The sequence below is a fragment of the Crotalus tigris genome, unplaced genomic scaffold (genome assembly GCF_016545835.1).
Source record: "Crotalus tigris isolate CLP2741 ecotype Arizona unplaced genomic scaffold, ASM1654583v1 scf7180000024437.13266115, whole genome shotgun sequence".
Classification (NCBI taxonomy): Eukaryota; Metazoa; Chordata; class Lepidosauria; order Squamata; family Viperidae; genus Crotalus; species Crotalus tigris.
Window position 1 is genome coordinate 10586865 of NW_024100606.1, and position 104263 is coordinate 10691127.

The 104263-nt window shown below is 36.1% G+C and overlaps 1 protein-coding gene across 2 annotated transcripts; it reads right to left on the bottom strand.

Annotated features, from left to right (window-relative positions):
• Positions 1-18570: 18570 nt before the first annotated feature.
• On the bottom strand, positions 18571-90715 carry LOC120302670 (macrophage mannose receptor 1-like). 2 transcript variants are annotated; one of them, XM_039331462.1, is made up of 30 exons: positions 90491-90714; positions 87031-87432; positions 81847-82020; positions 77457-77618; positions 76542-76655; positions 75887-76033; positions 68506-68688; positions 64666-64823; positions 63228-63338; positions 61931-62046; positions 60625-60773; positions 59826-60025; positions 57930-58051; positions 56275-56356; positions 53044-53185; positions 51668-51709; positions 47784-47947; positions 46199-46266; positions 45468-45568; positions 43280-43422; positions 41763-41883; positions 40461-40615; positions 38848-38950; positions 37643-37872; positions 36151-36316; positions 33718-33867; positions 25863-25979; positions 24141-24308; positions 22990-23031; positions 18571-22166 (listed from the first exon to the last, which is right to left on the bottom strand). In XM_039331462.1, the coding sequence occupies exons 1-30, from the start codon at positions 90549-90551 to the stop codon at positions 21916-21918; spliced, it is 4344 nt and encodes a 1447-aa protein (XP_039187396.1). In that variant the 5' UTR covers positions 90552-90714; the 3' UTR covers positions 18571-21915. The 2 variants fall into 2 exon arrangements, with proteins under 2 accessions (XP_039187396.1, XP_039187397.1); XM_039331463.1 differs by lacking the exon at positions 18571-22166 and adding an exon at positions 22174-22378 and having other exon boundaries at positions 90491-90715.
• Between the last annotated feature and the right edge of the window lie 13548 nt (positions 90716-104263).

The window sequence follows — 104263 nt, forward strand, 5'->3', positions numbered from 1 at the left end:
TTCTCTTTGAAAATAAGAAACATTATATATGAAATGAAATACAAAATACTATTTATTCAGTCAACGACTGGCATAAATTGAAAATATATGACAAAAGTAAAATCAAATAGATGATATAAAATATGGGATAACAAGGATTTTAATATAAAAATGTAAAAATATAAAACACTACCATGATGATATTAATTACGTAAATCTAAAAATACTACAATCTATCAAGTAAAAGTACATATTACCCAAAACAAAATAACTTACATGTAATAAATCAGAAGTATTGATTTTATTCGTACTATTATCCATAAATATATGACACAATCAGAAAGGCATCATAAATCCTTATTTTACTTTTTTGTGATAATTCTTTTCTTTATTATGCCACACTTGCACTGTATGTTACTTTTACCTCATTCAGCCACTAAATTTCTATAATTCAAATGCAACTTAATTTCTCACTTTCATATATTTCTTTATGATGTACCAAAGAGTAAAATTTTGATCTTCCTACCCCCGCATGACATAAAGTTAATGTACAATTTTCAAATCTCATTCATTCAATTTATATTCTGTTATTTTTCCAAGCAACTTATCAATCAATATCATAAATACATAAGTATTAACAAAATATTAAAAATGGAATGATTAATAAGAATTGTAATACAATCTATCTAATAAGCCATACCTTGCGAACTCTTTATTTCTTGAAGAGCAGTACATATCCTGATTGGTAGGATATTAACAACAGTGTTTTGGCTTGAAATGTGTTTTTTAGGTTAAAGGACTTACATAAAAAAATTGGATATATTTCCCAAAATGTGCCGAAACCCACCACTGCTGTTGTTACTATTAACATTAAATGAGTCACAATTTATAGTAATATAAATAGTGATAGTGACAATTAAGGCTGAAAGTCTAATCTGTTTTTCCTTTTTTTTAACTAAAAAGCATTAAATGATAATCATCCATAGACAATAATATCTACTCTCTTGGATTTCTATTCCTTCTACTGACTCAACAGAAGGAGAAGGTACCAGTGTCTCCATTCGGCTGTTGAGCTCCTTTGAACTATGATCCTCCTCATACAAACTGCTCTGATCATCCCTCCATCCTGGGACATCTCTGGGACATCTCTTGGGGAAGAAGGTTTGAAGGGGCTTCGAAAACGTTGCCTTCAACTGTTTATTGTTCACAAATGAAGGCAAATATACAAGGCTGTTGTTTCCTTGTGCTGCCAAGCTTGCAGCTCCTAAGTACCTGATAAGCTGGTGGTAAATCAGCACTCCTGTTGACTGACAAGGGGCCCGTTTCCCAGGCTTCAATCATTTCCCTGTCTAACTTTGCTCCTGCACAGCCAGCAATCTTAGTAGCTGTGAAATTAAATGTACGTCCTTGTTCATTGCAATGTGAGGATATCAGTGAGTGGGTTTCCTCATCAGATTGCTCTTTTGTGTTCTTGAATCTGGTGGTTAGCTTTCTCCCTGTCTGTTAAACATAGTCACAGGGGCAATCCATGCAGGGAATCTGGCAGATTATATGTCTCTGTAGAGTTTGCCCCTGCTTCATACATTGAAGCATACGTACTCAAGTAGCAATTCACCACAAGATCCCTGCATAACAGAAAGATGTCTGCTGCAACACCTCTGTATGTCCCCCAGCTCGCTAGTTCTCTGGGTTGACTTTCAGATATCAGGTAGATACAGCTGGATATCACCCAGATATCAAGTAGATAGAGCTGGATTCCTGTGAGTGCCAACCATCAAAGCTGCGTTTTCAGGCTGTTATGGATGGATAGGAGGATGGAAGCCAACTTCACCCCAGGGGTCATTTCCAAAGAATTTGCACCATGAGAGAAAGATCTTCTCCTGGACTCTGCCAACCAGAATTTCTTGATCGACAGGATACATAACAGATCTTCTATGCTGGCATGAGTCCTAGGCCTTTCCTAGTCAGATGGTTCACTAAGTAATCTGAACACATGCCATGGAAGGCTTCAAGGGTCATAACCAACACCTTGAACTGCACCCAGAAGAAAACCAATAGCCAGACTAATTTGCAGAACAGTGGTGTAAAAATAGCCATTAAAGACTACTCACACTGCCATACTTTATACAAGCTAAAGCTTCCAAATGCATTTCAGGGGTAGCCCATGTACTGTGCATTGCAGTTGTCCAGAAAATGATTAGCATTTGGATTACTGAACACAGAGAGACCTGATCCAGAAAAAGTTGCAGCTGGTGCACAAACCAAAACTGTGCAAAGGATCTCCTAGTCATCCCCACCAACTGCTCTTCCAGTCACATTCCAGGAATTTGCCATTAAAAGTTCTGTCTGAAACAGATCTACTTAAGTTTAGGGCAGCAAGGTATTGTTTCAAAATTACTTAAATTAACAAGAAAGCACAAAAAGTATTTTGTAACAGGATGTAGTCATTTTCAGCATCATGGGTGGAATAGATTGCAGACGGAAGCATAACATGCCTCCTTTCCTGTTTAAACTTCAATGATGCTGAAGTGAAATGCAGATGTGAAAGTCCCGAAAAGCATAGAAAGGCCTTTATTATGTATACACTTTATTATTAAATAGAATGATGTGTCTCATAAGCTATCTTGATTCCAATTTTTAAATGGCATGAGTTTAGAAAGCCTTGGAAAACATCCAAAGTGGTCTTGGTCTTGCCTACAAGACATTCCAATAATATGGGACAGCTGTGCAGTAAGCTGAAGGTTACCAATTCTAGTGCTTGGGGTTCCCAATACTGACAAAAATGAGTTTGTTTGTTTGTGATAATCCTTTAAGCTTTCTGGGTCTGTAGTAAAATGGAAATAATAAGAGTGCCAGAAGGATCTAATCCAGGGGTTCTCAACCTTGGCAACTTTAAGACTTGTGGACTTCAACTCCCAGAATTCTTAAAGTCTTAAAGTTGCCAAGGTTGAGAACCCCTGATCTAATCAATCAGTTTGTTTCAGGTGGGGGGTTGAGGATGAACAGAGCTATCTTTCTTTCTTTTTCTTTCTTTCTTTCTTTCTTTCTTTCTTTCTTTCTTTCTTTCTTCCTTCCTTCCTTCCTTCCTTCTTTCCTTCCTTCTCTCTTTTCTTTTTCTTTTCTTATCTTTTCTTTTGCCTAACTATAAAGATAATCTGTCAGCCTGAGAAATTGCTACAATAGACAATTGGTGCTTAGGAAGAGATCCTATTTCTATATGACCCAGCAGATCTTTTTTATCTGGACAGAAAATAAACCATTGTCTTTAGTGTTATGTTTTCTGTTTGATGTGGCATTGAAGAGGCAGCAGGTGAAAAACTACTTTCTTTATTGAAGGTCAAAACAGAAACTAACAAGCACATGCTCCACCCATACTTATACACTCAGCCTAAAGGTGGCGGCCAATAGGAACACAGTATTCTCCTGTTTAAATGCATACTAAGTAGTCTGCAGACAGAAAGTCTGGCTTGTTGGCCACATGGCCTGCTAATCGTTATTACACAGTTTTAAGCAACTCAATTCTCAGATTTTAACTCAATACATTACATCCCTTTCCCCTGGATCATTTACACTTATAGAACTTTTTCTGTTTGTGCCAAAACATTACAGTTGTTCTTTTTTTTTAATTAGATTTTTAATTAATTTTTTAACACAAGCATAAGTCATTCAATAATTGGTAAGCAATGTGATGTCTGGGTTACATTTGTTAAAAACAGTCCTTAACAATTAATTTTTATAGTCTGTATTCCATATATTAATTTTGTTTACTTTCCTCTTTCCCTGAAACATCCTTTTTTGCAAATATTGCGTTAATACAATTCTTGTTGTTTTAATAAATGACAATTTAGTATATATTTTTTCAGATATTCCTAAAAAATAATCATCATATTAATACATTTCTTTTCTTTCCATTCATTTGGATTACCTTATCATCAATCCCTTATTTTAGTTTATTTCTCCCACCAAATTCTAAGTATTTTTACTGGTAAAAGTTTTCTCAGCGATTAGTTACATTTACATTGACAGACTTGATTCTATTTTTTCCATATAAGCCATCTCACATTTTACGTTTCTTAAGTATTAAATATAAGAGTAAAAAGAAAAGGGGAAAAAACAATGAAAGAAAAAATAAATAATAAAAAAGAATAAAAGAAAGCTGTAATAACGGAACATAGAAAATAACATAGTATTTAAAATATATATCCCTCCTAGATTAATAGTATTTATTTTCTTGAATTTCTTATTCTTTTTAATCATAGCTAAGAATATATTTAATCCCTAAACATTCCATTCCACAAATTCAGTCATCCAATCCCTTAACTCCAAAAATTCAAAACATTTCATCCTTCTTAAAGTGATCCAATATTTCTAAACATAGGAACATAGGAAACACGAAGCCAAACAACAGCAACACAGCTCACCATCTCAAATCCCCCTGCAACTCAGACTAACCCGAGCACAACAAAGCCCCCACCCAAACAGAACACTCCCCCAACCAATCAGAGCACAGCCAACCCCCCAGCCAATCAGAGCACAGCCAACTCCCCAGCCAATCAGAGCACAGCCAAGCCCCTAACCAATCAGAACACACCTCCACCCAATCAGAACACAGCCAAGCTCCCACCCAATCAGTTCATACCCCCACTGGCAGTTAAAAGGAAGAAACAGCTAAGACCACACATTGCTCCTCGAAGCACAAAGCTGAAAACACCAGCCTGAAGATGATGAATGGGACTTCGTTGAAACGTTGCCAAGACACTTCCAATTCTATGTGGGAGAAAACCCGAATAACCAAAGACCTACATACAAACACCCGCGAAAACCTCAGAAAACAAATATCGAACCTGTACGGGGAGGAAATCCACCATCTGACCAGGACCTATGAAACACTTGAAGTCCAAAGAGCTTCCATTTTATGCGAGCTCACATTCCTACGCAACTGCCGAGATCAAAATTTAATCCCCACATTTTTCCAACTGAAATTCCACTCCAACTCTGCAGCCACCAAACACATCCTAAAAAGAACAGAATTGGCCCTAATCAGAAATGAACTTCACACAAAAAGATTCCTCCTAGACCGAATTAACAAAGATCTCCTCACACTTCACCTCAAACTCAGCAAGATCCACCCCGCACTTTGGGACAAATCCAAACAACTCACTGTCTGGAGAACCGAAACACAGACCACCCTTAAGACAGACACACACACCAATAAACTCCGAAGACTACAAGAATGCCAGAAACAAACCCCTCCTTCCTCACAGCCACACATGAAACAAACAGTGCATAATATCTCAGATAGGATCCTCACCAGAGCCGAAACCAACGTCCTTTCCAAAGGATTCAACTTTGCAGTCGCTCCCAAACACATCCCCACTGAAACCATTATATGTGGAGTTGAAACCAGCCTGACAAAAATCAACCCCGACGACGCTAACAGAATCAGACTCGAAATCACCAACATCCTCTGCACCAGCAAGCCACCCAAAAGCAACTTACCCAAAGAGGAACAGACAGCACTACGGAACCTGAAAGAAGACACCAGCATAATAATCCTACCAGCAGACAAGGGAAACGCCACAGTGGTTATGAACACATCTGACTACCAAACCAAATTAACCAACCTACTCCAAGACTCCACATACAAACCCCTAAATACAGATCCCACCACCTACCTGGAAAAAACCACCAGATCCAAAATAAAAGCCTCCCCCATTAGCGAAGAGAGCCAGCAAAGAATCATTCCCAGAGAGAAATCATCCAGATGCCCCAAACTCTATGGTCTCCCCAAGATACACAAAGAAGGAACCCCACTCAGACCCATAGTCAGCTCCATAGGCTCACCTCTACAAAACTTAGCCAAATTTCTCGCCAAACAACTACAGCCCTATGCAGAATCCATCATCTCACATGTAAAAAACTCATTCCAGTTTATAGAGATCATAAAGAAACAAAACTTACAGCCCAGCGACCTACTCGTGAGTTTCGATGTCATATCCCTCTTCACCCAAGTGCCTATCAAAGAAGCCTTGACAGCTATTCAAAACAAATATAACCCCCCCAAACACATCTTAGATCTGACCAACCACTGCCTATCCCACACATACTTCATCTATAACGGACCAAAATACAAACAAACAGAAGGAGCACCCATGGGATCACCCCTCTCACCTGTCATTGCCAACCTCTACATGGAACACTTTGAAACCCAAGCTCTAGAAACATCGGATCACAAACCCAAACTCTGGCTCAGATACGTAGACGACACCTTCATAATCTGGCCACATGGGAAAGAAAAACTGGACAACTTCCTCACACACCTCAACAGCCTACACCCCAAAATACAGTTCACCATGGAAACAGAAGCTAATAACCAACTTCCTTTCCTGGATGTCTTAGTCTACAAGAAATCCAATGGCTCCATAGGACACACCATCCACCAGAAGAAAACACACACAAACCGCTATCTGCACGCTCTCTCACACCACCACCCAGCACAGTTCAACTCCGTAGCCAAGACACTCATCTCCAGAACAAAACGCTTAGCTGACGAACAACACCTAAAAACCGAACTACACACTCTCACCAATGTACTAATATTCAATGGATTCCAAAGAAATAAGATTACAAACCTAATCCAAAAAGAACCCCCACTAAAACCCAAGACAAAGAACAAGAAAATGGCAAAGCCCTCCTCCCATACATAAAAGGCACCACAGACAGAATCAGTAAGATCCTCCATAAACACAACATCAAAGCAGCATTCTGCACAAACAGAAAAATATCCATCATCCTAAGAAACCCCAAAGATCAAATTGAGTTAGAAAATCAAGGAATATATGAAATCCCATGCACTGCTTGTTCCAACACATACAATGGACAAACCAACAGAAGAATAAGTGCATGCACTGAAGAACATAAGAACTCAGTCAAAAAAGAGGAACCAACATCTTCCCTGGTCCAACACCTTAAAGCCACAGGACATGAAATTGACTTTAAAAATACCAGAATTATCACCAAAACTGAACATTTTAATAACAGAATAATCAGAGAAGCCATTGAGATAGAAAAACGCCCACACAGCATGAACAAGCGAGATGATACCTCCCGCCTACCAGCATTTGGAAACCCACCCTTATTGACAAACGACTCCCTAACACAAAAAACGACACCAGACACAAAAACCACACAGGATGTCACCACCACACATCCACGCAGGAAGCAGACCCAAAGCCACACCAATGATGAGGCACGACCACAAACCAGAAGCCAGACCACAGCTGCATCATTAGCCACTTTAAACCCTCTAATCCATACATGAAGCAAACTGACACCCATCATGAAGATGAGGCATGACCACGAACGCGAAGCCAAACAACAGCAACACAGCTCACCATCTTAAATCCCCCTGCAATTCAGACTAACCTGAGCACAACAAAGCCCCCTCCCAAACAGAACACTCCCCCAGCCAATCAGAGCACAGCCAAGCCCCTAACCAATCAGAACACACCTCCACCCAATCAGGACACAGCCAAGCTCCCACCCAATCAGTTCATACCCCCACTGGCAGTTAAAAGGTAGAAACAGCTAAGACCACACATTGCTCCTCGAAGCATGAAGCTGAAAACACCAGCCTGAAGATGACGAATGGGACTTCATCGAAACGTTGCCAAGGCACTTCCAATTCTATGTGGGAGAAAACCTGAATAACTAAAGACCTACATACAAAGACCTGCAAAAACCTCAGAAAACACACACACACACACACACACACGTGTGTGTGTGTGTGTGTGTATGTATATGTATATGTATATATGTATGTATATATATGTATGTATATGTATGTATATGTGTGTGTGTGTGTGTGCGTGTATATTTTTTAACATATTTCGTCTCCTACAACATTAGGAGACAGTGTCTATATGTTTCCTAAATACATTTTGGGAAGACTAAGCCTCTTTAATGGAATATGAAATTTAATAAAAAATTATTTTTATTAAATTTTATTCAATAAAATTTGTTTGCACTACGAAAATTCATAATAGTGTTTCATATCAGTTATCTCTGTGGATTTATTAATTTTATCATCCCCATTATATGACAGAGCCCAATAATTCCTGGTTAGTTATGTTTTGTTATCTACATTTCAGATGTAGATAACAGCCTGCATGATCCTTGTATATTTCCGAATTGGCTAGTTTTCGAATATGTATGTTACGAATTCCATAAGAAATGGAATAGAATTAACAGCTTGTATTATATTATATTATATTATATTATGACCTCATATCATATATCATATCATATATCACATCATATTAGCATTACCGCTTATAGCAGTGGTGGCGAACCTATGGCACGGGTGCCAGAGGCAGCACTTGGAGCCCTCTTTGTGGGCACATGTGCCATTGCCCCAGCCTTGCCTCCCCCGTGACCTCCTCCTCTCCAGCAGCCCCCCTGAAGGAGAGTCGCCCCTGAGCGTGGCCCACATGGAACAGCGCAGCCAAGGATATGGCAGCCAGGTAGCGTAGACAAGACTCTGCCCTCACACCCCATCATGCACAATTGATGCTGCAGGGCGTGGGCAGAGGGCGTGACTGCCATAGCGCTGCTGGGCTGCCTGGGTGATCTGCAGCAGGCCCTGGAGGTGGTGAGTGGCAGGGATGGGGATGGGGGGACAGAGCGGGGGCGGAGCAGGGGGTGGAGCGGGGGCAGGGCCAGTTTTTGGGCACCCAGTCTCTAAAAGGTTCGCCATCACCGGCTTATAGGGTCCTCCATGGAGCCATCTCTGGATAGTTTCATCTTCATAAATTCAGATGAAAAGCAAAAATTAAGCACAGCAAAATAAATAATAGCACAGAAAGAAATCAATAGAAAGAAAAGAAAATGTTTTTTTAAATAAACTGGGAATATTGCAGTAGGCCAAATTAAAACACCTTTGCTTATTAGCAGAGCAGTCATAACCTTCCAGCCCTTATGGCCATATGGAATATCATTTTAATGGATTTTCCAGATATAATTGTCTATGAGAATGACCTTGGGAGACAGGAGGAAGAGCCTCAAGACCACCAAAATTATAGAGAGGAAAATGAGTAGTTTTAAATGTTCCAAAATGTTTGGCTGGCTGGCTAACATGACAGCTGTAAAATTGCTTTCCTTTAAGGAGGAGGAATTGCTAGCCAGCCATTGTGGCACCATTCTACCTATTCCTAGGAAAAGGTGAAGGGAGCAACAAAGGAGCTTTTTGAAGATTAAGATCTTCACATAAAGGTCCTTCCTCCTTTATGGATAACTGCCTTGTTGTGGCGAAGGGGCTTGCGTAACTCAATGAAGCTATAAGCTATGCCGTGCAGGGCCACCCAAGACGGACAGGTTATAGAGAGAGTTCTGACAAAATGTGATCCACTGGAGAAGGAAATGGCAAACCACTCCAGTATCTTTGCCATGAAAACCCCATGGACAGTACTAAAAGGCAAAAAGATACGACGCTGGAAGATGAGCCCCTCAGGTCGGAAGGTGTCCAATATGCTACTGGGGAAGAGCAGAGGGCTAGTACTAGTAGCGCCAGAAAGAATGAAGCGACTGGGCCAAAGCCGAAAGGACGCTCAGCTGTGGATATATCTGGTGGTGAAAGGAAAGTCTGATGCTGTAAAGATTTTTTCTCCATAGGAACCTGGAATGTAAGATCCATGAATCAAGGCAAGCTAGACGTAGTCAAAAAAGAGATGACAAGACTGAACATCGACATCTTAGGAATCAGCGAACTAAAATGGACAGGAATGGGTGAATTTAACTCAGATGACCATCAGGTATACTACTGTGGGCAAGAATCCCTCAGAAGAAATGGAGTAGCCTTCATAGTCAATAAAAGAATAGGAAAAGCAATACTGGGATACAATCCCCAAAATGACAGAATGATCTCAATTCGAATCCAAGGCAAACCATTCAATATCACAATAGTCCAAATCTAAGCCCCAACCACTGGTGCTGAAGAGGATGAAATTGACCAGTTCTATGAAGCCCTACAGCACCTTATAGAATTAACACCAAAAAATGATGTCCTTATCATCATGGGGGATTGGAATGCTAAGGTAGGAAGCCAAAAGATAACCGGAATAACAGGCAAGTTTGGCCTTGGAGTACAAAATGAAGCAGGGCACAGGCTGATAGAATTTTGTCAAGAGAATACGATGGTCATAACAAACACTCTTTTCCAACAACCCAAGAGACAGCTCTACACATGGACATCACCAGACGGTCAACATAGAAATCAGATTGACTATGTGCTCTGCAGCCAAAGATGGAGAAGCTGTATACAGTCAGTAAAAACAAGACCAGGAGCTGACTGTGGCTCAGATCATGAGCTTCTCGTTGCAAAATTTAGGCTTAAATTGAAAAAAGTAGGGAAAAGCACTAGGCCACTCAGGTATGAACTAAATCATATTCCTGACGAATATACAGTAAAGGTAACAAATAGATTTAAGGAATTAGATCTGATAGACAGAGTGCCTGAAGAACTATGGATGGAAGTTCGCAACATTGTACACGAGGTAGCAACTAAAATCATCCCAAAGAAAAAGAAATGCAAGAAAGCAAAATGGCTGTCTGAGGAAGCTTTGCAAATAGCTGAGGAAAGAAGGGAAGCGAAAGGCAAGGGAGAAAGAAAAAGATACACCCAATTGAATGCAGAATTCCAGAGAGTAGCTAGAAGAGATAAGAATGCCTTCTTAAATGTACAGTGCAAAGAAGTAGAAGAAAACACCAGAATAGGGAGGACCAGAGATCTCTTCAAGAAAATTGGAGATATGAAGGGAACATTTCATGCAAAGATGGGCATGATAAAGGACCAAAATGGCAGAGACCTAACAGAGGCAGAAGAGATTAAGAAGAGGTGGCAAAACTACACAGAAGAACTATACAAGAATGAGCTTAACATCCCAGATAACCACAATGAGATGGTCACTGACCTCGAACCAGACATCCTAGAACAGTGGTTCTCAACCTGTGGGTCGGGACCCCATTTGGGATCGAATGACCATTTCACGGGGGTCGCCAAACCATGCTGTCCGCCATTTTTTTCCCTTTTCCCTAGCTGTCCTACTCCCTTTTATTGGTGGCCACATCCACTTGGGGGTCACCACAACATGGTGAACTGTATTATGGGGTCACGGCATTAGAAAGGTTGAGAATCACTGTCCTAGAATGTGAAGTGAAATGGGCCTTAGAAAATCTGAGCAACAACAAAGCTAGTGGAGGTGACAGTATTCCAGCTGAGCTATTCAAAATCTTAAAAGACGATGCAGTAAAAGTGCTACACTCAATTTGCCAGCAAATTTGGAAAACTCAACAGTGGCCACAGGATTGGAAAAGGTCATTTACATTCCAATTCCAAAAAAAAGCAACGCCAAGAATGTTCAAACTATCGCACCATTGCACTCATTTCGCATGCTAGTAAAGTTATGCTTAAAATCCTACAAGCTAGACTCCAGCAGTATGTAGATCGAGAACTACCAGAGTACAGGCAGGATTTCGAAGAGGCAGAGGAACTAGAGATCAAATTGCCAACATATGCTGGATCATGGAGAAAGCTAGGGAGTTCCAGAAAAACATCTACTTCTGCTTCATTGACTATGCTAAAGCCTTTGATTGTGTGGATCACAACAAATTGTGGCAAGTTTTTAAAGAGATGGGAGTACCAGACCATCTCATTTGTCTCTTGAGAAACTTATATGCAGGTCAAGAAGCAACAGTGAGAACTGGACACGGAACCACTGATTGGTTCAAAATTGGAAAAGGAGTCCGGCAAGGCTGTATACTGTCGCCCTGCCTATTTAACTTATATGCAGAGCACATCATGAGAAAGGCAGGGCTAGATGAATCAAAAGTTGGAATTAAGATTGCCGGGAGAAATATCAACAACCTAAGATATGCAGATGATACCAATCTAATGGCAGAAAGTGAAGAGGAACTAAAGAGCCTCTTGATGCAGGTGAAGAAGGAGAGTGCAAAAGTTGGCTTGAAACTCAACATTAAGAAAACCAAAATCATGGCATCCGGCCCTCTCAATTCCTGGCAAATAGATGGGGAAGAAATGGAGGTAGTGACAGATTTTATTTTTCTGGGCTCCAAGATCACCTCAGATGGGGACTGCAGCCAAGAAATTAAAAGACGCTTGCTCCTGGAGAGGAAAGCTATGGCAAATCTAGACAGCATACTAAAAAGCAGAGACATCACCCTGCCAACAAAAGTGCGTATAGTCCAGGCCATGGTTTTCCCAGTTGCAATGTATGGCTGTGAAAGTTGGACCATAAGAAAGGCTGAGCGCCAAAGAATTGAGGCCTTTGAACTATGGTGCTGGAGAAGACTCCTGCGAGTCCCTTGGACTGCAAGGCGTTCAAACCGGTCAGTCCTAGAAGAGATCAACCCTGACTGCTCTTTAGAAGGCCAGATCCTGAAGTTGAAACTCAAATACTTTGGCCACCTAATGAGAAGGAAGGACTCACTGGAGAAGAGGCCTAATGCTGGGAAAGATTGAGGGCAATAGAAGAAGGGGACGACAGAGAATGAAATGGCTGGATGGAGTCACTGAAGCAGTAGGTGTGAACTTAAATGGACTCCAGAAGATGGTAGAGGACAGGAAGACCTGGAAGAACGTTGTCCATGGGGTCGCGATGGGTCGGACACGACTTCGCAATTAACAACAACAAAAAGGTCTTTCCTTTACTGAGCTCAGATTCATTCAAGTAAGAATGAATCACAAGAACTGGAAAGAATATATTCAGAACATGATTGGGATTTAAATTAAAATGAGGCGGGAGGGTCAGCAATTTTCATGATCTTTAGGACCTAAGTCCCAGCACAAACCACTAGATAACCAATCAAGTAAGGAGATAGGAGTAAAGAGAAAAAAGAAAAACTCCAGTGCAAAGTAAGAGATGTAGGAAATATACCAGGGCCAGCTACAAAGAATTTAAATGCCTATACACTAATGCTCAAAAATTAGGAAACAAACAGGGTGAACCTGAAATACTAGTACATGAGGGCAAATATAATATAGTGGCCATCACAGAAATTTGGCAAGATGAAACTCATGACTGGAATGTAATGATAGAAGAATATTAACTATTCAAAAGAAACAAATCTAACAAAAGAGGAGGTGGAGTTGCATTATATGTTAGAGATCACTCCCTCTCTACAAAGATGCACACATCAAAGGATGAAAGCCTTCTAGAATGCATATGGGTCAATATAAAAAGAAAAAAGAATGACATTGCCTTAAAGTGTATACTACAACCACCCAACCAAGCAGAAGAAATAAATGAACTTTTTGCTAATCAGTTAACCAACACAGGTAAGAAACACAACACAGTAATAATGAGGGACTTTAACTAACATCAGATGGGAGACAAACTCTGCAACAAATGAGAGATCGAACAAATTCCACCTAGCTGACACCACCCAAAAGGTAAAGGAAGCAATTAGAGGGACAGCTATATTGGATCTTATTGTTACTAACTGAGAAGAAGTGATAGAGGGAATTGATGTTGCAGGAACTTTATGGGAGAGTGTTCATGCCATATTAAAATTCAAGATGAAACAGACAGAAGCAACAGAACATAATCAAACCAACATGTTGGGCTTTAAAAGAGCTGATTTTAACAAACTCAGTGCTCATAACTATTCTTCATATGTTTTGATTATCTTATCACAAAATGCAAAATATTTCTAGTTTACAACTCTCTCTGTAGTCTTCATTCTGTCAAGAAACTGTTGAGCCCTTTCTTTAGTTCCTTGCTTTCTTGTTTTTCTTTTTTAGTGTTATTGAACTGAACTGGGCTTTTATAACTATACCATTCTGAGTTTTCCAGACTTTTTGATTTCTTCTTTAAGATGGTATCTTTCTTTAATGATCAAAACCTCCTTATTAAAAATATAATAGTTTTACTGATTTTGTAGCAGCCACCAAAAAGGAATATGTAGGACAGGAGGTTACCTGAAAACTATGGAAAGGGGTTGAAAAAACAAAGCACCTAAGGCAAAATAAGTTCCACAAAGGGATAGGTAGGATCAGGATGATGCAAGATGTGTTGAAAAATGAATGAGTCTCACTTAAATTTAAGTGAGATAAATCAGTGGCCCAAGCAATGTTGCCAAATTAGGAATCAACTTAAAAGAAAGATTGACATAGCCTAAGAAAAACCATTTATCTTTCAGAATGCTGTGAAGTACTCTCAAGGCAAAATGGACTGTACTTTAGTTGAATCCATCTGAATTTTTTCAGAAGATACTTGACCACCAAGTGCTCTAAACCAAATACACATTTCTCAACCTCAGGAACTTTAAGATGTGTGGATTTTAAGCCCCAGAATTCCCCAGATGGCATTGAAGAATTCCTCAAGTTTGACTTATATGAAAAACCAGTTCCTCAAAATTAATTGCTTTTAAATAATCAAGAACTACTGTACTCCAGAAATTATGAAAACTATAAATCATAAATATTTTAGATATAAATATTTTCCAAGCACAACAGTATTGCTCTGTGATGAAATTTCCTATGGCAAGAATCAGAAATAGTTAAATATAAATGCTCCTCTTTCAAGAGAATCAGATTGTAGGCCATTTCCCATTAGGAGTAGCTTGATAAAGACAGAACTCTTTAGCAATAATTCTCAGAATTCAGAAATGAGTAGAAAGGGAAGTGATTGTAAAAGCTATTTACTGTGGAAAGTGAGCATCATGGATTGTACTTTAGATAGGGAACTATTTTCTTTTGACAGAAATAAATTACTAGTGAATGAGGAGAAGGAACAGAATATGCTTCCGTAAGTTTTCATTCATACATTTAACATTGCATAATGACACTTCACAAGCATTGGAATTCAAATCATAAGACTGATCATGTAAGTGGAAGATTGTCAGGGAGCAGAATCTGTACTTCCCCTTTCCAAATTCATCTGTGTAATCTAAGGTGACCATGTCATCTACAACATAGATACAAGTAATACTCAACTTATAAACATTCATTTAGTGACTTTGAAGTTATAACAACACTGAAAAAAATGATTTACACTTACAACCGTTGCAGCATCCCATGTGATTAAAATTCTAACACTTGGCAACTGGCATGTATTTATGATGGTTGCACTGCCTGGGGTCATATGATCACCATTTTTAACCTTCCCAGCCAGCTTCTGATTAGCAAAGTCAATGAGGAAGTCAGATTTGCTTAATGGTCAAATTATTCACTTAACAATTACATGATACACTTAACTACTGTGAAAAGCAAGGTTATCAAATGGGGCAAAACTCATATAACAATTGTCTTGCTTAGCAAGTGTAATTTGCTAATAGCAATTCAATTGTGGTTGTAAATTGAGGACTACCTGTGTATCCTTCTGTGCAATAATGCAACTTTTATTGACCAGTCCAACTGCATAAGTTTAACTTCTAAATTCTCATATGTTCAGAGAGAAGAAGAGGAAGGAGGTTCAAAGCAAGTACTGGAGTCTTCCCTTCCCACTTATATTTTCCTGCAATACTTAGAATAACTCATTAATGCTCATATTTGGATTTGAGTGCCTTGATATATTAATTCATCTGGTATTTCTTCAAAAAGGCCATCTCTGAATGTTGAGTTAACCCTCTCTCATTCCAACCCACATCCTGAGCTAGTAGCTAAAATTATGTGAAACATTTCCACATCAAATGCTTAACCTGCAATATATGTCACAGTTGAGACTCGTTTGCAAATCCTCAAAATGGTGTGTCATAACATTCATGTAGACTGACTTCACAAAGAAGGTATGCCCACTACCTTCTTTCATTAGGCTATTCACTGATTCCTAATGGGAATGTTGTCTGGTCTCAAAGAGATGTAACATTGTAAAACAAAGACAATATATTTATTTGGTTTTTCATCATATTTCTCTGCCAAGACAATGAGAAAACTGTTCTGGATGACTCTGGCAACAGCTATAGGATCAATGTGAGCTATGTTTGGAGAGGAATGATGTTTGTTTCTCTGCCATTTGTTGTCTAGTCCTTTAATAATCAGTAAACGACATTTGATTCTAATTCTAGAGCAAACCACTGGTTCCTCAATTAATAGTTAGTAGAATCACTAGAGGGCCCATAGCCATCCTGCTCATTCTTAAATATCTGCAGAAGATGGGTGTCTTCTCATATGGCAGCAGGTAAGGGCAAACAAGCTGTCAGGCTACTCTGTATGAGACTTGATTGTAAATCACAGTATTTGCTTTTATATAGTTTAATGGGCAAATGACAAAGTCTTTCAGACATTCAATAATAAAAATCTTTACAGCAAATTAAAATGAAATATGAAACAGTTGATCGTCCTCTGTGTAAAAAAGCAATGTTCTCTTCATAGTTTTAAATGAGTCATTGTTCAATGCTTCATAGTTTTGAACAAGCAGTTGTTGGTTATTGACTTTCCTGACATCTCTGCCCAGAACACTGCTGGATCTTTGCTGAAGTCCTAGAGTGAACGTAATGCTGGTTCACAAATTCTACAAGTTTAAGTTCCCACATTCAGAGCATGTTGGAATATGCTGGAAAAGCTATGTTATATGAGCCTAAGCTTTAAGAGAATACTGGGAGCAACAGATTACATGAAAGGATGTCATGGAGAAGACTTGGGATGGTCAGAGAGAGGATACCAAAGACCTTAAATTATCTTTATATCTCTAACAACAAGTAAACTTCTTTCTAACTGCTTGGAGTAGGGCAATAATTTTCAGCTAGTTTTCTTTTTCTTATTACAGTCAATTTTCTTATTTCTTAGATCTGCATATGTATTCCGTATTTCCCCTTTCTCTGGTTTCACTCTTGAGACTTTGATAATAAAGCACTGATTCAGCACAAGAAAAAGCTAGAACACATTGTTCTACTGTTTGTTCTACTGTTGGATGTCTATGAAGCAAGACCTTTCATGTTATTATAATATATTTCTATTAGTTTGAAATCTAATGTATGGAATATAACACTTATTTATAAGAGACTAGAACACCAAACCTGGAAAAACCGTATAGTTGCTATGGTCTATAAAAAGCAGATTCACTCAAGATTAGCTTTATTCCCAGTGATAGCAGGAACACTTTCATTAAAGTCTCCTTGTCAACAATACTGTATAGCAGTGATTTGCCATTATCATTTTTCAGATTGCTTTTTTCAATTATCAGACCAACTTGCAACCAGGGGTCTCCTGGTCATCTCTTATCCAGGCATTAATTAGGTGTAATTACTTAGCATTTTCCAAGAACAGCCAAGATGAATTGGGTGACCTGTTGCAACTTTGAAGGAATTGCAAAACAGAAACAAAGAATGATTTTGCACTTTTACTGTATTTTCATGTTTTGATGGATTGTATTTTGGTTTTCTATGTGTACCACTAGAAAATAGGTTTAGATTGAGTTTGACTGCATATTATATGTATGAAATGTAACATGAATATAGTATGAATTAGAATGCCAATCTATTATTGTGTTTAAAAAATTATGAAGAATTCCATTGGATCAGAGCTATCTAGTACAACTTTCTGTTTCCACAATGTACTTGGGAAGACCATAAATTTGACACAGGAGAAATAATGCCACTTCCTGCATGTCTGCTAGGGCTGTATAAGTTCTGATTCTGCATGGTTAGGTTCTTCTTTCCAGTAGCCTTACACCGTTTTATTCTGCATAAATTTATCTAATCAATGGTACTGAATCATGCCATACGTATTCTTTAATTTGTCCTGTGACTCCCTCATTCAGTATCATTCAGATACCTTTATCCTAGTTACATGAAGAAGAGGTGAAAACCTTATCCTTACTTATTTTCATATAAAATTTCTTATATTTTTATCAATTGTCTCTTACTTGAACCTTCCCCTCCAATATTGTAACAATTTTTAATTTTCTGTCATGGCTTCCATTGCATCTGAGATAGCATGCTTGTTCATTCAATAAGTTTTCCAGAACCACCTTTTTCCAATCACCTGATTATTTATTAAAAGCTCACAATTCAGAATATGTTTTTGAAGAATCCTATTTCAAATGCACAATATGAAGCCCTATCCATCATTTCTCCATCATCTACAGTTGGCTAGAGAAACTGAGGAACAAATTGCATCTTAGAACATCACTTCTATTGCTTTTGTTAAGCACCAGCTCAACCATTGGCCAGATCTTTTACACATAAATAATTTCGTGCCTCTATCAATTTGTTGCTATTTCAGGGAATCTATGGCTGATCTTCCCAGGTTTTACTGGATACAGAAATGTCCTGATTCATCCAGAACCTTCAGGCAGGATCAAGTACATCACTCCACATCAAGTCCTCATGCAAGCATTCTGCTAACCATCATCACTAGAAAGCCTCCCCTGTACCTTAGAATCATGGTTGAAACTCACTTTTGACTATCTATCCCATTTTACCTCCTCAGGGCTAGGTTTGCTCTTTGTACATATGCTTAAAATAAATGCTCATTCTATTCTTGTTTCCAGGTCAAATTTTGGGTGGTAAGCAGCTCCTTGAAAAGTGTAAATGCATAATGAAACTATAGTAAAAATGACCAATTGAAATATTAAATACATACCAGGTTTGGTTTATTATAGCAACGCAAAAGAATATTGCTCACAAAATTACTCCTTGTCAGGTTCCCTAGCATATTTCCCATTATTAATCTCTTTATTGTTCTTTTGACAGAAATTGAGAATATTAGCTTGCAGTCATATTTATTTTCTCAGAATGCTGATATAAGCCCAGAGACAGCTTTGTAAAGATAATGATACTCTAGGCTAATGCTTTGAAAATGTCCTGTGTTCCATTTTTTTAAAAAAATACAACTTAATATGGTAAGATAATGCATTAATTTTGGATGGGACAGAAAGATTGAGAATAGAATAGAATAGAATAGAATAGAATAGAATAGAATAGAATAGAATAGAATAGAATAGAATAGAATAGAATAGAATAGTTGGAAGGGATCTTGTGGGTCATCTAGTCCAACTCCCATCCAGAAGATCCTACACCATTTTTGACAGACAGCACTCCAGTCTCTTCTTGAAAGTTTCCAGTGATGAAACTCCCACAACTTGTGAAGACAATCTGCTCCGTTGGTTGATTGTTCTCACTCTCAGAAAATTTCTTCTTATTTCTAGGTTGAATCTCTCCTTAATAAGTTTCCATCTGCTATTCCTTGTCTGGCCTTCAGATCTTTGGAAAATAGGTTGGCCCCCTCATCTCTGTGAGACTCCCCTCAAATATTGGAACACTGTTATCATGTCCTTCTCTTCACTAGACTAGCTATGCCCAATTCCTGTAATTGTTCTTCATATGTTTTAGTTTCCAGTCCCCTAATCATCTTTGTTGCCCTTCTCTGCACTTTTTCTAAAGTCTCAACATCTTTTTTAATCATCCCATGGATTCCTTGCATCAAACGATTCTTCAGATAAATGGAAGTTTGGAAATAGATTATTAAAAAAGTAAAATAGGTCATATTTAGTAACAACAATCACATCATAATATGCATGCTGAGATTGAGAATTGTTTGGATGTTTTTAATTTTGGAGATGAATTTTATAATAAAGTATTTTTCAATTCACAAAATCAGCATTCAACTTGGAGTATACATATCTGTTGCTGTTTATTGTAAGGAAATGCAGAGATGATCTAAGGCAGGGGTAGGCAACCTTGGCTCTTTTATGACTCGTGGACTTCAACTCCCAGAATTCCTGAGCCATGCTGGCTCAGGAATTCTGGGAGCTGAAGTCCACGAGTCATAAAAGAGCCAATGTTGCCTATCCCTGATCTAAGGAAACCCATGCATATTTTTGTTCATTTATATTTGAGAAGATGAATCCATTAAACTCTGCTATATTTTACATTAAACATCATTTACAGTTTGAAAACAATGCAATTTCATATGGTCCCTCATTAAACATACAGCTCTAAAAATATTTTCTGAGTTATTCTAAGCATCAATGAATAGTTTCAAATACACTTTTGATCCAAATGGGGAAGGAGAACTTCAGAATTATTTGAAATAGTCAGTTATTTCATCATATGAATTTTAAAATTATATAAAATTATATAAAGTGGATGTATAATTCATGGTAATAATTACAGGAATTAAAACAAAATGTCCATAATGAGGGGTAAGAGAAGTTCAGTTCTCCTTCCCTTTTCTTTTTCATATTTTCTCTTTCTCCCCATAATCCTCATGTAGCAGATATCGGAAGCAGCAGACCATGTTTGACAGAGTTCTGAACAAAGGATTGGAAAATAGGATGAGAGCTTAATGCATAACATTAACATAAATGCTATGGACATTTGTTGGTTATCTGTCTACTGGCCTTGTTTCCAAAATTTTGTTTAAGCCGAGGGACATATCTTAACTTGTATGTTTCCCCATTTTTCCTCTGGCAATGTTTAGGTGGAAATATCATGGACTAAATCTAAAGAAAAAGCAGCAACACAACATATCTGAGATGGCATCTGCATAAACCCCCAAATGAAAAGCACTTTCTAATGACCTAAATCACTCAGCTTTTTGGCACAAGGATATTTGAAATATTTGAGGCCATTTTAAAATTACAATACATGAAATATGCCAAGTGAAGTAGTGACACCTAAAATGATTGCTTCCCCAAAGTATCACCTATATTCACAGGCTCAAACAAGGGAGATTAGTGATACAAAGATAGGTGGAAGAATTGAAATATCTGGTCTGCAAAAAAGAAGGTGCAAGGAAAACAGTGTTCAAATACTGTACATGAAAGCATATCAAAGAGAAAATGTTACATATTGCAGTCATTGACCAACATACAGAGAAAATAGTCACTAACTATTTTGTACTGTTCCAAAACTAGAACCAGAAATAATGTGTATTGGAAATAAAAACTTTGTAATGGTAAGATGGAAAGTTAAGCATTCCACTTACCAAGGTTGTGGGTTCTCCATCTCTGAAGGTTTTTAAGAAGATATTTTAACCTCTTCAGAGTGGTTTAATTGGTTTTCCTGCACAAGGCAAAGGGTTAGATTAGATGATCCTTGGGAACCTTTCTAGATGATCCTTGGGATCCTTTCCAACTCTACCATTTGACTATATGAATCTGATCTGAAATTCTTCCTGTAATACTAATATAATGGCAATAGTTTGGTATGCAATTTGCAGGCTTCTTTTTGATGAACAATTTGAGCATATGATGATATAACAGAAAAATATGTTAGATACATTTGCATTTGCAAATTTGCTACTGATTTAAAAAGTACAGCACATTCAATAAAGCAATTAAATATTTCAGTAGATTGTTAGATCTGCCCTTCCAATGGGAATATATCAAAATTTATTGTTTATTTGTTTATTAAATTTATATCCTGCCCATCTTGCTGTCCAAATATTAAATGATGTTATCCTGTGAATAATTTACACAGGGGCAAATTTAGTGATGCAAATAAAGGGAAGCAATGACAATACTTCTCCAGACAGAACACTTTTTCATATCTCTTATTTATTATGCCCTTCAAGTTAATGTAAATTATTCCATTATTTTTGTTTCAGGAATTCAGCATTAGAATACAGATTACTAATGTAGTTCTCTAGTTCTTTCCTCTCCTTTCTACTTTTTTTTTAGTGCAGAAATACCACCAAATTTAGCAGTTGCCATTTCCCTCGGACTGCTGTATGAATTTGAGAATGGATCTTCATTTAAATGTTATAAGCTGCCTCTTGTTATACAACAATTTAGCTATTGGTAGTATTGTTTACTTTGCATTATTTAGTGTCTGCAATGAAATGATTGTTGCTTTTGATATGTAGTAAGGATGCTGAAACAGATAGACTCATTATAATTATTTTGTTAAGTTGACATTAGAATGTGCTTTCAGAAGTCAGTGTTGATTTAACAAGAGACAGTTTAGATTGTTGTCAAATTAATTGGTTGCCTGTTCATTCTGCTCCATGTTCATGACCAGATCAATTCCATCGCTAGTTCTTGGAGCAGCTCCACCAGTAAAATAAAAAGAATTTTCAAAATTCTCATTTGTCAAGCCATGTTGATTCCTTTTCTTGTAGAAATAGAAACCTGTGAGAGCAGCTCCAGAAAGGATGAGGATCACCAGCACCACCACAATGATGGCTTTGTTATGGGTTTGTGAAGGAATGACATCTGTCTTTCTTGATTCTGTAAATTAATGCAGGGTAATCACAGCACAACATTCAGGAAAATTTTCTTAGTATAATTGGACCTTGTCCTTCAAAGAGCACTGGTACCGTTCCTCTCCATTTAATTTTTCAATAACATTGTGAGATTGTTAAATGATGATCCAGTGATCTTTGTGGTCATGTGGCATTGGAATCCATTTCTTTGTTTGTTTGTCTAATACTGTAACAACACTAAAACATCACCATAAAGCAGGGGTGTCAAACTGTCGGCCTGCGGGACAGATGCATTATGCCCAAACCACTCCCACCCCATTGCCAGCAATGGAAAAAAAGTCACGATACGTCACGACACGTCACGTGATGTTGTGAGTTTGACACCCATGCCATAAAGCATCACAATAAATAGTAGTATGAATAGTATTCTAACTGGTGCATTCCAGTTATATTAGATCAAAACTCATGTGAATTAGGAATGCTACATATTTTATTTTAATACTTCTAAATACATCAGGTTAAAGGAAACTGAAAGATTAATTTCTTTGGCGCTGCAGTCTTGGAAAAGCAACAAAAACAATCCCACATCTTAATATTTAAATTTTATCAGCTAGTTGAGAAACTGATTTGAAAATATAATAATGTACAATTAATTATTTTAAAAGATATGAGACAGAGAGAGAAGAGAGAGAGAGACAGAGACAGAGAGACAGAGAGACAGAGAGAGATAGAGAGAGACAGAGAGAGAGAGATATTGGTAGGTAGGTAGGTAGATAGCTAGGTAGATGACAGAAAGATATCTTTCTCATCTGAGTTTTAAATTTTATTTACTGTGCATAAATTCTTACCTTTGTTTTCTTTCATCTTCTCAGTAGGTACTGTTTCAACAACTTTAAAAGAGAAATATTATGAATTGTGTTATGCTCAGAGTTCATTACATTTCAGTGCGATAGGCAGAACAAATTCAATTCCTTCATAAAGAGACTTTGGAATTATCATTGATCATAAAATGAGTATTGTATAAATAGCAAGGTAATATAATAGCCAAAAAGATAAATGCAGCTTCAGGTTGTACCAATAGAAATATAGTTCATAGGAAGTAAAAACCCTACTACTGCACTGGTCAGGCTTTTCTTTCAATACTGGGAGATACTGCTAATGCTCAGCTTTGAGAAAAAGAAATAAGAGCTGAGGAGAGATAGGAAAAGAGTTTTCAAGTATCTGAAACAGTTTTACAAAAAAGTCCAAGATCTGACCTTAATCACACCCAGGTGCTAGGCAAAAAACAGTGGCATTAAATTACAGGAAAATAGATTCTGCTTGAATATTAGAAAAAACAATCTATTAGCAAGATGGTTCAGTATATGATCCAATTACCAAGGGAGTTCCCCTTCATTTATTATACCCAAGCAAACTATAATTTGGATTCCTACAGCAATCAAAATATTGTGTAGGAATGGAAAGAATGTGCCTTTTTTCCTCTAAGGTGAAAAATCATGGACTCCCCATAAATCTCTTTGCTTGAATCCTCTTCATCCCTTTATGAAATTTCAGAAGTGTTGATTTTTCTTTCTCTCTTCCTCTTCCTATGGGTATCTATTATTGCCAGTGCAGGTCAGATTAAATGCAGAAAGACAATTTTGTGGTCAGGCTAGAATCAGGGGTAGGCAACCTTGGCTCTTTTATGACTTGTGGACTTCTTCTAGAATTCCTGAGCCAGCCATGCTGGGAGTTGAAGTCCACGAGTCATAAAAAAGCCAAGGTTGCCTACCCCTGGGCTAGGTGAATTAACTGGAAATTCTTTTCTAGACTGATTTCATTCATGTTCAAGATAAACATGAAGATCATCTTAAAGTTGCTGATGCATACTTATATCCCATTTGCTCTCTTTCTCCCTCTCATTTTCAGCTATGTTGTGACGAAAAGGCCAAACTGAAGAAAACTAGAAAAATAAAATCATAAAAAATAAAATAATAAAAATATAAAATGTATTACTTACTTTTGGGTTTTTTGCAAATATATCCCAGATATGAATTACAATAAATATTATTCCAAATCCCATTTGAAGCAAACATTTCTACACAATGTTCATCATACTGACTTGAAGGTTCTCCAGTGTTCCAGTTGACAAAGGTCACAACAGAATTGTCAATCCATAACCAATCACCTAATGGTAAGTTAGAAAATACATCAAGATAATCAGCTCAAGCAATGTCTTACTTACTTACTTACCTACTTACTTACTTACTTACTTACTTAGCCTATTTTATGATTAAATGCATGGTTCCATTTAAAGACCTCTAGATTTAAACAAAAATAAAGAACTTTAGTCATGTATGTTATCTGCAGTTATTAGAAATTTAAATTTGTTTTAATTTAAAACAAATATGGTTTTAAGTATAAAGCAGGAAAATTCTTTACTGACCAGATATACACATATAGCAGTAGAATTTGGAAATATCTTTTTCCTTTACCAATTTAATAAAATGAGAATGGTATGATTTTTTTGTTCATTCAGTTTTAGATAATTAGATAGAACAAAATCATGTGCCAATTTTTAACCATATGATTTAAATTTGTCGTGTTGTTGAATTCATAAATGTACAAAGCCATAAATCACAAAGTTGGATTTATACATTAAGCCAAAAATAAACATTTTTAATCAAAGTCCTCATTTTATATATTGTATAACATGCCAAAGGTACATGCAAAAACATTAGTAGGCCAGAACCAAAAAAACCCAGGATGAACTATGGGTGTCCACAGGGGCATCAACCGGCAGCAGATAATGAAATATCCATGGCAACATTACTATGCAAACTGCCTCTTTCATACTTGTGGTGGACCTTCAGTTATGATGATATAATATGTGTTTTCTCATTTGTATGAAATTTCAGCTCATTATAAAACAAATGGCTATAAATCTGATGTGATGTCATGTTTTATTTTTTTTTATTTAGAAAGTTTATATGGGCAGCTGACTCTGGGCAGCTTAAAAAAAATTAAAACCCAATATACAAACAATAAAAATAATAACCCCCTACCATCACCCCTCTATAAATGTTGATTTATATAGGATTAAAGTTATGTTAATTACTTTGGGGAAAAACTCTCGTGGTACTTTAAAAGCTTTCAGGGAGCAGATAGAATTTGTTCCTCCAAGCCAAAACTAAATGTCCTTATATTTTAACATAATGGGTAAATCTATTCATTTTGCATTTAGTAATTGATGCATTTTTTCCAGTGCAGGGCATGTAACAAAATGCCCTGTGATGTATTGAAACTGAGCTATAGTCTCAGATTCCCAACATAATCAATGAAACACTTAACCATACATGCATGCACGCACGCACACATACACACAGACATATCTCTATTGATTAATGCTTTTTAAAAAATTCAGGATTGAATAATCTAGCACTGATTCATCTGCCAGTTAGCTAAATAAATCAATAATATATTTTACCTTGAGAAGCATTAGAATATGACTCTGAAATATCTCAAATGTGCTTTTTATTTTTTCCTAAATTTAAAGTTTGAGTTATAATTAAAAATCATGACAATGTCTACATTTTTCTCTGTTTTTTCCTTTTTTATATACAAGAAAAATTGTAAGGAGCAATCAAACCTTTTTTGGTACTTCCAGAAGATTCAATTGTGATTATAATAAAATATTCACAATACAAACAACACTGAGCTTAGAACTTAAATTAAAATATACCATTTAGATTTTTGAACATTCCTATCCAAAATGCTTGGGATTTGCTTTCAAGATTTTCTGTAAATTCTATTAGAAAGTTTGCTTCAACTGTATCCATTACTGAAACCAGAGAGGCATCTGTAAAAAAAAAAAAAAAAAAAATCAGCAAACACCCTCAGAGAAAATATTATTTGGGTAATTTTTTGATCCATAGCAAGTTGAGTAGCTAATTAAAAGAAAGGTTTTGATTAACATCAAAACATGGTTTTTCTTTGATTCCCCCCTTTTTATATATGGATACCCGGATCAAACTAATCACTTAAATTTTCAAATAAAGAACACACATCTATACCCAACATATTATTCCCTTTCAGACATTGTGTAAAATGCAGAAAAAGAGTAAGCAGTGGTAAACAAAAGAAATTAAAGCAGGAAATAAAGGGAAAAATAAAGTCTATTTTATAGCAACACTTACTGCTATACTATATATCCTCATATCTTTCTAATCTACAAACTATCCCTGCTTCCTCTGGTTCTGGACACCAATTTATAAATTTCCTCTTCTTTAAAATTCTTGACTTTCTAAGGAAGTCATCAACTTTATCCACTGACAAATTTCTTGGGTTTCCCCTTCGTCTTCACTCATTTATTTTTACCTCATGTAAAAAATATTAGTTTTGTGATTGGAACCTTACTCATTCTCTGTCAACCCTGCTTAGTGTTCTTCTTTCATATTTCTATTGTATTGGTCATTTACTTTTGTATTCAACCCCCATTCCTTCAGTACCCCATTCCAACTCCATGCAATTTACTCTTATGTTTCTCCTCACATACCCAAATCTCACTTCCATATAACAAACTGGTCAAAGGCATATGCTTAGAGAAAGCTATTTCACTTCTTTTGACAAACCTCCATTTCTTTAATTTCAATTATTTGTTCCACATTATTCATGTATGAATGAATAATATGACAAAGATCTTGAAAATAATATCAAGAGACTATCAGCAGCTTGGCATGAAAACCAAAGAGTTAGGAGCAGAGGTGGTATTTTCATCTGTAGTTGCAATGGAAAGTCAACATCCAATGAGGGAATAGAGGATCCTAGAAGTAAACCACTGGCTTAAAGGATGATGCTATTGAGAGACCTTTGGATTCCTAGACTAGGATAAACATTACATACATGAGAGCTTCTGGCAGAGGACAGGTTGCATGTCACAAGAACTGGGAAGAATGGGTGTGGAAAATAATCAACTCAAATCTGAAGGGCTTTAAACTGAAACTGGAAGGGCGGGAGATCCAATCTTTAGGACCTAATCACAAGCATAAATCCCAAGACAACTAATCAAACAGTGAACTAGGGTATGGTGCAAAGAAAGGGGAACTCAGAAACAAAATAGAAGAACTAGGAAATGAATGCAGGGTTGGTCAGAAAGGACCCAGATAACTATACACAAATTCTCAAAATATGGGGAACAAATAGATCATACTTGAAATCCTAGTATATGAGGATTTGGTGGGATTAGTGGGATGAAACTCATGACTGGAATGTACTGCTGGAAGGATATAACTTGTTCAAAAGAAACAAATCTAACATAAGAGAAGATGAAGTTGTGTTATAAGCAAGAAATCACTACACCACTATAGAAATGCATAAAACCAAGGGTGAAAGCCTTCTTGAATACATATGGGTTAGTACAAAATGAAAAGGGAATGATATTGCATAGGTGTATATCACAGATCATACAAACAAGTAGAAAAAATATAGGAATTCTTTGCTAGTCACTTAGCTAAGGTATGCAGGAAACACACCATAGTAGTAATCAGGGACCTTAACTAAACTGATATCAGTTGAGAAACTCTGCAGAAATGGGGAATCAAACAAGTTTCTAATAAGATTAGCTGACAACTTTGATATTCAAAAGATAGAGAACAGAAGTAGAGGGTCAATTGTATTGGACTTGATTCTTATTAATAGAGATTAAATGATAGAGGGGGTGAAGTTGCAGGAACTTTGGATGAGACTGACCATGTCATACTGCAATTCAAAATAATGAACGCACAAGTAATAGAAGTCAAATCAGGGTCTTAAACTTTAAGAGAGCTTACTTCAATAAACTAAGAGAGAATTTAGGAAGTATTCCATGGATGGAAACCCTAAAGGAGAAAACAAGGAAAATTCTAAAAAAAAATGAGATGATAAAAGCTCAGTATAAAACAATATCACAAAGAAAGAAAAACAAGAGACCCAGGATGAAACCAGCATAGTTGCACAAATAACTCTCTGACAAACTGAGAAAAAAAGGACAAGTATAAAAAATGGAAAGAGAAACATATAACTAAAACAGTATACCAAGCAAATAGGTCAAATCTGCAAAGATGAGGTCAGGAAAGCTAAGGTTAAGATTTACAACAAATGTCAAGAATAATTATTTTAAAAATTCAAATGTAAGAAACAAGGGAAAAGTCAAGGAAATGATCAGTCCACTAATGGGAAAAGATGATAAGTTGGTCATGGTTAGCAGGAAGAAAGCAGAACTGTTTCATTTATTCTTTGTATTTGTCTTCATGCAGAAAGAAAAAAATAATCCAACCTATCAAAAGGGGTACCGTAAAAGATAGATTAGGAATACAAATTGAAATGGGCAAGAAAATGATAAGACAACACATATCCATTCTAGACAAATTCAAATCACCAGGATCAGATAGAATACATCTCAGAGTTCTGGAGCAGCTGTTAGATATGATCTCAGAACCATCAAACTTTTTTTAAAAAAGCTCTTTGAGTATGGGAGAACTACCAGAGGATTAGAAAAGAACTGATGTGGTTTCAGCATACAAAAAGGGGCAGGAGTAGATGTAGGAAACTACAGACCAATCAGCCTGATATCAATACCTGGGGAAATCCTTGAAAAGTTAATCAAGCAGTACATTTGTAAGTACCTAAAAATAATAACAGACTTGAACACTGGGCTCTATCCAACAAAATGCAATTCAGTGAGAAAAGGTCCTACACATAGGCAAGAAAAACCAAATGCACGTGGTTCAACTGTAGTAACTGTGAAAGGAATCTTGTGTCTTTGTAGACTACCACTTAGGTATGAGCCAGCAGTGTGCTGCAGTTAACAAAGAAGCCAAAGTAGTCCTAGCTGCATCAATAGAGGGGCAGTTTCAAGATCACATGAAAAGATAGTACTATTTTATACTGATCCAATTCTGCTCACCACAATACAAAAAAAAATGTTGAGGACTCCAGTTTGATGTCGTGGTGTGATGAATGCAGGAAGATGGTGCTCTGTCTTCCGCATTCAATTTTGCCCCGCTGGGGACCCTAAAAAGGGTCAAAAGTTGCCCCAAAGAGGCGACGGAGAAGGAAGGGACCTTCATTGATCGTGGGAGAGCAGCAGCCTTTCCATTTGATCTGAGGAAGCCCTCCAAACCAGTGAGGGACAAATTGGCTACATTCATGTGGCCAATCAAAAGCTGCTGACAACTGAAGAAAATAAACATTAACCAGCAACTTTTGAGCAACATGGATGGAACTGAGTGAGACCCTATCCTCTCTTTATGATTTTAAAACTTTTTCCTGGGAAAAAACACCCAAAGCAAAGAATCTTCCCCAATGAGAGAGGGAAGGGGAATTTCCACCCCATTTCCTCAGGAAAAGAAAGTGGTGAATTAATTGCTTGGGGGAAAATAGAGAAAATTACAAGATTAATTTGGAAGCAACACACATATATAACTTTCAAATTTGGGGACTAAAAGTGCTTTTGAGATTTTTTTTTAAAGAGACTTAAAAAGCTTGTAATATAAGTTTGGATGTAAAAAGCTGGAAGGTGGCATCAATGACATCTAGTGGTGAACTACAGCACTACAATTTATTATGCCAAAGAAAATGTGGCTGGAAGCCAAACTCAGGTAAGACTCTTGTTGCTTTCAGAAACTTTCATTTGTGAAGACTGCAGCTGGGAAAAGGGGGGGAAACCCCCTCTTGGGCTGCTTATCTGTGTGACAAAGAAAATAAACTATTTTGAAACTGGCCTGCCTGGATTATGAATATAAATAATAACTGATTTTTAGAGCTGTGTCATGGAGCTATTTCCCTATAGAAGAAACATACATTATTGATTGAGATGATAGAATACTTTGGACTATAAACCTTTGATTGATGAACAATTTTTAGTTGCTCTTCTTTCTCTCTGGACAAAAACGATATGTTTTTCATTGGACAGAAAAATTTGAAAAATTCGAACTTTACTTATATTTCCTGAGGGAAGACTTAAAGACAGACTGATAGGCTGGCTGGATAATTAGGACTTCAAATGACAATTGACTAAAACTCTTAAAATTCCTAAATAGATTGGACTATAAAGACCACATACAAAAACAAAATGGATGTTCAATGCTTAGCTTCAAATGGTAAAAAACTATCCCTAACACCTGTCCCCAAAGTCCCCAGCTTGACATACCAACAAGAAAATGTTGATGAATTTCAGAAAAAAACTCTTTCTATGTTAAAATCAATACAAGAGACAATTGCCTTAGCTCATGATGAGACTAAAAATAACACAAAGGAGGTAAAAGAGCAATTCTTTAAATCTACAAACTCAGAAAATGACTACAAAGAAGGAACTGTAACCCAAAAAATAGAAGGAAAATCAGAGGAAGCAGATCAAAAGATGGAGCACCTAAAGAAGGGAATTAACAGACAGACTCAGACAAACAAAGAATTAGAAGATGTAACAATAATATCGGAAATGGAAAAGATATCTTTTGTCAAGATCTCAGAACACACTTGAGGATAAGAAAGAAGAGCTGATTGAATGGAAGATAGAGCTGTTAGGAGAATTGTGGGAAATTGGAGAAGGAGGGAGGCTGTTTAATGAATATCAATGGGCTGAGTATCCTTCCAAAAATACTTTAATCAAATTGCCTTTCTTATTTCAAACAATATACACAAATATAGAGCAAGAATTACTTGATGATTCAAATGCATTGACTTGGAAAGTTAGATGGCAAAGCAAAAAAGCTAGAGTAAGACTGAAGAAAATAGAGGTTTTGACCCATTAGATGGGATATTATACTATTAATCAGATGTTTGAACTTGGCTGAGAATAGATAATTATTAGAAATTGAAGTATTATTATAACTAGAAAGATAGGATTTATAACTAGAATATTATATTTTAGTATGCGAAGGGAAATATGAAAATGCTAAGAGGGTTTAAATAAGGGAAACTTTTGGTTACCAAAATGTAACTTATTATGAGAAATTATAAGCAATAGAGACATTTTGAACATTAATGGAAAATTAAAAATTTTTAAAAAGCGGGAAAAACAGGATATTAATTGAACAAAAGGATATTAAGTGCAAATGCAATTAAGATATATTTTGGTTAGAAAAGATATTTTAAACCAACATTATTGATATTATTAGGAAAATGTAACAAAGATATTGATATTCAATTGTATATGTATTAACAGCAATAAGAATTGTATTTGCCTAATGTGGGAAATGTGTACTACTGGAAGAAGAAAGGAAGCATTGGATGGTGTAATACTTGGCCTAGATTGAAGAAGTTAATATGTACCACTGAATTACTAATGGACCCAGGACAACACATTGTTTATTTAGTACTTATGATTGTAAAACTAGAAAATATATAAAATATTTATATATAAAAAAGTTGAGACCCTAGAAAGAATATAGAAAAAAACAACAAAGATGATAAGGGGTCTGGAGGCTAAACCATACAATGAACAATTCAAGGAACTAGGTACCATGTTTCCCCGAAAGTAAACCCACCCCAGAAAATAAATCCCAGATGATTTGGGGGGGGTAGGCCTAATATAAGCCCTCTCCCCGAAAGTAAGTCCTACTTTTTATATATAAATATTTTATTAATTTTCTATTTTTACAATCAAGTGATTAATTAAACAACAAGATGACTGAGTCTATTAGTAATTCCATGGTACATGTAAGCTTCTTCAAACTTAATCCAACATTACACCCTCCAATACATCCTCTTTTCTTCTGGTAATAGACATTTTTCCACACTAAGCAAATACAATTCTTATTGTTGTAAATAAATGTACATTTACCTATCAACATTTGTTATATTTTTCTAAAGGTGTCAATAATATCAATTTACAATATCTTTTATCCAAAGCGTATCTCAATTGTGTTTGCATTCAATATCCATTTATTTAGTCTATATCCTATTTTCGCTTTTTTCAGTTCTAATTCCCTTCTAGTAATAGACACTTTTCCACACTAAGCAAATACAGTTCTTATTATTGTAAGTAAATATATAATTGCCTGTCAACATTTATTATATTTTTCTAAAAGTATCAATAATATCAGTTTAAAATATTTTTTTCTAATCAAAACATATCTTAATTGCATTTGCATTCAATATCCATTTATTCAGCCTATATCCTATTTTTGCTTTTTACCATTTTAATTCCCCATCCATGTTCAAAATATTCCAATCATTTATAATTTCAAAACCAGTTATATTTGGATAACCAAAAGTTTCCCCTATTCAAAATTCTTAACATATTCTTATTTCCTTTTTCATACCAAGATATAATATTCTGATTACAAATCCTATCTATCTAATTATAATAATATTTCTATTTCTAGCAATCTATTCTTAACAATATTTAAACATCTAATTGATAATGTAACATCCATTTAACAAATGAAAGCTTCTGTTTCTTTCAGTCTTACTCTAGCTTTCTTCCTTTGCCAGCTAACTTTCCAAGTCAGTACATTTGGATCATCAAATAATTTTTTCTCTATTTTTGTATATATTATCTGATTCAAGAAAAGTAATTTAGTTAAAGTGTTTTTGGAAGAACTGGCCCATTGATATTCATTATACAGCCTCCCTCCTTCTCCAATTCCCCACAGTTCTATTGACAGTTTTCTGTTCCATTCCATTAGCTCTCCTTCCTTATTCTCCAGTATCTTCTGAAACCTTGGTTTGTACAATGTCTTTTCCATTTCCAATGTTATCATTGTGTCTTCTAAGTCTTCATTTATCTGAGTCTGGTCACAATTTTCTTCCTTCAGATCCTCAATACTTGTGTCAGCATTTTCTATTTTTCTTTCTGTTTTCTGAGTTGCTGGTTCCTTCTCTGTATTTATTTTCTGGGTTTGTAGATTTAAATTAGAAAATTGTTCTTTTATCTCCTTTGTGCTTCTTTTAACCTCATCACGAGTTAAAGCAATTGTTTCTTGTATTAATTTCAGCATACAGATAATTTCTTTCTGTGATTCATCAATATTTTCTTGGTAATTTGGCAAACTGAAGCTTCTGGAGACAGATGTTAAAGATGGTTTTTCACCATTTAGAGTTAAGCAGAAAACATCCATTTTATTTTTTGTAAGTAAAAAACATGGTATATTTATCTAACAAAAAGAAGGATTAGGGATGGTATGATAGCAGTACTTTAGTCTGCCCTTTAAGTAAACTTAACAGGATCGACCTATTCTTCAAAGCACCTGAGGGCAGGACAAGAAGTAATTGGTGGAAGAGCATTAAATAGAGATCCAATCTAGAACTAAGGAGAAATTTTCTGACAGTGAAAACAATTAATCAGTTACTCCAGGACGTTGTGGATGCTCCAACACTGGAGGGTTTCAAGTAGAGAGTGGACAGCACTTTGTTCAGAATTCTATAAAGTCTCCTTCTCAAGTAGAGGGTTGGACTAGAAGGCTTCTAAGGTCCCTTCCAATCCTATTCTATGTTCTAAGGAATCCACATCCTTTCTATTAAAATATTTGCAAATCTTAGTATTTCTTCAATAATTGTTTCTTCTACTTGTTTTAAAATAAAATCAGATATTATAATTAGTGAATGGAAACACTTACCTAGTTGCAAACAAGCTAGTGATGCCTTTGGCCAACTCATCTTTGATGAGGCTTCAAAGTGATAGCAATGACCGCGGAATGGAATCCAAGATTTTTCCACTGTAAGTGGGCAGTTTCCTGGTTCTTGGGGTGGAACAGTAGGTGGAAACACTGTTTTTAAAAAACAATATAATTTTTAATTCTAATTAATTTGTTTTACTTAAAAGATTATTATGAGGAACCTTATCAAAACTACAGTGTTTTCTAGTAAGCATCCTTGTCCTAGATAGATAGATAGATAGATAGATAGATAGATAGATAGATAGATAGATAGATAGATAGATAGATAGATAGATAGAGCTTTAATTAGGTGGTTGTGGTCACTACCTTCACACTTCTATAAATATACACTCCCTGATATATGCACTGGTAGGTGTACAGCAGACACAAGACCCATGGGTTGGATGCGGCCCGAGAAGAGGTTTCATGTGGCCTGCGAAGCCATCCTGGAAACAGTGAGGGAATGGCCCCCACTGCCTTGGCCCTGGCCCAGGCCAGTTGGGAGCCAATGTACAATTTTGTGCTGGCCATGTATAGTGAAATATATTCAGTCTTACTCCACAAGGCCATCTGGAACAGCAAGGAACCAACCCCTGTCGTGTCAGCTCCCCACCTGGGTGCATGCTGGGGAGATGTCACCCTTTGTGAGGAATGAAGAAATGAACTCTCTCTTGGAAGTAGCCAGCAAATGGCCCTCACCTATTTCACATATCCGGCTTGATGGGCTCCAGGGAGGGGTTTCTGCAGGCAGTGGGGCGCTCTCCTCACAGCACCAAGAGGCTAAGCCTGGTGGTGCAATTCCCAAAAGAAGTGCGACACAACCCAGCCCCCAGCCTGCCCAGTTTCGGCAGGCAGCAAGGTGCTCTCCTCATAGCACCGAGAGGCTGAGCCGGACAGCAGAAATTCAAAAAGAAGCACGAGGCCACCCAGCTCCCAGCCTGCCCAGTTTTGGCAGGCAGCGGGGTGCTCTCCTCACAGCACCAAGACCTGAGCTGGGTGGCACGAATCTGATGAGAAGTGCAATGCTGCCTAGCACCCAGCCTGCCCAGTTTCAGCAGGGAACAAGGTGCAAAGCTGGCAAGTTTCACACGTCCCGGCTCAATCTCTCAGTGCTGTGAGGAAAGCGCCCTGCTGCCTGCCGAAACCAGGCAGCCCACGCTACCATCCAGCCACTTCCCCCCCCCCCCCGCATGGCCTGAGAGGAACAGTGAGGCTCCTCCAGTGGACCATGCCTTGGCACTTGCCCTGGTCCCAATCCCTTCTGACAGAGACCCTCAGATCTGTCCCACTCCTGCCCAGGCCCCCACAGGCACCCTTGACGCGAATGATATAGAGCTAGCCACGCCCACCCAGTAGGCCACACCCATTCTATCCACTCCCACCCAGTAGGCCACACCCACCCTGGTCACACTCACCTGGCCCCCCCGAGGGCAACCGCAATGCTGATGCGGCCCTCAATGAAATTGAGTTTGACACCCCTGGTGTACAGTTATCCCTAATATGCTCTTTTTTGACAAACGGTCATTGAGTCCAAATATAGACCACAAAACTGAAAGAATGCAGCATGTGAAAAATAATTGTGTTCCAATCTGTAAATAGTCTTTTCATGTCTAACTATTTAAAGGGCAGACTAAATTTGCCAGTCTCTTTCCTCCTTAAACACTGTTATAGTTCACAAATTGACTTAACTAGTATATAAAGGCAGAGGTCTTCCCATCCAGATGAGGTTTAAGGGGCAGGTCTTCTCCTAAACATCATCTGAGCTGTATAGTTGCGTTTATTTATTTTACATAGTAGAATTTTATCTTCCTTTTATTACTTTACAGATAGCTCAAAATGACAAACATATCTAATACTACTTATTCCCCTTATTTTCCCCACAACAACAACTCTGTAAAGTGAATTGGACTAAGAGAGAGAGTGCAAAGACACATAGCTGGCTTTTGTGCCTAAAGCAGGATTAGAACTCTTAGTCATCTGGTTTCCAGACCACTACATCTCCAGTCTGTGATTTCTTTAAATTTTTGCAAGCTAAATCATGAATACCCCTACATCATAAGAGTAAAATTTGGAATTCCCCACATTACTGAATTACAATTCTTAGCAAGCATTAATGTTATTCATGATGGTTAAGTCTGCTTGGCATGTGGTTCAGTAACATGTTCCTATGTCCACTCTACAATATACCCAAAGACTTTTTAAATGAGACCTGTGCAAAATTTCACAGCTTAAATGGAGGTATATTCCCTGCAAAAAGTAACCTGGATGTCTACTGCACTGTTTCTAAGTTATTTGTGGCACTTCAACATACCTACAAGATGCCAAGGCTGGAGAAAACTGCTTTAGTCTGAATATGAAACCATTAAGAAAAAGCTTTACCTATCTCTAACTTACCCTTGGGATATTTGCAAAGAGGAAAATATTTTCTATTGCATGAGTCTGTCTTCCAGGTCCCATCCAAATCCATATAAACACAGCCTAATTTTTGTTTTGGTTCATTTGCTGCCCATTTAGTATATTTCATCCGGAACTTATCAATCCATATGTATTGTCCACCAGTCTAAAAAACAAACAAACAAAAAACACACATTGAATGAGAGACATGTTTCTTATAAGACATCACTAATCTGAGTATATTGCACTTTTGATGTGTGTCGTTGTGCCCACAGTAAAAAATGACAATAAAGTTTATCTGATCTTATCTGATCTAGGAATGTTACATTATTGCTTCACCCGAAATAGATCTCGTCAGAATTTAGTTTTTATTTGCAGTAACAACAGCAATCCAATTTGAAATATAAGTATTAAAGTAAATGCAATGTAGGTTGTTTTTATGGATGATTTCACAACAACACTAAGCCTTCATGTTTGCTGTCATAAATCAAGAGAAGTCTTTGGTTCCAAATTCCAATTTCCAATAATTTGCCAAATGCTCATGGACTCACATAATAAATTTAGCTTTCAGCAAACTCCGACTTGGTTAAAAGTTTTGAGAGGTAGAAAGAACAAGAACTGCTTCAGAATAATGTTTGCTTACTTTATTATTTTGTCTATTCTGAGAATCCACGTGCTATATATTCATATTGTTTGAACCTGGCCATTAAGAGCATGTTTAACAAGTAACTAATTCAAAATACTGGCATAATACCAATATGTTTCTGGGTGCAATTCAAGGTGCTGGTAATTACCTATAAAACCCTACATAGCTTGGGAATCTGAGGGATCGCCTTTTTCCTGTCCAAGAGTTTCTACCTATCCTGTTAGATCAAATAGGATGGACATGCTGCAGATCCAACCAGCCAAAGAATTTCAGCTGACGGGAACTTGAAGAAGATGAGCAGAGCAAATCCCATCCGGAGAGTAGAATGGCCCTAGCTCTATTAGCCTTCTACAAAGCTTTAAAGACCTCGCTATGCTCCTGAGCCTACATTCGCCAAGGCCCCCGCCTCCTGAATATATTGTAAACAGGCCATATGTTTTGGTTTGAATGAACCTGAATTAAATATTTTAATGGCTTTTGCTGTTTTAAAATATTTTTTACAATTTTAATTGTAATATGTTTCGGAATTGTGAGCCACCCAGAGTCACTTTCTGAGACGGGTGGCTATAGAAATCAAATCAAATGAATCAATCAATAAATAAATAAATAAATATCAGTATGTGTAAATTCAGGCTCTAGTCTGCGAGGGCAAAGTCATATTAGACTGACTGGAAGGTATAGCAAATACTCATTTCATTCATCTACCGTAGTTTTCTAATTTTCATTTCTACTAAATGGAACAACTGCCCCCCAAATTAATAGCATATTCTCGTATGCTCCAAAATAAATAAACAAATAGAAATTTGAATAGATGGAACTTTGTGGACTGATACAAGCTGCATTTACCAGATTACTGTTGAGGCCAAGCCACACAATCCTTTTTTGTTTTAGTATTTTTAGCCAGAGATATGAGAGGCCAAAGGGATCTAAAATGCTAGCAAGACTCGAGTCTCTCCTGTCACAACTTTTCTTTGCATCTTCCCATGTCATTTTGGCTTCAATGATGAAGTAGCTGCTATTTCTATAATGGAAACGCTGCTCTGGGGTGGTGGATGGAAGAAAAGAGTATTTGGGGTCTACAAAAGAAAAAGAATATTGTAAGGCTCTTTTCAAAAATATGAAGACATAAAATGCAAAAATGAGAAAACCCCTTTTTAGACATATAGTGGAAATGACATCTGAGGCAAATTGACGTTTGTTTTGGGAAAGGTCAGCATAAAATGGGAAATGTGTTTTCAAGGTCAAAACAAATAGCCCCACTTGAAACACTTTCAGGTATTTTGATCATAGAAAATCCTTGGTTTGGTTTGGTTTTTAATTTCATGATCAGGTAATAAAGATGATACCCCCACACTTTTGGGCTGGACTAATGCATGGGATTGTAGATCACTCAGCAGTCAGTTAATTCCAACTGCAGCAGTTTAAGTGATGGGCTTAACTTAGTTACTGTTGATATTTTTACTTTAAGAGCAGCACTAGTTACTAAGTGCAATTCAAGATGGTAATTGTCACTCTTAAAGCCCTGCATGGACCAGGACTTAATTATCTTTGCGATCATTTGCTATGAATAAAGGTTTGCCTATCTGGTGAGATCTGGTAAACCAAATTTGCTTTAGGTCTCATCACCAAGGACAACATGGGAGAACATTCTCCCTGCTCACGTCGCTTCTCCGGTACAGCATACAGTACAGTCAGGTTGAAGGCTGCCCCATCCTTGCTAGTAATTCACAAAATAAATGAAGTACTCGTAGATAGTGACTGATGAAATTTTATATTAATGTATCATGCATTTTGACTTTATTATTGCATTAATCAAATGTTATGCTTCTCAGTCATATTTCATCTGGAAAGGCATGTAAGTCTTAGTAAATAAATAAAACATCTAATTATTATTCTGCACCATGGTTATGGTCTGAGATCAAAGACCATCATAGTCTGGTAGTTGTATTGAAACATTGGGGGGGGGAAATCAGAGAAATTTAAAACAAAATGTGCTTTTCTTTTCAGAAATTAAACAGCGGCAAGGAGGCAAAAATAGGCAAAATACTCACGAGTGTTAGTTTGGCATATGTATCCTTTCTTATAGTAGCAATAACTATTTCTCCATAAGCCTGCACTTTTGTAAGGCGACGATTTCATTGTAATACAATCTTCCTGTGTGAAATGAAAACCATTAATGTTGAAAATGGTATGGATAAACTGCTTAATTTCTCAATCATAAAAATTCAGCAGCCATGGGCAAGCAGGGAAAGTTGATGGAGAGGGTTACATGGAGTCCTCAATTTACAACCACTTGTTTATTGATCATTTTAAGTTACAACAGTCCTGAAAAAACTGACTTATGAACCGTCCTCACAACCACTGCAGCATTTCTCCATAGTCATGTGATCCAGATTGAGACACATGGTAATCAACATATATTTACACTGTTACAGTATCCTTGGGTCATGTGATCACCATGTGCAATCTTTCCAACAGGCTTCTGCCAAGGAAAGTCAATGGGAAAGGCGGATTCACTTAGTGATGACAGGATTCACTTAACAACTGCAGTGATTTGTTTAATAACCCTGATGAAAAAAAACTGGGCAAGATTCACTTTAACAATCACCTTACTTAGCAATGGAATTTCTGGTTCCAATTGTGGCTGTAAATTAAGAACCTCCTGTACAGAAGGAGTCACCATGGTTTCTGGCAGTGGGGAAAAGCAAGAATGTTGCATGCCCATGATGTCAGCAATGTGCTGCAAATGGTAAATCCCACCCACCCAATCCCCCAATCGTAACTCAGCATAGCTCCACAGGATGTTCCTGGAAACACATTTGGATGTATTTGTCAAGAGATGACAAATCTGGGATAGAATAAAGAAATATCATTTGTAATAGCTGCTCTTATACTGTATGCTACCTTATTACAAGATCTGCTATACACCAAGGCAATTCACAAAAGTAGCCTATTTGTTTTCCTCACAGAAAGCATTGGTCAAGATCAGTTTTTCCCTGGGTAACAATAAGAATAGTCACCTGCCCAGTTGCTATCCTTAATTGTTTTGTCCAGTCTGCAGGATACCCCTCACTTGTCCCTCCAAGCTGATTGTTTGGATCAGCAAGCTAGCTAGCAGATTCTGGGAATTGAAACTGTCTCTTCTTACAGTTGCCAAGATTGAGAAAAACTAGCTTACTGTAGATCCTACTCTCAAAGGAAGTAACTTGAGATTCAATTTTCAATATTGCCTCTGCTGATTTATTCTGCTGATAGAGATGTGCAAGCTGAAAGGTGCTTCAGACTGCATGGGATGCTAACATACCCCCTGTCTGTAACTCCTTAAAGCAGCCATATTTTTTCCTATGATTGCCTAACTGCCCTCTGCGATTGCAGCATAATTCTGAGAAAAAGCATACATCTAGTTTTAGAAACTGTAAAGGAGTATATTTTTCTGTACTCCTACGTCTATGTAAGAGAACATCTGCCTTCAAATTTAAATCAAAACAAAACAAACCAATAACCACTTGTAGTTCATTAAATTATTTTGCCTACTTATGTTGCTTTTTTTCTTCTAATCATGTGGCACCAATTTCAGACTCATATAACAGAGGTTGAGGGGAAGAAGATGAAGCAAGGAAATTGGGAGAAGTTTTCAGATTCCATCATGTAGTCAAATACCTACACTGCTTTGTCCAAAACTCAGTGGGAAACCTTTATCCCAGTTGGTGTAACGGACTCCTCTTCCATCTGTCCAGAGGTACATTTGATCCTCATTGATGTCATTTAGTCCTATCCATACATCACTTTGGAATTTATTTAAATGGAAGGTGAGAAAGGCTAAAAAGAAAAAGTAGTGGGAGAAGAATGATCAGAGAAAGTAGACATACCTAATATTTGGGACAGCATGAAACTAAAGCAAATACTTCACTAAATAAAGAATTCTGAAATGAATTAAAACATATTGAAAAGTAGACTTAAATAAATGCATGATGAGTATTTGAAACAAACTCACTGAAGTTTGAAATTTGATTTGGAAAATGTACCAGGCTTTGTGGGAAATGAATAAGCACACCATGAATGTTATAATTCCACTAAGATACTAACTGCTTTTAGATACAGAAGTTTGCCATTAGTAACACAAGTGAGCTCAAGCTTTTATAATGTATATGAACAACATATTTATTTAGGTACTGATTAAAATATTTTAATCTCGCTTTGATCCTAGAGGAATACAACTGAATAATAAAACATATGTGTATGTGTGTGTGTGTGTTGTATGTGTGTTATCAATTTGTAGGGCACCTTTGATCATAAAAGCAGCTCTAAATGATTTACACATTATATGACTGCAAAAATCTGTAAATATTATGGCTGTGTAAATATTTGGAAAGTGATGTGTTTGAGTGTTCAAGAGCACATAAAATATCTTCTTTTTTTTTTCAAATTGTTAAAGCAGCCATGTCTATTTCGGAACTGTTCCTAGCTGTCTTAGCCTCCTGAATGGCCAACGGGGAAAATGCAAAGCAAAGCAAATATTTTGCACAGCTCTAATAAATATATACAACAGGTACATTCCTTTCCTCCTTTGTTTTTAGTATGAAAGGGAACATCTGAAACTTTTTTCTGTAATTTCTATCAAATCACAATTTTCCATTTTATCTTAAAGATGCAAAATGACTTTTACAATTATATTTGCTTGGGGGCAAACACAGGTTTACCATTATCTGTATGTAATAGTAAGAAAATCAAGGAGGAGGAAGAAAATAGCTGTACTAGCAGTAGTAAGAAGCGAGAAAATATGAATTAAGGTATTATAACTTCTCATTTAAAATTCTGGGTTCAAACTAGTATTGTAAGACTCCATCAAAGTGGTCCGGTGGTTTCATTAATGGCATATTCATCCCATAAAACATAATCACCCCAAAGATGATGTAAACTTTCACAAATAAGTAAACTTTTATTAATTGATACGGTGCTTATATACCTTGTACCCTTTCATTGAGTATTGTAACCAGGTTTCCTCCAGTTTCATAATCCTGACAAGCTTTCCGTGCATTTTTCCAATTTTTTCCATCTTCTTGATTAAATCCAAAAAATTTATAGCACTTTTTATATAAAAAAAATCCAAATGCAAGGATAGAGATAAATAAAATTAAAAGTTTATTTCATTATTATTTTAGAAATTTATATAGTCACAGACAATAAAAGCAATACATAACATACAATTTAAAAACCAAATAGCCAGGAAAACAGCATTAGTTAGAAGTCAAACACACCACCCTCTTTGTCATTCTTTTTTGATCCCAGCCTGGGGGAAAAGCCAGATTATCTAAATGGAGACCACATAGATCTCCACTGGGAGAGTCTTCCAGAGAGCCATATTTGCAACAGAGAACAATCTCACAAGTGCTTTTCTAAGTACACTCACTAGATTATGAGTAGCAGCATCCAGTTCTTGATTGATTAGATTTTTATCCCACCTTAATTTATAAGTAACTCAAACTGGAGAACATTCATAGTATTCCTTTCTGTTCTTATTTTCCCCACAACAACAATCCTGTGAGGTGGATTGGGCCAGGAAAAAGGCCCAAAGTCATCTAACCAGCTTTAATGCCTAAGGGAGGGTTAGAACTTAGTGTCCTGGTTTCTAGACCAGATCTTAATCATTATACCAAATTGGCTTTATTAGAAAATTATGGTTGATTTTGAAAAATCGGATCTGATTGGTACTTGGAAACTGACATGTGTCTTCTATTGGGAAATCCAAAAAGATCCCAGAAAACCACTAGGACAGTGTGTTTCCTTATAGCTACCAAATAAACTGGAGGAACTGATATTGGTACCTATGGATGGAGGAGCAAAGAGGGCCAAACCAATAAAAGCTGTGTAATAATGCAAACCCTATCCATTTTTATACAGTATATGCATTGTAATGGTGCACATATGGATGAATACACTGAGCTTGCAGAATGATAATGTTTACACTGCTTTTGCCATTTCAAGAAAAGTAGCAAGTACCTTCCAACTAAGTTATTCTGTTATTTTGTGAATGCCATTGGGACTCAAGTTTAATGTGAAGGAGTCTTGTAATGGTATGTGGGAAAGACCTTGGGAAACTGTGTTTGTGAAGAGATGCTCAGAGACAACACAGCTATTGCTGGATAATGGGCAGACCAAGAGACTCAGAAGGGTCTCTACGTAAGTTCTTGATTAGTAAAGGTAATAATTGTACTTTCAGATTTGCAAGATTCTATTAATGTAGCTTTACCATAAAGTAGAATTAGTTTATCTAGTCATGTATACTGTCTAGTATATATGGTAAGGCTGATGAGCATTTACCTTTATTTTATGTATATATGCACAAAATTCCTCTGTGATGCCATCTTATTAAGGCATTTATTTTAATTGTGTAAAAAAATCTTCCATAGAAAGTCCCTCTCATCTTGTTATCTTTTCGTTTCTTGGAGCAATTCTTTTTTAAAAAGGAAATAATTACTATACCTTGTTTTCAAACAAAAGCCAAGATTCAGCACATCCTCCTTGAAAAGAAGGTGGTGTGGGGGCAACAGTTACATTGACTGAGTTGATATGTCGTTCACATATGAAAGAAGATGGATAGCCACAGTTTATATCATTCCAAAGTCCTAAGCAAGAGAAAAGAAATGGTTGAATGTGAGCAGGGGAAGAGGACCAAAAGGTGATCAAACAGTCAAGAAGGTAAGAACAACCTTGCAACCAAAGCCTCACACATTTCTAATGTGTCAGGACAATAGCTAAAATCAAAAGTCACCTACTGCTTCATGAGCTGCTATTGCATCCATTGATAAACAAGGAGATCATTAGAGGAGTATCTATCTACAAAAATCCACAAAGCTAGATACACCCATGCTAGAAGTGAATTGAGGTCACTATATTGGTGGGTGTCTCACAAGACAGCATTGTCTCCAGATGCCTATTAGCCTGCATGATACACAGACTCTCTAAGACTAAGTCTTGTCCCATTTGTAGTAAGGAACTGATTCCTTTCTTTTTTATTTGCTATTAAACAGTAACATTATTTTAGTTCTTAAGAAACTACTGGAAAGATACAAGTTAAATGCTGAGTGACTAATGGAATTCCAGATTCTATAACCATATATTCTGAGCTCAGGTTATTAAAAAGACATTTCAAACACAACGGACTGTTGGCTAAATAATTAGAAAGACTATGTGACCAGCACTTGAAACAAAATCAAACATTCATATGTTAAATAGTACTGCAGAGAATCAAACAGCTTCTTCCTTCAGCCAATCAGCCAGTCCAAATTCCTTTCAGATTTGGGAAAAGAGCCACAGCTTGCTGTCCAATCTATAGACGTGAATGTCCTAAAAACAGCATGTTAGCTTGAGTCACATTGAAATAACGTATGCATATTACAACTGCTTTTCTAAAGCCATATCCTGGTAGAAGACAACATTAGTGATATAGATGTATTGTGATTAACCAGACTGCATGACATCTCTATTGATCAATTTGGGAGTCACAGAATATTTTGAAAAGTAGACTTCACTGCAACTCCAGATGTACTAATCTCCAATTCAGGAATTGCAGCAGCTAAATAAATCAAAACAATGCTCCTCAGCAATGATTAGCAAATTAGGAAAGTGATTTTTTTTCCAGACCAGAGCAGCAGCTAAACCAAAAGGAAATATCACAATGACCTCCAAGTTTAGGGAAAGACTAGAACTAGTAAAAGTCATACTCTCAAGAAAATGTGAGACAGCCTTGGAAAAAGTAGAGAAGAATCTAGAGATGTTGAGAATGTTATAACCCCAGCACAGTTTATCAAGGCCTTGACAAAGTCTCAATCCTATAGTGCAAAAATACATTTTCCCATATTCAAAGTCTTTTGTTATATGTATCCTGACAATTATTGATTGCAAGATATTGAAACACGCAAAAGGCACATTTATTACATGCTACTGGGCCTGTATCAGTGGTGGGATTCAGCCAGTTCGCACCAATTTGGCAGAACTGGTAGCTAATTTTTTGTTGCTCAGGCCTAGAATGGACTTCCGAAAGGGGCATCCACACAGAGAACCAGTTGTTCATATATTTGAATCCCACCACTGACCCGTATGCTTCTTTACTGTATACAGGTAGTCATTGACTTACAACCATTCACTTAGTGACTGTTCAAAGTTATAATGGCACTGAAAAAGTGACTTATAACCTGTCCTCACATTTATGATCATTGCAGCATCCCTACATGATCATACTTTGGGCTCTTGTCAACCAGCATGTATTTACAATGGTCACACTGTCCTGGGATCATGTGGTCACAATTTGTGACCTTTCCAAACAGCTTCTGACAAACAAAGTTAATGAGGGAAACTAGATTCATTTAATGACTCTGTGATTCACTTAAATAGCCAAAGGCCAAAAAAATGGCCATACTCACTTAATTATTGCCTTGCTTAGCAAAAGAAATTCTGATCCCAAGTGTGTTCATAAGTCAAGGACTACCTGCATATATTTATTTTTATATATATATATATATATATATATATATATATATATATATATATATATATATATATATATATATATTCTGCATTGTGAAGTAAGTCATCATTACTAAAACCATGCATTTAGGATGCATACAGAAACACATCAGAAACTGGTATTGTCAACTAGCAAACCACATACCTGTATTCCTATAAATGACCACACAGTTTTCATCGTTGTTTGCAAAGTTAGGTTCATGTGGTGCCCAGGCAACATACTGGACAGGAGTTCTATCCATCCAGCTTTAAGAAAAGTTAACATGTTATTGTTAATCAATGTAAAAGCAAAGGCTCCCATTAGAACTGTGTTTCTCAAACTTGCCAACTCTAACATGTATGGACTTCAATTTCCAGAATTCCCCAACCAGCGTTCCCCAACCAGAATTCTGAGAGTTGAAATGCACACAATTTAAAGTTGCCAAATTGAAAAACACTGCATCATAATGACACCATGCAGAGGGAATCCTTTAACCTACTGGAAACCATGGATGGAAACTAAACAAGTAGAGAAGCAACCTACAACTAAGGAGAAATTTCTAGACAGCTTGAACAATTAATCAATGGAACAACCTGCCTCCAGAAGCTGTGAATGCTCCAATACTGGAAGTTTATAAGAAGAGACTGGACAATTATTTGTTTGAAATGGTATAGAGTTTCCTGCCTGAGCAGAAGGGTTAGACAAGGAGGTTCTTACCAAGTCTGTTATTCTGTTACTCCCCACATGGGGTAGTAAGGACAGTATGTCTTGTGAACTAGTCCAATGTATTGGGCTTTCCTGGATGAAAATCCTAATTGTCTGTCTGAGGATAACAAAATAAGCAAAAAAAAAAAACATCCTCATATAATAAAATGCAGTGTTTTCTGTTTGCTCACCTGACTACTTTATCAAGGCTCAGGTACAGTCCAATGAAATAACTATTCACCTGTTCGTTTTGTAAGATCTAAAGAATCAAAACAAAAGACCGTCACATATATTTGTAGCCTGGGAATTATGTCTCAAGCAAGAATATATTAAGCTTTAAGAAATTATTTTAGAAAACAGCATTGTTCCTTTAAGAACAAAGCTAATAATCCAATAATTGGCTCCTAATTTTTTTTAATGACCCTGTAATCCCTTGATTTGAGGTGGAGTCAGGGCAATTGAATGGAGCTGAGTATTTACTGGTTATTGGTTCCTAAATAAAAGTAGAAAAATATCAGGCAGGGAAATTGGTTAAACACCCCAACTCCAGCCTTTTCTTCTTACATTCCATAATATGGATTTTCTGTAACTTTTAGCAATGGTCATTGCTTTAGCACAGACATCTGATAAATTTTTAGTTCTGCACAAGGTACAACTCTGGTAGTTCTTCTTTATCAACCCAGATAAAATTAAGGATCATATTATTTTAGCGGTGTGATTTCCTCAATTAGGCAGAAAGATGCCTTAAGGCAGTGATTCTGAACCTTTCTAATGCCGTGACCCCATAATACAGTTCCCCATGTTGTGGTGACCCCCAAGTGGGTGTGGCCACCAATAAGAGGGATTAGGACAGCTAGGGAAAAGGGAAAAAAATGGTGGACAGCATGGTTTGGCGACCCCCGTGAAATGGTCATTCGACCCCAAATGGGGTCCCGACCCACAGGTTGAGAACCACTGCCTTAAGGAGATTTTCAAAAGATAATTATAAAGAATCAAGTCTGAAATGGAATAGGGTCTCCTACTTGAACAGAGGGTTGGACTAGAAGACCTTCAAGGTCCCTTCCAATTCTCTTCTTCTGTTAAGTCAATCTAACCTGACAACAGATAGATGATTTGCTGGGCACTAATGTAAATGTTAATAAATAAATATTTGCCAGCTTTTAATTGCAATCATAAAACAGATTTGTCAGTATCCAGCATTTGTTAACCTAGCTTTTTGTTCCTTGATTAAAAACTACAAACATAACTATTTGTCTGAAATGGTATAGGGTTTTCTGCTTGAGCAGGGGGTTGGACTAGAAGACCTCCAAGGTACCTTCCAACTCTGTTGTTCTGTTATTCTGTTCTGGTTAAGAGCAATGGCTTTCTTATGATGATATTCAATAGAATTGATGCTGGAGCCATAGGATAGAAGAAAGCTGATGTGCATGGAATACAGACTAGCATGTCTGAATTTTAGATCAAGTTTTGAAAATCAACAGCTGTCCTTTCATACTTATTCCAGCACTGTTAAAGTATTTTGATATGAACAATTGTAGAATAGATACAATTTGTATGTTATTTAAATTTTAATTCACTAATGGGAAAAGCTCGAATATATTCATTATACTCCACAATGTACATTTTGTGCTATAAATTTATAAAGAAGGCTATGGTTATTGTAAGCCATCAAGAATCATCATTTGGCGGCCATGGAAATTCCTTAAATAAACTAAAAATAAGCAAATAATACACATTCATTGTTTTCATATCAAAAATAATAAATGAGCGCCTTACATATTTCCAGATAAACTTCCTTTCAGTGTTGTCTTCAATGACAAGCAAATCTCCAAAGTTTCTTTTGCAAAATGCACGAGCTTCTTCCATTGGAAATTTGTTGGTGTTGAAATAATATTGCTTGTCTCCATTGACGACCCAGCCATCACTAGTAAATTGATAATCTATGAGAGATATTAATTAGCTATTTATCCCACATTTATTACTTAGTAATTTAAGGCAGCAAAGATACACAATACGGCATACTCCATTTAATCCTCCAGGGAAAGATTGAAGGCAAACGAGGTCCAGGCAGAAGAAGAACATCATGGCTTCAAAATCTAAGGGACGGGTTTGGACAAAACTCAGCAGCACTTTTTCGTGCGGCTGCTGATAAAAACAGGATCGGCAACATGATCGCCAATGTCCAATAACGGATATGGCACAAGAAGAAGAAGAAGAAAGATACACAATACATTTCCTCTTCTTATTTTCTCACAACAATTTTAGAAGTTGAGCTAAGAGAGAGTGACTGACCCAAAGTTACCCAGACAGCTTTCATGCCTAACATGGGATTAGAACTTATCATCTCCTGGTTTCTAGGCCAACAGTACACCAAACTGACTCTCATATTCTGTGGTCCCAGCTAGCCAGCCAATCAGCAAGTAGCCTTCAGTTTATGAAAAGATCTGACAATGCTACAAATTTGATCGATTTCAAGACTCTCATTGGGTGATTTTGGGATATTCTCCTTCAGTCCAACTTAATTTATAGGACTGTTGTGGTGATCACACTAGGATACAATCTCCCCATGTACACTGCAGCACAAATCATAATATAATATAAATAGCCAAGATAGAATTAAATATTTTCTTCCTGTATTGTAGCTAATAACAAATTGAGACTCTCCAGCTTGTTGAGGAAATGATAACAGAACAATAGAATAACAGAGTTGGAAGGGACCTTGGAGGTCTTCTAGTCCACCCTATGATCAAGCAGAAGAACCTACAACTTTTCAAACAAAGGACTGTCCAATCTCTTTTTAAAAACCTTTGGTGGTGGAGCACCATAAATTCTGAAGGCAAGCCTTTTCACTGATTCATTGTTATGTCAGGAAATTTCTCCTTAGTTCTAGGTTGGTTCTCTCCTTGATTAGCTTCCATCCATTGCTTCTTGTGCTGCCTTTAGGTGCTATGGAAAATAGGTTGACATGCTCTTCTTTATGACAGTCCCTCAAACATTGGAACACTGCTATCATGTCACCTCTAGTCCTTTTTTCATTAGACTAGATATACCCAATTCCTGTAACTGTTCTTTATATATTTTTGCCTATTCATTTTTGTTGCTCTTCTCTGCACTCTTTCTGGAGTGTCAACATCTTTTTTATATTGTGGCAACCAAAACTGGATGCAATATTCCAAGTGTGATCTTATCAAGGCATTATAAAGCAGTATTAACACTTCATGTCATCTGGATCCTTCTGTTAATGCAGCCTAGGATTGTATTAGCTTTTTTGCAGCTACAGAACACTGCTGGCTTGTATTTAAGTGGCTGTCAACAAGGACTTCTAGATCCCTCTCACAGGTACTACTATTGGGCTAAATACTACATATTAGATATCTGTACATTTGGTTTTTCTTTCATAAGTGTAAAAACCTTGTTTTTCTCACCATTGAATTTCATTTTATTAGATAGGGCCTATTGTTCAAGAGTGTCGAGATCCTTCTGGATGTTGAGCCTATCGTCTGGTGTGTTGGTTATTCCAGACAATAGTTTGGTGTTATCTGAAAATTTGGTAATTTCCCCTTCTATCCCCTTGTCTAAATAATTTATGGAGATATTGAAGAGTATTGCATCTAAGACACTGCATACTTCCCTCCACATAGATGCGGGTCCATTAGGGACTGCACATTGAATACAGTTGATCCATTTGGTGGTGATGCTGTCTACCCATATTTTTCTATATTATCAAGTAGTAGGTTGTAGTCCACTTTATTGAATGTCTTACTGAAGTCCAAGTAAATTATGACCACAGCCTTATACTAGTTCACTAATTTAGTCACTTTGTCAAATAATGCAATAAGATTTGTTTAGTGCAGGGGTGTCAAACTGCTGGTCCACCAGCTGGATGCATCACCAGGAAACTGCGCCCATCCCATTGCTGGCAATGGGGAAAAAGCTCTGATACTCCGCATGACATCACGTGATGTTGTGAGTTTGACATGTCTGGTCTAGTGTGATCTGTTTTTGACAAACTCATATTGGCTTCTGGTTGTAATTCTGCTTGCCTCTAGGTATTTGCAGATTCATTGCTTGTTTATCTTTTCCAGGATCTTTCCAGGTGTTGATGTCACGCTGATAGATTTATAGATTCCCGAATGCATTTTTTTCTCTCTTTTTTTGAAAATGGTAATTATGTCAGCTCTTTTCCAATCCTCTGGTAACTCCCCACTGATTCAGAATCTTTGAAAAAATATAGGTCAGGATCTGATTCCAAGATCATGTTTGCTAATTCCTTCAGACTCCTGGGATGTAATCCATCTGGACCTGGTGAATTGAAATCATCTAGAATATAAGTGGTCTTTTATCATTTTCTTGCCTCTTTTGACTTGCATTGCTAATCTTTTTTATGGTGCTGTTTTTGATAGACTAAGCTATTTTTTTCATTTTGTGTGAAGACAGATACAAAGAATGAATTAAACAGCTCCATTTTCTCCCTGCTGCCCGTCACTTCCTTGCTATCTTCTCCTTTTAGTGGACCGATTGTTTCCTTGACTTTTTTCTTGTTTTTTATATGTTAAAAGAACTTTTATAAAAAAAAATGACATTTGTTGCAAGTTGTTGATTCTGACTTCATCTTTGTAGATTCGTGCTATATGCATGTATTCTGCCTTAGTTATGTTTCCTTCTTTCCATTTTTTATACTTGTTCTTTTTGTCTTTCAGCTTATCAGATGTAACCATGCTGGTTTGTTCTTGGATCTATTTTTTAATGGTATTGTGATGGACTGGGCTTTCATAATCTCATTTTTCACAGTCTCCCAAGCTTCTTCAGTTGTTTTCATCCATGGAATTCTTCCCAAGGTTGTTGAAATCAGCTCTCTTAAAGTTTATGATATTGGTTTAAAGGTTTTGCCTATCCAATCCTTCATTGTAGGCAATGTAAACCATGGTCTAATAATCCAAACTTTTCTTGAGGACACCAACTCTTAAGCCAATGATTTATTTTCCAAGTCCTCTATCCTCTCATTGGATGTTGACCTTCCTTTGGAAGTACAGATAAAAACACCACATGAGCTGCTCATGTATATAACGATCTGTGCACTTCATTATTTTACTAAGGCTCTCAGTCACATTTTTTACTTTCACTCCTGACAGGCAAAATACCTCCCTAAATTGATTATCAATTCTACAATTTGCGGATTATGTTCCTCTGAGAAGTGAATCTCCTGTCATTAAAAAAAACCTTTTTTTTTCCTTGGGAAAGTTTGGGCTACTTTTTTTGCTATCACTGGAACATTGGATGATGTCCATTTTTCAGGTGTCTGCCTGCTTTCTTCTAGGGGGAGGACATGAATTTGATTTCTTAGCTCCAGCAAGGTTGTACTGGGCTGAGCTTTACTAGACAGCAAAAAAAATATTAAATTTTAAAAGTTCATTTAAAACTATTTTTCACTATTTCCAGCCATCAGTGCTCTCAGCAAACTGCAACAAATAAATGTGTCAATGTACAGACTATGACGTCATTATGCTGCCTTTACTTATTTGTGTTCTACATTTAACACAAGCATATAAGTAATAGCATTTGCTTGAAAATGCCACATGCCCACTTTGTCCTCAAGAAGACAATTTTAACTTTATCATTAGCATAGAAAGATTTCATCAGAACAAACCATAGAAACATACTTATAGGGGGTGGATTTGTTGGTTCTGGTTTTAGTTGCACACCTGAAAAAGAAAAGTTAGAGTAAAATCTCATTAACATATATGGTTCCTCAATTAAAAGGACAAAATTGAATAACATCATACTTTTACTCTAATAAATGATTGAGGAGTGGTGCCTTCAAGTCATGGTTGACTCCTGGCAACTGTTTGAACCTGTCCCTGCATTTTTCTTGGCAAGGTGTTTTTGGGAAGTGGGTTGCCATTGCTTCCCTCCTAAGGCTGAGAGATAGTGCTTGGTTCAAAGTTATTTAGCTGGCACTAATTAGTGTAATTATCATAATTCAAATAAATGTTTCAAAAATCTTCCCTAGATGATTTAAAATTGTAATTTTAAAGGGCATAAAGATATGATGAGTCAAGCAAAGAATTTAACTAAAACAGCATCCTGTCCTCTCCACTGGTCAACCAAATCAAAACTCCACAAATGGTTATTTTCTTCTGTTTCTGCTCTTCTGGGAATATTTAATAAAAATTATGCATAGCCCACATGACTAATAGCCACTGACTTTTTTTAAAAAAGAATACTAAATATTAACAGAGTTTCATCACTCCCATTCATATCTAGATTTCAACAAAATATCAACAGAATTTTCAAGGATGAATTCTTTACCATTTTTCTTTTCACTGAAAAAAAAAGAAATTCCAAATATCTTACTTGGAACTGTAACAGGTATTGTAACCATTATATTAAATCTAACATAATTTCAGTGAATATTTGACTTGTCACTATCAAATTTCATAGCATGCTGACAAAGGAAAAAATGAAAATGTAGATTGGCTCAATTTAATTATACTATGATAACAAATGCTAGTTGCTCCAAAATCACAGCATTCACACTGTGAATTGATTAATAGAATCCATTGTGACAGATTTGAAGCTGGCATAATCCTCTCATTGATATTAAGGAATAAAATGTTTATATGGTGTAAAAATAATAAAAAATCACCATTTTTCCATCATATAAACATTTTATTCCTTAATATCAATGAGAGGATTATGCCAGCTTCAAATCTGTCACAATTTTTAAATTCCCTGAAGGAAAGTGCAAGAGACTAAAGGCATTTTTTTAATATGATAAATCCACTACTATCTCTCATGCCTTCCCAGCTTGCCCTGTTAAGCTTACATTGCTTGGTCACCAAGAAATTAAATATTCTAGTTAATTTTATTGATAGAAATTTTAAACAAGGATAATTAATGTTTATTATGCCCAAAGTCCAGCCAAATTACAGATTAATTTTAAAAAAAAGTAAACACATTATTATTGGTTAGTGATGCTATTAACCTGATATCAGTGTGAAGATGTTATGATTTCATATGACAAAGAAAGTTGTACCTTTCGTAATCTGGCAGATCCAGAAAAACATTTCCTCACAGTGTACATCATTCCAATACATATTTTCTGGATTTATCTCTCCACAATGTTCCGCTCCATTATAATTATTGGGTTCTCCATATGCCCAGTTGACATAACCTAGCTAATATAGAAATATGTAATATTCATTTGTTGAAAAAATACATTTTATGATGCAAAATTCAAACTAATTGTACATAAAAAGTCCCCTACTATTGAGTCTGAAAACTGGTCCACCTAAGCAAACATTGCTTACACTGACTGGCAGTGACTCTCTAGAATTTAAACTGGAATTTTTAAATCTGTATTAGTGGTTTCAGGTTTAATATTGGGTTTTTTACAGGCTAAGCAGTGTCCTGCCATTGAGACAATCAACTGCAACAGTCAAGGAAATGTCCTAATTTCTCAGGGATACTTTTTGATAATTCATTTTGCTTGAGTTTTAAGATGTTAATCGTATCATTTTTCCATCCACAGATTATAGGGCCAGGCAAGCTTGTTACCTTGCTTCCTTGCCTGCTTGCTTATTTACTTATTTGTTTGTTTGTCTGTTTGTTAGATTTTATTGATTTTTATCCCATCTTTATTATCAGATTGGCAAACTTACATAATGTTCCTTCTTCTTCCTACTTTCCCCCAATAATAACACTGTAAGATGAGTTGGGCTGAGAGAAAGTGACTGGCCTAAGGTCACCCAGCTGGCTTTCCTACTTAAGGCAGAACTAGAACTTAAGTTCCTTGGATTCTAAGCCAAACTGTTATTTTAGTTGGAGGCCAGGTTTCATTATCCCCATTTATCAATATTATTTGTTTGCTTATCCAACACACCTTCCTCCTCTTGTTTTTCCAACAATAACAACAACCCTATGAGATGTGTTGGGCTCCAAGAAAGTGATTGACCCAAAATCACCCAACTGACTTTTATTATGATCTTCTACCTTTGGTCACTGAAAGGATGATGCAGTCACATTGCTAGAGAGGACATAGCAGATATTTTGGGGTTTGGTTTTTTTTATTGTGTAGGGTGCCTTGGGGGCTAAAGGTAAAAGAGATCCATCCCTTTATATGCCATAGAATATGTAAAATAAATACATAAGCAAGCTAGCCTTGGGGAGGTGTAATCGTTTATTTTCTCTTTATTTTATTTTAAAATAACTGAATTTGCTCTTTTGCCAACAAGATTTGGCACTGAGTTTTCTGGAGGAAGATAGTTATATTCTGGAGATCAGCAAACCATTCAATTCTGATCTAAGGCTTGAAGTTTGGTGATGAATCTTTTACCTCAGTTAGCAACCAAATCTTCTTCAAGTTGTCCCATTTTTTTTGCTCCCCCTGATGGTAGATGACCTCACCCTGGGCTTCGTGTAGATGTTAGATAGGAGGGAGAAAGTAGCAGGCTCTGCAGAGCCACAAAAAGCAGCCATGGACTGAATCTCTCACTTCCTATCAACACTGACTGGGACTGATCTTGGACAAAGGAGTCAAACCAGCACAAAACTCCATTGCCCAGCCCCAAATCCTGCAGCCAGCCCAAAAGGATATTACAGTCAAGGCCTCTGAGGGGTCAAGGAGAGCAAGGATGGATGCATTCCCCCATCCCACTTTTACCAGAGAATAATAATAATAATAATAATAATAATAATAATAATAACAACAACAACAACGTCTGAATAGTGGACGTGGCAGCACCTGGAGACAGCAGAATAGATGAGAAAGAACTGGAGAAGATAACAAAATACAAAGATCTACAAATAGAAATAAAAAGACTGTGGCAAAGGCAAGCAATGTAGTTCCAATAGTAATAGGCACCTTGGGTGCAATCCCGAAACAAATGGAGCACCACTTGAACACCATTGGCATTGACAAATTCGCCATTAGTCAATTGCAAAAGGTGGCCTTACTAGGGACGATATCTGTAATACCATCAAACATTCACATCTGCCTATCCCAGGTCCTTGGTAAGGACTCAATAGGTAGACAAAAATGCAAATCCAGTCTGAACATCTGGCTGACTGTGCGATGATCAATAATAATAATAATAATAATAATAATAATAATAATAATAATAATAATAAAGTTGGAAGGGACCTTGGAGGTCATCTAGTCCAACCCCCTGCTCAGGCAGGAAACCCTATGCCATATCAGACAAATAGCTGTCCAGACTCTTCTTAAAAACTTTCAGTGTTGCAGAGCTAACCACTTCTGGAGGCAGGTTGTTCCACTGGTTAATTGTTCTAACTGTCAGGAAGTTTCTCCTTAGTTCTAGGTTGCTTCTCTCCTTGATTAGTTTCCATCTCTTGTTTCTTGTCCTGCCTTCAGGCGCTTTGGAGAATAGCCTGACTCCCTCTTCTTTGTGGCAACCCCTGAGATATTGGAACACTGCTATCATGTTCCCCCCCCCTTGTCCTTCTCTTCATTAAACTAGACGTCCCAATTTCAGCAATCGTTCCTTATATGTTTTAGCCCCCAGTCCCCTAATCATCTTTGTTGCTCTTCTCTGCACTCTTTCTAGAGTCTCAACATCTTGAAATATTCAATATTGTAGAATGCAATATTTCAGTGCAATATTCCAGATCCCTTATTTTTTCAATTCAATTCCCCAGTCTACTTTGCCAAAGCTTTGAGGGAAGTTGGCCAGAGAAAGAAATATTAAAAAGGGCAGAAAAATATATTTTTCCTCAAAAGGACTTTTTAAAACCAAACCTGGCCCCAAATCTATCTCTCTGCCCCAAGCAAGACTTTAGTCCCATACAAATGCAGATGTAAAACCATCAGAAAGTTGGAGCCAGAGCAATCAAGAAGGCAAAAGAGAAGATCTGCATACCCCACCCAAACTCTAGGAATCAGCCCCATCACCTGGGAAGCAAGATATGATAATAGAATTAAATCACAGATATCAAGGCCTAGACAAACACTCAGAAACAGCCTCAAGGTTCATGCCACAGGAACAGGAAACTATTCCAAAAAAAAGGCTAGAGGGGGTATAAAAATCTACTACACCATGTGCTCAGCCCTTCTCTCCTCTGCTCTTTCCTGAAGAACCATCTCTCTGCAATAAACTGTAACCTTCTTCCCAAAGCAGTAGCCATGTTAGCTTATTTATTCCCGGCTTGGATAAACCAGGATGAAGACTTTACTTCTAACAGCTTATTCTTTTTTAAAAAAAAAAAAACAGAAAGAATATTGCCTGAGAAAAAAGTTGAAATCACTCACTGGTGAATCATCACTCCATTTAAACCCATCCTGTTGGTTTATATAATTTAAACCAATCCAGTATTGCATGATTCCAGAAATCCTACAATATAACACAAACACAAATAAAATCAATGTTTTTAAAAAGTGAGATAGACTATAGTTAATTTCCATTAAAATCTGAAAAAGTTTGAAAATTTCTATAAATGTTTTTGATAGGTAGACTCACTATGTAATGAAAATGCAAATTAATTTTCAAATGGTTTTTTTGGCCTTTTAAAATAAGGTTAATATGTATATTACCAGCATATTAAAAAGGAGTGAGATTTAAATCATGGCCTTTGCCCACACCATCTATCAGCAAAAGAGGAGAATAATGGGAGTGTCAGAATGAAGAATGATGAGAAGGTAAATGGACAGCCAGCAGAAAAGAAAAATAGATGGATATCAAACAAAAAGAAAAGTTAGGAATTCTTTCTACTTTGGGCTTACTCCATTCCCCCAACCAGCAAGCAGTTCAGTCCCAGATTAAGAAATTTCCTTGGGAATCTGATCTTCAGCAGGAAAAAAATTGGTCATCTCAAAGAGAATGTGTTACAAGTCAGATTCTGACCCTAACATTTAATTCAGTGTTTCTCATTTTGGCATCTTTAAATGTTTGGACTTCAACTCCCAGTATTCTTCAGCCAGCTAAACCACATATCTTAAAGTTGCCATGTTTGAAAAACCCTAGTTTAATTATTCTGTCACTTTATTTCAATGCTTAGAATCTCCAGCGCAGTATTAAGCAGTGATATGTGGGTTGATACGTGTGAATTCCATCTTCTTTATTGTCTACAACAGGGCTTTTCAACCAATGGTACGGGTACCACCTGTGGTAATTGGCACCTGGCAGGTGGTACGCAACTATCCTAGAAAAGTGGTAGCGGGGGAGGGGAATGAGCTGAACTGGTGGCAGCACCGCACAAGCCTGAGCAAGAGATGGCTGGAGCTGCAGGGCTGTCAGAGCTCAGCGGAAGCGCCAGGATCAGCGCCAGGTTCAGCGCTGATCCTGTTGCTGAGCCCTGAAGAAGCACCAATCAGCTGGAAAGCGGCACTGATCCTGGAGCTTCTGCTGAGCCCAGAAAAAGTGCCGATCAGTTGGATTGTTGCAGCATCTCCAGGGTCTTGTGATTTACATTCAGATGCTTGGCAACTGATTCATATTTATGAAGGTCCCAGGGTCATGTGAAGTGACCAAAACCTGCTGCAACCACCCAGCAGATGGGGGGCAATGAAAATCAAACACCCCCCCCACCCCACCCCCGCTGCCAATCCTCAAGAGAAATGCTCACATCAATGAAAATCTCAGACAGGAGGAAGAACACCACCGGGTGGGCAGGCAGGTATCTTGCTCGGCTGTGGTTTGGGTGGCACTTTTTTCAGTGCCATTGTAACTTCAAACAGTCACTAAGTGAACTGTTGTAAGTCGAGGACTACCTGTACCTTATCACTTTTGGGGGAGGGGTCATCAAGTTTTTCACACCTCGTTGGTGGTACTTGGATGTTGCCATATTCTAAAAGTGGTACAATGTGTGAAAAGGTTGAAAAGCCCTGGTCTACAAAACATAAAGGCATTTTGATTATGTTCCTGGAATGAAATAATTACGATTGCAGAGATGCATCCATGGACTTACCGCAAATAATTCTGCAGCTTGTTGGATTCTTTGGTACTAGAAATGGTAGCCAGATCTCCTCCAATTGCTAAACAGAAACTCCGAGCCTCTGCCCATGACCTCTTGCCATGGTTTAAGAAAACCTAATGACAATACATTACTTTGCAGTTAGGCAGGAGAAAAAAATGTACACATGATAAAGTTGAAAAGTGTGTCATTAGCAAAGCCTGGTAATGATATTGACATAATCACCAAAGTCACAACTGTAAAAGAGATACGGGATGTAACAGTCAACATTAAAATTAGTTTCCCTACTTCAGTTATGTGCAACTGTTGATTATAATTGTTAATCTATTTTATACACTGACTCACATAACTCTTTTTCCCCAAGTCTTATTCTCTCCAATTGGTTGGAATTCAAGTCCAGAGCAATTCCCAGAGCAAACCCAGTTAGCAGTAATTGGGAGAAGATGATTACATCATCCATTACTATCTATTTTGGCTATATGTTGTTTTCTGAAATTTTTGTTTACCTACCCCTCACATTCTTTGTAATAAATATTTGAGGAATTAAAGCTCAGGATCTTGGCGTTCACACCTGATACTCTTCTATCAGGTTATTGGGCCTTGCGTCTTTCTCAAAAGTAAAGAATGCACAAAAAATAAAGTTAAACAAATAAAACAGCTCTCAAGCTATAGAATGCACATAATTTCATCTCCATTTTTTCTATTTCAGGAAAAAGTGGAACACTTCCCCACCACCAGTTAGGTCTGAATTAAACTGCTTTTTAAATGTCTTCTAAACTGCTTACAGCTAATTATGGGGGACTCCATTGAGTTTTCCATGGATGGAAATGCAAGGTAACATTTATTTTATTAAATTTAGATTCCACCCATTTTACTCACAAGTGGCAATAGCAATGCAATATAATAATAATAGTAAAATAATGAATTTGCATTGAGCATAAACACTTGGAGATATTATGGACATGTAGTCTTTTTGCCAACAATACAAAAGTAATTCACCAATGCCTTCTTCCAATATATCCTACTCTGATAATTTCCTATCCATGTACAAAATAATTCCAAGCCTCTTAGTTTTATCTAAACCAACCAAGGTTTTCATATCTAATGAGAGAGTTTCAAACGAAAGACCCGGTATTGTATTGAATTGGTAGGATTTCTCTCCAGAGATGTGGGAATGAGCAAAACGCTGCTACAGATACCAATATGCATTTAGGTATGTCATTTGTCCTAGAGGAGTACCTTATAGTTACAAAAATGAGAGGAAAGATGCATTTATTAAGATTTGCATACATTTGGTGTCTCAGCAAATGGCAGTACTTAACTGTGGTCCTCAGGAGCATCAGTGGAGGGGATCAAAAAATTGTCCAGATGACAGCCACAACTATGCAATCAAAACCCTGCCCTTTTTTTATGGCTTCAACATATGTGGAAAGGGGTGGGGCTTTCACACACACACACACACACACACACACACACACACACACCATTGCTGGTTCAAAAGTTATGTTATTGAAACTCTGTGTTTAGACTTCAGTAGGTGTCTTTGGTAAGAGACCAGCAGGAAGAAAGACAAATAAGGTATATCATGGTTGTTATTGTGGCAGGAAAGTTTTTTAAAAAATCCTTCTAGAATAGGGGTGTCAAACTGCCAGACTGCAGGCCGGATGTGTCATGCCGAAACTGCACCCACCCCATTGCCAGCAATGGGGAAAAAAGTCACAATACGTCGCAACACATCACGTGATGTTGCGAGTTTGACATCCTGTTCTAGGAGGCAATGTCAAATTACTACCATATTGTTACTAAAAAGATTACATGCAACATTCATGAAGTACCAAGAACTGAGCTTAGCTTTTCTTATGTCATACATTCTACATTGAAGTGGCATACTTTGAAGCACATATTTCTTTCTTCACTTGCAGCCCAGCCTTCAGGACACTGAGGAGCAGGTGTTGTAGTTGGTATCGGTGGAGGGGTCACGCCATCAGCAAAGCGCTTACAAAGAAACTTTGCCCTGGTCTCACATTTCAGAAGATCCCATAATCCAGCTGTAAATCCAGTTGTCATTGCAACACAGCCTGGCTTCCGACCTTCATGATAGATCAAACAATAAACATGTCTGTATAGTTTAAAGTGAGCTATCTTATTCAAGTTAGATACTTAGTTGCCTCTTGATTTACTTTACTATCTTCCCAAACCATTTCCCCAAAGTATGCTATCATTTTTTAAAATTTGGCATTACATTGTTTGTAAAGAATGAATAAATAAGGAACATTATTTCTAAAGAAAACATAACTTTATGCCAAATTGGCATTGTGCCAGGCTTAGATTTATTATCCTTATCTTCAACAAAACAGAACAGTTGAAATCTGAATAAGAATATTTCAAAATATTGCTCATTAATTTATTTTTGGATTTAATTAGATCAACAGCCAGTTCTAAGAAAGGAAGTAATTAACAATAATAAGACCAATTAAATAAAATGACCTTTATTATTTATTTATTTATTTATAATCTATTTGCATTCCATCAATTCCAAGGAAGCACATTTTCAGAAAGAAATGTTTGTGTGACTGAGAAAAACAAATAAAAGTATCCTTAGATGTCCTTAAGTCAAGATATGAGGTGGGAATTTTATTAAATCCAATAGGTTTGAGTAGAGCCATCTCCAAATGTTAACTATATGTACCTGGCATTTCTGAATTCCAGTGAGTGAACTGGACTGGTTGTCCATTGGTCCACCTGAATGTTCCTTTTTCTTGTATGTCAGAAAGACCAATCCAGATGTAAGGTTCAGTCCTGAAGCCAACCAAACTGGTCAGAAAAGCTTGTTCATATCTGTAGAAAGGAGATAATTGGCAATATTTTTGCCAATTTTTATCAAATATTTTGTCAATATTTATATCAATGTGCTATTCCTGCTAATATTAATGTGCAAAATGATTTTTAAATTCTTTAAATCAAGTGCATATTTAAGAAAATCAATCCTGACTGTTCTTTGGAAGGACAGATACTGAAGCTGAAACTCAAATACTTTGACCACCAAATGTGAGGAGAGAACTCATTGAAAAAGACCTTGATGCTAGGAAAGATTGAAGGCAGAAGAAGGAGACAGCAGAGGATTAGATGGTTAAATAGTGTCATCAACACAGTGAAAATTAATTTGGGAAGACTCCAGAAAATAGACGGTGGAGGGCAAAGGGGCCTGGCATACTGTGGTCCCTTGGGATCGTTAATAGTTGGGCACGACTTAGCAACTGAACAACAAAATTGCATATTTATTCAAATTTCAGGAATGTTTTAGAATGGTTTACTAGAAAGAGAGCATGTTAATTACTGTAGACCAATTCTTTGATGGTCAGCAGAGAATTGCCCTACAGTGATGAGTAGAACAAATTTCTTTTGGATACTGTAATAGTTGTGGTTGAAATGGAGATAGGAATCACAAAGTTCCCAGGAGTAGACAACTTCCTGTCATCCATACAAGCAATAATCCAAACTAGTACAGCCAAGAGGCAATTAACATGGGTCCAATATTTGGAGAGTATCTTATCAACCAGAATTAATGCTCCCTCCTAAATGAATCACATCCATAAAGCAGGAATTGTCTATTTTTTTTCTCCTACTGTTTGAAATTTCTTTATTCTAGAAAAATTGCTCCTGTTGGTTGGAACAATTTTAGATATTGTCTGTCTTTAAATTTAGTTAAGTGTTGCACCAAAGTTAGTCTCAATGGAGTTAAATATTTTTCAACTTGAATATGTGTTACTTAAATCAGCTTCCTAACTTGAGAACCACTAGATGTTTGGACTTTATTATTTCCAATTATGTAAACTGGCATTTGGTCATGAGACTGGGCATATTGAAAAGTGAAGCAAAATACAATTGTATGGTATCGGACTTCTCTGGAGCAAGATTTTTTTTTTCAGAAGACACTGGAAAAATATGTAATTAGCACTCTTTAAGCCAAACAATTTTTAATTAATGTTTATTACCTATTTTCAATATAGGCTAAAGTAGCCCCATTTTCTGTACATCTTTGATCTGCTTGAGCAAATGATGCAAATGTACTTCCAATCATGTAGCAGAATAAATAGTATCTTTTCCAGCCCTCGAAAGAGAAGACAGAGAATGAAACCCAAGTAGCCTTTTTTGCTATAGCTAGGTTGTCCTATACAGCATTGTATAAAGATTTATTTTAACCATTACTTAAACTTGAAGGATGGCAAGCAAAGATTTTATAACACAGTAGTATTATTACAGATACTACAAAAAACTTAAATGCGGCAGAAAACCAGCAACTCTACATTTATCTAATATCTCTTTCTCTCTCTCTCTTTCTCTCTCTCTCTTTCTCTCTCTTTCTCTCACACACACACACAGACATACATACACACACACAAACATTCACACAGACAAACACACACACATCTTCAAAGTTCAAATCTGACACTCTTTCCCTGACTAACAGAGTAACAGACTAAGTCATTTGTCACAAGGAAGGATGATTAATATCTGAGCATTGTTATAACTGACTCATCTGATCTCATGCTCTTTGCTCTGACTTTTCTCCTACTAGTTTCATGGTATGCATTCTATAATCTTTTTTTAAAAAAAAGTGTGGAGGGTCACAATGAAAATACGTTGAGAACTTATGCTTTTGAAGTAAAAGCAATAATCAATTTAGAGGGAGAGGGAGAAAACTCAGACAGAAACAAAAATAATTCTGCTAAATACTTCCTTAAATGAAGTATGATATGAATTTAATGGATGAAAAGACATGTTCTAATTTTCTATTGGGATATCCATATTGTTATGAATATGTTTTTAATAGAGATATTAAAGTCATAAAACATATTACCATGTAAGAGATAATATTTGTACGGCTTCTGCTCTTTTTTTTACCTATTTAAATACAAATCTCCTGTTGAAATATTTTTGAGGACATTCATGTGTGAAAATAGTTTTTAATATTATATAAAATATGGTTGCTCCCCCATTTTAAATTAATTGCCTTTACAATTATGCACCTTTGCACATTTATTAATTTGCTTTAAGGTTATTTGTTTTATAACAATAATATAAGACATATTTTAATATTTTACTATATCACATCCAAAATATAGAAGACGGAATTTTAAAATTCCTTCAAGCAATCTGTGACATGTAAAGATGAATCAATAATCAGATAAAAATTTTAGTTTTGTTCCATTTTCATACTTACTGAACAAATTGTAGAGAACAAAGAAGAGTAACTACTTACCATTTTGATCTCACAAATTTTCTACTTACTTTTGAGCACCCTTCATCAATTATATCCTTTTCTGGTGTTTTTTTTAAAGGTTTCCTTTTGCAAATGTATCCATGTTCCATGTCACAAGGTTCATCTGCCCAATACCCATCCTATGTTGGGCAGAAGGAGAAGAAACTGTTAGAATTCCTCTATCAACGTTGTCTGTCAAATAGGTGATATTGGGACTTTCTCTTCAGGACTGATGGCTTGACATCTCTCTTTGTGGCTCACCAAGCTGAGTTGTTTTCCTAATAGCCCCTTGTCTTTCTTATCCATAAAATCCAAAAACCAATGAGGTAATCTCCACATATTAAACAGATGCATCAGATACAGTAGAAAATATCGAGGGATGTGCTTCTTAGATACTGGGTTATTAGAACAGAATAAAAATGATCAGCTTAAGCCATGCTGTTCTTCTAGACCGAAAGCTGAATGCTTATTGGAAGTCTTTGTCAAAATGTGCCCACTAAATGAGGACTATAACAGAGTAGCCCTCAATTCTGACCTGCAAGGAGAGCCCTCAGTTATCTTTTTATTACAATTTAAGAAAAAAAAGTCTTTTTCTCCTAGTTTAGATTTATTAGTTTAATTTGAATATTTTAAAGTTTCTGTCCTGCAAGGAGGTAGCAACTTTCACACAATTTATTTTTCTTGCTTTTATAGAAATAATATTTTTATTACTGAGGGAATTGAAATTATAGTAACAAATGAAAGAAATAAAACAAAACACAGCTCTTAAAACTGCACTTGTGATGTCAGAAGTGGTGCAGATTATAGATTCCAAAGTTGAATCTCATGCAGTTTTACCCGTTGCTGGTCTCCCAAAGCTTGTTTGTTCTTCTGCAGGTTCTACTGCCTTAAAATAAGACAAATCTATTATCCAATTCAGTATTCTCTTAATGACAAGATAGCTTTTCCAGCCTTACTATAGATATCAGAGAGCAAACCTGGGGCCCTCTATATGCAAACATGAGTTCTAATCTCAGTTAATCTAAAGAAAGGTGGGAAGTAATTATCTAAATAAAATCATTATCTCAAAGGAGAATTATCATTCAACTTAATGAAGTCATGAATGAATTACTACTCATCATGAGCAGCCTACTGATTAGTGCTCTATACAATTAACTAGAGAGTTATTTAAAGTTAATGTGGGAACTAGCATGCAGTAATGCAGATTCTAAAACCTTTTATTTTTTAATGCTGTAGCTCTGCTTTTGTGTTTCTATTATCCATATTCAGCCATTTCTTATCTTCATTATCTCCACACACTTGGTCATTTTGAGGTACTAGCTATGATGATTCACCATGCACAATAGGTTCAATAAGCTTAAAAGATTCTCTCCATTCAACCAGTTGACTACATATAGTTGTTAAGTATAAAGAGGATTCTAACAATATTTATTTAGAATATGATGGAGATGTCAAAATTACGTTTACCTTTCCTTTCATGACCACACAGTCTTCTTGCCTGTTGTTAGTATGTGTTGGCTGGCCTCGGAGCCATTTGGTATATGTCACAGGACTCCCATCTGACCATTCAAAGAACATTTGGATCTTGAGATCATTCAGACCAATCCATAATTCATCACTTGGTTCTAATTCATTGCAGGTAAACAAAAAGTATATTAATATTTCCAACATACATGCCGCAATACATTTTTCTAAATAAACAATCAGCTATTTACATTTTTATCATTTATACTTTACTTTAAATTTTAGTGAATGTTTTAGTGTTTTTGTTTAATATGATTTTAGTACTTTGCAAACTATTTGAGAAGAATGGGTTTAAAAGATAATATCCATGTTTTTTTAAAAAAAATTAAAACAACAATGCATTTTTCCATGATCCATATCAATCATGGATGCTGTCTCCTGCATTCAGGCATCCTGCTGGTTATGGAAGATCATTTGAGTCACTTTCTTCAATCTGGCATATTCCAGATGTGTCAGGATTACAATTCCCAGAACTCTCAAGTGTCCTACAAATAATCTCAAGTATACAGGTTCCTACTACTTCTTTCCTTCCACCTCTGGATTATACACAACAACAGCCACATTATAAGCTCCACTAGGTAGACCAGACCAGGAAATTAATTCCACAAGAAGGTTAAAATTATTCTTATTGAGACAGTCTTGGAAGTCTGATTGTGCTGTAGCCCCTCTTATAGTTCAGTAAATCAGGGATGTCTCTGGCTGAGCCATTTCTGAATGTTGTTCTAAACTTTAAAAAAATATTTCAGATCCTTTTGCCTGCATGACTCCATCAAGGTTACCTTAGTCTCAGCAAGCACTGTCCATTATGAACAATGAGAGAAATAGGTTAGAGCAGGGCTTTCAACCAGTGGTATGGGTACCACCTGTGGTAGATTGGCACCTGGCAGGTGGTACACGACCATCCTAGAAAAGTGGTAGCGGGGGAGGGGAATGAGTTGAACTGGTGGCAGAACCGCACAAGCCTGAGAGAGAGATGGCTGCAGCTGCAGGGTTGTCAGAGCTCAATGAAAGCACCAGGATCAGCGCCAGGCTCCAGCTGGAGCTTGGCGCTGATCCTGGTGCTTCTGCTGAGCCCAGAAGAAGTGCTGATCAGCTGGAATGTTGCAGCATCTCCAGGGTCTTGTGATTTACATTCAGATGCTTGGCAACTGATTCATATTTATGACGGTCACGGTGTCCCAGGGTCATGTGAAGTGACTATAACCTTCTGCAACCACCCAGAAGATGGGGGGGAATAAAAGCCAAACACCCCCCACCCCACCCCCATTGCCAATCCTCAACAGAAATGCTCACAACAATGAAAACCTCAGGAGAAAGAGCATCACCAGGTGGGCAGGCAAGTGTCTTGCTCGGCTATGGCTTGGGGGGGGCACTTTTTCAGTTCCATTGTAACTTCGAACAACCACTAAGCAAACTGTTGTAAGTCGAGGACTACCTGTACTTTATCACTTTTTTTCCTTTTTTTTTTTTGGTTATCAAGTTTTTGACAGTGGTACAATGGGTGAAAAGGTTGAAAAGCCCAGGGTTAGAGGAAAGTTGTAAGGCTGTGTGAAGACATCTCTGCATTTCCCATCCTGCCAATCAGTCCTCATTCCTATGGATCCAGGAGTTTTTGTCTCATAAGTGATACGTAAGGGATGGCTTCAATGAGACCCTTCCTCTACTGAATAGTACTGAAATATGAAGGGACTGCTTTTCAGTAAATAATTTTCTAATGGGATGCCTTGTGCATAATTCTTTTATACTAATCAGTCATTAAACAAGAGGGGATACCTTTAAAATGTCCTACATAGAAGAGTAATCAGCATAATAGGACTCTATGCCAGAATATAACAGGTGTTTCCTTTCCATGGGACTAAAATACTATGACTAAAATGTCCATGTACAAATGATTTCCTCAGACTTGTACAAAATTCAAAAGAGCAGAGCACATTATGCTATTTGGCTTCCTGCTCTTACTGTCAATTTGATTGTTGTCTCATGACAGAGATACTGCTTTTTGAATTCCTGAAATTTTCACATGGTTTTCCTATTTGCTCTCATAACTCTGTCCCTTTGCTTCCTATTACTGACAATGGAGATATGCTGCAAGAAGCAGAATCCTTCTCTCAGGAATATTGTGGCCTATGCAAAAATTCTCATCATTTTCACTTTAACTGAAACAGTTTTCTAGATTTCAAACACATAACAAACATTGCACAAAAATACTAATTTTTCGCAACCCAATATGGTCCACCACAGTTGTGACTTCATATATGGAGAAGTCCCACTGGTTAGATCTCCTGATGGAGACCAAATATGTTTACTATCTAATCATCCCAAGGAACAACATCTTCCAAATTAAAACTTCAGCATCATATTAAATTCTAATCTTGTAGTAGGGAAATCTTAATGTTGTAGCATGTGTTAACTATGGAACTTCAATATTTGTCTGCTGCTTCTTTAGTGTTATTTATTCTGCTTCTACTAGCTATTCAAAAAGCTTCACTGGTTGAGCATCAAATCTCCATTTAACATATAAAGCATCTTTAAGCAAAATCAAATAGTTTAGTTGCCATGAAATATTTAGACCCATTGGCAGTGGTTCTTCAAAAAATCTATGCTACATTTTTTTTTCAATCATTCAATATCTGATCCTTTGAGCTCACATGCAAGAGTTGAACCAGTCACCTTCTATATCCAAAGGATGAATTGTGTTACTGAGTAACAATTCTTCCGTTGTAATTCCCCAAAGATCAATAGCCATTATTTGCCATACTTTCAAGCAAAACCTTCTAATCGTGATGGATGGATGGATTAGATAATGTGCATGTGTTTAATATAACCAATAGTTAATATAACCAATAACTGGTGAAGAATTCTGGACCTGGTGTCACTGTTTTCGGTTATATAACTTCCCATCATTTTGCAAAATTTGGGCCTGCCTGGATTTACCATTTCCATGCAAAGTGGATGCCACAATATGCCACAAATTGAAGTGACAATGCAACAAAAAGCAAGAGTTTATTCAACTGCCAACTGAGAATTCAAACTTTGAATAGTAGTTCCACTTCCTAGAGTTCTCAGACTAGTATCTTATAGGGAAAAAAATCTGTATTTTTTATTCTCCAAGTTCTTCTTCAGTTGGATAAGAAAAAGATGTTTTCAATTTTTCTTTCAAAGGAAAAGAAAGCAGTATGAAATTCTGGGGTGGGAATAATGCTTTTGAACTTATTTTGTTCTACCATTGTGTGTGTGTGTGTGTGTGTGTGTGTGTGTGTGTGTGTGTGTGTCCATGTGGATGTATAGTCTTCCTATTTCCAGCCAGGTCAATTAAGTCCCAAAGGAAAACTTTGCATGGAAATGGTAAATCTAGGCAGGCCCAAATTTTGCAAAATGATGGGAAGTTATATAACCGAAAACAGTGACACCAGGTCCAGAATTCTTCACCAGCTCTAATACTAAATAAAGTTAAACTACCCTAACAAGCACTCTGAGAAAGAAATTGCAAGTTAGATTTCCACCCAGTTTGACTATGGATAGTCCCTCAAAACACAGTTTCTCTGCAGGAATAATGTCATTCCCACATTCATGAACATCTGCAGAATCAGTGGAGGAACACACATACAGAAATTTTTGGAAAATCCTGCAAAAGGGCTGCACTTACAATTAAAATTCTTACTGGCAATATTTTAATCATTTAAAACTGGGCTGTCAAAATAAACCACTGCTGTTACTTTCACCCAAACCAACTATGTTTTTAAAAAGGACTGAACATTCACAGAACCCCATATTGATACTCACTGTACCCAAGCAGAGAAAAAATAAAACTGTACTCTTCCACGTTATGGATGCTCGCCAGGTCACCACCCTCCTTTCTACACAGATTAGAAGCATCTTGCCAGGAAGTAGTTTGTCTGCGAATCTTATAACACTGACCCACATAAAATATCCACCCTTCAGGGCAATCAGCTGGTATTTCAGAATCTGAAAAACACCACAACACCAACAATAATCAAAGCACTGCTTAGTACTAATGCTGTCCTAAGTACTTAGGCAGATATTTGTTAAGCCATTGATTGATTGCATTTATATGGCTTTCCATCTCAACCAAATGACTATGGTACTAATAAAGGAGGATATTTGTAGCTCTGGGTTGAAATGAGGGCCCTTTGGTACTTTCTGAGCTTGATGGTTTTCTTGCAAACATTTCATTACCCAAACTAGGTAACATCATCAGTAAGAAAACCAGCAAGAAAACAACCAAGCTCAAAGAGAACCAAGAACCCTTTAAGTGACTCTCGGCAGCATAAAAGTTAACTACAACTACAACCTTAAAGAAAGTGGAACAAAATACATTAAAAGTCAATGGAAGCCATAAAATGGCAACTAGACTAAAATATACTAGTATTGGTGTGCAATCTCTCAGCCATGCATTTTACCTACAGTATCTTCTTAATTGTCTGAATTACAAACCCATCATTTAATCAATACCAACTTGCTACTGTGGGATTCCTTAGGTTAGAACAGAAGAGGGGTGAGGTGGACATGGATAGAGCCAGAAGTTCTTTTCCTGTTATTTTTGGAAACAATCCAAAAGAATAGAAGTTATACTGAATATATTACTGATTCAACATCACCTTGATCGGAAAGACATGTCATTCTTGTCAAGGACTGGAACTTGTCACACCCAACTTCCCAAAATTAGAGAGTAGAACTTATTTAGTTCCAGCAGCAATATTATACCACTGTTTAACTCCGGTGACCAAATTATTGACATAACTAGGAAATCAGATAACTGGGAATTTCCCAAAGCAAAACACAAGAATGCTGAACTTGGAATTAGGAAGATATAATTTTAAAATGTATGTTAGTACTATCTGAATATCGACTCAAAAAATGGGTACCTTAAAGCAGCTCATGAAATATTTGGAATTTGACAATTTTTATTTATTTATTTATGAGACTTATATACCGCTTTAAGTGCAAGCACTCTCTAAGCGGTGTACACCAGTAAGCAATGTATATATATATTTACATTGCCCCCAACAATCTGGGTCCTCATTTTACCTACCCCGGAAGGATGGAAGGCTGAGTCAACCATGAGCCAGTGAGATTTGAACCGCTGACCTGCTGAACACAGTCAGCTAAAGTGGCCTGCAGTACTGCACTCTAACTGCTACTTAAATCAATGATTTAAGAACTCAGAGATGCCTGGGAGAATACTGAAGTGTTTAGTAAGACCTGGAGTACCAATATGCCAGTAAAGAGATACAGAAAATATAATATTTTGCTGGAACTGGATTCTACTTGTCTTCATTGACTGCACTACAATCATGAAACTGGAGCATCTTTGGCAACATTCACACAACATGCTTCCCTAGATCAAGGAGAGGTAATTGCATTTTTTAAATTTCCTGCTCCTGATTTGCTTCTATTTAAATTGGTAATTATAAGGAACTAGAAAAAAGCCCAGGTTCTCAAAACAATGTTAGCCATAGTGGGATGTGTTTCATTTTTACATATATAGTCTGTGAACTTAAATTCTGTGATTTTCTCACTAGATTAATGTTCAGTCAACCATAGCTAACTGCATAAATAAACTTCATGAAAAAGTTGCTGCATACATGATTTTTACCTTTTTTCTTTTGGTGCGGTTGAGCTTGAAAGAAGGAAACTGTCAACATTCATCTGATTTGCAAATTGCTGTAGCAATCTTGTTTCATTTAAAATTGTTTTAATAAAAATAGTATAAATATTTATTAAAATATAACCTAATGTCCTTTGACTTATGTCTAATCATTTATTATTAATAAGTACATTTCTAAAAAAGAAGTAGCTCAGTATATTAAATGTATATGTGTTTGTGTATATATGTACACACAAACACACACACACAAACACACAAACACACATATGTAAATATCCACTTACAGACACAAACAGACACAAACAGAGAACATATCTATACTGCATTTTAAAACTATTTTGGTCTCGTGTTCATGATTATCTGACACTAAATTGGCTTAAGAACATCATGTCTAAAGTGGAAGACTTTGCCAATAGCTTACATTATATTTAGTCCAGAGAAGCTGCCATATCAACTCATTGGAAATCTTATCATTTCAGTATAGCAAAACCCATAACTTTCCTTCCTATGGAAAGTCTTACTGACCATATATATCTTTACTTATTTCATGCATTTACAGAATTAAATTGAGGCTAGATAAACAAAATGAAAAAAATCAAAATGCATACACAAACAGGCTATCAGCCAACTTTAAAATATACCTAGTCCTCGCTTATGAGCAATAATTGGGACCGACAACTCCATCATTAAGTGAAACATTATGTCACCATGGTGCAGTCATTAAGTGAAACATCATGTCACCATGCCAATTTATGATGTCAATTCCAGCTGCAGTTGTTAAGCAAGTCACTACATGTTATTATGTGTATCATCATTGCTTGTTGATAACTGGCAGGAGATAAGGGTCTTGATAAGAATGGTGTGATCATCATAACTGTGGAATCATAATTTGGGCATTTCAGTTGCCAAGTGCGCAGATTATGATCATGTGAACCATAGACCCACTGCAACAACTGCAAAATTCAAGGTCCTGTCATAAATCACCTTTTTAATGCACTGTAATTGTAGAGATGACCAGGCTGAGCCCAACGGAGGGGGTCAAATGCATAATCAGTCTTGAGTCCTTTCATGCCCACAAGAGATCTAAGTCCAGCCAGCTTGAATTCCATTGATTCTTATCTACTACTTATTTGCCTTGACTATTAGTAGTTCAGATTCTTAGAAAGAGCATAAGCTTGCAAAAAACCTACATTCTTTTGAATGCCTGGATTTCCAGATTTTCCCATGCTTGACAGTAATTCTGAATGGTCGCTGAACAAGTAATTGATAAGAGAGGATTACTTATAAACATTATTGCTGCCCTCTTGAACTCTAATGTCTTCTAAAACTATTTTTACCATTAATGCTAAAGTGACAAAGCAGTGTAATATCTGCCTTTGAAGTAGAAAGTTTCTAATTACAAAACTAAGAGAAATGTATGCAAATCTTAAATTATTTGTAAAATAATTATATAATGATTTTTAATCATTATTTTTATTTATCTGAGCTATTCTGAGCTAATAAATTATTATTTATTTCTCTGGGTAGAGAAATATCTATCTCCAGCATTGCATTGATTCATAGATTTTTAAGTGATTAGAAAAACCATGAACTTGTACAACACTTGACGTTCTTTCTTTTTTTTTTAAGAAAAGCTTAAATTTTCTTAAATTAAGTAAATTTCTTAAATAATACTATATGCTTTTTCCCCCTTTTTTACTTTATTTCTTGACATAAGTAATATAATACTGTTGAAATGGCTTAGATGAAGGAAATGTTTTAGATAATTAACTGTGTTTGAATTTAGGGAAAATATAATGTATAAAAAAAGAAGAAAATGTTTGAAATAAGAGTAAAGGATTAGATGACTAAACACATTCAATGGAATATTTAAAGATTAAATATATTGTTAATTATGGTTAAAAAGAATAAGAAATTTTGGGAATGAATATATATATATATATATATATATATATATATATATATATATATATATTGGAAAATTTGCATAAAAATACGACTCCTGGGCATGTCTATGGTACAAATAAAATACAAACACCAGGAGAGTATAAATATAAAAATATACTTTACTAAAAGCTGCCAAGCTTTCGTTTGGAAACTCCAAACATCATCAGGGCTAAGGAGCCAGTAAACAATGATGACTTAAATGGGTTTTGCCGGCATCTGCACCCGGCTCATGGACCGCGTCACCGGTCCCGGTTAATTAGTGTTCCAGATGTTTCTTTATTACTCTCCTTACGCTTCCTTCTATGGTTCTTCCGGATCATTCCTTCCACTATCTCATTACTGGTATTCATCTCCTCTACCACCCCTTTATCCTTATTTCCTTCCATAGCACTGACCCTCCTCCCCTTTTTGTTTTCATTCTCCACCCTGGGGGCATCTGTTTCTCCTCTATCAGTGTTACAAGCCCAGGGAAGCTTGTAACACTGATAGAGGAGAAACAGATGCCCCCAGGGTAGAGAATGAAAACAAAAAGGGGAGGAGGGTCAGTGCTATGGAAGGAAATAAGGATAAAGGGGTGGTAGAGGAGATGAATACCAGTAATGAGATAGTGGAAGGAATGATCCGGAAGAACCATAGAAGGAAGCGTAAGGAGAGTAATAAAGAAACATCTGGAACACTAATTAACCGGCCGGGACCAGTGACGCGGTCCATGAGCCGGGTGCAGATGCCGGCAAAACCCATTTAAGTCATCATTGTTTACTGGCTCCTTAGCCCTGATGATGTTTGGAGTTTCCAAACGAAAGCTTGGCAGCTTTTAGTAAAGTATATTTTTATATTTATACTCTCCTGGTGTTCGTATTTTATTTGTACCATATATATATATATATATATATATACACATTTCTTTACTCTTGCTCTCTTTTCCTTTTGTTTACTGTTTTTACCTATTCTTTAAGAAATGTAAAAGTATTGAGATGGTTTATATGGAAAAAATGGGTTTAAATCTTTAAATGTAATTAACTGTTGAGAAAATCTTAACCAGCAAGAATACTTTGAACTTTATGGGAGAAACAAATCTAAATAAGGGCCATAACAGGATATAAGATGAGGCAACCAGAATGATTAGATAGAAAAGAAATATTATATTGATGTGATCATTATTTCTAGGAATATTGGGAAAAAATCATATATGTAACTGTTATTTATCAAAATAATAAGAAGTATTAATTCAAGATTTGCAAAGAAGACATTTTGGGGGAAATCAACTATGTGGATTATGGATTATAGAAACCAATTGTTAATTATTTTTCTTTACAAATGTAAACCCAGCAAACACAGTTTACCAACTATTAAGTGATTTATGTTTTTAAAAAATCAGTAAAATATATGGAGTGTGTGTGTGTGTGTGTGTGTGTGTGTGTGTTTAGGAAATACCTGGATCTGTTTTCAGGAAACACCAAGAAGAAATTAGAGTTTTCCTCAATTGGCATGATACATTGGGATAGTTAACAAATATGTTTTTACAAGCCACTGGATTTTTTCTGATCACTAGATCTGATCTTTCTTCTCTAACCGGAAACCCTCTCCTCACATATACCTGCTAGTGATAGTGAACTTCCATGTCTCAGGAGATAGGATCAGTAAGACCAAGGAGATCCTGGTCTCCATGAGCTTTTTTAGGTGATCTCAAATTCAACCTCATAATTAGACATACAACAAATCTTATTTTTGCATCAGAATCTTTGCCTTGCAATCTGGTTAGGGAGGGCATTTCTATCACTTTTTTGCCAGAATTATATTGGTCCTGGTCCAGAGGAGTTTGCCAGCTACCAGCAACCTCTATAAGACAAGAGGTATTCATCTCAACTACTGGTGGCATCTGATGGATCTGAGTGGTTCCCTTAGTTCAGAAACTAAGGGAATTTTCCCAACAATCTGGCAGGCAAATTTATCAGGAACCTGATTGTCCACTGACAATGTGAGGCAATCCAGACTTTTTATATAATTATTCCCAAATGTCCTTTCTCTAATGGCCAGTCCTAGTTTGTTCCTTGGTTTACTGAGGATCTGGAAATGAAGGGGAAGAAGCAATGCATAGAGCCTTGATGGAGGATGACAGAAAGAAAATCTGACCAAGTTTGGATATAGGCTATATTTGGTCCTACAATATGGTAATACCGGCAAGGCTTCTTTTGCTTGTATTTATCTGGTAATATGTAAAAAAAAAAAAAAACTACAGCAGTCCCTATGAGCAGAAGCTGCAAATATCTAAATTCCCCTTTCCTTTGATGTATCCACTGTGATCAGGAGCCAGGAAATGTACTGCGATAAAAATTCCTGCCAATGGAAAAATAGAATAGCCAGAAGTCCACTGCAGAATTGTTGTTATTGTTTTAATTTTAAACTATGATTGAAAATAAATTGCAGAAAAGTCAGAAGTAAATAATCTCTACTCTTGAATGCAGCCACTCATGGGACCACAGATATTCACAGCTGTTTTCTGAATTGGTGCAATATCTTCTTTTGAAACTGCCCTAGATGCAAACTGATGTGTTTAGGAAAACTGGGCTTCCAGAGTCAAAAAATAGAATACAGAAAGTTAATAGAGTCAAGAAAGGGATACAGAGAGTTAATAATGAGGAGCAGAAGGATGGAATAGAAAAGGAAAAAACAAAAAGATGTCTGTGGGATCAGGATGGGAAGGCACTAAGGAACTGTCCAGATGTTTTTCCACAAATAGCAAAGAGCCTGACTTCCTGTTGTCTAATTGTGCAATAGCAAAATACTTCCCTTGGCACCCTGAATTATTAAAGTGAAGAAACAAAGAAAGCTTGAAGGAACAATGACATTTTCACTTCATTTTCATGTTCAGTCTAATCCTAAGGTTAGACATTTGTGGGCTTAGATTTTTTAAAATCTAAATGGATGTCTTTAACATGCCTTGAGAGATTTTACAGTTTCAGGAAAAAAATAATGAAGCAATAGAAACCTGTGTGATGTGGTGGTTAAGAGTCTAGGTTGGTATGAAAGACATCCACCTTCAGCCATGGAAGCTCCTTCAATAGCTAAAGAGCCAGCCAATGTCTATCAGCCCAATCTATTAAACAAGATTTGGAGATGGGCAATTGGAGAAAAGAATTCTTTCTACACCATCCTAAGCTCCTGAAGATAACTTGGGATATAAAGCTCATGAGAAAATAATAAAAATTGATACCATAAGCCTAAATTATACCTATCATACTTTTATATAGGAATTTATTGAAACAATTGCTATCATTTACTAGCACAGATGATATCTCCTAGTTTGGGTAATCAAATCTCTGCAAGAAAACAACCAAGCTCAGAGACCACCAATTGTTATTACTGGAAGTTAGAGGCTTTTGCACATGATATAATTGATTATATATTTCTGAGTTAGCTAGCATTAGTCCCTAAAGCTAGACTTTCCCAGGACTAGAAAATGTAAAGGCTTCCCTTGGTATGAGAGGACTCACAAATGCATTTTAAGAAAACTTGGAACACTATCTTTTTCCATCAGGGCAACACCAGTTTTGTCAATTTATCTACACGTTGCAATTACTAACCTACCTGAAGGAATAATGAAGTTGTTCAGAGAGGCATTTCCTTTTTTACAAATGTAACCAAGTTTTTTATCACATTCCAGGTTTTCCCATTTGGCAGCTCTACCAGGATTTAATGCTCCACAAATCTTCCCAGGCTCTGGGGAAGGGCTTCCTTCAGGAAACAAGTAGAAAGCAAAAAGGGCATTAACTTGCATAATTTTGTAAAACTTTATTGAACCTAATGGAGATGTGGATATGGGCAAGGCTGTGCAACTTGTTCAAAAGATCTTTAGAATGTGCAAGAGCCCATAGAAAGACTGGGCTCATATCTGCACAGCAGCCTGATAATATAGAGTCGCCCTATTATCTTTCAGTGCTTTCTTGCTGTCCCTATCCTGCACCTTTCCTCCTAAGTTGTGTATGTTGGAAAAACAAAGTACAGGCGATGGCATTCCACAGTGTCCAAAACACAAACTTTGTTACTTTTTCTGTGCAAGTTAGGACGGAAGACAAGAATTAAAGCATTCAGAAAGAGTAGATGGAAGGGAGAAATATACCAACTGCTGTGGAAACCATTTTATTTATTTATCCAAATATAATAGGAAATTAGGTGTCATAAGATTTTAATGCAAAAACAAATTACATTTTAAAATGTATATGTTAACATAAGAGAAAATTACCTGGTGCCCAATTTAGATATCTTAAAGGATAGCCACCACTCCATTGCCAACCACTGTTGAAATCCAAACTGTTAAGACCAAACCAGAGTGCAGTATTCAAATTAGAAGTGAACCCTGAAAAAGTATAACATAACAGAATAACAGAACTGGAAGGGACCTTGGAAGTCTTCTAATCCAACCCTTGCTGAGGCAGGAAATCTTATACCATTTCAGACAAATGGCTGTTCAATTTCTTCTTTAAAATTTCCAGTGTTGGAGCATTCACAACTTCTGGATGCAAGTTGTTCCACCAATTAATTATTAATTGTTCTAACTGTCAGGAAATTGCCCATAGTTCTGGTTGCTTCTCTCCTTGATTAGTTTCCATCCATTGCTTCTTATCCTGTCTTCAGGTGCTTTGGAGAATAGCTTGACTCCCTCTTCTTTGTGGCAGCCCCTGAGATATTGGAACACTGCTATCATGTCCCCCCTCATCTTTTTCTTCATTAAACTAGACAAACCCAATTCTAACAACATTTAGCAATGCATCTGTTTCAAGAATATACACTGAATAGCAAGCAGCAACAATTACAATTTATTGGGAGATATAAAGCATATACTTAGTTGCTTCTCATATTTCTTCAACCACAACTCTATAAAACTTGTGCATTGTTTATGGTAGAAGAATACTAAGAGTGCCACCTACCCTGCCAAGTCACTGCACATTCACAGTTCATGATGGCACCACTTCTGAGCAATTGTGAGTCCTGGTTTTCCAGAACCACCAATAACAGGGAAGATAACAATAGACAGATAACAACCCTGGGCATGCCAATGCTTGCTATAGGTAGGATTGGGAATAAAATGTTATGTCATCCTCTTTATTTTAAGTTTGATGTACTATATTGAATATTACAAAATATTAATGGACTTTACCTGTAAGGTACATTTGTTCATGTACTTCTGTAATACCCAACAAATTGGCATCTTGTTGCTGGCAACTTTTACTAGCTTGGAACCAGGTTAGAGCAGCATCTGAGTTTATTTGATACTGGACATTTGCCATAGGGTCTGTAATCCAATAGATGTCTACATCAGCTGTTAAAAGAAAGATATATCCATATTTCACAGTTTTAAAACAATATCATACTAAATATTTCATTAAGACTAAAACCACATTCATAAAATTGCCTTAATAATGGTAATTTAATTTTCACTCAGTATTGTGAGGATTCTTCCTATATTTCAAAACATAATTATTTGGTCAAGCAGCTAAAACAAGCAAAAGACTTTACTACCCAAAGACTAGATGTCTAAGTAATGGCTTATACAGAGAAAAGAGGCAATTTTGCACTAATGTGTGAAACTGGTACATTCCACATATGTAAGTTATCCCTCCAGGCTTAGATGTATTTTTCTCTAGATGTATTAGACTATGGCTTCCATAATTTATTTACTAATTTGTGCCTTTGAGTCAACCTTGCCTCAAGTTCATGTAGTGGGAATATTAACAGAGCTGAAGAGAATTCTGAAAGGCTGCACGAACCATAGGTAGGTGCCACTGAATCACTGTCAACTTCTGATGAAACCTTAAAGAAAGGGTAACACTGTCTGTATTTATGTATTTAATAACAGCTTTTTCTCCATTTAGGTTTAAAACCTAATTTCATTAGAGCATAGCACATTAATTAGATGTGGAAACAAGTTGTAGTTAAGTCACAAAATCTTTTATTTTTACTCTAACTGAGCATAATATAATGAATATGTTCACAGCAGTTCAGATGAACAAATCACTTCTTAGTTTGACAAATGAATCATAGAGCTACAACTTCTGAGTTTTTCTGCTACAGGGCATTTGTCATAGGGGCTAAGATCAAGTAATTAGAAAGAAGAAGAAAGTCTATGGAGATTCTCACTCATCCAGGTCATGGTTGTCTTGTGAGCTTCTCATCCAAGAAGCTTTTTCAGTTCTGAAGAAGAGTCAAAGAAGAACTGAAGAAGCTTCTTGGATGAGAAGTGAAGTGTGTTTAAGGAAAAAACAAAGTCCAGTTGCCTTTTGAAAAAGAGCCTTTGGGAGAAGAAAGCTTATTGCTAATCTATATAAATAAAAATGTAAATGTTCGTTTGTTCAAAATCTTAAATCTCCGAAAGTTCTTCACCAATTGCTTTGAAATTTGACACAATGTTACATTCAAATGCGCGCATGTTTCTATATACCTATATTATATAGATGTCACACCTGTGACAGGTAAAAACATGCTTTTGTGAAAAACAGCACCATCTGTTGGATATAAAAGCAACACACGCTACGATTTCAGACAATCTCTATATCTGCACAGACAATGGAACAACAAAAAATATTGTATACCCACAAGCATTGTGAAATTAAACATATTACAAATGTGCGCTTTCTCTTTTCTTTCTTTTCCATTTAACCAGACTGAGTCACAGCAACGCATGGCCGGGAACAGCTAGTTCACTAATAAATAAGCCTTCTGCAGAACAATATCTCCATTACATTAATATTAACCATAAAAAGAAGAGGCAGCAATGAAATGTTTTCAAATGAAAGTTCTTCAGTTATAAAATTCAGGAAGGAGATCAGAGTTATCTGTCATGCTTCCTGTACGCTAGACATTTTGCAAGAACATACAGGACAAAAGACAATGTGCAAAACAAATGTGTCAAAAGAGCAGGATGCAGTTCCACTTTTTCCTGAATTAGCCTTCTCCATCTAAACAATGCTATAGTTGTTGCTTATCATACAACCCAAATACATACTAGTAATGAGTTATATAGTATGCTATATAGTATGCTTATAATAAATGTTCTGCCCTTAATTGATGGTTTACAATGTAGTGTCTAATCATATCGCATATAAATTACATACATATTACATTAACCACACTGACTCCATAATACTGTTTGAATCATTACAACATACTTGATGTAGCCCTGATCTAGAATACATCCAGGAGCATCAAATGGTCCACAATGCAGTAAAGTGAGTAATTATGTCTGTATAACTCCACTCTGTGAATTGAAATAGCTCACTGAGCTTCTGGATACAACTCCAAGATATTGGAGTTGGTTATCAGCTATAAAGGCCTATATTGTTTTGTATGGGCATCTGTGTGTGTGTGCCTGTGTGTATGTGTGTGTATAGACATGCATGCTTTTGAGTTATTATTGACTCGTGATGACTGATTGGACAGGTCCCCTGCAAACATGAGACTGGAACTCACTTTCTGCTGCTTCCTTGTCTTGTACCTTAGCTACTACACTAAACTGGTCCTTTCCCAGTATATTGCTTAGAAGAGAGCTAATTGTGAAATTTCCTGCTCCCAAATGTATTTGACAGTCCCACATGCTCCAACAGAATTAACACCTGGTTCCCTTACTCAAGTAATGCCGGCTTATGGATCTTAGAAGTATGCTTTCTTAGTAGCACTTTGTTTTGTTTTGTTTTTAACAATCTTCATCCATCTTCACAATTGTTCCCAACCCATTCAGAAAGACAGTCAAGACCTAGTATTTTCCCCAGGGCTCAGGCTCTGGATGAGTAAATTTACCAGTTGGATAAGCTATATGCTATACTGAATTCTGATAACTCTTTACTGCTTTAGTTGCTGTTTAATTGTATGTGTTATTTTCTATGTATTTGGTATGTGGTGATTTTTGTTTACCACCCTCTCTACACACTCTGTATGTATTCTCTTACTAAACAAACAAATATTAGTTTTCTTTTTTTAAGTATTTCCTCTATAAAACAGTGTTACATAGTTACCTCACATCTTGATTATTGCAAAGTGCTCTACATCAAGCTGCTCATGAAAAGGATCCAGAAGCTCCATTTGATCCAAAATGCAGCAGCCTGCATGGTTTTGTGCAGGCCTAGGTAAATATATGTGCCACATCTCCTGCAGAGCTGCATTGCCTGCCAATTTGCTTCTGGGTACAGTTCATGGTGCTGGTTAAAGCCCTTCATGGCTTGGGACCAGATTATCTAAAGGACCTTCTCTCCCCGGTTACATTTATCCAACCCACCAGAGTGGGAAGGCAGGGAAAGTTACAGGTCACCTCTCCTAAGGAGGTACATTTGGTGGGATTCAGCAGAAGGACTTTCTCTGTGGTGGCTCTGCTCCTTTGGAACATCATCCCCGCAAAGATTAGACTGGCCTCCACTTTGATAATATTTTGCCAACTGGCTTGGGGAACCCAAAGTGGGATAGATCCTGTCAATTGGCTTGTTTGACTGATTGCTGTCACAAGATGAGGTGAGGTGATATTTTATTTTATTTTAAGGTTATATATTGGGTTTTTAATTTTTGTAAGCTACACAGAGTCACTGAGCACAGTGGTTGGCCATATAAATGTTCTAAATAAATAAAATAAATAAGGACAAGAAGCAACAGATGGAAATTAATCAAGGAGAGAAGCAACCTAGAACTAAGGAGAAACTTCCTGACAGTTAGAACAATTAACCAGTGGAACAACCTGCCTCCAGAAGCGGTGAATGCTCCAACACTGGAAGTTTTTAAGAAGAGACTGGACAGCCATTTATCCAAAATGGTATAGGGTTTCCTGCCTGAGCAGGGGTTGGACTAGATGATCTCCATGGTCCTTTCCAATTTTATTATTATTACTATTATTATAAATAAAAACAGTGAAAGTCAGGTAAGAGAAGTGATGGCCATTAATCTAATAATTTTGGCTGTAGGAGAACTCCCTATTTCCTTCACATTACTATCATTTATATATATATAATAGTAATGTGAAGGAAATAGGGAGTTCTCTATATATGATGCAGATTATGGGAGTATGTGATAGACAAAACCTAAGCTGTAGGCCTCACATGAAAGCCCCAACGATGTTACATGCATTATGACATCTTCATACTAATTATGTCATGTGCATCATTTGTATAATGACAACATAGCACATGCAACATCACTTGCTCCGCTCCCACTCTTATAAACAATAGGCTGAGTAGAGATCTTAGTAAATTCCTCTGAAGATATATTGCATATAGGAATAAATCACTAGTATAAACAGTTTTGTGCGTGATAATAATATACTCAAGAAAGATGAAGTTTAATTCATTTTTAATTGACAGAGCAGAGTATCTTTTGAACTTAGTATGATGATGTAAAAAATAATAAAACATGAAAAAAATATCTTTATCAACCATGGGTGGTACTTTTGTTTGCACTTTATATTAAACAATTAAAAATCCCTATAACTTTTCAATTAGTTAAAACTTTTAACAGAAACATAGTACCATAATAACACTTCAGGATCCAAACTTTTCCTGAAAAATCCTTACCTTTCACAGGACAAAATCCATATTTCTTGTCTTTATTATAATTCCTTGTAGTTGAACACCATAGCAAACCATCAGTCCTTCCTTCAATTGTACATGTTGCATACCACTTGGTAGTAAATTGAAAAGGGAATACACAAGGAGCCCCATTGCTGTTACCTTTTAAGGTAAATAAGTCTGGAATGAAGGGAAGAAGAAACAATTAAATATAATTTACATATTTGTAAGAAATGCTCCATCCTAGAGAGAAGGAAAAAGAAAAGTCTTCTTCAAAGCTAATGGCGGGGTTTCCAAATTGAAGTATATCTCTACTTTCTGCATACACGATTGTGTACAGAAATGGAAGTTAGCAAAAATAGTATGATATCGTTTTTTTGGATCTGCGTGACAGTACGAAGAACTCCACTATTTGATACAGAGAGCCAGTTCTGTGTAGTGGTTAAGGCAGCAGGCTAGAAACCAGGAGACTGTTAAGTTGTAGTCCAGCCTTAGACACAAAATCAGCTCGGTGACCTGGAGCCAGTCACTCTCTCTCTCAAGCATAGAAAGCAGAAAATAAAATATTGCCAAGAAAACTGCAGGGACATATCAAGACAGTTACTAGGATTCCATACTGACACAATGACACAGACTGCATACACAAACATGCAGGCACACACACACACAGCAAAAACAATTTGGCATGCATGGAATTGCCAAATTTCAGTGTGATTCTATAATAGATCTCTCAGCATTACTCCACTGTTTTCTGCCTACTCACCTTACAACCGTCTTCTACTTTACCAATTTCATGAAATTGAAAGGAAAAGATTGAACATTAAATGTAAAAGATATTTTGGTGGAACATTGAAGTGTATTATTCAATTTTAATTCTGCATATGACTTAAATGAAAAAATGAGGAATCAGAAGCCCTGAACAAATATCTTTGGTCAGGTGCAAATGAAAGTGCATAAGAGAACATTTGATTATAAACAGCTTATTTAGAGTATGAACTAAACAAAAAAAAGTTCAAGTCTTCTTTTGCTTCAGTATTAAATATTTACTATAGTAGAGGCAAATATGCTAAAATGATCAATGAAAATATTGATTTCAAGGTTTAACCTTTAAAAGATGAAATCTTTTGAAACTACTTCATTTGAAATGTCAGAAATTTTAACATCTTCCAGTAAGTACTGTAGTGTAATTTGAAATGAACTACAAAAACTGGGTGGAATATCTGAGATTTGACCAACTTTGAAAAGCTTATAACACCAAATTTAGAACATTTGTTGTGTGTGTTTGTGTGTGTTATGTGTATGCACAACATCTTACAGAAATATGTTTCAGAGACTGAACAACTCAAACAAATGCATAATTTAAATGGACAATTTATAAGCAGCTTCAATGGGGTAAATGTATTTGCTGTTAATATTACACTCAAATTGCTTTTCCCTCCTTTGGAATATTACTCCATAGTTGATTGCTAATGTATAATATATATTGAAAATAACTGTTGGAAATATAAAAATTAGTTTTGGATCATTATGGTGGCAATGCCAGAAAACTGGGCAGCTCTGCAAAATGATTAATTTTAAAATAAAACAAATTTTAAAATGACTTTCATTTTCTGTCCATTTTTTTTCTGTGACGTCAGATCTCATATTCCTATGAAGTATACTGAGCTGACTTTATATCAGAGCATCACTGAGATAACTATAATAATAATAATTTTTATTTTAGAGTCACAAACCAAAATGCAAGTGCAACAAAAGAAAACACAAGAAAAATACAATCACAAACAGTTAACACCAGAAGCCTTGGCTAAAGGGAATTACAACGTTCTCCTCTAATAGTTAGAGCTCTTAAAAGAAATTTAGAAACCTGAGAAATAATATAGGAGGAGTCATCCCCTAGACAATATAAGACCAAATTATTAACATTAGAACCAGAGGGATAAGTTCTAAGGAGAGACAGTAATTTAATTCTGGCTGTGTTATACATAGGGCAGTATGATAAGACATGCTCCATAGTTTCAACTTCAGCCCTATCACAGGGGCATAATCGCTCACTAAACAGGAGCCTCTTGAATCGCCCGTCGAGTAGTGCTGAGGACAAAATATTGAAACGGGCTAGGAAAAGACTTTTCTATACTTGTGGATGGTTAGAGTATACAAATATGAAGCCATCCTCAATCCATAATTATTAGACTGGCTGAAGATCAAAGGGGAGCAGGTTTTGTTGGCTCTGGATCTTAAATATTGCAAATCTATGTCCACTGGGTGTCCTTGAGACCATAATCTCCCAGAGCATCCCCCGTAAAACCTAGCAAGTGGAGTTTCTTCGTCAGCTCCCTCTTCCAACTAGAAGTATGAGAGTCAGCAAACACCAGGGAAAGGTAGCTACCAGGGACTGCCGAAAAGAGCACCCAAAACCACCATTTAAAGGTGTTAATCCACGCCTTGCATTCGACTGAACGAATGCCCAGTTCCAGGTACATCGAAGCAAATCCAACACAAGGAGGAAGACCTAGAAGTTTCCTAAGAAAAACAGCCTGGGTTCTTTCAATACAATCCTTGAAGCCTCGTATCCATATAGGAGTTCCATAAAGAGTTTGGGCCAGGGTCTTGGCTTTATATATACGCAGAGCAGAAGGAATAAACTGGCCCCCTTGGGTAAAAAAGAATCTTATAATCTGCTGGTGGCTACAGGAGGCCGAATTCAGCACTTGGGTTCGATGTTTAGTCCAAGCAACAGTATTCTGAAATTGAATATCTAAATACTTAAAATGGAAAACCTGCCTAACAACATTACCATTGATAGCCAGTTGTATGATTTCCGGGCTCTAGAGAACACCAATACTTTGGATTTGTCATAATTAATAGATAAATGGTTCTCAGCACAGTTGGACCCAAATGCAAAAAGTAATCTTTTTAGACTTAGCCTTGAATGTGATAGAAGGACCGCATCGTCAGCATAAAGAAGAAGCAAAATCTTCGTATTTGACAACTTTGGGGTGTGGGACTCAATGCGTACAATGTAAGAGGCCAGGTCGGGTAAGAATAAATTAAACAGAAGAGGGGCCAGGACACAGCCCTGCCTAACTCCGCTCTCAATCAGGATAGGATTTGAAAGTTCTCCTTGCAAGTCACACCTAACCTGGCTAGAGGTCTGATTATACAAAGATCTGATTAAGAACAAAAGACGTCTGTCAATAGAACTTTTGTGCAATTTTGACCACAACAGTTCCCTAGGGACTGAGTCAAACGCTGCCTTTAAATCGATAAAAGCAGTGAAGAGTTTGCCACCTGGTGTAATAGCATATATGTTAACCAGGTGTGATAAGACAAAACAGTGGTCCAATGTGGCACAGCCCGCTTTAAACCCAATCTGCTCTGCACCAATAATGTTAAACTCCTCAACCCAAATGAGGAGTCTATGTTGAAGATATTTAGCATACAATTTCCCAATGATGGAAAGCAGGCTTATAGGGAGATAATCGGCAGGGTTGTTCCTGTTTCCTCGTTTAATACTGGAATAATAATTGCTAGACTCCAAGAAATAGAATCCTACCAGAGGAATTAACATGGGTGAAAAGTGTTGCCAAAGGTGGAATCCACCACTCGGGATTAGATTTTAGCAAAATGGGGGGTATAGAATCAAGGCCAGGGGCTTTGCCTGACTTAAGTTCTGAGATAAGCTCAGCAATTTCAGCATGAATCACGGGTTGCCATATAGGAATTGCAAGAGGCAGTTATGATCCAAGCTCGGTCGAAATTATTGAAATCTGAAAAATTGACAAAAAATGATTTTCCTAATCTCTGTTAGAAATACAGCAGAGAGGGAGTTATTGGTAACCAGGGAGAGAGCTGGCAACAATTTGCCAAAATAGTCGGGTGTTCTTCTGCTGGATAGAGAGGAGAAGTAAATCCCATTTCTCTCTCACTTTAGCCCTCTTTTTCTTAACAATTAGCCCTTTATACTCCGCTTCAGGCGATAATAGTTCTCTGGTGGGCGTTTGTCCCTCGGTTACGGTAAAGCAAGTAAGCCCGGTTAATCTGGTTCCTAAGCATCAGACATTTTTTATCAAACCAGGAATTGCTTCTTAAGTGATATGGACCCCTTGGCCTACAATCAGCTCCTAGCTCCCTTTGAACATTATTAATTAGTGATTCAAAGGCCAAGATTGTCTCTGAGCCACTACTTGTTAGAACCTGATTATAAAGGCTGAGACATTCCAGAGATGATAAAAAGGAGTGGAACTTTCTTTCGGTATTAGAAGACCATTTGATCCTCTTTGTATAGAAGGCCATATGGGGATCCAATATCTGGGGGTCTTTAGATAGTGTATGTTTGAGGAAAGCCCAATAATTGTAACCAGGGGGTAATAATCGCTCTCTGTGCAGCAGTCCACATAGAAAGCATGGACTGCCTTTCTTAATAACTGAGAAACCAGCACAAAATCAATAATGCTACTCCCACGTGAGGAACTAAAAGTAAACTTACCAACTAGATGAGGTAACTATGCTTTTCCATGAAAATTACATCTCATCCTTTCACTGGAAGTCTGTCAGAGTAAACTTTGAGATATACATCTATCTTACAAATACTTTTGTACCTAAAAATAAGTCTGATACTAACTTTAATTTAATCTAGAATCTCTTTAAGTATAATTCTGCCTTGACACAACCAAAATTTGTGTTTCTTTCAATGTGAAGTTTAGTCCAACTGGCCAATATGTTATGGATGTATTGCTTCATATTAGTTAAAAATAATACATTCATTCTAATTATTTTGCCAGTTAATTGTTATTACTTTGATATTTTTGTCAACTTCTAATGTGATTCTAATATTAGTTGGTTAAGAGTTCAAAGGGCATGAGATTTTATATGTTCTAATCTAATGTGATTTGTAAGAATAACTGTGGATTTCTTTTTTTCTTTTAAAGTTGAAATTTTTAAAGGAATTTTAATATTTTGTATATTTTTAATGTATTTTTATTTTTTGTCTTTTAGAAAACATAATGGATAGATAGATAGATAGATAGATAGATAGATAGATAGATAGATAGATAGATAGATAGATAGATAGATAGATAGATTAATTTTTGTTTGATGTGCCTCTATCTTTACTTTCTTTCTTTTTTTACCACATTCTCTGGACCTCATTGGATTTAAGAGGGAGCAAGCAAGCAAGCATGCACAGTTTACCTTCATAGCCTCGAGAGCATAAATCATCTTTAGTTCCATGGACTTTCCATCTACTCCACAAGCCTGATCCTTTGTAGAGCATAATTCTTTTTTCATTTTTGTTGCCGTAGTTGAAATACAGGTTTACCTCATGAATGGCAAAAAGTGTGTCATTTCTGCACTCCCATTTCTGGAGACTATTTGTTGAATTGCATGGGTAGAGTTCAACTGGTGTCCAGTCAATTTTTGAAGCTACTCCCAAACATAATTTCTCAGAAACACTCATCAACTGGTACCTGGAAATCCACTTGAATTTCTGTGCCTTGTCTTCATAACTACAAGCAGCCGTTGTAACATAGGTGGCCGCCTGAACATATACACAGACTTTATGGTCTTCATTATATATTAGAAATGTACTTGTATCTATAGGTATAAAAATAAGTTAAAGCATAAATAAAGCAAACACTTGCCATAGAATTGGTTAAAAACAATTAGTTGTGCATATCACTGAATTAAATATATGTCTTCCAGATTAGAAGACTGAATATACAACTCCTAAATAGACAACTTCTAAAAGGAAGGATTAACACATTGAATTTGAGCATGCTAAACTTTCACAGGATTGATGGATTTAAATAAAATTAAAGAGTATAATCACTATTGACAGCTAAATTTCTGATCACTGTTTTGCAAATTGTAATAAACCATAATAAATTTCTTCTGGTGAGATTATAATACCTATCTGTTTTTCTACAGACCATAATATACAAATGTGTTATTCCTACCTGGAAATTTAAAATACTATTTTTATTTTATTATTAAAATAAATAATAATTAAATTTGTTTAAATAATAAATAATATAATAAAATAATAATACATTTTATTATTATTGAACTCCAGAAATATGGATAGCTAGTAGATGGTTGCAAGAGATTTTGGGTTGCTTTGATTTTATTGCCAGATAAAGTAAAGCCAGTTTTTATTGTCTATATTTATCATGTAAGTAATTCCTAAATCAACTGCACTACATTATACATTATACTTTCTTCCTGAAAGACAATAAACAGCTTTTCTGCAGAGTTATGATCTAGAAATTTTTTCTGTCTCAGTTAAAAGTTTGGCCTAGAGTTATCTCATCCATAAACCAATTTCCGCCCCTTGTTCTGTTTGGCTTAAGCCATTAGGAAACAGAATACAGCTGATGAGAACAAACTCTTGCTGTTTGACAGTTGGTTTTTTCTTACTGACAATACCAGGAAATATTTCATTATCACCAATAGTGATAAAGCTTACTATTGCATTGTTCTAGCAATACTCAATTTAGTTAGGCAAACTAATATTGTATATGCAGTGTTTGCAAAATGTCCTGTAAGGGGAGGGTCCACTTTTATAGATCATTCTTCTATACTGGTCTATGACCATAAAAAATATTGGTTTGAAGCTAAAAGAAGGGGAGAATTTCACGAATTCTGCCTTGAACTTCCAGAAGAAAGGCAGGATGCAAATGTGATGGTGAAGATTGTAGTAATGACCCAGACAGTGACATGATAATAATTATGGTAATGCATGTGTGAAAGAGATACTTCAAAATGCACAAGGACATCTTTTCAGGATGTCTTGTAAGAAACATATCTTTTTTTTAGGCTTTGGCAAGTGTCTGAAAAAAGACATAGCTATTTTAAAGAAGTCTTGTGCTTAAACTCACACTCAGACACAATCTGAAATATCTCTTCCAACTAATAAAAATATCTATAATGATAAGAATAACCATAATACAAACATTATATACAGGACACTGTGCATTTTGCTCCTCCTTTCAATTCCATGGAATTATAATTAAGAAGTTGAGAAGGTACTATATTCTTTTTTAAGATTTACTGAAAATCAAACCTACTTTTATTAATTACAGAAATATGAGTCTGTGTACTCATCCTTGTTTCCAAATGTTATATTTCTGCTGCAAGATTTATCTGGCATGTTGTACTCTATAGTAGCCAAGTTTTGCTGGTTCTGTCCATAATCCAAACATTATATACAGGATACCAGCAGACAGTGAAAAAACTATCCCCAGGAAAAAGTTATAGAACAGCTGTGAAAATAGGTCCTCCCTTCCTTTCTCCAAAGGCAGGAAAACTATAGATTGTCTTCAAGGCTATACTATACAAAAAAAAAAAAAAAACCCAGTGTTTAATGTTCAAACCAATTATGAACTCCACAACAAAATAGAATATAATCATCTCAGCTTGTTCTTTGGGATATTCATGAGTTCTGCATAGGCAAGCAGACTTCTGCATAGAAGATACCAGTTGAGATCCCATGCAGAAGATTTCACAGAAAACATGAGATCAAAGTAAGCAATGTATTTTTTTTATTCCTCCTTCTATTGATTGAACCAGCTTTGCATACCAGGATTAACTAAGACTGCTAATCATGAGGATAATGGCATATTACTTTTATTTACAGAAATATATGCTTGGAAACACAAGCAAGACAATCCTTCAGTTCTACTTTGGAAATTCTCATAGGCATTTTCATGGCTCTCATGGGCTAGATGAGTCTCTGGACAAATCCAGCATTTTTGGATGCATAGAATACAACATGCCAGATACATCTTGCAGCAGAAATATAACATTTGGAAACAAGGATGAACACTTCTGTATTTAATAAAAGTGGGTTTGATTTTCACTAAAATCTTAAAATAATATAGTATATTCTCAACTTTTTAATTATGATTCTATGGAGGTGAAAGGAAGAGCAAAATGGTTTTCAAACATTTAGCTAATGCATTAAACAAAATATAAGGTATCTTTGCATTACCCCAATTTCTGAAAATGTTAAAAGCTTTCCTTTGTAATCATGTACAAAGTAGTCATTTAAATAATATTATAAATCAGTATTTCCCAATGACTTCAAATGAGATTATCCAAAAAAAAATAGTCATGAGGTTGTAGTTTTAAAGTAGTAGGAGCTAATTTTATAAGAGAGAACTATTTTTGCCTTTAGAGTTAGAAACATTAAAGTTACTACTTCTTTAAAAACTTATTCAACCCATGTAAAACTGCAACAGAATGGCTAACTAGGAGTGAAATGTTCATTTTTTCTTGATACAAATCCATATTTCATGCAACATGAGTTTATTGCATTTCATGTAACATGTGTTTATTATCATACCCGCCTATTCTCCAGTCTTCAATGACTGTATTAGTGGTGATGGGGAAGGGAGTTTTTTATTTAATCTCCAGACAGCCAAATGAAGATTTAGCAGATGAAGCCCTGTGTAATGGAAACCTCACCTGAGTTATTTAAACCGACCCTCTTCCCAACCTATTACTACCATTAGGGTTAAATCATTGCATATCAATTTGAAATATATATTCTCCTATGTGGGTGTGGGGGAAACTATTTTTCCCTATATAGGAGAAATCCTATGCTGTTTCATATGAATACGCCGTTCATGGCAAAGATTTGAGAGCCACTTACCCACAAGCGAAACTGTGCTATGAAGAGCAGAAAGAAAAAAGAGAAGCAAAGAGATGATCATTGCTAGCTAGTCTCCACTCTCTTCCTTTCAACCAGGATATGTCATATCATGAGCTCCTTTTGTAGTCCATCTTATTAAATCCAGCCAAGAGAAGAGATGGGCACATTTCTGAGAACTGATAGTTCTGTGGGTACATTCTGGGGCTCAAATGATAAGGAAATGTGCTTCCGCATTGACCATTTTGGAATAACAGGAATCTGCTATTCAAACTTTGCTTCCATAAGCTAATTTCACTGCTGATGGGAGGGAGTTGGGAGTTTCCATAGAATCACAGGTGATAAAGCAATGATTGTTCAGCATTTTTTTTCCCTCTGGGATTCTGAAATCAAACTAGAGGCCATGATTCACCCTAGGAAGAGGGCAAGATTTTCACCATTCTTATGGAAAGAGATGAGTTAAGGACACACTGTTTCCACCAAGAAATTTATTTTGGAAAACTGATTTTAAAAAAGAAAAAGGCTGTTTTTGCCTTTTAGGGAAAATAGTCTGGAATATTAAGTATGATTGATCCCGTAGGCATCTAGATGAAGGCTGCAAGTTTTTATTAATCCACTTGGTGTAAATCTTAATAAAGTGATTAAATCTAGCTAGTGTTTGAATAGAATATTATCAGGGAATCCCAAGGCTGAAGCTAGACTGTAAAATCAAATATCATCATACCAGAGTGCCACTGCCAGAAAATAATGTCACTGAATCCATGTAATTTCTAAGATGTTTAATTTGACTACTTAAAGTCTGATTGGACAAAGGTTATCCTGCTGCCTTTGGGACTAAGGTTGGACTAGAACTCACAGTTTCTTGGTTTTTAGCCTGATTACCTTAGCCACTACACCAAACTTTTTATCTTTATCTTTACCTTTAACTATTTATCATTGTTCAATTTGAGGCAACTTGTCCAAAGACAAGTAATTCTCACACAATGTCTTTTCAATGCAAGAATTTGAAGTCTTTTGGAAGTCTAATACACATTGTCTAAATACACAAATTAACATATTTCACTTCTCAGTGAAAACTAGGAAAACACAAGCACTTTTTTGTGCAACTAATTATCAAATTTCAGCGGAATGTTTTATTGTATGAAAACTGGGACCTTAAAAATGTTTAGTTTAGACTTTAAATAAAGATTGACAATTTACAATCCCAAAAGCTACATGAAGCCTTGAAATCTTTATTCTTTTCCTAAAATTCTTTTTGACTTCAGTTCAGTGAAAAGTGTTAATGTAGTTTCCTATCAGTATAAAACAAAACTGGAGTGTAAAAATAAATAAAAAGTCAAATCCCTTTTCCCCTGCAAAAAAAGAAGAAGAAACAAGGGAAATTCCTGCTCAGTGTGTGCTTCACAGGCTGACACTACTTCTGTCCTAATGATAGAAGGCACATATGTGTGATGACATAACAACATAGCAAATGGGTGGACCTTGCATCAGTCCAAAGGAGCCTCTCCTGGTTTTGGGGGATAACACAGCCCAAATATGGCACCATAAATTTGCCTCTGTCCAGTATGATGCCTTTTCTCCCATACACACATTCACACACAATTCAGTATGCCTCCAGTCCATCAAAAATTTACTACCCCTGCTTGCAAAGAATATGCCCTCTTCTGTTAGCCCTGCTCCTGACTTTCCCCATCATTGATGACATTTCCAGCTCCATACTATTTGAGAGACCAAGGTTGTATAGACAGCAGAGGGAATGGCCTTGAGGGACAAAAAGAGAAGCCACTGCAGAGGTGTCAAATAAAAGCAACCTGCATCTAGGAAAGAGCTGTCTCAGAGAGAGATGTCTCAGATAAGATCCTCCCTTCTTCTCAGGAAGATAAAAGGAGAGAATAGGAAAGCACATTCAGGTGTGCAAGATTTGGTTACTATAACTTTATGTTAAAAGTAATATAGGTTTATGTGATTTTGACTTCCTTGTCTGGTGTCTACAGCAATCCAATTCACCTCTATCACTTTTTTTATTCAAAAGCGTCATAAAAAAGAAGCAACAACCACAAAATCTTTCTAGTTTGATGAGTCTTTACATTTTTCTATTATTGGAATCTGCCAGGTGATTGGTGGGTTGATATTAAATCTTCCTCCACTACAGAGAGCAATGTTTTTCTGTGAATGTCTATAATTCTGCATTAGACAACCTGGATTTTGTGGAATGAACTTGTGACCAAGGATAGAAGTGCTGAAAAATAAGTAATTTCGAATTTTCAGGTTCTCAGTTCTCCCTTTTCTTTTGTTGCTGCCTGTGAAGCAAATATACAGTATACTGTGTGACAGGAACTATTGTAAACCTCATGATTTCCTTTGTCAAAAACAATGTCCTTAAGGACAATAACAAAAAATACTCTTTATTAGAAGTTCCTACTAGTCATTTCCGTTAGCTATAACACTCAAATATTGAAGTTTTCTAAAGAACTTTAATCATTCTGAATCTCATATCATGACTTTATTATTACCCCCATGCATTGAAAATGTTTGCTATTCTTTAATAATATTGAAGATACTTCCTTAATGGTAGACCTTGAATTAAGAACTGATCAAAAAATTAACATGGAGTGTTAAAGCTCTTATCTACTATTCCTAATCATCATGTAACTTGCATTCAAGTTAGGAATATTTTAAACAATTTAGTCCAATAATATTTGCATTTCTTTTATGGTAGTTTAATTCCTCCACAATGTATTCATAAGCAGAATCAGAATAAGTGGAATCACTATGGTATGATTTAAATGATTTAAATCATCCTGATTTTTAAGTGTATTGTAGCCATCATTTTGACTTTTTTGACCACACCTGTCGATATAACTGTTTCAATACAATTGTTGGATTGCAAAACAATTAAATATGTAAGTTATTAATTTTGGATTACCATGGTATTTAATTGATGGTTTAATTGATTATTTTAATCAATTAACCAACTAAAAGGATGTCATATATAATAGCAGTTTTATTTCTAACACACAAAACTAGAAGAAATATTAGGCAATGGGAAGATCATTTTGACTGTAAAATCAAGAACATTCGTATTAGTAGGAACATATTGATTGTATGTGTCTGTGTCTGTGTCTGCATCTGTGTGTCTCTCTCTGTGTGTATAGGGACTGTATATACACAGACACACCAAAGAAGCATATTTGGCCTTTAAGTTGTGCACTGGAGGTCCTACTTAAAAAATAATAACAAATGGAGCCAGAATAAAGAAGCATCCAGTTGCAGCATTAAATTAGATGTAATTTAAACTTAATTATGTAGTTCTTTCCCTTCATTAATATATCTTTCTCTTTACATATATTAAACATTAAAATTTGGTGACAACATTTATGGTGTTCTAATGACTGCAGATCAAGCATGGGGTTGCACACGAAGTCTGGAGCTTAAGCTTGTCCACCTCTTTTATATAGAAAGAAATCAAAAAAGGAAATGTAAGATATGAAATCACCATGCCATTGTATTTCAATCATTTGGATGGTCAAGTGCTATATAGTAGCTATAATCAGATCCCAGATGAAGAAAGAATTTATCCCAGAGGAAGCATCCAGGAAGGCAAGTGGTAGATATAACCATGTGATCATCTAGTGGCGGTCACTATCTTGATATTTTTATATGTCCAAGAGACAACCTACTCTGGTATCCATAGATTTTTCCTTTTGAAGCTCTTATGCATTTTTCTTCTTTCCTTCTCCTATTTCTTTTTATTTTCATTCTTTAAATATCTTTAAAAATAATATTTTGAAAATGAAAAGAAATAGGAAGAATGAATATCCAGTCTATATCAGAATCCTTGGATGGAAATGGGTAAAATTTAGTACTTTGCTCTGCACTGTAGTTCTTATCTAAATGTGAACTATTGGTGTAGGATTAAAGACTTCCAAACCTGGTATAGTGAGTATTCTGTTGAGGAAAACAAGAAGTGGGAAAGAGCCTATCAGGATTTTATCCATAAATCCCAAGAAAGGATTTCAATTGAAATCCGCACAATGTGATAATCAAGGAATCTTGGCTGATCTTGAAATACTAAGCTGGTTCAAGTGCTGATCCACACTTGGATGAGAAGTCACTAAAAAAAGCTAAGGCTGTAAAGTGGATTGCGATATTGAAAAAACGTGCTGGGAGGAAGAAATGTCAAACCATTTTTTTGCATTGCATCCCCAATCACCACCCAAAAGCTCTTACAAGACAACATCTGCAATTTCACCATCTGCAATTTCACCAGCAAAACTTTTTTTACATCTTCTTGTTTGTGATTTAATATATTAAAAACTCATGATTCCCAAAAAGAAAAAAAATGGCATCTTGTTAGTTTACTGGTCATTTTTCCCATAACAGATAATCACATCTAGTTAGGAAGTACATGAGTATATTCATTGCCGTAATAAATGTTCTAGTTTATTAATCTAATTCTTTTTAAGGGAAATTATCTTGGCAAGCAATGTATCCTCTTCTGAAAAAGCAGTATGTTCATTAAACATAATTTTTGCTGGGTAAACAGTAACCTTCGGAGACCTGGATAGTGAAATCTGTTTCCTTGCTGAAATCAATTGTGCAATGAGGTTGCTTTAATTGCAGGCGTGGGCCAAGCCTCTGTGGCATATTGTGAAACAAGGAAGATGGTTTCCTTCTTTGTAAGAGCAGCAAGTGAATGCTACTGTTCTTATAGTTCTTATAGTTCTCCTGAGTCACTGATCTACATTTAACATGTAAGCAAGCTGAGTTTTGGAAAAGCAGGGAGGGTTTTTTAAAAAAAAGAAAGAATCTGGCTTTTTATACTTTATGTTTACGGTAAATATAAATCGAAAGTAACTTCTTTATATGTTTCTTTTCTTTATAATACTTTTTTCTTTTCTTTCTTTTTTACTTTTCTGTTTTTTTTCCTTTCTATTGCTGAGTTTAATTTTTTTCCAAATAGTCCTCAAAGTAAACTGTAATGGACCTCAGAATTTCTGTTGTATGTCATGACAGTTGTAAGTCAAGGCACCCATGTGACCAAAATAATTTTACAACATATTTTGTGGCAGTTGTTAAGAGAATGCCATGGTAATTAAGCAAACACTGTGCTTGTTAAGCAAACCCTTTATCCACAATGCAGAATTATTTTTTTTTGCCCAAAACTGGAAGTAAACATTAGTTTTTGCCAAAATTGTAAATTGTGGTCACACAACCATGGGTTGTTACAAATGACCTTAAATGTGGGTTGGTTGCCAAATGCCTAAAATACAATCACATGACTGCATAGAAGGGAGTAATTGTCAGAACGTTCAATCCAGGTTATAAGTACCGTTTTGTGAATCCATCATAACTTTGAACAATCCCTAAGTGACTGGTCATAAGTCCAGAACTTCCTGTTATTAAGTTATTAAAATTAAAATTAAAATCTTTCATTAAAATCTTTCATTAAAATCTTTAACAGCATATTGGCAGCTATTGGCAGTAAGTTGAAGTGGCTGACACTGGGAAATCCTACCAGTGTCTGAAAATTTTTTCATTCCCAGTTGTGGTCACAAATCAAGGATCTATACAGGTAATGACTGGTTGCTTAGTGACTGTTCAAAGTTATAACAAACCCTCCAAAAGGCTGTTTGCAGCACCCTGCAGTCATATAACTGCGATTTACAACTTTTCTGCCAGAAACTGGCTTCTGCTTCACCACAAAAAAGTTGTATAATCAGATCAGTCATTTGATGGCCTGCTTAATGACTGGCATGGTTTACAACTGTAATTACAGGCTCAGTTATGGTTCTAAGTTGTGGACTAGCTGTACATAAAATCTGTTTAAGGATTTATATTAGTGATCCTTATATGAAAAGGTCAGGAAACGTTCTACCAATTATGTATATCTATGATTTAAGGAAGCTCCAATAAGTACGTAAAATGATTTTGGAGGCCACATATGATTGGTTGTCCAATTCAACCAGAGTAAGTAGCCATACATCTTTCCTCTTGAAACATTTTTCTCCAAATTTCTGAAAGTTCTGAAAAGAGCTTGATTTTTCTCATAAGTTCCTCAGCCCTGTGATTGAAGAAAAATATCAGAATTTCTGTGTGAAATTACCCTATTCCCTCAGGGACCTAATGACTTAAGTTAATTATTTTAATTTGAAGTAATAGCCACATTAGATGCATGAATGACCTGATATGACCAGGTTTCCTATCAAAACATTTTAATGGATAATAATTCCAAGGTAGTAAGTGACATTCATCACTTAGCCTAGGTTTTGGCAGTGTATCAATGTAATTATAAACAAATGTTCACTTGAATTTATTTTACTGAGCAATAGCATGAACTGTGAATTATGCAGCACTGTTCTGAAATCTAGTATCCCATGAAGCTCTTAAAAGCAGAACATTTGAGTCATACAATGCAGAAGTATGGGGAACTTCTGTTCAGAAAACTACAAAAGCTGAAGTGAAAAACTGACCTATTTTGATCTCTGTTCCAAAACTTAAATATCCCAAAGGCCAGATAATCAAACAACTCTCTTATCATTTCCAAATAGAAAAACAACTCTTTGAGAAGAAACATTTTATAATTTATGATAGGCAAGTTATAAATTGTTATTGATGTTACCTGATATTTCTCAGTCTCATTGCCTTGCTGCTGTCTACATCAAGGATATATTAGATTTTACTTGTTGCTCCATTTTACATTATCACCTCTCCACCATAACGCTCATCTTCTCCACTTTGGATTGTATTATAGAAATGAGGCCAGTCAGCCAATAACTCACTCAAATGTTCCTACTGGCTAACCTTCCACAACAGGGATTTTTGACCATGAATTTCTGGCCTATTTCTGGGGAGTACCTAGTGCTTACTAGTCCCTTCGGCTAAGATCACACTTATTAAGCACTGTGACATTTTTTAGCTCCTTCCTTATTTAGCCAGTCAAGCAGCAATAGCAATAGGACTGGATAAACAAACTGTCAGAGTCACTTGGTTGAGTTGGGCAGTTATAGAAATTAAATAAATGATAAACCGATTGATTGACTTTGGTGTTCCCACAACAGATCTAACTGGATTATACTAATGTAATACCATTATTTTCTTGGAGTTAGCTGATTAGTTTAACAGATTCTTTTTTGGTGTTTTCATGATGTATTATTTCTCCAATGAATTCAGTTGAAATAATACCATTACGTGTATCTCAGGACCACCAAAAAGCTTCCTATCCCTCCCTGAGGAGACTATTTTATATATTATTAACCCAGGCATACAGCTACATCCATTCAACCATGTGAAGGTTAATGGATTAGGTTGATATTTTAGGTTCCAAAATATCTTACTGGAAAGCATCTAAGGGGCTCCAGGCAGAAGTCACTTAAACTATACCAGTCTTCTGTTCTAGCCAGTCTTATGGAACATTTGGTTACTAAAATATATGCTATCGATGTTACTATTAGAATATGAATATGAAGATTGTTAAAGGTTAGATTCTGGCACACTCTAAGCAGATCTTTTGTAGCCGTAAGACTTTTGGTCCTAATTTATGAGTTATACAATAAAATTGGCCTTAAAATATGATATAGCCAGGAAGGGGTCTTTCTGACTTTACCCAAGTTGTCAGGGTGATGGTGATGATAGTAAACAAGGATGCATTTTAGCAACCTTGCTTTTTAACATATATTATGAACTCTCTGATTAAAACCTTTCAGAGAGTTGATATTTGTCAGAGCGTGCAAAGTCTTATTGTGTGAAATAACCCAGGAATAAACACAGTAAACAGAGGCTTGTATAAAATGGTGGTTTATCTTGCACTATCTACAATATCATACACCAGGAACAAATATACATACACATGCTAACACAGCAGGATCCAACAAACAGCAATTACAGCAAAATACAGCAGGAAACGGAAGAGAGAGAGAGACTCCAGCAGAGCCTTCCCTTTATACTCAGGCTCTTAAAGGGACACAGACCCTGCTGAGTCATTCTCATTATTGCATCATATTACATTACATCATTACATCTTCTTACATTTACATAAGTTGTTTAGCTATAAAATCAAACCTTGACAACATTCGTGTGCCTAAAATAACTAATAGACATCTCCAAAATCTACTTTATGCTGACTATGCAATTGTCTCATGTACTGTAGACATGAAGTAGGTACTAAGAACCCTGCAGCTTTATTTTTTTCCCAACAGTTTTACCTTTTTTTCCCAACAAAAGATATAAAGCAGTGGTTCTCAACCTTTCTAATGCCGCGACCCCATAATACAGTTCCCCATGTTGTGGTGACCCCCTAACCACTTATACATCACCGGGTGCCAGGGCGTGGCCAAAGAAAAGGGGGGGAAAATGGCGGACAGCCTTGTTTGGCGACCCCCGTGAAATGGTCATTCGACCCCAAATGGGGTCCCGACCCACAGGTTGAGAACCACTGATATAAAGGTACAAGTGGACAATGTATGTATGTTCTGGAATTGAAAAAACATTCAGTTATGAGAATGGAATTTTGAAGTGCTTGAATTGATTAGGTGATTTTTGTGTATAACAATATGATCTGATAAGATATGATAATTAATTGGATGGAATTTGAAGTTTGTGTAATGAATTGAAAGGAATTAAGGTTTAACGTTATTTTTTTTCTTAACTAAGTTAGTTATTATTGGAAGAAGAAATGAATGAGATTGGTGATAAAAAGAGGGATGAGAGAGATTAAGAACTTTAACATATCTGGTAGAGATATTCGAAGTAATAATTTGTTGATGTAAAACAATATTTGATTATGGTAATTGTAAATTGATAAGGTTTTAAAACAGGTTGAGTAGTAAGATTCCCATGAATTAGAGCAGTCAAATGGTTGGAATACTTTGGTGTAGTATTTCTAGGAAATTAATAGCCAAGTACATCATTCCACTTCTACTGCCTAAAAGAGCACACTAGCAATAACTAAATTTTATAGGCAGCACAGGGGCAAATTACATGCCAATAGCAATCAACTGTTTATAGCTAAAATGTTTGTCCATAGATGGCCTACAACTTGGCCCATACATTAACATACAGGATTATGAAATTATTCAGTTAAATTTCCTTAGGACTTAATTGGGAATGCCAAAATGCATGCCTAACACAGTTTTGGGTTTGAAGTAATGTGCAGTTATCTTAGGACATAAAATCACATTTGTCCTAGAGGCCTGATGCCTCTGTTGTCACCCGACAGCTACAAATCTAATCTGTAGTTTCACCTGAATATTTAGATCAATTAGAAAAGCCCAAATGAATAATAAAAGAATTAGGGACATTGATTGTCCAGATACTCCAGAGCTCCTGCATTCTATTGCTAAATGTTAGATAGCTGCAAGTCTTTTACTACAGACTATCTATACACTCTAACCCTAAGCAAATATAGATGGACCATTTCCAGAGCCCACTGTGATGCCTCTCTTTAGCACTGCTGGCATGAAGATTTTATGGGATTCCTTATTTGCAGAGACTTTGACCTTGTAGAACCAGGAAAACTCTTGCTCATGTCCTGATGCAATGTCTTTTTTCTGATGCCTCAAAACATACTTCCGATCATCTCTAAATTTGGGGTCATGTTAATAAATTTTATGTTTATTACTTTTTAGCAATATCCTCGTTTTGAATGAGAAGAAACAATCTATGAAGTTTTTTTCAAAAGTTCTTAGCCAGATAGAAGCATTTTATACTATATACGAAAGAAATATCTAAAGTTTAATATTTTATAGCATAAACAGTAACAAAATAAATAATGAAAGTGTTATAAATAAAAATGTAATTTGTAAATTTAATTCCAAAAAGGAACTTTTTATGGCTGTTGTATCTACCCGGAGATACGTATTTCAGAACAATATGAGGCTACTTTAAAAGGTGCCAAACAGATGCTTTTTGCATCATTGTGTTTTGAAGCATTTTTTTTAAATGTGACCCAAAGCACCACATAATGCTTTCCCATTAATCAGGACTGTACAATCTTATTTCATGTAATAATTGATTCAGGAATACTATAATTTATTTTCCAACATATGATCTCACTTTCTCCCTTCATCTAGAACAGGAGTTGAGGAATTCTGGGAGTTGAAGTTCATACATCTTAAAGTTTCTGAGGTTGAGAAATATTACTCTTAGGAATCCAAAGCTCTTTTTTTAGGACTAGATTTAGGAAAATATGGATTTCAATATTGTATTTATAAAAATGAATATATTTATGACTAATTGCTGTATTTTGAGTTATAAAGGTGTCCCTGTCTTATTTATACTCTCCTATCTTTTCCAGATTGTATCTTGAAAAGACCATTCAAATCCATTGTCAAGTATCATAGAATCATCTTAGCATAGAATGAAAAGATAAATGATTTTGCCTAGGTAATTTCAGATAGCTTTCTGAAGTAGTTACAGGAAATCAATCTTCATTACTTCTTAATAGAGTCTTTGAAGTCTACATATGTAAACAAATAATTATGAATTTACACGGCAGCAGGACTGTCCTGTTCCTTAATGTGCAGGATATACTCCAGCAAAGAAATATAGTAAAAACCAAATCAGTAATAGAAATACCCAATTGTTCTTATTCTTTCAAACAACTGTAACTGAATTATATAATCTAGTTAATTATATTGGTGAAGAAGTAGATCTTTTCCAAAAAGATGTTGGGAAAAAAAATTGTGAGACACACATTGACAATGACAATGAGCTAATCTAGGATCCCAGCACTAAATAATAATGATGATGAAGAAGAAGAAGAAGAAGAAGAAGAAGAAGAAGAAGAAGAAGAAGAAGAAGAAGAAGAAGAAGAAGAAGAAGAAGAAGAAGAAGAAGAAGAAGAAGAAGAAGAAGAAGAAGAAGAAGAAGAACAACAACAACAACAACAACAACAACAACAACAACAACTAAGGACATGGCTATCAAACATCAAAAACATCTACCAGACTATCCCATCTCCTTTACATGGATGATCTGAAGCTGTATGGAAAAACATCATCTGAAATAGAATCTCTGCTCAACACTGTCCGTATATATAGCCAAGATATTGTAATGGAGTTTGGCTTGGACAAATGTGCCACACTTACTATCAAACACGGAAAAGTAGTGAAAACTGAAGGAATCAAGATGTCCCATGAAAATAACATTAAGAGTCTGGATGAGGAAGATTACTACAAATACTTGGGTATCCTTCAAGCTGACAACATCAAGCACACTGAAGTCAAGAAAAAGATTAGAGGTGAATACATCAAGAGAGTGAAGAAGATCTTAAAGTCCAAACTCAATGGAGGAAATACCATAAAGGCAATCAACACCTGGGCAATTCCAGTCATTAGGTACACAGCTGGAATAGTGGACTGGACTCAAGCAGAACTAAAAGCAATGGATAGGAAGACCAGAAAAATAATGACAATGAATCATGCCCTTCATCCACGCAGTGACATTGATAGATTTTATCTACCAAGGCAAATAGGTGGGCGTGGAATGCTACAAGTACATCAGATGGTTGAAGAAGAAAAAATGGCTTTGGAAGAATATCTGAAGAACAGCGATGAAGATGCACTGAAATTAGTATATCAGGAAGGCTTACTGACTACTGGAGAGAACAAACGGGCCTACAAGAAAGACCAAATGAAGAACAGAATAGAGGCATGGGAAGACAAAACACTACATTTAAGATAACTAAAACCTAGATGTTTATGAATTAAATGTTAGTGAAGTAATTTGCAGTTTCATATTACATTTGTCTTTCATTTATTTGTAAAATAAACAACGTTCTGTCAAAAAGTATAAGCCCAATTATTGAATACTTGAGGGCTTTCTTGCATTAACTACTGGTTTCAGGTTATGCCACTGCAATATTACTGAGCTGAATCAATTCACAATGGAGGAATTGGCTAAAATTCTACATACCAGTTCAAGGATCGAAAACTATTGTGGCCAAGATGATACAACCAGTTACTTAGCATAAGTACTTTTTATGCTGACAAATAGTATATTGAATACTTCATATTTCATAAAGAAAAGCACTGGGCTCTGATATTATTTTTTATACAGATTCCTTTTAAACATCATAAGGATCCCAAGAAGCTCTGAAAACACACAACAAAATAATGAAAAAAAAATCATAGAATTATATATGGTAAATTATCCAGTTCAGTTTTTACCCATGGGGAGAATTAAAAGGTGAATACACACGAGAACTTAATTTTCTTTCATGGAAATTTTTACTTTATTTGCATGCTCCACTGAAATTATTCTGGCAAGTAGGATCAGTTGTCACAAGCTATGGGGACACACAGATTCATGTTCAACTTCTCTTTTTCAATTAAATTGGGGTGGGTATTTTGCCAATTTTGTAATTTTAAAATCAATAAATAGAAATAAAAAAGTATTACAATATTATACTTTTCAGGTTTGATTTTTTTAGTCTGTGTGCAATTTGAAAATAACATTATATACTGTTGTCTATTCCACCATTTCCCAAACCTCATGTGTTGAAAATATACTTTTTTAGAGTGAACGCCAGTTTGGGAAAAGGTGAAGTTGTCCAACTAGCAATAGTTTAGGTACAATGTTTAATTAAACCCTGGAGCTCCTTTGAGAGGAAAAATGAGCCTAACTTAATGTTTATTCTATCAATGAATTATATCTCTTTTAATTTTGTATTCTTCCAATTATCCTTAAGTAACATTTTCAATGTACTATTCCAAAAACCTGAGGCCATGTAAATAAATTACTATACATAGTTCAAATGAATATTTAAAGATTATAGAAATTTGTATGATTGAATTACTTATCTTCATATCTCTGTTCTCAGATTAAATATTCATTAATTTTTCTTATCTGTTTTTCTGCTAAAAGCTATGTTAAGGTTGTTGACAAATTCAATCCAGCAAAAGTTTCAGAGCTTTATCTGGAGTAACCAGAAGGTTATAGATTAGCAACTGGTGAAAGAACAGGAAATACAGAGCAGGAATACATAGGAAACTTTCACAATGGAAGGAAGTGAGATTCTTCACAAGGATATGTAATAAAACCTGTGCTACTTATTCATATAGATAATATGCATTAGCTTGCAAATAGGATACACTGAAATATTTTTAACTCAGTGCCCCGTAAATCCTTCAAAATTAGGTTGATAGGCAACAAAACAGCAAATAAGATTCCATGATAATAATTATATAGATATCAAATAAAAATAGTACTTAAGGGTCATAATCAAAATGAAGAAAGCAACAGTTCCTAATCCTAATTGGTACTCATATATTCTAATGATATTTGTTAAGTATGTATTGATAAAGGTACATGTAACAAGTCCATGTTTTGAAAAATGCAATGTTTTCATGAGTATGCGCTCAAATGTAAAGCTGTTTGAAATGAATGGGCTTTACCTCCAGGTAAGTACATTTAGGATTGTAGCCTTAGCAAAGCTGAGGCTGAATAAATAAAATATGTATATTTTGATTTATTTTCAGTCCCTATGAGCACCCCAAGTAAGTAGTGGTCATTTTTAATAAGGATAGCTGTTATAAGGACAGTTGAGCGGATTGGTCTCTGAGCAGGAAACTGATTAAATAGGAAAGTTTCTATTTTAATCAAAATCATTCCAAATATTGGCTTCCCTACATGTTTTGCTACTGGAAAGCAACGAATGAGTTTCCTGTGTTTAACCTTCTAACTATATCTAAAATGTAGATGGCTGTAGCTCTAGAAGCTTAAAGAAATGGTTTGAAAAGTGTGTAAACATAACTGGAATTCTTTTAGCACCCTCTT

Excerpts from the sequence above, each read along its gene's own strand:
- LOC120302670 (XM_039331462.1), bottom strand. The coding sequence starts at position 90,551 with ATGATCATCTCTTTGCTTCTCTTTTTTCTTTCTGCTCTTCATAGCACA. Across the intron at positions 76,656-77,456 it reads TGAACAAATGTACCTTACAG|GGTTCACTTCTAATTTGAAT; the intron begins GTAAAGTCCATT and ends ATACTTTTTCAG. Across the intron at positions 40,616-41,762 it reads ACTCAATGAAAGGGTACAAG|CCTTTCTCACCTTCCATTTA; the intron begins GTATATAAGCAC and ends TTTTCTTTTTAG.